Source organism: Panthera onca, chromosome C1 (assembly GCF_046562875.1).
Source record: "Panthera onca isolate mPanOnc1 chromosome C1, mPanOnc1 haplotype 2, whole genome shotgun sequence".
Classification (NCBI taxonomy): Eukaryota; Metazoa; Chordata; class Mammalia; order Carnivora; family Felidae; genus Panthera; species Panthera onca.
Genome location: NC_138346.1, coordinates 66,172,080 through 66,314,354, shown reverse-complemented (window position 1 = coordinate 66,314,354; position 142,275 = coordinate 66,172,080). Strand labels below are relative to the sequence as shown.

At 34.9% G+C, this 142,275-nt stretch overlaps 1 protein-coding gene across 4 annotated transcripts; it reads right to left on the bottom strand.

Moving 5' to 3' along the window:
• Positions 1 to 30,971: 30,971 nt before the first annotated feature.
• SCN7A (sodium voltage-gated channel alpha subunit 7) lies at positions 30,972 to 110,539 on the bottom strand. Of its 4 annotated transcripts, none has more exons than XM_078451175.2 (25): positions 110,188 to 110,539; positions 90,991 to 91,229; positions 88,223 to 88,334; positions 87,778 to 87,868; positions 86,856 to 86,984; positions 85,344 to 85,435; positions 80,658 to 80,864; positions 77,837 to 77,906; positions 75,976 to 76,117; positions 72,181 to 72,387; positions 65,386 to 65,488; positions 64,478 to 64,716; positions 62,998 to 63,171; positions 60,937 to 61,293; positions 55,210 to 55,647; positions 52,065 to 52,167; positions 50,039 to 50,193; positions 46,942 to 47,115; positions 44,830 to 44,937; positions 40,394 to 40,672; positions 39,519 to 39,572; positions 38,598 to 38,735; positions 36,963 to 37,067; positions 36,150 to 36,420; positions 30,972 to 33,543 (listed from the first exon to the last, which is right to left on the bottom strand). In XM_078451175.2, exons 1-25 carry the CDS (start codon positions 110,195 to 110,197, stop codon positions 32,477 to 32,479), a joined length of 5,064 nt encoding a protein of 1,687 aa, XP_078307301.1. In that variant the 5' UTR covers positions 110,198 to 110,539; the 3' UTR covers positions 30,972 to 32,476. The 4 variants fall into 4 exon arrangements, with proteins under 4 accessions (XP_078307301.1, XP_078307304.1, XP_078307302.1 ...); XM_078451178.2 differs by lacking the exon at positions 110,188 to 110,539 and adding an exon at positions 109,947 to 110,051; XM_078451176.2 differs by lacking the exon at positions 110,188 to 110,539 and adding an exon at positions 106,442 to 107,090.
• Positions 110,540 to 142,275: the final 31,736 nt, after the last annotated feature.

The window sequence follows — 142,275 nt, the reverse complement described above, 5'->3', positions numbered from 1 at the left end:
TCAAGGATCAGAAATTTTCTTCCATTGAAGATATACAAAACAGATCCTGAAGGTAGTTCCAAAAGAGAAGTTTAGAAATATTTCAGCAAGACTGTTAGTGAAATCAAGATGTAACTTCCCGACCTGTTACTTTAAATGGAATAACAACTATTTAAATGTATTAATTTCAGTATCTTTACTAAATTGAAACTTCTGTTATGTGACATGAAATGTAATTTGGAAATATAGGTGTCTTTTTTAGTTATTTTGATTGCTGTCAGGTATAGAGTGTTAACTAATTTCCATGTATAGCCTAGTCTGAGTTTTGTCAGAGTAGCAGATGTGAAAACAAAGATGTGGATGGAACATTTGAGAAAGAATAAAGTTAGAGAGAGAGAAAAAATAGGTCCTAAATGGAGTCACTTGTGCTAAGTCACAGGTCAGTAAACCAAGACTTTATACCTAACTTAATTGCAGTTTCAACTTCTCCCAGAAATATAATCTTAAACTAGTAAATCTGGAATTTCCCGGTTTCCACCTGACTGACCCAAAAATAGACGAAGTAATCATCTCTTTCCTTGTCCTTCCCTTTTCAGCCTATAACAGTTTTCCATTTTGTTTAGCGTTGCGCTTAGCCAACAAGCTATATGATGTCTATGAAGAAGCAGCTATTCTATGTCTCACAAAATACACCTTTAGAAAATATTGGCCAGGCTACATTACAATTATGCATTAAAAATTAAATTTGGTAAATGTAGATGAACAATATAAGGTAAGTAAAATTCTCAGTAGTTCATTTATTCACAGTTAAACCTGTTGACTGAAATCAAGCATGTTAGAGAAATTAAACCACTTCATAGTATAGTAAAAAGAGGACAGAAGCCATTTCCTAATCTATCAATTACAACAGCGTCTTTCCATGGGCATGTCTCCTAATCTCTGTGTGTTCTAGTCTTCTCCTCCATAAATGGGAAGGTTTGTACTAAATTATTTTTAAGTCCATTTCTTCTGTAAGCTTTTAGATTTCTTTTACATGAATAGGTACAATTTTCTAAGTCAAATTTAAATGGAATATTCTTTCATTGAAACATATGGCCAGGAAAACTGTTATTTGTGAGCAACATGTATTTATATTTTTTCTGACTCCCACTTCTGGAAGGTGTTGCCGAAATGACTAATTAATGTATTTTTAATACAAGTTAAGAGAAATAATCAAATGAGACTTAACTGAATAGAAGCCATAGGCTCAAATATGAAGGTATCTTTATAGCATTGGATTATGACTTTCCTTCAGAGGTACCCCAATACAAATTCTAGCACAAGCATACAGTGGACACTCTGTATATATTATTAACGTGCATACACAAAGTTCAGAATCATTTTCCTCCTTCCTCATTCATTTTTGATAAATGTTACATCTACTGCCACCTGGCGTCCATAATGTCAAATATTTTAGAAAGTCATCTGAAAACTTTTTACACTTTTTTTTCCTTTCTTTTCTTTTCTTTTCTTTTTTTTTTTTAAAGAGCAGTTTCAGGTTTACAACAAAATGGAGAGGGAAGTACAGAGATTTCTCCTATACCCCCTGACCCCACTCATGTATAGCCTTTCCCATTATCAGCATGACTCACCAGAGTGGTACATTTTTTTTTTTTTTTACCAAAGAATGAACCTACATTGTCACATTACAGTCACCAGAAATCCATAGTTTACCTTAGAGTTCACTCTTGGTGCTGTACATTCTGTGAGTTTGGACAAATGTGTAATGACATATATCTACCATTATAATATCATATAGAATATTTTCACTGCCCTAAAACCATATGCTCTGCTTATTTATGTCTTCCCTCTTCCCCTCTACCCCTGGTAACCATTGATCTTTTTAATGTCTCCATTAAAAAGTGTCTAGATGCACCACTGTTGATTTATCCATTCACTGAAGAACATCTTGGTCGCTTCTAAGTTTTAGCAATATGAATAAAGGTACTATAAATATATATGTGCAGGTTTTGTGTGGACATAAGGTATCAACTTCTTTGGGTAAATACCAAGAAGTGTGATTGCTGGATCACATGCTAAGAATATGTTTAGTTTTGTAAGAAACTACCAAACTATCTTCCAAAGTGATTGTACCATTTTGCATTCCCACCAGCAATGAATGATTTCCTGTTGCTTCACATACTCGTTAGCATTTGGTGTTGTAAATATTCCACACTTTAGCCATTCTAATAGGTGTGTAGGCATATCTCATTGTTTTTATTTGCATTTCACTGATAACATCTTTTCATACCCTTATTTGCTATCTGTATATCTTCTTTGGTGAGGGGTGTGTTAAGGTCTTTGTCTCATTGTTTTTAACAAGTTTGTTTGTTTTCTTATTGTTGAGTTTCAAGGGTTCTTTGTATATTTTGGATAGCAGTCTGTTATCAGGTGTATCAATCGCAAATATTTTCTCCCAGTCCATGGCTCATATTCTAATTCTCTTGATGCTGCCTTTTACAGACTTTTTTAAAAAAAATTTAATGAAGTTTAGCTTATTAATTCTTTCTTTTATAGATTAGGTCTTTGGTGTTGTATCTAAAAAGTCATCACCACATTCAAAGTCATCTAGGTTTGCTCTTATGTTATCTTCTAGGAGTTTTATAGTTTTACATTGTACAACTAGGTCTTGCTCAATTCAGAATAAATATTTGTGAAGGGTTTGAGATTTGTCTAGATTCATATTTTTGCATGTGGATGTCCAGTTGTTCAAGCAGCATGTTGAAGAGACTACTTTTTTTTTTCCCATTGTATCACTTTTGTTCCTATGTCAAAGAATTAGTTGACTATATTTATGAGGGTCTATTTCTGCGCTCTCTATTCTATTCCATTAATCTATTTGTGTTTCCTTTTACCAATGTCCCACTATCTTGATTACTGTAGGTTTTTAGTAAATTTTGAAGTCAAGTAATATCAGTCCTCCAACTTTGTTCTCCTTCAATATTGTGTTGGCTATTCTGGGTTTTTTGCCTTTCCACATCAACTTTAGAATCAGTTTGTTAATATCCATAGAATAACTAGATAGGATTTTGATGGGAGTGCATTCAATCTATGGATCAAGTTGGGAAGAACTGACATTTTGACAATATTGAATCTTCCTATCCATGAATAGGAAATATCTCTCCATTGATATAGTTCTTTGATTTTATTCATCAGTTTGGTAGTTTTTCTATTTATCTTTTTATAATTTTCTTTTTAATGAGAAGCAAAAGGAAAAGTATGTTTTGTTGATGTTTAAATTTAAGGTCCATCTCTAGATGAGCTGAACAGGGAACGACTTCTGAGTATTTGTAAAAGTGATTTGCGAAGAGGTCATTTCAGCTAGTAAATATGACAGGTTTATTTTAGATTTATTTTCTTTTTTGAGATATATTTTTAACAGTTTGTAATTGTTTTATGCAAAAACTTTTCTTTCTGTACTTGTGATTTTATCACAAACATTCATTTAACTTATTTTCAAGAGGATCACACCTGATACAGAAAAGCCTTCCTTGAATCACATAATCTTGTATTACAGTCTCTGGATTTATGACAAAGCAAAGCAAAACAAAACAAAACAAAACAAAAAGCTCTCAATAAAACAAAAGAGAGGGACAGTATAAATAGGTTATTTAGGAAGTTAGGGTATTTAAATTTTTTTGAAAATTTAAATGTAATTAACATTTCATAAAGCACAATTTATTTTTAAAGTATATCTGAAATAAAATTTGTTTAAATTTATGAACAAGGTGTTTTTACTTCTTCCATTACAATAAAATAGGGTGGAGGAAATTCAAGGTATGGTGGTTAGAGGTACCAGGTAGAATCACTGTCTAGACAGGAAACTAAGGAGAGAAACAGGGAAATCTCTATAAAATAAGAGCGCTGTTTAAATAGCATTCAGTGAAGAAGCTAAGTGATAGTATCCATGAGCCACACATACTTTTTAAAAGAGATGTACATATAGCTCTTCAGGAAAGTCTATTTAATTCCAGGGTCTTGGTTGTCTTCTAAGACCTGACCCATCTTAAAAGTAGGTTACTTCTGGGTGTGGCAAGGCTTTGAATATTTACCAAAACAGTTCTAAACAGATACCAAGCTTGAACATTGCCCCCAATTTCTCCTCTCACTTTTCCTCCTTGCACTAGTCTATGCTCTTGAAGGAGAGCAGAAAAGAAAAATGGCAAGTAAAGTCATATGTGGGGAAGCATCTGATGATGATCTTTGTCCTTTTTGATGAAGGCAAAAACATTAATAACCAAAGTACTATTTTAGAACTTTGTGTCTTTGCTTCTGGGTCGGCCTTGAATGGCTTTTGTTCACAAATAAATGATCAAAGAAGTCCTAGTACATGTTGACAAAAGAAGAGGTCAGTGGCAGATGTTGGAGCATTGGTGGTCTCTAGAAAAATAGAGGCTTTTTGTTTTATCTAAGCAAAAGAGAGAGGAAAGAAGCATAGAGCAAGTGTTTTTCTTTTTTCCCCTGAGATTTCTTTCTTTCTTGCTTCCTTTCTTGCTTTCTTCTTTCTTTCTTTCTTGCTTTCTTTCTAGCTTTCTTTCTTGCTTTTCTTCCTTCTTCCTTTTTCCTTTCTTTTTTGGGAAAATTTACACCAAAATCTCTCAAAGTTATTAATTTCCATCACTATTCCCACTATCCTAGCTTGACTGGCATGAACTTTTATTTGAGTTACAGAAACAGTCTCCATACCTGCTCGGTCACCCTTCAGCATTACCAACTGTAACCAGTTCTCCATGCTCCCCTTTTTTTTTTAATTTTTTTTACCGTTTTATTTATTTTTGAGACAGAGAGAGACAGAGCATGAATGGGGGAAGGTCAGAGGGAGAGGGAGACACAGAATCTGAAACAGGCTCCAGGCTCTGAGCTGTCAGCCCAGAGCCCGACGCGGGGCTCGAGCTCACGGACCGTGAGATCGTGACCTGAGCTGAAGTCGGACGCCTAACCGACTGAGCCACCCAGGCGCCCCTCCATGCTCCCTTTTTAATGGGTGGCCTTCGGGATGAAGGTCAAACTCTTTAATGTATGCACTGTTATCTCTAGCAGGAAGACTTTGCTCTCCTTTTCTGGAGCACCGTGCCCCAACACCTGTACTTAATCCACTTCTACCATCCTGCAGATCTTAGATATCACATTCTCTAAACCCTGTTTGATGAGCTAAGTATGGGTTAATTTCTACTTCTCCATGCTTTCATTATATCCTGAACTTACCCTTATCAAAACTTTACCACATTTTATTATAATTTTTCGTGTGGGTGCCAGAAAATCCCCACAAGGTAATGTTACAGCTGGACCTGGGAGGTTGTTCATGACTTGGTCAGGTGGGTGAGGTTGGAGGAAGAAGACACTCTAGGCAGAGGGAATATCATATGCAAAAGTAGGAATCTTTGCACACTGCAGCTAATTTCAGTTTTTACATAGATGAAGTTTAGGAGGCACTTGAGAGAATGAGAGAAGATTAGCCAAGAGAAAAGGAGACATGAAAAGTCTTGAATACATCCTGCTACATTGTCTGGCATTAATCTGAAAGGCAGATATTCTAAAAGTTTTGTAAATATGAATTGTCATCATTGTATTTGACTTTTAGAAACATTATTCTTCGGGGCGCCTGGGTGGCTCAGTCGGTTAAGCGTCCGACTTCAGCCAGGTCACGATCTCACGGTCCGTGAGTTCGAGCCCCGTGTCAGGCTCTGGGCTGATGGCTCAGAGCCTGGAGCCTGTTTCCGATTCTGTGTCTCCCTCTCTCTCTGTCCCTCCCCCGTTCATGCTCTGTCTCTCTCTGTCCCAAAAATAAATGAACGTTGAAAAAAAAATTAAAAAAAAAAGAAACATTATTCTTCTTTAAAAAATATGTATTTCTTCAACAACACTAGGAAGGATGATTTGAAAAATAATACAGGAGAGAAAAAGATAAACACCTAGGGAAACTAGTGAAGTAAAAATGGAACAGAATGGTCAAAACTGATAGTTTTGTTTTGTTTTAAGTAAATTGAGAGGAAGTAAGTATTTATTGGATTCAGGTAGGAAGATAGAAGTATGTAGGATAAATCAAAAGGTTTTGGCATGGGTAACAACAAATGACAATGATGATTTTATTAACCATCGTCTTCCCCCTCAAAAAGTAGCATTGTAAGAAAAATAGATTTGATGGTAGAAGATGATGAATAAAGTTATGCACATATTGAGTTTGAGATGCTGTGAGACATGCAAGTGAAAGTTTTTAGTAAGAAAGTTTGATGTGTGGACATCAATAGTGTTGTCATAAAAAAATTCCAAATATGATACTTAAAATCTATAATATTTGTATTTTAATTACATTTTAACACTGAAGGAGTGCACACAATATAATCTAAGAATAACATAGTAAGTAGCATTAAGAGGAAAAAAAACTTTTGTCAAGCTATATATCTATATAGATACATAATTTTATATATATTGCTAATTTTCTAAATTAAAAAGTTACAACTTAATATTATTTACAAATCACATTGCATGTCATTACTTTCTTGACTTATGCTTGTTACTTTAGAGATTCATATCTGGTAGCAAAACACAGAGAAGAGAACAGTGTACCACAGTTAGTAACGTGTAGCAGACGCTGTGGTCTGTTACCCATCCCCCTTCAGGAAAAATTGATTCATTCTTTAGGTTAGAGGAAGTTGGGGCACGGCTGCTGATGGCTTTATAGCTGTGATCCTATACAGAAATTATCCTTGACTAAGAGGACTAACCTCATTCAAGGTATGGCCTTTCCCCAGAGGCAGCCCGCATCCAATGACTGGTTAATGTGAGGCAATAGATTTCCAAATATTTCCAAATATTTTCCCTTTATTTGGATGTGGGTTAAGCTTCCATAAGTTGACTGAGGCTGTTTTGTAATTGTACTGCAGTTCAATGTCTTCTGCCCAACTCTGCTTCCCTTGCTTCTGCTCAGCTGTAATTCCAGGGAGGACTTCCCAAAGAGCTTCCATACAAATCTTCATCTCTGATTCCTCTATCTAAGAAGAAAGTCCATATTGCATAGGAATATTGAAGAAAGTGGAGTCAGTTGCTCTATGTTATATTGTTCTGGGGAAACTATAGGAATTTGAAGCAGTATTTCTGACTTTGCCTTGCAAGTTTGAGAATAAAAGGGTTAGAGGCCAGGGAATGATTGGGCTACATGTTAGAGCTGTGAGGACTATGGAAAGTACAGAGCCCTCCAGGCCAGCTAGAGTGCTGTTTGCAGTGAGGCTATGGGCTGGCTGCATTGATTCCAGACAAAGGAACATCAGCGGTCAAGGACAGGTGAAAACTCCTCATGGACTTGTACCAAACATGGCCAGCAGTGACCGCCTCTTTTCTGGAGATAGTCAGTAGTATGATAAAAACCTGGAGTGCACCCCAGCTCAAGTGAAGCACAAAAGACCTGGATTTAATAAGCCCAGATAACTTGCACTATAGGTTCTTATGAGAGAATGTACTACATTCTTTGCTTCAATACCATTGTTGAATAAAAGGAGATATTGTCTGAAGATTCAATCATCCATGGGTGTTTCTGATTTAGGGACACCCCCCAAAATATACATACCTGAACCAGGGCACCAGTGAACTGTAAACTGGCACCCAAGTGATGCAAGTTTTTTCCTGACGTCTTAGGCCATTAACCCACATTAAGTGATATTATCATAAGCATCAGCCTCATGGGACCTGGGGAAGGAAGAGGATGGCGACAGAAGGCTGAAATGATGGCCACTGGCTAATTGTAGCTTTTAATGATCTACCCCACAGGTTTTTGGAAGTCTTCCATATTACATATATTTGAAAAATGATCTATATCATCAAGCTGGGTTGGCAAGGACATTGTAGTTCTCAGGAATTAAAAACATAATGACTCCATTTGACTGATTTATTTATTTCTTTTAACTTTCTTCTATCAATCACTTTGCTTTCCATCTTTTCCCCTAGGGATTTAACTTTGTGGTATCACAAGTAATGAGCTGTAGAAAAATGCAATCTTGTTTCTCTCTTACATAGAAGTTCAAAATTTCTCCATAGAAACAAAGCTAAACAAATGCATTTAATGTCATTATTAAAGAACATCTTTCCATTTTTAAAAAGAAGATGAAACAACTATGAAAGGATGAACCATGCTATTGTGTCTAAAAGGCTGGGCTTTCAAGGCAGGTGAACCTTGTTAATGTGTTGAACATTCTAGGTTCTGGTTCTTTCATCATCAGGAGGACAATCACGCCTGCTTTGTATGAGTCTGTAAGGATTACATAAGACAGAATCTATAAAAATACCTTAAGGCTGGGCTTGGCCCATAAGACCCACAGTTAAGGCTCAATGATAAACACACAAATAGAGTGATAGATAGTTAAGGTTTTTGAGTGTTCATGACATCCCAGGGATTGGCACACAATCACATTATATTCTCATCACAAACCAGGGGTTAGGCATATTTACTACTCCTATTTAACAGACAAGGACACTGGAGCTTATCTTAAATAAATAACTTTATACACAAATGATAAATGAAGCTACATCACTTCTGAGTAGAAACAAAAATCAACGACTGAAGAATGGGGGGAAGAGAAAGAGGGAAGCAATGAGGGAGGTGGAGAAGACACAGAGAGAGAAGGAGGCAGACACAGCAACGAGAGAGACAGAGAGAAGAGAACAGTTTTCTTTAGGTTGCTGAAACAAGAAATACTTTTCATTTCAAGGGCTTTTGACTCTGCAGTTTCCTCTGATTGTAAGGCCATCCCCATTCTTTGTCTAACTCTTTTCGATTATATGTCAGTTTAAAAAAAATTTTTAATGTTTATTTTTGAGAGAGATAGAGACAGTGCAAGTGGGGGAAGGGCAGAGAGAGAAAGAGAGAGAGAGAGAGAGAGAGAGAGAGAGAGAATCTGAAGCAGGCTGCAGGCTCTTAGCTGTCAGCACAGAGCCCAAGGTGGGGCTGGAACCCATGAACCGTAAGATGGTGACCTGAGCCGAAGTTGGACGCTTAACCGACTGAGCCACCCAGGAGTCCCTATATCTCAGTTTTAAAGCCAATTTTCAACACCCAAGACTGAGTCATGTTCTCCTTGACTTATGCTTTGAAATTTTCTTTCCTCATGCTTGACACAATCATAATTGTCTAATTATTTTTTAGCCTAAAAGGGGGACTATAAAGCTCTGTAAAAGGGGGACTATATCTACTTTACTTATTACCATATCTTAATGCTAAAGGATGCCTGGTAAAGAGAAGAAGCTCAACTATTAAATGAAAGAATGAAATAATAAAGAAGAAGACAAGTGAATGTGGAACACATGGTGGTGATACATTCCACCAAACAGCGTGTGCAGATATGGAAGTGAGAAATACAACAAATACATTAAAGAATTATAATCTATTGGATGACTTTTACATGTGAGGCAGGGAGTGAATGAAAATGAAATTGAAGAGATAAGCAAAAATAAGTCATAGAGGGACTTGTATGACAAACCAAGGAGCTTAGACTTTATCTTGTCAGTGATTGGGTAATAGTTAGCTGTTAACTTATGAGCACTTTGATTCATGTGCTTCTCTCTGAACAGGATGATAAAGGATTCATAATCTAATTCTAACAAGCACAAGGGAACCCATGACATCAATACTTGCTTACTTAAATTTATTCCTGATTTCATTATATCTTTCCTTCCTTTTTTTCTTATTTTTAATTCTTAAAAAAGTTTATTTATTTTGAGAGGGGTAAGGGGCAAAGAGGGGAAGAGAGGAAGGCCCAAGCAGGCTCTGCACCTGCAGCATAGAGCCCCACGCAAAGGCTCAAACTCAAGAACCACGAGATTATGACTTGAGCTGAAATCAAGTGCCAGTTGCTCAGCCAACTGAGCCACTCAAGGGCCCCATGCCCTTCCCCTATTTTCTTTTAGCTTCATTTCCTTCTTTTCTCATTTTCAAAACCAAACCATAGCCTATTCCCCTGAATAATGTGGCCTCTGCCTGTCTCTTCCCCTTCGTCTTCTGCTCTCCCACTCACTCGCCTTACTCAAGCTCACAAGTCTTCTTCCAGATCTTAGAACCCACTAAGTCTATTCTGAGCTATATTCTTTTCTAGGGCTGCTGTAACAAAGTAGCACAAACTGGTCACCTTAAAACAACAGAAATTTATTCTCACATTTCTGGAGGCCAGAAGCCTAAAATCAAGGTGCTAAGCAGGATTTACTGAGAGGGTTCTGGAGGTTCTTGAGGGAGAATCTTGTTGGTCCATGCCTTTCTCTTGGCTTCTGGGGGTTGCTAACAACTGCTGGTGTTCCTTGGCCAGTAAATGTGTCACCAAGTCTCTGTCTTCATGTGGCATTCTCCCTGCATGTGTGTCTATATCTCTGTGTGGTGTGCAAATTTCCCTCTTCTTATAAGGGCACCTCCTGGTATATGCCCATCCTAATCCATCATCTCATCATCTCAACTTGATGGCATCTACAAAGACCCTATTCCTGATCAAACCCCATCTCTCATTCACAGATAGTAGGATTTGAACATGTCTTTTTTGTAGAATACAATTCAACCAACAACACCAGCCTAGAGTTTTCCTTAGCCCTTCAAATCCTAGCATGGCTGTCTCCTTGTTTGTTGAGTACCAGCCCAAAGGTCACCTTCGTAGGTCGAAAATGACACTACACTGAAATGTCACCTTTCCCTAACCCCACACTTCATGCCTCACATCTTCTATTTCCCAGTTGGTCTTGATTATACCATCCACCTTGGTTTTCTTCATGCAGTTTTTACTATCTGAAAGTATGTAAAAATATATTTATTTTTTTGTCTGTGTGTCCCTGTAGAATTTAATCTCTGCAAAGAGCAGAGACCACACCTCCCTTGATTGCTACTATAGCCTAGAACAGTGTCTGGAGTAGAGTGAACTGTTAAAGTCTTGCTAAATGAAACTTATTCTATATTTTTTCAGTTGTTTATGGCCATGACAGTAATGCATAACACACAGTCAAAAATCTCACTGCCATACAACAATCAGCGTTTGTTGTCACAGGCAGGAATTTACTGGGGGTTGTATAGATGGCTCTGCTTTCTGAGCTGGGTTTATATGTCTGGAGGTTGGCTGGCTGTTACTAATCTAGATCAATCTGGACTGGCCTCAGTTGGGGCACTTGGAACAGCTCAGTTCTACTGGACAGATCTTTCACCACCCAGCACCCAGCTAATCTAGGCATATTTTCACAAGAAGACAGCAAGTGGAAACATACAAGATCTCTTGTGACTTAGGCCCAGACTAGTTTGGAGAACGTTTTGCCACATTCTAATGAGCAAAGCGAGTCTCATGGCCAAGCTCAGATTCAAGGGTGAAGAAATAAACTTGTTTCGCTCTTTAATGAGATAAACTGTAACACCACATAGCAAAGGGAAGAGCAAAGAATTAGGACCATACATATAATCTACTATAAGCATATTTTTGAATGTTACCTTAACCCCATTCTAGAACACGATGGGGTAAAAATAAGTATATATACAAATAAAAGTGTTTTTCTGATTTAAGGAAACCAAATAGATTAACACTCCCAATGTTTTTACTCAGAAGTACTAAAGTATAATAGTCTGAGGACATAAACTTGATTCTTATCTCTACCACATACTAGCCTAAGAGTTATCCATAAAATGGAGACAATAATAATACCCATCCAATGGATTTTTTTATAAGAAGGTAATGCTATATATAGTGCTTGGGTTATATTAAGCATTCAATAAACAATAACCACTATTATTAGGTATTATCACTCATTACCATTAAGTGCAGGAGTAGAAGATATAAAATGACTTTTATAAATGCTTCATTACTTTCAGCTCTAACAATGTTCAGTATGGATTTATTTAAAACACTTTTTTCTTAAAATTTGCATGTAACTGATTTGGTTATAAAAATTTCCCCCAAGGGGCAGGCGCCTGTGTGGCTCATTCAGCTAAGCATCTGACTCCGGCTCAGGTCTTGATCTAGTGGTTCATGAGTTGGAGCCTCGCATCCAGCGGGCTCTGTGCAGACAGCTCAGAGCCTGGAGCCGGCTTCGGATTCTGTGTCTCCCTCTCTCTGCTCTTCCCCCACTCATGCTCTGTCTCTGTCTCTCTCTCTTAAAAATAAATAAATGTTAAAAAAAAAAAAAAGCTTTAAAATGTTCCCCCAAGAATCAGTTGCCCCTGGTATATCTATCATTTACACTGTAGACTACACAAAAGAAAGCCATAATCAGAATGAAGAATAAGACTACACATACTAATGTGCTCTAATAAAGTGAGATATCCTGTGATTTATTAAAATTATATATAAATTATTAATCTATAATAATCCTCTGATTGGTACTCTGATTCACGAAATCACTAATTCTACTGGAGTCCAACTTGGCACCCACCTTGTTATTTGAAAAGCATTATTAGTTCAAAGGCATGCCTTCATTTGGATATATTTGGCTCAGCAAAAGAATATTGACTACTTCTGAAGAGAAAGCGTTCCTGAAATTATAATGTAAGTCAGTGGGAATGGTGAGAAGTCACTAGTCAGAACATTGTATTCCAATACTTTGGCTGAAGTTGCTCTTTTCCATTATGGGATTACGTTACATAAGTAAGTAGAAAGGGCAGAAAGGAAGAAGGGAGGAAGAAACAAGGAGAGAAGGAGGAATTGAAGGAAGCTAGAAATGAAAGAAAGTAGGAAAGGAAGGAAGGAAGGAAGGAAGAAAGGAAGGAAGGAAGGAAAGAAGGAAGGAGCAAAGGAGGGAGGGAGCAAGGGAGGAAAGAAGGAAGGAGGGAAGGGAGGTGGGAAGGGAGGGAGGAAGGAGGGAAGGAAGGAAGGGAGGAAGGAAGGAAGGGAGGAAGGAAGGAAGGGAGGAAGGAAGACAAAAGGAGAGAGAAAGGAAGGGAGGAAGAAAATTGTGCTACTTTTTATATCTGGAAATGGGCTTGTCCCTTTTATGTATGTATGTATGTATGTATGTATGTATGTATGTAGGTAGGTATGTAGGTATGTATATATGTACATATGTATATATTATTCATAATTATATTTGCTGTGTTTGGACAATTCCTCTTCCATGTGAATTTTAGGATCATCAGCTTGCCTGGTTCCAACAATAGCAACTATATTAAAAAAAATTATTTGGAATTAATTTCAGGAGAATTTATATCTTTTTGATTTTGAGGCTTTTCATCAGCATGCCTATCCGTTTATTACTTTTTAAAAAACAACTCAATAGCTACTAGACATTTCTCCAAAATGATCTTGTTCATTTTTAAAATAAACAATTTTAATTTTGTAAAGGTTTATATGCTCTTGGAAAAATTGTATATTCTTTATTTGTGGTGTGCAGGTTAGACCAAACTCATTAATAGTGTTCTCCAAGTGTTCTAAATCTTACTAATTTTTTTTGCATAATGTTTCTCAAAGAAATAAATTTACATATTACTTTCTATTATTATGTAATTTTTGTTAAAATTTCATTGCTTTTTGCACCACCTATTTTATTTTATTTTTCTTTGCTTTAATTTACTTTTATTTTACTTTACTATTTTATTTTATTTTATTTTATTTTATTTTATTTTATTTGAGTGCAAGCAGGGAAAAGGGGCAGAGAGAGCATCTCAAGCAGGCTTCACGCTCAGCACAGCTGAACCCAATGTGGGGTTTGATCCCACAATCCTGGAATTATGACCTGAGCAGAAATCAAGAGTCAGATGTTCTACCAGCTGAGTCACCCAGATGTCCCTGCACCATCTATTTTAATGCCGCCTTACTAGGTTATGTTTTTTCTTTTATCATTAGGTACCGTCTTTCTTCACCCTGTTTAATACTTTTATTATATATTTTGTATGTGTGATGTTAACATTGTTTGACTCCATTTTTAAATTATGTTTGTTATTGTTTCTGTTTCTCTACTGTCAATTTTACGCCATGATTTCCTTTTATGTGTATATCCTTTGAGGAATACATATCTGGTAATTGTTTCATTTATTTATGTAGTGTTAAAACTGTACTTTTCCTTAAAGTTTATTTCGTTTTTGACAGAGAGAGAAAGAGGCAGAGAGAGAAGGAGAGAAAGAATTCCAAGCAGGCTCTACGCTGTCAATGCAGAGCTCCACACAGGGCTCGAACTCATGAACCGTGAGATCATGACTAAGCCACCAAGGTACCCCAAAACTGTATTTTAAGAACAAATTTTATGGAGTTATTTTTGTTCTTGTGTATACTTTTGTGATTGTATATCTGTTTTTTAAAGATTTGTGTTTATTTTGTTATTTAATTTTTGCCTTTTGAACTAAATACAAAACACACTAATTTGTCATATATACACCTGGAAGTATGTATATAGAATTATAATACATTTTGCAATTAAAACTTTTTTGAACAGTTTTAGATTTACAGAAAAAAATAAGACAGTACAGAGTCCTATATATGCCATATCCAGTTTCCCCCATTATTAACATATTAATTTAATATGGTACATTTGTTATAATTAAAATGAACTAATATATATAATTACTAACTAAATCCATGGTTTTCAGATTTCCTTAGCTTTTACCTCATGTTCTGTTTCTGTGCTAAAAGTCCACATAGGATAGTATGGAACATTTACCTGTCCTGTTTCCTTAGGCTCCTCTTGGCTATGACAGTTTCGCAGGCTTTCCTTGTTTTGGATGACCTTGACAATTTTGAAGAGTGCTAATCAGCATTCTACAGAATGCTCCTCTTTTGGAATTTATCTGATATCCACCCCTGATCCCACCCCACCCTATGATTAGATTGATATAGAATTTTTGGAGGAAGATCAGAGATAAAATACTTTTTTGTTACATCATATCAAGGCTATGTACTATCAATATGATTAATGACTGTAGATCTTGACCATATTCTGACTGATAGAGCTGGTCATGTTTCTCCACTATGAGGTCATCCTTTCTCTCCCTTTCCACACTAGGCAAAACTATATTCTAATAGGCGTTTGTATTTAATTTACTTATGTATTTGAATTTATTTCTGGCATCTTATTTTTTTTCTGTTTATTCTCTTGATTTTCTTCTTTTTATTCTATTCTTGCTTTCTATTTATTGATATCTTCTATTTCCTTTACTTTCCTGTGATAATTATTCTTAAATGTTTATGGCATTCTTACCCATGTATACATTTTTAAGAAAATATTTTATTCATTATATCTAACTTCTTGCCAAAAAAAATGTTACCTGGAGATTACCATAATTAATGCCTTAAAGTGTCTTTTTTCCAGAATTTTCTATACATACACGTGTCTATATAATTTAGCATAACAAATTATACATTTTTCAAATCAAATTTTGTATATATAATTTATATCCAATTCTGTATCTTATATGTACAGTTTAATGAGTTTTGCAAAATGTAGAGTTAGTTGTATAACCACAACTGCCAAGATACTGAATTGAATATTTTCATCACCCAAAAGATTCCGTTTGGTCCCTTCACCCCACACCCAGACCCAGGCAACCACTGATGTGCCTTCTATCACTGTTGTTTTGCCTTTTCAAGAATTTACTTTAAATGGCATCATAGAATATGTACTATTTTGTATCTTCTTTCTTTCACTTAGCACAATAATTTTGACATTCATTTATATTATGATTATCAGCAGTTCATTCCTCTTTTTTTTTTTCTTTTTCTGGGTAGTATTCCATTGTGTGGATAAGTCACAGTTTTTTTTTATCCATTCACCAGTCAATGGGCATTTAAATTGCTCGTGTTTGGGATTATTATGAAGATACCTGCTATGAACACCCAATAAAGACTTCATATGGACATTTGTATCCCTTTCTCTTTGATACCTTCGGAGTGGTGGCTTTTCTGGCTACCAAAACTGTGCTTTAAGAAGTAGTCAAACTATTTCCCAAAATGGTTTTATCACTTTACATTCTCATCTGTAATATATGACAGGTCCCGCTGCTGTGCATACATACCAGCACGTGTTATTGCCATTCTTTACGATTTTATCCATTCTAATAGGCACAAACTGGTATCTCATTGTGGTTTTTATTTGCACTTTCCTATGTCTAATTAACTATTTGGGGCTTATTTGTTACTTGGATCTCTTGTATATATCACTTAATCTTCCTTTTGTGAAGATGTGTATCCAAATTTTTTGCTATGTTTTAATCTGTTTATCTTCTCAGTATTGATACATAAGAGTTCCTTATATATTATGAATAAAAGCTCCTTTTCAGATACATGTATTAAAATATTTTCCTAAATTATAATGGAGTTTTATTTTCTTTGCAGTGCTTTTAATGAGAAAATGTTTTTCAATTTTATATAGCCCTAGTAATAAATATTGTTTTACAATGGTTTTGCTTTTATGCTTGTTTAAGAAATCCTTCATTTACCACATATTAGAGTGATTATCTTCCATGTTTTCCTTTAGGATTTTAACAGTTTTAGCACTTATGTGTAGATCTAAGATCTATTTCAAGATAATTTTTGTTTAAATGGTGGGAAGTATAGCCAATAATTAACTAATTAATTAACTAATTCTTTTTTTTTCTTTTAAGTAGGCTCCATGCCCAACACAGACACCAATGAGGAGCCCAACACAGGGCTCAAATTCACAACCCTGAGATCAAGACCTAAGTAAGCTGAGATCAAGTGCCAGATGCTTAACCAACGGAAGTTTCTAAAATGTTAATAAAGTCAGGTTGGTTGTTCACATCTTCTGCATGATTTCTGATTCTCTCTTTACTTGTTCCATCAATTACTGAAAGAGAAGTGTTAACAATCTGAGTATACTTGTGGATTGCCTATTTTTCATTTTCATTTCCTTAGTTTTGCTGTATATATATTGAAATTCTATTATTGTATACACACATTTAGGATATTTCTTTTTGGTGATTTGACTTCTTTATTACTAGAAAACATATAACTTTATCTCAAATAATATCTTTCTTAAATAGGCTTATTTTTTATCTTAATATAGCCAGTCCAGCACACAATATATATTTGTGTGCATGTATTTGTGATATATATTTTTAATTGCAATATTGTTAAATATATTATAATATTAATTTCAGGTATACCACGTAATTATTTGACATTTATATCCATTATGAAATGCTCACCTTGGTAAGTTAATTACCATCTTTTCCCCATACAAAGCTACTGCAATATTGTTAACTATATCCCTATGCTATCCTTTACATACATGTGACTTGCTTATTTTATATCTAGAAGTTTGTACCTCTTGCTTTCCATCATCTATTTTGCTCATCCCCCCACCTCTCTCTCCTCTGTCAACAACCAGTTTGTTCTCTGTATTTATAAGTTTCTGTTTTGTTTTTCTTTGTTTGCTTGTTTTGTTTTTTAGTCTCCACATACAAGTGAAATCATGTTATTTGTCTTTGTTTATTTCACTTGGCATAATACTTTCTAGGTCTATCTATGTTGTCACAAATGATAAGATTTCATTTTTGATGGCCAAGTAATATTGCATTGTATATCTTCTTGTTGGGAATGTAGGTTGGTGCAACCATTATGGAAAACATAAGGAGGTTCCTCAAAAAATTAAAAATAAAAATAGCATATGATCCAGTAGTTCTACTTCTGGGTATTTGCCTGAATACAACAAAAATAGTAATTCAAAAAGATATTTGCATTCCTATATTTATGGCAACATTATTCACAATAGCCAAAATATAGAAGCAACCTAAGTGTCCATTGATAAATGTTTTATATTTTTAATGGTTATTCTATTATTTAGAATGTGCTTCTTTAACTTATTACAGTCTAACTTCAAATAATATTAGACCACTTCATGTACATTGCACAGAACATTATTTCAATATACTACCATTTCCTCGATCTCTTCCTTTGTGCTGTGTTCTTAGGAATTTTCCTATATACATATATATATATATATATATATACACACACATATATACATATACATATATATATTTAACACATTATAGACAATATACATTATTATACATTATTATCCTTGTCTTATGCTGTTAGTTTTTAAAAAGATATTAAAATGAGAAAATATGTATATTTATCCACATGTTTACAATTTCTAGTGTTCTTTATTCTAAGGTTTAAATCCACTTTTCAGTTTGATTGCATTTACTTTCTACCTGAAGAACTTCCTTTGACCTTTTCTATAGTGCAGTAGTACTGTTCATAAGTTTTCTTATCCTTTGTTTGTCTTGAAAAGTATTTATCCTAATTTTGGAAAGATCGCACATATGTAAAATAGGTAGACATTCATCACCAAGGTTCTGGTTTTTGTTTTTTGTGTTTTTCCTCAGTTTTTCTCTCTCTCTGTTAAATTTGGATAGTTTTTATTCCTACATATTCCAGTTCACAAATCTCTTCTGCAGTTTCTAAATTTCAGTTAAACCCACCCAGTTTTTTCTTCATTTCAGATGTTTTTATTTTAAACTCTAGAATTCTACTGTCATTAGAATATTGCTTATATTTTCAAATTTTCTCCTAATTAACTCATATGTTCCTTTACATTCTTGTTTATAGCTATCATATTTAAAATGGCTGTTTTGGGGTGCCTGGGTGGCTTATGGGTTAAGTGTCGGACTCTTGATTTCTGCTCGGGTCATGATCTCACAGTTAGTAAAATCGAGCCCCACATCGGGCTCTGCACTGACAGTGCGGAGCCTTCCTGGGATTCTCTCTCTCTCTCCCCCTCTCTCCCTGCCCCTCCCCTGCTCTCGCTCTCTCTGTCTCAAAATAAACTTTAAGAAAAAATAAAGTAGCTATTTTAATATTACAGTCTGCTTATTTCATAATTTATATCATAACTGAATCTGTTTTTTTTATTTCTTAAGAGCCATATTTTCCTGCTTCTTTCTTTATCTGACAGTTTTGATTGGAGACTGAAAATTGTGGATTTTACATTATTGATTACTGCATTTTATTATATTCCTTAAATATGGCACACACTTAAATTACTTTTAAATTAGTTTAGAAATTTGAGGCTTGTACTGAAGTGTATTTAAATCAGGTCTGAAGCAGCCTTTAATATAGGGCAGGAATCCTGGAACTTAGTTGCCTTAGGACCCCTTCTGTCAGATTTCACAGTCCTGTGCTGCCTATTGCCAACTGTCTAAAAATATTTCCCTCATTAATTTCATCAAGTTTTCTTGTTGTTTACAGTGAGATGACAATTCCCACAGTAGTTAATCTTTCATAAATGAAAGCAGAAGATCCTGACTTTAAATAACCTAAGTAAATCCCTCTCCCCAATGCTTGCACCTCACACTAATGATGGCTTGAAATTTTATTTTTTTCTCTTCCACATTTACATACTGAATTTTCATGCACTAAAGAAACAAAGACAAGTAGGAATAACTAAGATATGGAGAACATAGCCATAACAGAGTAATGATATAAATAAAGCTTTCTACAGATAATCAGCAACACAGAATCTCCAGAGGACCTAAATAAATAACTCTACTTTATAATCCCAGAAAGAAAAAGTTACTCAGATACAGTTAATATTTTGTAGGACCTATTTATAACATAATGGCCACTGAGGTAAAACAATATAAAATGAAACAAAAATCAGAAATCAATGTGATGCTGTCTTACAAATGCCCATAAATGCTTACTGTCATAATAATTAATCCTACAGATAGGATAGTGTAGCACATTTCAATCTTCTTGTTAAAGAAGATTGGTGTAAGTCAAGAGGCTTATGTCTGTCATCTATAACTTGGCCATGGGGTCGATCCACCTACCCCTTCCCCCAAATAGCAAAAATTAACTTTAGCCGATTGTGTTGATAATTCTGGCTAACTGATGTGGAATGCCCCCAAAACTCCTATATTGTAGGTTTAACACACAGTCTGTGATGGGGTGGGGGGTGCGGGAAGTGCCACTATTTCTTTTTTTTTAATCTAAAAGAAGAAAAAAGTGATGCGATCATACTGGAGATTAATGGTGGCTGTTCCAGGAAGGTGCTTGGAGCCTCCTGACATTTCTTGTCACTGGTATTAAGAAAATGGGCTAGAGTGGATTCATACTTTATAATCTGTTCCTTTGGTAGCACATCAGCACTTGACACTGCCTCACAAGCACTTAACCTAATCATAAGGTGGCCTCGTGATAAGCTGCTTCTGTTTCTTACCTTCTCTGCAGTAGAAGAATGGCTCTGGAGTTTCATACTTGTGGCTTTAAAATATTTTCTATTTCTGTGGAGCATTACAATTCTGGTCATTGCTATGATGTATGTTGGTTTTCAGGAGAAAATTAATGCAAGTCAGTGCAAGCTAATGCACATGCAATCGATGCCTTGCAAAGCTTTTAATCACACTTTCTTCCTGTACTGATCAATTGCTAATGAAGGTATCCAATTACTTTCCTCAGAGTGTGTTTGGGAATAGCATTAAGTGAAGAGATCTTGATATGGCCACCTGTTTATAACTGTGCATTATTCATGAGACCTTTCCTGTGTGCCTCAAATGCCGCAGCAGCAGAGATCCCCCTTAAAGTGTGGCTGGGTTGGCATGGGTCACACTGAAGAAGAGAATCTGTGTGTGCAATGGAAGAATGCAGTGTCTTCTGCAAAAGGCAATGTGAGGACATAGAAATATATTTAATAATTTAAGATCCAGGAGAAAAGCAGACATTTAGGGATAATTCTTAGTAACTTTCGGTGTATATGAAAGAAAAGAAATCAACACATCTACTTTCATCAAGCTATTGCAAGAGTCTAGCTTGACATAAATGTGTCAGTGCTTCACCTTGATCTAACGAAGTTTCAGTCAGTTGAGAAAACAAATACTTTTGTTCACCAGAACTACTTAGCATGATTGATGGAGCTATTAAAAAGAAATATGTATTTAGCAAACAAAGATAGCTCTTCCAAATACCGAAAGATCATGATACACCCATTGATCAAAACGGCACTCTTACTTCCCAGTGCACTATTTTATGAGTTTATAGTAGTTTCCTTCCAAATCAATTGTTGTTTAGGATTCAGGAGAGATTTGTACTGAGCAAAAGTGCAAGTTAATGCAGAGTTGGAAACTACTGCCCATAATATCCCTATGGCTAACAAAGAGTCAATGATGCCATTATAATGGGATATTATATTAGACTGCTCTTCCCTTGATTGCACCGCTGTATAACAATACTTCTAGGTCTAAATGCTAGAGAATGTGATCTTGCTATAATGACATGGATATTTTATTTTTTATTTTTTTAAGATATGGGCCACTGCATAGAAATGTAGGGAAGAAGTTTGGGACATCACTTCAGTGTAACACAAAGGTTCTTATTTTTCTTAGTTAAAGGAGACAAAATATGATCTGACTAATCCTTACTACTTTATGACTATCTGAACCAGCCTCTTCTATCTTGTTGCTTATCATTCATTGATTATTGGCCTTACTTGTTTTGTTACAGATGGCCCATCTCCTTCTTCACCCGTGTTCCAATTGATGGAAAGAAAATAAAAAGAATAGAATTTAGTTACATGACCAGCCTTCACTGGAAAAAGAGGTTGTAGAATGTAATATTTATTTGAGAAGTCCATGTGTTTAGCTAAGAACAGGAAGGCTATTACCATAGAAGAAGGGGAGATAAATTTTGGGGAGCTAATAGTCACTTTTTACATACTTAGAGTCCTCTTAACAATGAGAAAAGAAAGCTTTATCTCATCTAAAGCTGACACTTAGCAGTAATTTTATGCATAGTTATCATTGCCATGCCTTGAGCTGTCTCCAGTTTTGGCCCGCAGAATGACAGTGCGATTCAGAAGGGAGGCTCTTCCTCGGGTTGGGCTGTGCCAGCAAAAAACTAATTTTCTGAACAGAGGATTCAAACAATTAGGAGTTGAAGCAAGAGGGAGGAACTGGGCTGAAACTAGTGAAAATGTTGTTTATCCTAATCACATGCATACTGTTAGTGTGAGGTCAAAGGCTAAGTCCTATGATTGTATCACATTATCACCTGTAGTAACATTACGTCTAATAATCTGAGTTATAGTATACACTAACTCTAATTATTTTATGTCTTTTTTCATGATCTGTTGAGCTAGATGATAACTTTTAGAGGTCAGTCTGTATTTTACTTTGTATCTAAGTATTTTTTTGTACCGAATTACACAACCTGGTAACCTGGCTTTTGGCATGTATAAGACAAGCTATGCTGTAAGAAATTTAACACAAAGAGAAGATTAGACTCTATTTTGCATATTTTAAGGTATTATTTGCTATTAATTCAAGTATTTTTTGCCCTCAATTGTGACCTTTTCCTCATCTTACCTCTGACTTTCCATTCAGGTAGAAAACTGATTTCTTCTTTCATTTTGTGAAAAAGTATGATTTATTGGTTAAGTGTTATTTTTTGTTATTTATTTACTTACTTACTTACTTTTATTTAAGTATAGTAAACATACAGTATTATATTGGTTTCGGGTGTAAAATATAATGATTCAACAATTCTATACTTCTCTCTGATTTCTTTCTAAATTCAAGAAAATTACGTGTCAACACCGAAAAGAGAAATGGTTTCTAAATAATCTAGATTTTGTTTTCAAAATCTTAAATCCGTTGGAAAACTTATAGGTTTTAGGTAAAGTTTCAAGATATAAACACAATTATCTTGAAAAAGCAGGAGAGGGTGGTGACTTTTCTTCCTTCAGATTAGAAAAAAATAATCTTTGTACGTCAAAGGGAAAGTTTGTTTTGTGGCAGGGCCAAGAGAGATGGAAAAACTTGAAAAGTTCATTTCAAAATCTCCACCATATATGCCACTTCTCTCTAAACTTTTCTTAACTGCCCTTCTATATCCAAGCTTTTCTCCCTATTTCCCGTGTCCTCAGAGCTGTATGTTCTCTGTTGTTCTAAGCCATCAGTCCAACAGTGGTTCCAAGCTTGTGTAACATACTCAGCAAAACACAAGTATCATAGCATGTATTCTATAATAAGCAATTTCTTTTTCCTTTCCTATCTTTTCTTTTCTTTTCTTTCCTTTCCTTTCCGTTCCTTTCCTTTTCTTTTCTTTTTTCTTTTCTTTTCTTTTCTTTCTTCTCTCTCTCTCTCTCTCTCTTTCTCGGTTTGAAGAGAAATGAGATGTAAGCTTTCTCTGGAAGAAATTATTACAGGAGATAAGATTTGAATTCTTTCAGTTTCAAAAACTATACAAGGCCAAAAGTTTAGTTGGCATGTGGATCAGGGATAAGCTCTTATTATGGAAAAATGTCATAGTACAAAGGGATAATTTGTAGAGAGTTTAGCAAATAGGCTTATAACAGGTGTGGGCAAGGTTTAAGGAGAAATCTAGGAATTCTGCTTCTAGGTCTGAAGCGGGTGGTGGAGGCAGCATACTTAATGGAAATTTCTAGAAATTTTCTATAAGGAAAGGTCCTTTACGGAAGTTGTGGTTATAGGTAAAGAATGAAAAGTAAACCCAGTAATCTTTCAGGGAGAAAGAATTTATTCCAGTGCTTCTTACTGGCCAAGCCTAAGCAGAAGCCAGAGGACAAGAGAATGCACTGAAACAGCTGTTGTGAGTGAGCCTCTAGGAGCAGAGCAAAGACAAGGATGGAGAGTGGTTTTGGCAGGGCACAGGGAAGATATCCAGGACAGCTCACAAATGATGGTTATAAATACATTAATTTCTGATAAATTTCATGTAGAGTCACCTGGAGAGCTTATTAGAACACAGATGTCTGAGCCCCACCCCATAACTTCTGACTCCGTGGTTAGGTCATTGAATTTGTATTTCTGAGAGGTTTCCATGTGATCCTGATACTTCTATTCTGAGGAACACATCTTGAGATCAGGATTTATCCACATAAAAAATTGATTATAATTTTTGATGGCCTAATTAAATTTTTATTACTATTTCTTATTCTTTGTGTTAATTTGTGATGCTTTACTAATAGTGATAATTTTACGCAGCCTGATTAGTTGCAACATAATTTTATGCTACTTATAATATTTAGTATGTAGTGCTAATTTCATAGTATTTTAGTAATTCTTAGTATTTTTTTGAATACCATATTTACATAATTGTCCAATCAAAGTGATGCCTCCTTTATGTGATACTAGAAAATGAGATCTTTTACATTAACTAAAGTTTCCTTTAACAATTTTAACAGAGTTTAAAAAATATATTATGAGACTTTTGGTTGAAACCTGATGTAATAGACGATATTTTCCCTGTTCTTTTCTGCTAAATAAAACTGGAAATGGCACAAAACACAACCAAACAAGGATCCTGAGGATGGTAAGAAGAAGGTAGGCTGGTTTGAGACCCAGAACTGGACACACAGCACAGTAAAAGGCATCTTGCATTCCCAACACGCAACAGCAGAAAGCCACCCAATCTTTTTATTAAGTTTTTAAAAAGTTTATTTATTTATTTTGAGATAGAGAGTGAGCAAGCAGGGTAGGGGCAGAGAGAGAGAGAGAGAGAGAGAGAGAGAGAGATTTCCAAGCAGGCTCCACACTGACCTAGCACAAAGCTAGATGCAGGACTTGAACTCACGAACCATGAGGTCATGACCTGAGCCAAAATCAAGAGCTGGACACTTAACCAACTAAGCCACCCAGGCACCCTAAACCCACTCTTGATCTAAAAACAGATGATAGTCAGGGCACCTGAGTGGCTCAGTTGGGTAAGTGTCTGACTTTGGCTCAGGTCATGATCTTGCAGTTTGTGAGCTTGAGTCCCATGTCAGGCTCTGCACTGACAGCTCAGAGCCTGGAGCCTGCTTTGGATTCTGTGTCTCCCTCTGTCTCTGTCCCTCCCTCCTCATGCTCTCTCTCTTTCAAAAACAGTCATTAAAAACAGAAGATAGTCCAGATTGGCTTATTCATCCCCTGAATCTAAAGGGAGCCCTTCTGCCAACATTAGACAAGCTTGCATTACTGACAAGAGTTTATTGAGGGCCCTACCAAAAATTAGGTGACTGGGGAAGAACCCTCCTTTTCTGCTGGACCTGAAATGTCCCTTTTCTGGTGAAGCAGGTGAATAGAACTGGCTGAGAGAGACCAAGCTGAAACAGGTGTCTTGATCCAGAAATACTTTTTGATCCAGAAAGTCTCTCTTGGATCCAGAGGCCTGCCTGAGACTTTCATTCCCCTTCCAGAAACACTGGATGGGTGGGTGGAGCCAGTAAAGAGGAGGTAGCCACAGGTAGCCAAGTTCAGAGAGCATCTTTGTTCTCAGGAGCTATAAGTAAGGGTATTCACTCCTCCTCGCCTCGCCCAAAAAAACCAGACAAATAAACAGATTGCCTGACCTGTGGATATCACCCAGTCCTTCATGCAATACCAACAGAAACCAGTGGGAGTCCAAGCCACACCAGATAAAGCAAAGATCAAAATAACACTACAACGCCCCTGAAAAACTAAGCTACCGGGGAACCAGAGTTCACAAAACTAGAACAAGACCTCTGTGCTAAACCTAAACAGTGTGACTACCTGCCAAAATAAAAGATTTAAATGGGATCCAGTATTTCCTACCATAGTAGACAAAATTCCCTGAGTATAATGAAAAATAATCACTTAGCATACTAGGAACTAAGAAAATCACACCTCGAAAGAGAAAAGACAATTAGTTGACACAACACTGAGATAAACCAGATGGTGGAATTATCGCAGAAATATTTTAAAGCATCCACTACAAAAATGCATCGGCAATCAATTAAAAATTATCCTGAAACAAATTTAAAAAATAGAAAATCTCTGAAGAAATAGGTTTTAGAAGAAAAATTAAATGGATCACAGAACTGGAAAATACCAGAACAGAAATAAAAAACTCAGTCGATGGGCTCAATAGAGTAGAGTGAAGATAACAGGAGAAAATTCATGAACTGGAGTATAGAACAATAGAATTCACCCAACCTGAACAACAGAGAGGGGGGGGAAATTGACTGGAAAAAGGATGAACAGCGCCTCAAGAGACTTATGAGACAACAACAAAAGAACCACCATTCACATCAGCACAGTCCCAGAAGGAAAGTAAAAAAAAGAGAGGGGCTGAAAAGTTGTTGGAAGAAGTATTGGCTGAAAATGTCCTAAATTTGATAAAATGCACAAGGCTATAATTTCAAGTAGCTGAGCAAATTCTAAACAGGATAAACAAAAATAAATCCATGTCAAAGATACACCAGTTAAAATTTTGAAAAATAAACACAAAGAAAAAAATCTAGAGGGAAATGAGTGTTACCTGCAGGGGAATACCAATTCAACCGATCATGGATTTCTAATCTGAAGTCATAGAAACCAGAAGAGAGTGGTACCATATTTCACAAGTGCTGAAATGAAAGAACTGTCACCCACAAATTCTGTATTCTATGAATCCAAACTTGATGAATGAAAGAGAAATAAAAAGATGCTCAGAAAAAGAAAAGCTAAAAGAATTTACTACTAGTAGGCATATTCTTTTTTTTAAAAATTTAATAATAAGGGTACCTGGTTGGCTCAGTTGGTTAAGCCTCCAATTCTTAGTTTAGGTTTAGGTCATGACCTCACAGTTGGTGGGTTCAAGACCCATGTTGGGCTCTGTGCTGGCAGAGCGGAGCTTGCTTGGGATTCTCTCTCTCCCTCACTCTCTATCTGCCCCTCCCCACTCACTCTTGCACTCTCTCTCTCTCAAAATAAATAAGCATTTCTAATGAAATAAAAAAGTGTTATTTCAACATATGAAAACTATAGAAATATTAAAGTGAAATAAAATATCTTATTCTTAAAGATTGGCTGAACAAAATTCTTCAAACGGAGGAATGGATAAGAGAAAGAATGCTGGAGTATTAGGAAGGAAGAAGGAATAATGCAAAGAGCAGAAATATGGGTACATTCAAAGAATCATTTATTTCCTGAGTTTTAAAACAATATTTGATGGAACATCAATTCAGTTTTTGTTTGGAACAAAAATGATCTGATTCCCATGACAATGATACCTAAAAATGAGGAGACAAACAGATATAAATGAGAGTGAGGTTTCTACACTTTCCTCAAAGTGATAAAATGTTGACACTAGCGAATGGTATAATTCATATATACATAGATATAGTAATATTCAGAATGACTACTACCAAAAACATACAAGAGATACACTCAAAAACACTCTACGTAAATCAAGATGGAATCCTAAAACATGTTGAAGTTTTGTGCAGGAAAGCCAGAGAGAAGAAACAGAGAAATGACACCAGAAGAAACAAATGGAAAACAAATGATAAATGGAATATAAGTGCTAACATATTAATAATTACCTTGAATGTAAATGTTGTAAATACATCAATAAAAAGCAGATTAAAAAATGTGACCCAGCTATATACTGCTTATAAGAAAGTTGCTTCAAATCCAATGACATCGGTTTGTTAAAAGTAAAAGGATGAAAAAAAGGACTAACCTCACCAATGTGGTTAAGCACCATCTAATTCATTAGGGGACTGAATGGAACAAAAAGATGGAACAAGGGTGAATTCTCTCTCTCTGTCCTTGAGCTAGGACATTTATCTTTTCCTGCCCTTAGACATTGAAGTTTCTGGTTCTTGGGTCTTAAGATTGATTCCAGGTCTTAAACACCAGTGTCTCTCCACATTCTTTGGCCTTGGCCTTGGACCAAGAGCTACACCATGCTCCCTTGGTTCTCAAGCCTTAGGATTTGGACTGAATTATACCACTGACTTTCCTGATTCTTCCGTTTGCACATGGTATAGTGTCACATCCTCAGCTTCTTGTAATCATGTGAACCATTTCTCATAATAATAAATCTCCTCCTATAAATCTATATACCGGTATCCCTCACTTTTAGAAAGTTTGATTTGCATCACTTTGCTTTTACAAAAGACCTACGTTAGTACATGTGTTTGCCAACCAAAAGAAATCCAAATGGGATTTTCACTTTTATTAAAAAAGAAAAGAAAAAATTAACATAAAAGTGAAAATAGCATTTGTCATCCAGGCAGTGAGAGCGGCCCCACTGAGCTCCTTCCCCAGAACTACATTCAGCATCTCAGCATCAAACCATCAAACCACCATACCTTTCAACTGTGTTTGTGAGTATCCATACTTTCTTTGTCTTGATATATTTTATGTATCCATTAGCCAGTTGTGTCCTAAGGTGTCATAAAAGCCTAAGAGGTTATTTTTTAGTTTTGGGAATCATAATTTTTTTCATAAAAATTAGTGGTAGTTGTTTCTTTAGTTCATGTAAGCTTATAAAAGGTTTCATAGGAACACTCTACTTTTGGATAGTGGGTGATACCTGTGCATGCTGTTAGTTTTGTTTTTCTGGAAAGCTCTGATTATTATTCTTTTAAGGATAAAGAGAATCTTGTTTATCTCTAAATTGTTGTGTCCAATACCTAGGGGTGCTCAGCAGAATGTTCTGAAAGGAAAATGGGAGGGAGAAAAGATGGAGAGAATGATGAAATTTTGCATGATTGGGGAGTCTGAACTCCTGGATCATTTGAAGAAGTTAATCTCATGTGATCTAGACTAGAATCCAGGACTAGGGGTATTGTGTCACCTGCGTGGTTAATAAACTAGCTGGAATTGAAAGAAAATCCTTTGAGCTTATATGTGATTTTGGAGTCTATGAAGATAAGAGGTTCACTTACAGACGAGGAGATGAGTAAGCGTCCCACCCTGACAGTATTAGATTCTCTAACATGAAAGATGAAAATCCCCACCTCGAGAGTACAGACTCAGTCATTCACTGGAGCTCTTCATTGACTGCTAGAATTGAGAATGTGGACCTGGAGTCTATGAAAAGAACAGTTGAGGAGAGAGTTCAAGAACTAAAGGACAAGGGGCACTTGGGTGGCTCATAGGTTAAGTGTCTGACTTCAGCTCAGGTCATGATCTCATGGTTTGTGGGTTTGCGCCCAGCGTCTGGCTCTGTGCTGACAGCTCAGAGCCTGGAGCTTGTGTCTCCCTCTCTCTCGACCCCTCCCCAGCTCATGCTCTGTCTCTCTCTGTCTCTCTTTGTCTCTCAAAAGTAAATAAACATTAACACAAAAATTAAAGCAAACAAACAAACAAACAAAAAAGAACCAAAGGACAAAATAAAGCCTGTCTGGCAAGGGATCAGGATGCCCAGATAATTCTCTTCCAATGTTCTATCCAGATTCAGATTTTGAATCAGCACAGAGCCTGACGTGGGGCTTGAACTCACAGACCACGAGATCATGACCTGAGCTGAAGTCTGACACTCAACTGACTGAGCCACCCAGGCTCCCCAATGGACTCCTTTTCTTAAAGATGTCTGTGCTGATTACAGTTACCTTCTTCTCTAATTGATAAAATCTTTCTTTTTCATTAGGGGCCCACTTTACTAACTCATCTTTACTAAGTAAGAACCCACCATTATTTCCTGAATACATATTGCAATTTACAATAGTATAAAAATTACCATATATTATAATTAGCTGTGTAGTTATGCTTTCCCCTTCTAGTAAGTTCTCTAGTCTCATATTTGTCTTTGTATGTATGTACGTACATATGAATATCTATCTAGACTCTGGGCTTACCTCTAATATCTAGCATATAATAAATGTTGAATGAAAACACTTCTATAGTAGTTTTATCTCTTGTGTCTTTCATTTTTCCAGAGGTTGTCCCTTTACCACAGAAGAGAGAGAAGGTGAGAGAAAGAGAGAGAGAGATGGCAAGAGAGAGAGAGAGACCTTATCTCTCTACAACAACTTAATTCATCTTAAACTTCTGTCTATAGCTAGGTCATTTATTATAAGACAGTTATTAACCATAGTGGTTACATATTAATGCTCAGAAACTAGACCTGGTTTGGGGTTCTGGCCTTGTCACTTACAAGTTCTGTGCCATACAGAAGCTCTTACAACCCTTCTAAGTCTATTTTGTTTATCTATAAAAAGAAAATTATTACTTAATGAGTTATTGTGAATGCTCAGTTCGTGCATGATAAATACTTAGCACAAGCTGGGCATAAAATAGTCTGCTCAATAAATGGTAGTAGCTATTTCCAGTATCTTTAAAATCATGTTAAAGTGCATTATATTTATTAAGGAAGCAGAAAGAAAAGTTTAAAGAAGCACACATTGATAAATCATAGCACACTAACCAATTTAATTTCAGCATTATCCTCCAAAAAGCAAATTCTAGTTAATACTGAGATATATCTGACTTATTTTATGACTTTGACAGGAGGAATGTCAATGTGTAAGGGTCTCTGCTAAGCTTACTAACATTTATTTTACAAATTTTTGTGAATCCAAAAGAAGCACAAGTTCTGCCAGTTTTAAATTTTGAACCTAAATGAATAAGCTTTAATGTTAGGCTCATTTTAAAAGTTGGTGTTATACACACTAGACAACCTGACTTACCAGAGAAAAAAAAAACAAAGTTTAGTGTGGTTAACATGTTGTATTTATTATTTTGTATATTATCTAAAAAGTAGAATATATTGTAAGACTTATTTAAAAAATAATTCTTTACACAATTTTTGGAAGGTTAGTAGCAAACATGGTTTACAAGTAAAAGATCTAATTTTCAAACCAAAATCAATTAATGGTCTTGCATTTACAGAAGCAAATTAAGATTCAGCTTAAATATCTGAAGCAGTTTTTACATAAAGCATTTCCAAGAAATAGAAAACTAAGAAATTTAGATAAAGCACCAGCTGTCACCATATCACCAAGTAAATGCTAATTCCTCACTAGTCACCATCCGATGATGAAGAGCAGAGGACAAAGGGAAGGAACACTTCTAGAAAGAAAGAGAACCCTGAAATTACATTTACTTAGGGGTTCCTCCAAAGGCATCTTGGTCAAGTTAATACATTTCTGAGGAGCAGAAATAGATTATAAAGTTAAGGCTCAAGATCATGCATTCATAATAAAATACAATTACTGATATTTAAGTGATATTGAATGTCATACAACATATTTAAAGTTTGTCACTTACATCAACAATATGCATATTTTCTTTCTGAATCCTTTGGGATTTTGTGGGTACACTGTAATCAATCGTAATACAAATGGAACAAATATCAGAATCTTGAACTACATGGATATGAGCGGCTGCATTTTTATGATTATGTCAAAGACCAACTATTTGTGTCTATCTTTTAAAGATAATTTCAACTGTGAAAATTAATACTTAGGATTTTCAAGCTTTTCAAATATAAAAACATTTTACAGAATGTGTGATAAGATTAAAAACAGCAAAAAAAAAAACTTGGAAAGATAAATGACAAAGTAAAAACTAATCTGCATACGCTAATGTTATACAACACCGCCAACAACAAACTTATACTTTAATCTATTCAAAGTCCTCACAGTTTCAGTGATTGCTGTCTTTCTCTAAGTTATAGAGAACCATAAAGTCAGTGAAAAGTATTTCAAAGTGGCCACAGTTTCCCAATTAAAGATCAAGACACTGCAAAAATCCTTAGACATAATGGTAACCCCGACTCTTCGAATTCATATTATGACTTTAATTTGCCAGCTCTTACTACTCAATGTTGCATTATGGCTAAATGGTAAAAATACATCAGTGTTATGATAGATATGAATCTACTAACAGTTTCTATATTGTATCGTTTTAGTAAATGTATACTTTTTAAAAAAGCATAAATGAGAAAAAAATGAGAAAAATGTAGGCCATAACTATAGTTCCCTTTGCACTTCTTATTCTATGAATCCATTCTGTTGAAGAACTAGAGCTTAGGTAGAAGTAGCCAAAAAGATGAAAAACCAGGAATCCAAAAACAATTAAGCAATATTAATTCCTAGTACCGAAAGAAAGAAAGAAAGAAAGAGAGAAAGAAAGAAAGAAAGAAAGAAAGAAAGAAAGAAAGGAAGGAAACAAAAACAAAAACAAAAACAAAAACAAAAACAAAAACAAAAACAAAAACAAAAACAAAAACCAAGGCTCCAGTTAACCAAAGTGACTTGAATCAGCCCAAGACTATCTGTGGTTGATCTCAAAGGCACTTTCTAAGACCTGTCCTTTCTCTTCCCCAGTTGACATCTGTCTGGCAAGTTTATGATTTAACAGCTTGCAGCACTGTGTTTTTATTAGCACTACCCGACATTAAGAAAGTACTTGTTTATTTGTAACTAAGTCCTCTTAATGATGATTTGAATCCCATCAAGTTAAAGTAGACATAAAGTATACAAGAAAGCTACTCATCTCTACCATCACCTCCTCAGTCCTCTAGATGAAACACACACCATAAAAGCCACATAGAGAAAACAAGCATTGGATTATCAAATGGCAAATTTAACCCATTTAACTCACTAAAGTGATTCTAAGAGCTTATCTTGGTTAGACTCAGTATACAAAGGTGAAAGTCAACTTGACATGGAGTCTTGTGAGCACAAGCTTAACTTCCATGGGTTGTAAACAATTGATTATTAAGTAAAATCTTTACTTCTCTGATCTTCATTTTTATTTCTGATTCAAACTTCTAACATTTTTAGAATATGTGAAAAAGGTGAAAAAAGGTGGCAAGTGGGATTAGATTTGGCTTTGAATAGTTAACTTTTCTTCAGCTTTGTCAAAATAAGCATTTTCTGTGGTAGCTTGAACTTCCTTGTCATCATCTATCATATGAATGTCTGATGTATTTTTGTCATTTTGCCTCAAGCGGTAATTTTTATAAGCACGCTGAATTATGGTTGCTGAGACTGCCTCTTGTTTTCGTTTCAGAGTAGTTGTAATTGGTTCATACATGATCTTAAAAGGGTTGGCTAATGCAAACCCTGATTCCATCTCTGAAATAACTTTCTCCATCCTCACATCTGTACCCATAACTCGTTTAGTTAAAGCAAGTAAGATGTCAAGGCAATGAATTCTGTCCCCAGCAGCCATGGGAAGATCCATGGCAACGAGCTGGCCCTTGTTTGGTTTTGCCATAAAAAGAGGAGGGTCAAGAGCAGCTGCAAGATCTGAAAGCTTGCTAGAGTCTATGTACTGGGTCCTATCAGGGTCAAACCTCTTCCATACCTGAAAGAATTTCTTAAAATCATCTTCACTTAATGTCTTGGCTTTTTTCTTAGAAGCAATATTTAAAAATTCCATGACAGCAATAATGTACATGTTTACAATGATCATCCATGATATGAAGATGTAACTAACAAAATAAATAATCCCAACAAAGGGATTACCACAATCTCCTCTAACCTGAGTCCCAGGGTTAATTTTATCAGGATCACAGTCTGACCATTTACTGTTGAAAATTGCATTAAGCATCCCATCCCAGCCAGCAAATATCGTAACTTGGAAAAGACAGAGCATACTGCTGCCAAAGGTTTCAAAGTTGGCCACATCATTAATTCCAAATTCCTTTTTAACATAGGCAAAATTGTACATCCCAAAGATGGCGTAGACGAACATGACCAGAAAGATGAGAAGACTGATGTTCAACAATGCTGGGAAAGATAGCATCAAAGGAAGCAGCAGGTCACGGAACACCTTTGGTCCTTTCCCAGGACGTAGGATGTGGATGATCCGTGAGAGTAGTATCAGTTGCACAACAGAAGGAGGCACAGGGTAGTATCCTACCATCAGAGGCAGAAATAGTCCTTGGTGTGGGAGAAGATAAAACAGGTAATAAAACTATTTAAATATGATTGTATTTAGAGGAATATAAATTATTTTACATTCCATTTTGTCTATATGTTAAGATCATTTTATTAATCCTTCCCATATAACAGAATATATTGAAAGTGGGGATTATCCAAATACTCATTGTGGCAATTTTCAGGGTATCTAGCAAAATTTGGAAGATAATTATTTGAATCATCATCTTATTATGCCATTATAGATCAACTAATTCTGGAATCACAGATGGCATGATTCCATAATACAAAATAGTAATCATATTCTTTTTTTTCTGATTGCAGTTGGATAAATAAATTTAGCTCAATCCAGCCTTTATTGGACATCTAGTATAAAGGTGTCAATGCAAAATGCAAAGATGAATGACCTGACTTCTGTCCTCAAAGACCTTATATTCTAGAGAGTAGAGGTAGACATTTAAAGTAATTATAATGCAAGGCAGAAAGACCTAGTTGATAAATATAATTACAAAAATGTCTGGCATTCAGTGATTCACAGATTATAATTTATTTATTTCATAAATAGTCTTTGGGTTCTTAGCGGCTTTAAACTGAATTAAATAAATGAGTCTTGGCCTAGAACTATTTTTGTAGCAGTTGTGGGTAGATGAGGGAGTGAGAGCTAGAACTATACAATTACAATTACCATAAAAGTATAGGGCATGTCCTCTGCAAGTACTGGAGAGACCGTGGTTCATTTTGAGTTGAGAAGATGGGGAGGGGAAAATTCCATGAAGTTTCTAAATGATATGGTATATTTGTTGAATCTGGAATGATCATGTCTCATATTTCTGTTCAACTTGATCACTGTCCATAACCTTCTCTCTGACATTCTACCTTATCTATACCTTCATTTCCACAGTGTATTAGTGAATCTTCTGCTCTGACTCAGATTTTCATTTTTCCTTACAATCTTCCAAATTCCTCCATTTTGCCAGAGGTATCCCCATTTATTTGTAGATAATTTTTTCTACATCCTCATCTTAGATTTTGTTCACCTCCTTTCTTATCTAAAATCTGACTCTATCTTGAAGACAGTATCTCCCTTGGAATGTTCTCAAGTGTAAAGAGCTCTTTCTTCCCCACTCCATATTTCTCAGAGTAGAAAAATGGAATGACCAAGCATCTTTCATTTTTTTCCAATGCGATTTCCAGATGCTTCAAGTCAATTTTATAAAGAAAAAAAAAAAGAAATTTCTGTCCTGACACATTGTGGATCATGCCAATGAACTATGATACTATTGCCGACCATTACTTGGTTCTATGATATTCCTCCCCCCTTATTCATATTCATTGGAGACTTTAGTACTTGGCTCACTGTCACCCTTTCCACCCCAACACTTACCATCCACAATTCATTGAAAGGCCAGTCTCTCGGTCTTTGACTTTCTTAACTGTAATCTCCATCACTTTACTTTAGTCACATGCAGCTATAGCTACATTCTGGACCCAGGATATTTCACCTTCTGAGATTTCATATTCAAACAGCTTTCTCTCTGACTGTGATTTCCTCTCCTTTGAGATAGCTGATTCAGTAGCTCTGACTTTAATCCCAAAGGCCCCTTCTTGCCTTTCTTTCAAGCTTCTTGTACCTGTCTATCAATAGTTGAACTGCTTCTATTACCAAATGAATAAGCTGAATTTTCTGGAATCACAATTGATAAAAATAGTTTGTTTACCTTTTCACTAGTAACTGACTGTATAGAATAGTGCTTGACACAATAAATATCTAAATATTGTCTGTCATGGAGCTTATATTCCAGTACGTATCTTATGGGGAGGCAGACAAGAAACAAACTTTTTCCTGCTTAAAACATTTTTATCCTAGAATCTTTACTTGTCTACCCCTATTCAATATGTCTCTATTTAGATTTTGCTTCATCCAGGAAGTTTGACCTCTGACCTCTACTTATTGATAGGTACTCCCCTTTCTTGTGCTGCTGTAACACCACGTGCTTCTTTCTTTATCATAACCTTAATAGCACAACATTAAATATGTACTGTTTAATCATCTGAATCCCTTACTACATTGTAAACTGTGTGCCTACAGGGATTATGCCTTCCTTATTTACTACTGAATTCTTTGGGTATAGCATAATATCTATTCAAATATAATTGTTAAATAAAAGACTGAGATCCCCAAAGTAAGAGAAAACTGGTGACAAATTCATTAAAGCCTAACACTCTAGTATTGTGAAAGTTGTAAACAGTTTTGGAAATTAAAAAAAAAAAATAGGGAACTTGAAAGGTTATATCATGTTAAGACATAAAGCTCCTTCTAGACACATCCTAGAAAAATAATGTATGTGATATACTGAAGAGGTAATTAAGCATTTACCTGGTAACCTCTTAAGTGAAGTCTATGTATTAATTCAACAAGTATTTTTTAGTATCTTATAGCTGTCATGTGTACATGTATGAATGTAAAAATACAAGCCATTGCTATTGGAATAAAAAGGGTCTCTATCTGTTTTGCCTACTAAAAGACTATATCTTGGGACATATTTAGTATAAGAACTTGCCTGAATTAGTATTACTATAAAAGAAAAACTAACTAAACAAACTCTTACCTGTAACAGAGAAAATAACTACCATAAAATCAAAAATGTTCCATCCCATGGTGAAATAGTTACAACGAAAAGAGATGAACTTCAGTACACATTCTCCCGTGTATACCATAACAAGAAATAAGGTAATCCAGTAGAGAGCAGTGTCCATTTCTGAACTCTGTTCATCACTTTGTATCATAATGGTCATTGCTTGGAAACAGATAAGAACCATAATGAAGACATTAAAAACTTGGCTTGTTACCAAGTCAAACATGAATCTTTGGAACTTGTTCTGTGTGTAAAAAAAAAAAAAAAAGGTGGGTGTAATAGCCTTATTAGTAGGATATATACATACACATATAGTCTTTACATTTATAATTTACCTCCTAGCATAAACAGGAAAATAAGTGAGTACCTAAGTTTTTGTCAAACTAGAATTCTAATGTATAGTCAAAACAAACAAAAAGATCATCAAAACCTTGTTAAGGAACATATTTTTAAATTTTGTCAAAAGCATTTGTGGAGAATTTAACATTTTTTAAAATGTTTATTTATTTTTGAAAGAGAAAGAGAGAGAGAGAGAGAGACAGAGCATCAGCGGGGGAGGGGCAGGGAGAGAAACAGAAACCGAAGCAGGCACAGAGCCCCACCTGAGGCTTGAACCCATGAACCACAAGATCATGACCTGAACCAAAGTCAGACACTTAACCGACTGAGCCACCCAGGCACCCTGCATTTGTGAAGAATTTTAAAAACACATATTCATTTTAAAAAGAGAATGTATGAAATAAACTTTTTACGAAGCTTCGAAAACAAATCTAGATGTTTTCTTACTCTTGGGCGACGTATTGTTTTTTGAGAGTCCTCATGCAACAGCCCCCTCAGTGCATGGTATTGTCTCTTCTGTTTCACTGTTATAAAGATATTTGAGCCTCCCTGGTAAAGAAATGAAAGAAAAAGATATTAAAATCACATGAATCTAAATTTCACCTTTTGTCAATATACATTTTGGAAAGCTTGGTAATTACTGATTTAACCTTTTATAAAGGTCTTAAAGGCAATGAACTAAATCACATTTAACCATGTCTGATTTCTGCACACAAATCCATACCAAGCACATGTAGAATATATGGTAATGACTGATATCAATGATCTTTTGGTGCACTTTCCTGTGGGTAGTCTACTCTTTTTTAACTTTTCAGTCTACTGAGGCCTACCTCATGTTAAGCAGAGACAAAGGAGAAACAGTGGGGGATAAAGGGAAAGGTTTATCAAGAAAAACTGAACTCAAAAGCTAAGGAAAAATTGGTTTGTATCTTCTAATAACAGGAAAAAAATATAATTGGGCATTTATGTGTTTTTATAAGTTCATATATTAATTTACTAAATAATACTTTCAAAAGATATTTTTTATACTATTAATCCAACAGCACTTTGTGCTTACTTCTTCATAGTACCTTTTAGAGCTTTTCATCTTTTTGTTCCTAGTACTAAGTATCTTATACAAAATATATAAAGTGAATAAGAGGTAAATGGTTAGTGTGTTAATCTAGAAATTAGGGATTGTTACTGCCCTAAGTCAGGACTTAGTTACTTAAATTTGATAGGGGTCACCGGTTTGAAGCCCAGGAGCAAATCCTGGAATGTTATCCCACTGGATTGATCCCAAGAAGCTGAAGCTTCCAGTCAAATGGATATTTGATCATTGATCTTCTAATCCCATTTGATTAGTGGAGGCTGAGAGCAGTTTATCAGATGCTGCACATGACTAAACTTTGATGACATGGCTGAAAACAGAATTTCAAAACTAGACTATTCTTTTGATTTTTTAGAAGGCTTTCCTATACCTCTAGAAAGTAGGTCTCTGTGGTTAAAATAAGCAGATTTAAATGACTTTTGAGGCCTTTGCATTTGCAGAAGCCTTGAAGGCCTTTGTGTGGAGGTGGGATCAAATGGGTTTTTCAATTCTGTCTCTGAATTGTCCCTTACTGATTTCAAGCACTGCTATTTAGGACATGGGGTTAGGATTTAGGATACCCCCTACTTCTAGCAGAAAAAGCTACTGCACTGACAAAGATGTCTATGCTAGATATGACTCTGAAGGCTTTGAACATATCAGAGAGTAAAAGAGTGTAGCTTATTTTTCTTGAACTTCTTCACCTATTTGTGCAGATGTACCACAATATTACTTGTTGGTCAGCATGTCATTATTTACAAACATATATATATATAGAAACACCTGCAATTTTTAACCTTTTAACTTGTTTGTTTATATTTCAATATATAAAACAATGTAAAGATGAACATTTTAGCAATATATATCAATATGCAGGAACATCAAATTTTTTTAATAGATAAGCACCAAATAAAAATTACATTAAGCTGAATCCAAAACCAATTATTTGAAGCAGGACACTCTTATAAATGTGTTTTCTCAGGTATTAATGAACAAAGAATATTTATACTTATCTTTATTTTATGCTTGTTGAAATTAGCAATAATAACACCGATCAGCATACTCAAAGGAAGAAATAATCCAATAACAATAAAGCTGATAAAGTAATAAGACATGTAGATGTTGTCTTCAAAATTAGGTTGCTTATTTACCTAAAAGTTAAGTTAAAAAATAATCAAAATAAGACAGGGCATAGTGGATTTTTAGGGCAGTGAAAATATTCTGTATGATATTGTAATGATAGTTACATGTCAGTCATTACACAATTGTTCAAACCCATATAATGTACAACACCAAGTGAACCCTCAAGTAAACTCTGGACTTTGGGAGATTATGATCTGTCAATGTAGGTTCATCCGGGGTAAAAATGTACCATTCTGGTAAGTGATATCAATAATAGGCTATGCATGTGTGGGGTCAAGTGGGTATAGGGGAAATCTCTGCTTTCCTCTCAATTTTGTTGTAAACCTAAAACTGCTCTAAAAAGTAAAGTCTTTAAAAATAAAAATAAATCAAAAAGTGAAAAATAAGCAAAATATTGATACTAACGCTTTAAAACATAAGATTTATAAAACAATTTACAACAGGAAGATCCAACAATTCTACAGAAGTAATATTTTTTCTTTGCTCGTTAGTGAAAGGATATCATTGCTTTGTTTATTTGGATTTTAAAATTTATTGCATTGGTTTAACCACTGTTATGAAGTCTGATAATCCTTCAAATGGGCTTATTGGGGTTCAACCACTGTACATAATCCTGGAAGGATTTCGTTTTCTGTGAAATGTTCAATTTGAAATGTATTTAATTTCTGTCTACTATAAGCATTCACTCTGATCATGTTATCTATTCTATTACTGTTGGTACCCTCTTCTTGAATTGCAAAAATAACTTTTCTTGAATTTTAACAATGGCCGTAAGATTATATTATACTTACACCAGTAGAATCAACTGCTGAATTCATAATGGTGATCCATCCATTAAATGTTGCCTGTAAAAATGGCATGTATTTAATTCTTATGGAAATCTTAAGCTTTGTTTCAAATAAAAAGTGAAACTCAGTTTGTTATTAATACAGTAAAACATTTGATTACTAAGGCTGACCACATTTCAATATACCCTGTAATTGAGACCTTTATCATTTTCATTGTTGCATTTCTATTATCTGTTAACAACTATTTAACAACTATTTATTTTTACTTAGCTTAATTGTAGTAGTTTTACTGTAGTTGATAACAAAATGTTGTAAGATAGTATAAATAGAAAGAGAGAGAGAGAGAGAGAGAGGTAGATAGATAAATGATAAATAAATACACATTGCCCAAGTGTCATTGTTAGTGGTAACTGCTATTTATGTGCTTTTCTATTGGGGTGGTAAGACAAGAATGAATGATTTATCTCCTCACTTCTGTTAGATGGTGGGTGACTGAGTAGCCATTCCTCATAGCACTGAGTAGAAACAAAACAGTAGTAACTTTAGTTGTACCAAAAATTGTGACCCTATTACCTTACCAGTGATGGTGGAAATAGGTTTGGCCAGTACCTGCCATCTCCCCCGTCAGTCCTACCTTCATCTTCACTTCCTTCTCCCAGGAAAGCAGGGTCTGCATTTCACTTTCATCTTTCCAAATGAGCCTAGTGTAGTATGTTGCATAACATGTATTTTAAATAATTGCTAAAATATGTTATAACCAACTCTAGTAACCATTCACATTTTGTCCATTCACATTTGTCCACATTATGCCCACCTATAATATGCACGGACATCTAAAAACACTGATAAAAAGTAAAAAACATTAAAAGTGAACTTACTACTTGAAGCAGTGAAAGGAAACCATTTCCAACATTATCAAAGTTCAGTTTTGCATTCTCCCATTGCATGGATTCATTAAACACAAGGCTTTCACACTGACTCTTATTCATGACTTCAGATATAGGAAACCTTTCTCCACTTGTTGGGTCAATGCATTCATAGAACGTGCCAGCAAATAAGTACACTCCTATGATGCTAAAAGCCAGCCAGATCATTAAGCAGACCAGAAACACATTCAAAGCAGGTAAAGTTGTTTTTATCAAAGCTCTCACAACCACCTGGCATATAAAAAACAAACAGGTAAACTTTAGGTAAGAAATGTGAAATCACTTTAGTTGAACTGGAAATACTAAATGTAATGTCATATTGAAATAACAAAAACAAGTCATCTCTAAAGATTCAATAGGCCAGCATGCCAGTATTTGAATTACCTAAATTATAAATTTCAATTAAAAATATACATTAAAAATATACAAAAAAAATGTGAGATAGTCTCAAAATAGTTGTACTAAAAAAATCATGAAAAAGCAACTGCGTTGATTAGTAAAATAATTATTTCACTGATTTAACACATTTATCAGCTTCCTGTATTGGGCCAGAAAAGGGCAAGACAACTGAACCTGTGTGTATGTATGTGTACATATTATCTAGAAAGCATATAAAATGAGAAAGAAAGGCCTAGATCTAAGTCTGGGTGATTCTAACTTTAGGGAGGATTAACCTACAAAGCAGACACTGAAGTGGCAGGGGAAATACGAGGAGGACCAAGAGACTGTAGATCAATGAACTAAAGGCAAGAGACTATTTCAAGAAACACTGAATGGGCCTCTGCACCCTGCAGAGTCACAAACCTCCTCACTGTACCACTCTATGTCGCTGGTGAGCCACTCCAGAGCAGGTAGTTTGGGAAATAAATCAACCACTTGAATTTGATTAATAGTAATAGTCTGGAATCACCATCTCCATTTCCTCAACTCCCTTCTCTCTTGAATATTATAATCAGATTTTTTCTTATCACTCCACTATAGCTGTTATGGCAAATGTAAAGCATTTCCTATAACCAACAGAAATATTCATTCTTGGTACATATCTTTCCTTTAGCATTTACACTTGTGATTCGTTTCTACCAACCTCATCTCTCTCTCTCTCTCTCTCTCTCTCTCTCTCTCTCTCTCTCTCTTTTTGTGAAGACCACTGATTCTCTTTTCTACCATTCTAACCTTCCCTTCCCTTAGCCATTACTGGATACATACCCTTTTTGTTGTACTTTTTTGCTGATATCCCTCAGTTTTCTGGACTTGAATAAATATTTTAACTTTTAATTGTGCTTTCAGTAACACTTTATTCCTAAAACTAAGTCACAGATCCTTTGTTGGCATTTTGGATATTTTGAGAAGTCCATTGATGACTCTAATGAAAAAAAATGCTATCCCTATCAGAAAATACACTTATGTAAGAATAAAAGTAGTAGATACTGTTGATACAAATATTTCAGTAGTAAGAGTACCCAGCCCCTGGAGTTTATTAAATACATAAAACATTAATTTTGTAATCATGTGGCTTCCTTATATATTCAATGGTATGTTTTCAGAACTCATTCAACTACAGAACTTCCAGAGGTTGAGATGAAGCTTAAAGATCTGGATCTGCAATAGAGCAGAATAGAGTCCAGAAATAAACCCATGATGACATGGTCAATTAATCTACAACAAAGGAAGAAAGAATATACGGTGGGAAAAGACAGTCTTCAATAAATGGTGCTGGGAAAACTGAGCAGCCACATGCAGAAGAATGAATTTGGACCACGTTTTTATACCATGCACAAAAATAAACTCACAATGGATTAAAGACCTGATTATACGGGCGCCTGGGTGGCGCAGTCGGTTAAGCGTCCGACTTCAGCCAGGTCACGATCTCGCGGTCCGTGAGTTCGAGCCCCGCGTCAGGCTCTGGGCTGATGGCTCGGAGCCTGGAGCCTGTTTCCGATTCTGTGTCTCCCTCTCTCTCTGCCCCTCCCCCGTTCATGCTCTGTCTCTCTCTGTCCCAAAAATAAAAATAAAAAAACGTTGAAAAAAAAAATTAAAAAAAAAAAAAATAAAATAAAGACCTGATTATGAGTCCTGAAGCCATAAAAATCCTAGAAAAAACTATAGGTAGTAATCTCTTTGTTGTTAGCCTTAACAACATTTTCTCTTCATTTTCTGTCTCTTCAGACAAAGAAAACAAAGGCAAAAATAAACTATTACACAAAAAAAAACTTTTGCACAGTGAAGGAAACCATCAACAAAATGAACAGGCAGACTCCTGAATATGAGAGAATATTTGCAAATGATATATCTGATAAAGGGTTAGTTAATATACAAAATATATAAAGAACTTCTACATCTTAACATAAAAAAACCCATAAGCAATCCAATTAAAAAATTGGACCTCAATAGCCAAAGACATTCAGAAGGCTAACATATGAAAAGAGACTCAACATCACTAATCATTGGGGTAATGCAAACGGAAACCACAATGGATACCACCTTACACCTGGCAGAATGGCTAGTATCAAAATGATAAGAAATAACAAGTGCTGGTGAAGATGTGGGGTGGGGAAACCCTTATTCACTGTTGGTGGGAATGTAAATTTCTGTAGCAACTATAGAAAATTGTATGGAGGTTCCTCAAGAAATTAAAAATAGAAATAGTACATAATTCAATAATTCTACTTCTGGATATTTACCCAAAGAAAATGAAAACACTAATATGAAAGTATATATGCATTTCTGTGCTTACTGCTGCATTGTTTACAATAACCAAGATATGGAAGCAACCTAAGTATCTATGAACAGATGAATGGATAAAGAAGATGCTGTATATATAAACAATGGGCTATTACTCAGCCATAAAAATGAATGAGATCTTGCTATTAGCAACCACATGGATGGGCTTTGAGAGTATTGTGCTAAAAGAAATAAGTCAGACAGAGAAAGACAGATACCATATGGTTTCACCTATATGTGGAATTTAAAAATAAAACAAGTGAACAAACAAAACCAAACAGAACAGACTCATCTATACAGGAAACAAACTAGTGGTTATCAGAGTGGAGAGGGGTTGGCAGTGGGTGGAGGGGATTAAGAGGTACAAACTTCCAGTTATAGTAAGAATATTTCTTCTCCAACACCAGCAATGCATTTAGGGAATAGGTTGATCAGGACTAATTCCTGTTATAACGAGTTGATCACAGATTCATATGAATTATAAAAATATTACTATCAGTCATGTACTTACATATATATTAAAATATAATTAATGTACTTAATACATGTATTTATGTATGCATATGTGTATATATAAATATCATATAAAGATTATGCTATTAAAATTTCTGAAACATATATTTTGGTTTAAAATACTTTAAATTACTTATATTTCTATTTGTTTATAATAATCATCTATAATTATCTAAATTTTGAGATTAAAACAAGTATCCATGTTTTTGCCAAGTGAAAAGATCTTAAGTGTTATGGTTTATTAATATATGGCAGTTTTAATGTAATATATAATATATGAACTATAAGAAAAATACACATCAAACATAAATAATTTTCTTACTGGATCCTACCTACACTGAATATGTGATATTCTGTAATATTATTCAAGTAGGCAGATTAATGATAAATAATCTATATAAATAAAAAAATCAAGAAAACAGATGTATGGTTATGAAATAAAAGATAAAACTAGACTTTTTTTCCCATTTCTGCACATAGCTGATGACTGTATTTTACATAATTATACTATTTGTGGTGGCCATAAACTGTTTGCTCCATTAGGTCGAGCCATTTGGGGTGGGTTTCCATTGTAGGCACAAAAGATTGAACACTGGTTGTTTTATGTGGCTTTACCTGTTAGCTTCCCTTACATTGTTCAAAAGAGGTTTAATGTGACGGTGAGGGAGAGATGACAAGAATTCATAATTTGTGATGCGTGACTTGAAAACATTAATTTATTTTAAAATTCAAACTTTTATTCAGTATAATTGCTTAGCGTGTACGATATTCCTATAATTTTAAGCATCTAGGTGATCCAAGTTTCATTTTGTCAGTTATATTTTTAACATTGAGATAATTGTATCAATACTCATAGACACCCAAGTGGGCTACAACAGTACTAGTTTTTAAAATTTTATATTATTTCTCTCAACTATTAGGTTTTTTTTTTTCTTATCTTTATGATTTTTCATATCTTATGAGCAGGAAAGTCCTAAAATCTTAATAAGCATAACTCATATACCTTTCTTCTATATTTGTAAATTGTGGAATATAAGGTTTTTGCATTAGTATTGTTAAAGATGCAAATGAGAAGATTATAAAATTTTTAATTTATAGAAATTTATTAATCCTAAATAAAAACCTACATATTAGTTTAGACACTTTTTTCTTACCTTCATTCTTTCAAATTGAGATAGAACTCTGAGCGCCCGGAGGAATTTAACAGAAGTTAGTGGTTTGAATTCTTCCCGAGATTTGCCTATTAAGCTAAGACAAAACACCTAAATATATTTAAGAAAAAAAAGAGTGAATAGGGTTTATTTTAACTTTAATCAAAACAATCTGCAAAATAAACTTTTCACTTATTTAAAAATGATAAACAGTCAAAGCTTCCCAAGAAATATGCAAAGATGTAAAATATATTTCAATATATCTTAACAATGACTTAAAGAAAAGTATAAGAAAATAACCTTGTGTTAAAGTTACTTTAAAAAAGATAAAGATAAAACAAAAACATTTTCTGGTAGTAGGAATATATATATTATTGAAATAAAAAAATTTGTATATTTGACATTCTTTATGATCAAGGGTTAATATTTACATCCATTTTTTGTTTGAAATTAGATTAATAATCAGTTTCATGATTATTTTCCATACAGTAATAGTATATCATGTATTCATAAAAACAAAATTTGAAATATATTTACATGTGAATTCATATATAAATATGGTTAACACAATATACAAAATAGTATTTCAGAGAAGAGGCATCAAAGAGTATATGAACATTGTTAAGTCTAAGTACAAATTATAAAAATGTATACAAAGATACCAAGGTGATTTCTTAAAGTAAACATATGCATAAAGATCATTCAGGGTTAATAAATGTTAACAGAGATTGAGCAAGGTGATAGAGTTACAACTAACTTTTATAGTACCTTCATATTTTATGTATTTTCAAGCAACATAAATGAAAAATTTGTTCTTTTTTATCCTATACTAAGAGATGGCCTTAAAGTGAGCTTTGGAGTAAACATATGATTTATGTAAGTGTCACGGGTTGTGTACACCTAAGAATAATGACTAGGAAACAGGAAGGTGGGTTGCAGATATAGTGTGATTTTTGTTGGAGGAGAAGGTTAATTCGCAATAATTTATTTAGAAGACAGAGATCAGATACTGTAAGTCATTATTTATACAGTGAGAAGCTTCAGTCAATCATTGCTTATAGAATAGGAACCATTTGTTCATTCAACAAAAATTACTGAGTACCTACTATGATACATGAGTTGTTCTGAGCATTAGGGATAAGAAGAGAACCACATTGGGAAAGCATTTCTTCCCCAAAGGTGCTAACCTTTCAAAGGGGAAGACAAACAATCACAATGAATAAACAATGAATATCAATTAATATATAATATTAATAGGTGCTATAGAGATGAAGAGTGCAGAGAAAGGAAAAAGGAGCATTGTAGTAGTTGCAGTTTTAAATACGGTAGTGGGGAAAGACCCAATTTCTGCACTCTTATTTGAGTAGACATAAATGAGGTGAGCCAGCAAAAGTTCCAGGTGGAAGGAAAAATAACTGCAAAGGCACTAAGATGGAAGGAATCTCAGCATATGGGAGATCTTCAGGAAGGTCAGTGCAGGTGGAGCAGTCTATAAATTGGGATAATGGAAACGGAAAGTAATAGGAGACAAGACTGATCATGTAGAAACTTGTAGGCTTTGATGGCAGAGAATGTAGCTTTTTACTCGGAGCGACATGAGATGCTTATTGGAGAGTTTCAAGAAGAAAAGAGACCTGGACTGACTTCTGTTTTACAGCAGTAAAATGTATGTGGTTGCTATGTGGAGCTTAGAAGGAAGGTGTGTAGTGGCAGGGGCAGGGATCTGCACTGGAAATCCAACTGAGAATCTTCAGTAGCTTGGATCACAGTGCTAATGGTGAAGGTTATGGTAAGTCGTCTGTTTTGAATATATGATTTAAACATCAAGCCAACAGAATTTAAATATTTCAGGATGTCTATCCCATTAGTAGTGGGTTCATACGTGGTCATTAGAATAATCTAGGGGTGAAATGTTGAACTTTAAAATTTTTAGGTTGAGAGGAAAAGGACAAATGTTAAGTATTACAAATGAAGAAATAGGGGATTTTGGTGACTAAAAATGTACAAAGAGAGGAAAAAGGTAGATATAAGTAAAGGAAAGAGTTAAGAGAGAGTAAGAGTAAAGAAGAAAAAAATTGAATAATAGTCTTTAACATTTTTCTTTGAAATACGTACAATGACAACCATGAAGTCTAGCTTATACCAGCTATCAGTGAAATAGGCTTTAAAACCATATGCCATCCACTTTAGAAGCATTTCCAGAATGAAGATGTAAGTGAAGATCATGTCAGCATATTCTAATAAGATTTTAATAGTCTTTCTCTGATCGATATATATATCTTCAAAAGCCTGTGGGTAAAACATTTGAGGATTAGTGTACATGTAATTTTTAAAAAAATCTTTTGGCATAGAGCGGAATGAAATGCTATCTCTAGCAAACAGATCGTGAGCAAAGTCATAGGTTGTAGTTTCACGGGCTGGTTCACTTGGTTTGGATTTATTCACATAATCCATAAGTAACATTTTCTGATCCTATGTCTATAGCAGACATCAGTAATTGGTCCCAGAATTTCTTATAGAGACTGAATTTGGCACCAGAGTGATCCAGAATTCTTCTCATGAATCAGTTAATCAAACTTAATATAAGAGGCAAAAACCTTAGCTCACATCTAACTGGTTCTTATCTCTAATTCCATGTAGCCAATTTGCAGATATGTGGCACTTACTAAGAGAGTAGAAATTCTTTTAAATATGTCTTCAGGAAAAATAAGGTAAAAACAGAGATGGAGGCAAAGCATAAGAGACTCTTAAATATGGAGAACTGAGGGTTGCTGGAGGGGAGGTGGGGAGGATGGGCTAAATGGGTGATGGGCATTAAGGAGGGCACTTGCTGGGATGAGCACTGGTGTTATATGTAAGTGATGAGTCACTGGGTTCTACTCTTGAAACCAATACTACACTGTATGCTAATTAACTTGAATGTAAATAAATATATTTTCTTAAAAATTATAAAATTGCTATAGAACATAAAAACACGCCAAATAATGTAAAGATACTCCATTTTGCCTAGATGGAAGACTCAATATTATAAAAATATTATGTCTGTATAAATTAATGCGTAATTTCAGTGTGGCCCCAATAAAACATCTAATAGATTTTTTTTAAATAATGAAAAAGATAAACGTGTCTTCAGATATCCATACTGCTGTTACAAGAAAAAGTCACACAGCTTGCTCTGCTGCAGAAATAATCAGGTAAACCAGTGGAAACACATGAATATGAAATAAAACTATAATCATTTCTCCAAAGCTTCTCAGATTAATAGGTCAACCTTTACTTTACTGTAGAGGATACAAAGTCTGATAATGTCACTGAAAGCAATTTCATAGTGTTTTTATCTCAGCACTGAAAAAAGGCAATAAAGTACCAACAAAGTCAGGAAGGCTTGCATTAAAGTGCATTCAAGGTCAAAAAGTAAACAAAGATCGGGGCACCTGAGTCGTTCAGTCAGTTAAGCATCAGACTTCACCTCATGTCATGATCTCACGGTTTGTGAGAAAATGTTACTTTTATTTAACATTAGATTTATAAGAATCACACCATTATTAACATAGGATTACTTTAATCCTTGTTTACTTTTTTAATGTTTATTTATTTTTCAGAGAGAGAGAGAGAACAGAATGGGAAAGGGGGAGGGGCAGAAAGAGAGGGAAACACAGAATCTGAAGCAGATTCTAGCCTCTGAGCTGTCAATACAGAGCCTGACACAGGGCTCGAACTCATGAACTGTGAGATCATGGCCTGAGCGGAAGTCGGGCACTTAACCGACTGAGCCACCCAGGTGAAAATTCTTTAGGTTAGACACTTATAATTTCTAGGTTTGTGGTAAATGTGTGGTAAATGTCAATATAAAATTACTTTAAAAATTGTATGCAGTACAAAGTCTGGTTCCCAGCCATGAATCCATTCTTTTTGCTCTGTGTATCTCACAATTAACTATTTCTTGTATATCCTTCTCTGATCCTCTTTAATCAAACACTGGAAAATAATATAATATAAATTCTATTTTTTTTTTATTTCCTAAGTAAAATGTCATATGCCTCATTCAATATCAAATAAATAAAACAATTTCAAAATTTATGAATGACAGTGGGAAACATGAATATTAATAGATACCTAATAGATACACTTTATTCTAGATCTTTCTCTTTTTTTGCACATTGCTATAACTTGCAATATTAGCATGCATACAGCTTTTGAATTTTCAAAATAGCTGCACGGTTTCCCATTGGATGTTTATATCAGAGCATATTTAAACAGTTACCTATTGTAGACTATTTTTACTTTTTAATCTTTTTCTATACAAAGAATTCTTCACTGAAGAGCCTTGTAAATGCATTTCATACTTGCTCAGATATTTGTAGGATAATTTCCTAGATTTAAGGTTGTTGTGTCAATGGGTAAATATATTTTTGGTTCAGGGCACCTGGGTGGCTCAGTCAGTTAAGTGTCCGACTTCAGCTCAGGTTATGTTCTCACGGTCTGTGCGTTCAAGTTCCGCATCAGGCTCTCTGCTCTCAGGGCAGAGCCTGCTTCAGATCCTCTCCCCCCGCCCCTCTCTTGCCCCTCCCCAGCTCATTTACTCTCTTTCTCTCAAAATGCTTCATAAATGCAGGATGTCTGGGTGGCTCAGTTGGTTAAGTGTCCGATTTTGGCTCAGGTCATGATCTCACGGTTCATGGGCTCGAGCCTGAGTCGGGCTCTGGGCTGACAGCTCAGAGCCTGGAGCCTGCTTCAGATTCTGTGTCTCCTTCTCTCTTTTCCCCTCCCCCATTCGTGCTCTGTTTCTCTCACTCTCAAAAATGAATAAATATTAAAATATATGTATTTTTGGTTCAAAGGTTATTAAAAGTATATAGTACTTCTCTTTCCTGATTGAATAGGCACCAAAGTACTAGCACAGCACAAAAGTATGTATGTGCATATTCTTAAACTTTGTCTCATACATGAAACTTTATTAAAATAAGAATTAGGTATCTCACATTCACGTTTCCCACTGTCATTCTTATATTTCAAAATTGTTTGATTTATTTAATACTGAATGAGGCATATACAGATTTTAAGAAACTGTAATGTATGTTTCCCAAAAGTAAAATCACAGAATATGAACTTTACTGCTATAATAAGTATCTGGGGAAAACTAATTTGGCATGGTGGCTTCAAGTAACAGACTTCAGATACATTTTTCCCCATAAAAGTCTCACGTACTTACCAGAGCACCTGTGCTGAGCAGAGTGACAAGGCCAATGAAACACTTAAAACAACCATTTTCCACTATCTTGCGGCAGGTTTTCCTTATGTTCTGCCAAATTCTTCCTTTCTTGGATTCACCACTAATTTGGCCAGGTGAAGATCTTCGTCTATAACCTGTCAAGAATGAAACTGCTAAGAAGAAAAATCTTGAAAATTCATGAAAAAGTAGACATCCTGAACTTTCCACCATAGTCCTTGGTGATTATTTATGGAATCTAACACATGTGCTCTCTGACTTATGAACATTTGATTTTCACCCCTGATGCTGTGACCATTGCAGTCATTGAGGGGAAACAAAAAAAGTTAACGTGGGAGAACACTAGAGGAAGAAATTGTGAAAGGCAGAGATGACTTAGAACATCCCCTAGCCTGGTGGAACAGAGTCTGATAATAGAATTTATCCCCATCCTTCAAATCGCTCCTCTCCCCCACATACAATATCTTCTAAATATCACATTTTGGCATAAAGCCTGAAGATTCACATGGTATAATAAGCATTCTCATTTAAGTACATAGGTATTCAGGAACTGATAAGAAGTATAATATTAGTTATGTCAGTTAAATTGATGTCAGGTCTCAGGTGGTAGGAGAATGGTGATTTTGATTTAGACTTATTGAAGGAGCCCCCTGGATTACAGAGTGCTTTGTGGGTAGGGGGCATATGCATGGATTGGACTCTACATTCCTGTCAAGAGAGTTAGCATAAAGAAATCCCAAGATAGAGAAGACTCTGCTTAACAGGGGAGAACATGAAGAAATAGAGGTGGGTGGAATTTAAAGTCAACACATTTCATTTTAGAATTTTACCTACTGTCAATTCATACATCTTTGGTCAAAAAATATAGGAAATTTTTCCTCCTTTGCCTTGAATGATACAAGTTCTAGAAGTTGAGTTACTGAGAGCAGGTTCTTATTTTGAATACAGGAATTTGAGCATTTAGCAGTTACCATGTTGATGGTTTCCAGTGATTTCAAATGCAGAGAACTTGTAAATATTCGTCAATCTTTCTAGGAAATTAATTTGAATTACAAGTCATCAACAAATGTATGTTACATATCTAGTGAGTCAATCAGCTGACTGAAGCCTTATACATTTCTTAAGATTCATGTGGAATATAAAAATAAACCACCATTGCATGATATGTTTTCCTATGAAAGATATAGGATGTTTTCATGTGAGTATTTTGAATATTGACTTTATTCCAAGAGACATAAAAATATACACACACATGCACACATGCACACATCCATGCATGGACACACATGCACACAACCATGCATGGACACACATGCATCTACACTAATTCAATCTTTTTACCAATCCTGTGAGGTAAGTTTCATTATTATCCTCATTTTACATATTAAGAAATGAGCCTGAAAGAGGGTAAGTAAAGGTAGTAAATGGTCACGTGACCTGGGATTTGAACTCAGGCCTGTATGATTCCAGACCCAGTGCTCTTAACTACTGCATTAAACTTCTAGGAAATAGACCCTGCCCCTCTTTTCCAAATGTTGACTTTTCTATTGACTTTCCCTATAAGTTTCTATGAGGATTCCTTTGGGCACATGTGCATGTGCTTGTACATACATATTTGTATGTGTGTGTTCCTTAGTTAAGTTAATAAACTCTCTAAAATTAAAATATATCTAATGGCATTAGTTATGTTAAGAGAAATTTAGTCTATTTTCTTTTTTTTTTTTTTTTTTTTTTTTTTAAATTTTTTTTTTTTTTCAACGTTTTTTATTTATTTTTGGGACAGAGAGAGACCGAGCATGAACAGGGGAGGGGCAGAGAGAGAGGGAGACACAGAATCGGAAACAGGCTCCAGGCTCCGAGCCATCAGCCCAGAGCCTGACGCGGGGCTCGAACTCACGGACCGCGAGATCGTGACCTGGCTGAAGTCGGACGCTTAACCGACTGCGCCACCTAGGCGCCCCTAGTCTATTTTCAATATAATGATCAAAGGAACTTATTTTTCTCTTACCATTTTTAAGCTGCTTTGGCTTTTCATGTTCACAGACGGTTTCTTCTTCGGAGATAGCAATATCCACTGTGCTGCATTCAGACGAGCTAGATTGCTTTACCTTCTGAAAAGTAAAGTCCCACCAAAAAAGCTGTGATTCAACTTTCTCACTGTGGTTCAGGCTTGTTTTATTTTCAGAAATAAGAAAAACTGTATACAAAAAGAACTTTATCAGGTTTAAGATACTGTTTAAGCTAATTTCATGATTTTCATTAAAAGGATACATGTCTCCGTGAGTTGAAGTTTTAAAAATGTAATTAAAAATTAATTTAAGCTAAAATAACTTTTAGATTAAAATTAACATTTAGTTCATAACACTATTCTCCTAAAAGGTGTATAGGTTATCTCCAGTATCCAAAAGGGTTTGAGTTCCAAAGCCCTCTTGAAGTTGTTCACAAGATTCCATATAAGCCATTTCAGCTAGATGAGCAGCATCAGAAGTAATTACTCCTTGATGCTAAAGATGGGTAGACAAGAGTGCATTTAGTTGGTATTGTAAAATCGAGTCCAGACATTCTTGTGTATGCCATCATAGGATGGGAATGATGTGAGGTTATCTTGAAGTGAAATGAAGAAATGGCACAAGGAATAAGAGTCAGGAATAGACCTGGCAAAGTGGTACCAGCCCTATGCAGACAAGCTATTTGCAAGGATTGACATTGCTTCTCACTCTGCTCTTGACTGAAGGTCAAGACTGGATACGACAAGGTAGCCACGGCTTTGTATAAGTGGTAATGACGCATGTGTGACATGCATGGCTTTTATTTGAAATGATTTTCTCATAATGCTTTATTTTACTTTATTTCAAAATAAATATGCAATACATCATCCTTTAAAATGACCACTATTCTAAGTTAATAGTATACACAATTGTTTTCTAATTAAAAAAATAAGATAAATGTATTAAAACATTTGGGAAAAAAAGTCTTATTTCTTAAAAAATAAGGAAATGTCTAAGTAAAGTATATCAAAAAGAAAACTGTAAATATTTTGTCCTACCTCTTGGTCTTATGCACAATAAGTGTCAACAAAATATCATTAGGAAGCCTTATTTGCTTTAGATCTTACATAGTCAGTTGTCAATAAGACATTTGGCGCTCAACTAAAAATATATATCCATCAGGATATTACTCTTAAACACATCACTTTTATTATTTCAGTTCTCATATTTTCATTATTTCTGATGAAATAAAGGCTATAGCAATATGAGAGTAAATAACAAATAATATATAATTCTTAGGCATTCAATAATTGAAAATTATATACCTTATATTTATATGTTATTTTAGAATTTTTACATAAACTATTTGATGTGATTTTTCCAAACCTCTTTTAGTATGTATTATTCTAATTTTATAAATAAATCAATAGGGATTCAAAAGTATAAATAATTTTATTAGACGATGACTTAATGGCATGAGAAAGTGACCTTGATACATTGCTACATTATGAAAAAAGTTATAAAACTTGATATAAAGTTTGACATTATTTTTCTAAAATTTATATAGTTATGTTGTAACTAAACAATGGCTGAAAGTTTAAATACAAAAGAAAGAAAAGAATGTATCTCAGAATTATCAGATCCCATGTGATTTTTATATTTTATTCTTTGGCTTTTGGTAGATCAGCATCTTAAAGTACTCATGAGTTGCATAATCTGGAAAGTGTCCAAAATATGTAACAAATGTACAGATAAGTGAATAAATCTATGAGTAGCTAATCAATCAGTAGGACCAAGTAATTAGGCAGCATACATTGCAACTTCTGAAGCCTCAACATTTACAATCATATTTAGTGTCATCTTTCCTATACATTTTCATATCCCAGACTTTCTAATTAGATTGGCAAGAAGTTTTCCTGGAGCATTTCAACACAATGTGCTGTGATAAATAGCACTTTTACCCAGAAATAGATGGTAGTCAAAGTTATAAGTGAAGATATACAAGTGTAGCTGGAGAACAGTTTTCCCTGTTTTCTAGAAATGGTATTAATTAAAGGAAAACGAACCTCAAAATATTGGGAATGCTAAGGAGTGAAAATGTTTTTTTAACACAAAGAAAAAGGCCTTCAGTAGGAGCCGGAAGGATTTTGAATAATTACAATTCAACTCCTATTAGGCCAATTTGAGAAGTTACTGCAGAGCAGTTGCCAAGCTGGAAGAGGTCTGGGAGACAAGATAATGCCAGAGTCGTTTCTGTGGATCTGGAAAGAGACATTCTCTGCCCCTCCCCAGTGCCTGTGAGTGATCTGAGATGATTCCCTACTGAGGTACAACGCAAGAAGCCTGCAGAACAGATGTGATCTCTGTAGATGTAGCTTTCTATTAAATCATACCTCCTACCAAGACATGGTGCTTGCAAATGAAGACAATAATAATGTTTCCAGTAGGGTGTACATTTTAGAAGCTAAGTTAACAGCAATATCTACCCTTCTTTAAATGTGTTGGGTTATTTTGTTGTTTTTGCTGTTGCTTTTTTGTTTTGTTTTCTTTGTCCATGAGTTGATAAAGCTACACACTGTTCACAATTCAAACTGGTGGGTTTTCATTATTCTTTTAGTCCAACTTAATTATATACGTTATAGTATATGCTGCACAAATAAAGTGATGAGAATCCTAGATTTTTGGCCAATAAGAAAGTATTTTAGCCATCCTGTAGTCCAATTTAACATTTTAAAGATGATAACACCCAGGAGAGTTTAATGATTTCTCTAATAATACACATCGATTTTGGAAACTTAAGTTTCTTTGGTATGTTTTCATCACCCCACACTGCCTGCTTATAAATTTATAGACTTTTAAAATTATATTTTCTAATGTTTACTAAGTGTTTACTATAGACTGGGCACTGTTCTGTGCACCTTTGAGCTATTTTTCTTAGTCCTATCCTCCCTAAGAAATAGATACAATTTTATCTGCATTTATAGAAAAGGAAACTGAAGCTTACAATGGTTAATTAACTTCATCAGAAGCATAAAAGCAGGAGCAAGGAGTGTAGAGCTAGGATCAAATGTGTACTCTAACTCTCCGCAACTTCAACACCCACTCACTTTCTTACCAAAATGCCATAAATCAACAGTAAGTAATCAGGATATTAAAACATCTTACCTCTTTGCTGCTCCCATCACCTGACTTGCTCTGAATCTCCTTATTATCCAGATTTTCTATATCAGATTCTCCTGAAGCAATTGGTACAGTTTCTGAGACACTAGGACTGGGGATAAGTGATTGACTCTCATTTTCAGTCATTGTGTTTTTCTCTGTGCCACTGCTTTTTTCCTTATCCTTGAAGAAATCTTGGGTATTGCTTAAATCAGAAAGGGTAGGGTCAGAAATATTCTCTCTAACATACACATTGTTTACATTGTCCATTGTCTCCTTTGAAATGTTTTGTTTTTTGCATGATATTTTAGGAAACATGTAGTTTATTCCTTTCTTAATCCTTGCCATTGCACGCTGGAGATTTTGTTCTTCACCATTCTCTTCAGTTGTTGGAGCCTTGTATGAACTAAAGGAGCTCACCAATGCCAGAAACAGGTAAATTATCTAAATGAGGAAACAAATGAGGTTAAGTTTATGTTACTTTTTGTTTCCTTTTAAACAACAACAAAAAAAAAATCTTGAAAAAAAAAAAGCTGACCTGAGATTTGAAAACAATTAGGAACCACAATGCCATTTAGGCTATTCAGTTCTTACTCCTATACAGTGGGTCAGATGCTGTGCTAAGGGTTTGTACAGTATAGCCAGAACTCTTCTTAAGGTCACAACATTCTATGAAATATCATTGATTTTCTTTTAGACATGAAAAAGGCAAGGCTTACAGATGTCAGATATCCAAGGTCACACAGATTGAATTTAAGTTAATTTTATTCCAAAGCTTTTTTTTTCCTTCCCTGAGCCAGGCTGTCTCTCCCAAGGTAAGTAAATTAATCGCTACTTCAGGTGGCTGACCTCACTTCAGCACTATTCCAGGAAGAGGTATAATGACATCTTCATGGGTTCTGCAAACCCACAAGGAATCTTGGGGAGAGAGTCCCAGTCCCGGTTCTGAAGCCTGTACCTAGTTTTCTTTGTGATATGCTAGTAGCAGGGTTTGGGTAGGTTAATTGATTCTCTGTGGTAATAAATTTGGTCAAATAAGAAAGAGATGAGTGATGGAGAATAATTCCTAATACTTAAGTTATTTGAACTGAAGGACAGTGTATATTTTGACCTTTACTATCACTGAGAAATATGATCAAGCTACGTTTAGTTTCCAGAGAATCATATTTTTATCTCGTTTGTAATTGTAGGGTATAGATAATATTTTTGGGTTTTAGTGTTAGGGAGTCAATACTGATCATCTCTTAAACTAATAATTTGAGCATTTTGTTTGCTTATTATTGGAAGTCTTCCCCTCTCTTCGGATACTTGAACTTTTGAAGACTTAATTTACTTTATGTTTTACACATTATTTTTAAAGGGCAAAGTTTAAATGACATGAATTATGTTTAAAAAATATAAAAGTATATAATATGAAAATAAAAAATATATAAATATATTTATATATATATATAAAGCTTTATATATATAAATATATTTATATATAAATAAAGCTTACTTACAGATAGTATGAACAGGGGCTTTATGGCCCTTATAGGAACTACACTACTAGCATTTCTATCATTCTTAAAAGACAATGAGTTCAGGATATAAGAAGGCAACACCAAATATAATTTAAGGTAGTTGGTTGTTTCTTTTCTTTCATTTAGTTATTGGCACAGTGTGAAATAAGGAACAGGTGTTAGGTAAAAATTTCATGACTACGAGCTTCATATGAGCAGGAACCAAGTTTCTCTCAAGTAGACAACTAGCACAACACTAGGCACAAAATAAGTGATTAATATTTGTTGAAAAAATTAATTATAGAATGAGTAAAAAATAGATTTTGTGCCAGGATTTGGACAAGGAAAAATTTACTAAGAGCTTACAATCTAAGATTTCTTATATCTTAAACATATCCCCCCATACACCAAATGTAGATATACATATACAGTGAAAATGTTAAAAGACTTGGGGTACCTGGGTGGCTCAGTTGGTTAAGCGTCTGACTTTGGCTCAAGTCATGATCTCACTATTCCTGAGTTCAAGCCCTGCATTAGGCTCTGTGCTCAGGCCAGGTCTGGAGCTGCTTCAGATTCTGTGTCTCCCTCTCTCTCTGCCCCTCCCCTGCTAACACTCTGTCTTTGTCAAAAATAAATAAAGATTGGGGCGCCTGGGTGGCGCAGTCGGTTGAGCGTCCGACGTCAGCCAGGTCACGATCTCGCGCTCCGTGAGTTCGAGCCCCGCGTCAGGCTCTGGGCTGATGGCTCGGAGCCTGGAGCCTGTTTCCGATTCTGTGTCTCCCTCTCTCTCTGCCCCTCCCCCGTTCATGCTCTGTCTCTCTCTGTCCCAAAAATAAAATAAAAAAAAAAAAAAAATAATAAATAAATAAATAAATAAATAAAGATTGAAAAACATTTGTTTTTTATTGTTAAAAGGCTGAAAATGAAGTTCAAAATTCTCTGGAATTACGGTATAAAGAAATATTTTATATAAACTTAGTGTGACTTTGTTCTAGTCACAGTATTTTATAAAGAGATTCAAAACACATATTTCTTATTTTTGTGTTAAAAGATAAAATGTGAAATAATGTATATAAAACAAAACATTCAAATGTCTCCCCTGAAATTTGCCCTCTCATTTGCCTCAATGATGTCTATCTATTGGGTGAGAATTGAAAAACTCATCAAAATAAAGTAATATGGAATAGAAAGGAAATTCAAGATTTACTTATGTAATTATTTTTCAAGTATTTTCCAAGAATTTTTCAAGTACGAATAATTATTTGATTACTAATTTAAGAAATTCAACATGTATGAAGTTTCTATTTTAATACTATTCAAATTGTATCTTAACATATTTAATTGGGGAATATGTAAACATACATGGAATGACACAGATATTTATAATCAATGTCTTATTTTTAAAAAGCAACTGAATTTTCTATTTTCTATTTCTTTTCTTTTTATGTTTCTATATCCCTCATTGTTTGGTTTACGTAACCTTAGCTAGATCCCACAGTTCACTTAGTGGCAATTACTTAAATTGCAAATGAAACATGTAGAATGTTTGCCTAACTGAAACTTCTAAATAATGTTTAATTAACACAATTTTAAAGATGTGGGAGGTACTATTTTCTAGAGCTTAAAGAAAGTAAAACAAACATTTATAAATATTTATACAGTGCTAGCTGTTTTTATTTAACTTACAATAACTCTATATGGCATATATTATTATGTTCATTCTTCTATTAAAATATTACGAGGTTTAAAGAGACAGTGTCATATACACAAAGGCATTTAATTAGTAAATAATAAAACTGGAGTTTGAACCCATGTTTGCTTGGATCTGAACTCTATTTTTTCTATAACTCAGCATTGCATGTAACTATTTAAAAGCCATCTAAATACTTGCTTTTGTGTATGATCATGTTTTACGGTTCCACTGCAGGCTGAATCACCACTGGAATGTTTATTAGGCAAACAAGACAAAATTAAGTTTTTAAAATGGGGAGTACCTTCTTTTTATACAAATGCTGAGTTTTGGTGTGAAATTACAATGCTGTAATGTAATGAGTTGAAAGTATGGGGGGAGATCTACAGCCTTACAGATTCTCTCCTTACATTTTTTCCCCTTGTATTTAGTCTAGAGTTGTTATCATTGCGCTTCACACATGATGACTGTTGAGAAAAATGAAGCTTAAAAGATTCAGCAAACCAAGCAATATTATGACCAATCAATTGGAAATGGAGGTTCATGTAGTTCCATTTCATTCTGAAATCCCTCTGCCCTTTGACATCAAGTTTCTGATCAGTAGGAGTAAGAAAAATAAGAAACAAAGGGGAATTCAAAAACAAAGAAGCAGAAATGCAATTATACAATTGCCTCAGCATTTCTCCTTCTTTGCTTTTGAACTCTGTGTGTGTGTGTGTGTGTGTGTGTGTGTGTGTGTTGTTTATCTCAATAGCCATCAACCATAGCCTCTCCTATTCCCTTTTGGGAATAGAAACTTAATATTTCACGGGAAATCACCCTTATCTTATTATTAGTTGTATGATTTGTGTTTTGAATGATGCCAACTCCAGCTCCAAAAGAGGATTCTGAGTAGCTTATCATAATATATGTTAATATATTCCACACTCTGCACAATAAATAATAAATATATTTCACACTCTGGGTAATAGAGATTGGTTCACAAATGGACATGTGACTCAGAGCTAATGAGATAATAGGAGAGATTTGCTGTGACTTCTAGAAAAGAAACAGGAATTTCTCTTCTTTTAGACTTGATGTGATATGAACACATGAAGCTTTAGACTGCAGCAGCCATCTTGATAAAATAGAGGCTACTACCAGCAAGGGCCACACAGAAGACAGATCTGAGTTACACACAAGTCTGTCTCTAATGACCTTTTTTTTGAATGTATGTGTCACACCACAACTGAAGTGAAATCTATCTCTGACATTTTGAGTTATGCATGCTGATATATATGTTGATTTTTGTTTTAGCCAGTTAAAATAGTGTTATATCACTGAGAGTTGAAAGTGTACTAATTAGCTACAAAGGCCGAGATCACTGAAATATTTTTACATGTTAGACCCTGTTATAGGCTTTGATGATATAGAGAAAAGTCATGATCCTTCCTTTGTGGAGCTTACAGTTTAATAAGGAAGGTAGACAAGTACATCAACAATTAAACAGAATGCCAGCAGTGATAAGTGGATGACAGAGGTTATGCCCAAGGTGAAACAGAAGCAGTGAGGAAGGTTATTGATAGATAAAATGGTATCTGACCAGTGATTTTTTTTCAGTCTTTTGGAAAATGTATTTGATTTCTATGACTTATGAATAAAGCAAATACTGAGTCCTTTTTTTTCCTTGTAAGAACAATTTTCTTTTATAATCCATTCCCTTTGCTTAGAAGAAGTAAAAGCTACTTACTCAATTCATGTAACACCACTTCAATTACTGGGAATTTAAAAGTGATAGCTATCCCTCTTCACTAATGCACCATAGTTTTATAGGTCAGCAATTTTCAAACTTTACTGCATAATTTAATCAAACGAAAAATTGTAAAAGATCCTGATGACTGGGCTATGTCCACATACCAATAAAATTGGTATCTCTGGTAATGTATCCAAGACATTACTATATTTTTATTAGTTCCCCAGGTAATTCCAATGTGCAACCTAGTTTGACAACCAGTGTTACATTTAAGTGCTTCTTAAAATTTAATGTGCATACAAATCACCTGGGGATATTGTTAAACTGTAGATTTCCATAGGTCTGAGATGGGATCCAACTATCTCCCACATGATGCCAATGCTACTTGAGTAGCAAGGTTATAAACCAGTGCTCTCCAACAGAAATATGATGCATGTCATATGCAACTTTCTAGTGGCCACATCAAAAGCACAAACAAAAACAGAAACTAATTTTACTAACATTTTATTTAACTAAATATATCAAAAATATTATCATTTTAAAATACATTCAGTATAAAAATTATTAATAAAATAACTTACGTTATTTTAGGGGGGTGAGACTTCAAAGCCAGTAGGTATTTTACCCTTGTAGCACATCTCTAATTGGGCCAATTGTATTGCAACTGATCAACAGCCACATGTGGCTAGAGGCTACCATATTGGACAACACAGTTATAGACCACTGGATCCCATAAATTCACATCATGAAAATACTAAACTACATTACACAAGTTTTTCAAGGAAAATTTAAAAGCATGGATTACTTACCAATAAGTTTCCAATTAAAATGACCATCATGTAAAAAGGAAGGCAACCAAATTGGCCTGCAACCTTAAGGCAATCCCATAAAGTCTCTATCCACTCTCCACAGAGAATTCGGAGCACATTCAGGAAAGAGTGGAAGAAGTCATGCATGTGCCAGTGTGGGAGTTGACAGTCTTTGTCTATGTTGCAGACACATTCTTTGTAACTCCTACCGAACAGCTTCAGGCCAACCACAGCAGAAAAGAACATGAATGTGAACAACAACAGCACCAAGCCTTTCAGGGCCACCAATGAGTTACTCAGAATCAACATCAGAATTCTAAATGTCGGCCAGTATTTTCCCAGCTTGAAAATTCTCAACTAATACAGTAATGCAAGAAACAACAAAAATAAAAAACAAACAAAAAGAAAACCCTGGTCACTATTTATTATGATGTACATTTTATCAGCATCATACACATACACATATATAGTCTTTAATGTAATATTCAGTTTTGAGCACTATTAATACTAGCCATTGTTACACAATTCTTAATATGTGACACATATTCTGTATTTTTTACACTAAACCAATACATATCTCCTTCTATTGGTCTGCCAATTTCCATTCAATACTATGCTGTTATAATTACTCTAGTTTTATGTTTTAATATCTGGTAGGATAACTGTCCATTCTTTGTTTTGCTTTTCACAGTACACTGTAAATTCTCCCACATTCTGACATATAGATGATATTGAAAAAGTCTGTCAGGTCCCATTGAATTCCACTGAAGTTTCTCTTATGTATTTTATTTTAAAGTAACATATCAAAAACCAAACACAGCCTTCTAGGTTTAGTCTGAATAGTTCTCTTCTTTTCACTAGATTTTTTGTTTCTATTGAAATGGACAAGATTACCTTAACGGTTTTGGCCACCATATTACGGTGAGCTTAGTCATCTAAAACCCAAATATCACTGGGGCACCTGGGTGGCTCGGTAGGTTAAGCCTCCAACTTTGGCTCAGGTCATGATCTCAAGGTTCATGGGTTTGAGCCCTGCATCGGGCTCTGTGCTGACAGCTCAGAGCCTGGAGCCTGCTTCAGATTCTGTGTCTCCCTCTCTCTCTGCCTCTCTCCCATTTGTACTCTCTCTTTCTCTCAAAAATAAATAAACATTAAAAAAATTTAAACCCAAATATCATTTTTATATATGCTATACCTTCCCCAACTTTTTCCAGTACATAGTTCACTTCATGGACTCAAGAGTAGGACTTCACATTTATCTATGTAAGACTGAATCATTTATATCCAGCCCATGTTAGACTTTCAGATACTTTGATACTATCTTTTATCATATTTTTTATTTCCCAGTCTTGTTTTATCCATAAATTTGAGAGCTACATCTTTTATATGTTTCTCTTACTCATTAGAAAAGTCTATGGATGAGGACTTAAGACAGGGTTCTGAAGAATTATTTGGATAAGATCAAGTCTATTTAGTTGTTCTTTATTCCTGCTACATCTCTTCAACTTCTTACTAGAACGTGACAATATATTACTTATCAAGTACTTAACGTTTCCATAAATACTCTTCTAATAACATTATTTCCTTGCCTAGTTTTCTGATTCTTACTACCACCATATTACAGGCATACATATACCGATTCTGACTTAATTTTTGTAATAACATTCTGCTGGCTTGACTGGTCTTTTATAAAGTTTTCTACTCTACATTTAGAAATACTCACCTGATTGCAGTTCCTTAGTCATACATTGGCATTCATCTCCTGGGACTCCACATTATCCTGCTCCTCACAACTGACCAGTAACCCTGGCCCTGATTCCTAAAACTATACCTCAAATTTGCTACCAAACAGCTTACTTACTTTGATGCTTCGGTGAAATAACAGCATTGGAAACTTCTTACTCTTCCTGGGGCACTTCCTAAGCTCTTTATATATGAATCAATTCATTTATTACTACAAATGTCCCCATAGGATAGGTATTACTATTCTTCCCATGTTGTGTCTGAGGAGACTGAGAGAAATTTTCATAAAATAAAATTTAGATATTGGATTCTACTTACCACTCTGAATATTTTTAAAAAAGCCATTCCAGAAACATTGGCTAGATAAAGTTCTGCGAAACCATGGAACACAATCAGGCTATCAAAAATGTTCCAACCTACTTGAAAATACCCATATGGATGCATTGCAATTATTTTCAAAATCATTTCTGCTGTGAAAATTCCAATAAAAATCTAAACAAAAACAAAACACATGGATGAGGATATGATTCCAATAACACCATCAGAACCCACATATACAGAAACTATAAGTTTCCACTGCCACAGTCTTCACAGTTTTTCTATCAAGATCTGATTAGTATTGGAGTCTGTATTTTAAAGACAGACTCTGGGGCACCTGGGTGGCTGTGTCAGTTAAGTATCTCACTCCCGGTTTTGGCTCAGGTCATGATCTCATGGTTCACGGGAGCAAGCTCCACATTGGGCTTTGCACTGACAGCGCAGAGCCTGCTTGAGATTCTCTCTCTCTCTTTCTCTGCCCCTCCCCTGCTTGGGCTCTCTCTCTTTCCCAAATAAATAAACTTAAAAAAAAAAATAAGGATAGACTCCAACATTTCACTTAACAGTCTAATGTCAAACATTGCCTACAAAATCTTCAATCATTTAATAAAAGCTATCCTGAAAGACAAAAGAGAATATTTAAAGATGAAAATATTTTTATTTTGAACAGTTTCTTTTGGCATATAGAGTACATATTAAGATATTTAACTTTTTGAACCGTAAAAGTGTCTATGCGAAAAAAAAAATAGTAAACCTCTGAAAACTGTCTCATGAAAACTATACTAGCAGAAATAACTAAATTTCTATAGTGTTGGTACCAAGTAAATGTATAATTAAAAGTGGGTAGCAGTTTGGCCATTTATACTAGTACTAAGCAACAAACAACAACCATAAAAGAAAAGAAAATTAAACGCTACATATTTCCTTGAATGTGACTTGTTTTTAAACTCACAGAAATCTGTTTTGCTTTATGCATTGTATGGGGGGAAAAAAAGGACAAGTGACTCTCAACATTACCTTACCAAAAGAATAAGTTCCCATCTGAGGCAAAGGCAGGTAGCTAAAGCAGACAAGGCAGGTACAGTTGTAGTCAGGATTCAGAATTTAGGTGTCAGTGAGGAATCTGTATTTGTTATTGCACCTTTGTCCTGCTCCGAGATGTGGAGCTATGGTACCAAGGGAGGATATATTTGGGATGGGAGAGGAAATAAATAATTTCCATTTAACCTGACTGCCAAGTAACTGACTAGAATCTCAAACTTAAGTAGCAGAATTTTAAACCTTAGCTATAAACCTTTCAATGATAATAACACTTACAAATCAGGGCTAGAGGTGGTGGGTTGTAGATGAAGGTCATACTTCATCTAGTATGCATATAATTCATTTGCAATATATTGGAGTTACAAAATAAAATAATGAGGATTATGATGACTAAAGAAAAGTTGAAACTGCAAATGAAAATAATATACAAGAGCATTACCAGGTTTCCAATGCTGAGAACACTGGTGGTTTCTTCACTCATTGGATAACATTCCAAGGCCAAAAAACACACATTTAGAATTATGCATATGGTAAGGACAAGATCAGTAAATGGGTCCATTATAATCATGTGGATAAACTCTTTCAATTTTAACCAACAGGGAGAACAATTCCAGATCAATAAAGTTTTAACAAATCTATACAAACACAATGGGCGTCTCTTCCTGGATTTTTTAAGTTCTGAAATAAAGAATAAAAAAGTTAAACTTTAGCAAATTGTTGTTTTAGTTCTGGCTAATAAAATATTTTGACTTTTGTATGCAAAGAGATGTTTAAAATTAGACCTTTGATTTGGAATTAGCAAATAGAAATATTTTGTACTAATATAAATCAGAGCAAAGTCAATTGCCACTATTTTGTTAATGCTTGCTGAGTTAGACAAATGAAAACGAGACACACTGTGTATTAGAAGCAAAACCTAGGAGTTTCTCTCAAAAAAAAAACATGGAATACAGTTGAGAGTATTATGATTTATAATTTCTAGATTTATAATGCTTTATAAAATAATGCCTTTTAATATTGTCCATGATAATGAGTTACTGCTTATGTATTAAAAAAGCAGAGACAATGCAAAAAAGGATCTTAATATATTATTGTTATATAATCCAACTTCTATTTGTAGTTGTAAGTTAATACTTCCACTTTGTTTTCAACGTTAAAGAAAACTCCTTACTACTCTTTGGTGACCCGTTCCAATGTTTAAAATACCATGCTTACGGAATTGCTCACTTTAATATTCTTATGTGATTCCTTAACTTTTTCTTATCCTAAAATTCTGAAGAAATTGCAGGATTTACTTAAAGTGAATCTTATGAATATACCTTTCAGAGTAACTATTTTTTACTTTACCTTCTTCATGTCTCACAGTAGCAGTAGAATCATCCAACATATTAAAAGAAGTGATCATAGAAGTTGGTGATCTTTTCTTCATTTCTATTTGTGTGGTCTTGGTCTAAAAAGAAATTAGATGAGTCTAATGCTGGCTTCTCCCTGTTGTAGATACAAGGCTATAACTATAAGAAGGTTTATAACCTTCTTTAAAACATTGATTCTTACCTCCAGAAATCTTTTTGGGTTCCATTATTTGCTACTCTTCACACTATAGGCAGTATTAAACTGGCTTAGGATTATTTGGATAACAAATGTGTATAACTTGCAACTCAACAAAATCATTTTATACTATAAGGTCAACTATAAAAGGAGGAAATCAGATTATATTACTTGTATTACCCATATTTGACAAACCATTAAGCATGTACTTTATAGGGTTATTGCAAAATATCTGGTTGGCAAACATGCTGAGACAGTATTTCTCTAACACCTTAAATTTTTCTTTAAGGGTATTTTAAAACTTTATAAACTCTCTTGATAAAATCAAAATTATTTGGTTTTGTGATAATGAAATAATCTTGAGTAGTAGCATGTAAAATAGTTGTTTTGGCCAGATCATACATGATGATTCCATAAAGGAATCACTTCTTTCTGTCTCTCATGTCTCTTGAGTAATGGCTTTAAGATACTCTGTTTTGCTGATGTGGTTACGCAGAGTTCAAAAGAAGCCTTGCATTGGAAATACACTCCTGGGCAGGGGCGGGGGTGGGGGTGGGGTGGGGCTGGGAGGTTCAGTCAGTAAAGCATCCAGCTTCGGTTCAGATCATGAACTCACAGCTTGTGAGTTTAAGCCCTGCCCTGGGCTCTGTGCTGACAGCTCAGAGCCTGGAGACAGCTTTGAATTGTCTCCCTCTCTCTCTGCCCCTCCCCCACTTGCACTTGCTATTGCATGCGCTCTCTCTCTTTCTCTCTCTGTCTCTCTCTCAAAAATAAATAAACATTAGAATTTTTTTTTTTAAAAAAACTGAAAAAAAGGAAATACACTCCTAGGGTTTGATGTAGATGTTACAAGTTCATAGTTATCACAAATAGAACCCCAGATGTTTCTAATGACCGTGTATAAAATTTATATTTAATTTAAACTCTAAGAAACTGACAATAGGTAGGTAATATCACACTACAGAGTTCCCAACAGTTTTTACATTTAGCAACACAAGAATGATAATATTGTATGTTTGTTAACTTGGTGAATAGGTGCGGCTAAATAGGTGAAATACATAGTAAATAAATTTGAACAGGCAAGCCCCCTCTGGCACAGAGGTAACTGGCATGGGGCTGCAGCTGTTACTAACACTGCAGGAAACAGTGTTCAAGTTCTGCTGTGGTCTATATGAATCGGCATCACAGATATCAAGGGAATCATCATATTCATCTCATTCAGTATCAGTCAAGATCCCTCTAATTTCATAAATACTAGAGTCAGAGGAGGTGAAAACCAACTCGACTTCATACTGATTCCATCAGGAAAATGACAGATTCTGCGGTTCTACAGATCCGTGTGCCCTCACTATTTGTTTTAATTGAAAAAAGTAAGCTAAAGGCCCAGAATGTGATGTTAATTTATTTACTTAAACTATACTTACTCCAGAAAGTATTTTTTGACCCACTTACAGGATTCTATAAAATATAAGTTGTAACATAGGCAATTTCAAATATTCATGAGTCAAAAAAACAGTAGAGGCATAATTGTTCTGTTATTATGGTCTAAGAGGGATCTCCCAGGTATATCTTCATAAAGATGATATTTTGTAATATAGTGAATAATACCTTCCACTGTTATTAATATAGAGGAATTGCTTCTCATAAAGATGTTTCTGATAATGACAATGTCTGACGGAATCACCCCAAGAAGTAATTCAGTAAAGATAATTATCTGTGTGGGGTGGATAGAGTGAGTACAGTAATAATGTTATTGTGATATAGTCAATGTTAAATTTTCTACTTATTTGGCTTGGACTGTGGATATATTTAAAATTTTAAAAAATTGTTTTAAGTTTATTTCTTTATTTTGGGAGAGACAGAGAGAGCACATGCAGGGGAGGGGCAAAGAAAGAGAGGGAGAGACAGAATTCCAAGTAGACTCCATGCTGCTGACAGAGCCAGACATGGGGCTCAAACTCACGAAACCGTGAGATCATGACCTGAGCCAAAACGAAGAGTCAGATGCTCAACCAAATGAACAACCCAGGCACCCCTAACTGTGGATATATTTTAGAATATAAAACAAATAAACCACACCAGTCTAGTAATTTAGTTCAATGGAACTTCTTAAAAAATATTAAATGAATGCCAACAACTAAGGATATGGCCATTTTATAATGCAAAGTGAGAAGATCATGACTCAGTAATCTCCTTTTTGGAAGTTTAAGAGCTAATAAAGGCAGATCCAAAGTTAAAATTAGACTGCAAAAAGGGGCTAGAATTCTTCTTGTCACAGCTGGTTTAAATTTCCTCTGGAGAGTAGGTATGAATAAGGAAGAATCCAGTCATATTTCTAGCATTTAGCAATGAATAGCTGCAGTATTCATCTTGGGATCACGCTTGCTCTCTCTACTGTAGCCACACTGACCTTTTTCATCTTGACTTAGTCTGTTCCCTCCCCCATGTAGCATGGACTCATTCTTCAGATCTCAGTTCAAATGTTGGTTTCCCATTAGAAACCTTTCCTCGGGGTTCCTGGGTGGCTCAGTCCATTAAGCATCCAACTTCAGCTCAGGTCATGATCTCAAGGTTCGTGGGTTCAAGTCCCACTTTGGCCTCTGTGCTGACAGCTCAGAGCCTGGAGCCTGCTTTGGATTCTGTGTTTCCCCCTCTCTCTGCCCCTCCCCAGCTCGTAGTCTCTCTCTCTCTCTCTCTCTCTCTCTCTCTCTCTCTCTCAACATAAACATTAAAAAAAAAAAAAGAAACATTTTCTTACCAGGGAAATCCTTTATTATAGGCTCTCAAAGCATCACATTTCTCACTTTTAAAGCACTCTCCACAGTTTAATTTATTTTTATTTTATTTTTTTAGTAGTGAATAATACCAGGTAGTGAATCACCAGGTACCCAATATCCAGGCTTAACAATTAATATCATTATATTCCTCACTTCTCACGTATTACTTACCCTGCTTTATTTAAAATATTTCAGGAAAAATATGTCAGACATCATATAATTCTCAGAATAATCTTTTTAAAAAACATAATTGTAATATTAGGATCGCAATCAGAAAATTAGTAATTCCCTTAATACTATCCAATACCCAGACCATGCTCAATTTTCTTTCATTGCTCAGAAACATTCTATTGTACTTGATTTGTTCCAATCAAAATACAAAAAGATTTACATACTGTATTTAGTTCACAGGTTTATTGATTATCTCATGCCTTTATTTTTTCTAATCTGATTTATTTGTTGACAATAATGGATCACTTATAACTATAGAATTTCCACATTCTTGATTTGGCAGATTGTGTCCTTTCAGTGTAATTTAATGTGTTCTTCTCTCTCCTCTAGTCTCTAGAAGAAGATGGTTAGATCTAGAGGCTTCTAGACTTAGCTCAGGTTATGGCAATAATATATTTTATGTGGTGTTTTATGTCTCCTGTTTCATAGCATCAGGAAACACATAATGTCTAGTGGTGCTAGAGGTACAATTTTGTGTTTAGGATAATTTTACAGTTTATCTCCCCATTAGACCATTAGCTTCATGAAGATAGACACTATATTTGTATTTATTAACATTTTAAAATATCCAATGTTTAGTACAATGCTTAGCATATAGTAGATTGTCAATAATGTTTTATTTAATTAGAAGAGTTATAAGGATGCCATTTTAGATGGGCAAATATATTTGAAAATATTTATATTCCTACAGTTGTATATATCTGATTCTCTTCTGGAGAAGAGATTGCCAGTGACTGTCAATTCTTAAGAAAGTTTCAGCTGCAAACTGGGTAATTGTTGGAATAATATAGTTTCAGCATTGAGCCCCCAGAAAAATAAAGTGGTGAAGAAAGAAGTCAAGTTTGGAGAAATCAGGTACAAATAAACACAGGTCAAATTTTATAACTGGAACTCCTCAATAAAGATCACATTTGAGGATTCATGAAAATGCTTATCACATGTGTGGAACACAGTTGACACTCCACAACATTATATACTATTATTATTATCACCATCATCATCATTATTATTTTAATTATCCCTAAAAGGGGGTATAGTCAAAGACTTAAGAATTTTATGTTGGTGGAGTATTCTACGGTGGAGTATTCTATTCTGCTGTACCTTCTTGTGTTTGTCTTCTTGTATTTTTCCCCCAGTTACTTAGTATATTCTAAGCCATGCCAAGTGTTTTACAAAAATTTATTTCATTTGAATCTCACAATAACCTATGAGACAGATACTGAAATTATAAACATCTTACAGATAAAGAAGTTCAGAAAGGTTAAGAGACTTGGCAAACATCATACATCTATTAGGTGGCTAAAATAGACTGAAATCTATATCTATTTGACTGAAAAACTGTGCTCTTAGCTAAGATGATCTACTGCTTTCCCATAATGTGAGAATATGAAGCATTTAGGTAATCTCTCAGTAATCCCAACATTGGAATTAGAGTCTGATTAGTCCTAAATCATATCAGTCACCTAATGTGTCTTCAATATGTTCCATTTTAAATTCTTCTCTTTCTAGTATTTTCTTGTGTATACACAAAAAAAGAAAAAGAAAGTACATCTTGTGAAAATGACCTTTGCTCTTACTTCCCAAAAAAGTTTTTCATAACAAAATGTTCTAGCACTCTTCCAGGAAAAGATATCCTTTACAATTGAAAGATTTTAATTAAAACCAGAAAGGCTTTATTTGATCCAAAACAGCCAAATGAATGGAGATATTAAGAAACTGGGAAATAATTCAAGTTCTTCCAGAGTTAATAGGGCATCTCATCTTGGGATAAGAGAATATTGTGCTCTTGAATACATTTGTGGGTAGCCCTTGACATTTGAAATATCACTTTGAAACAAATTATACATTCAACATATCATTCAGACCATCATCATTCAATCAGAAGGACCCCACACTCATTTCTGAAGACAAAAATCTTTTGTAATTTTTCTCTGGCTTCCTCATGGGTGATATAATGGCTACACTCAATAGCCTCTCTTTATACATGTTTTCTTCATACTGTTTATAATTGCTTTTTGTTTCAATGGTATGCATGTTATGAACCATGCAAATATAGTATTTATCAATAACTTTTAATTTGGTATGATCCTACATTATGTTATTCAGATTCCATATTTTTAGTAGAAAGACTTTTCTAGAGCTTCTTCATTGATGATGAGTAAATAAAGAGTTACATATGTAGGGAAGTTAACATTTTACCCTTTTGACCCAGAAGTTACCTTTGGTATTAACGAACCTCTTACCCAGCCTTACTGCACACTCCACTTAGTGCCAGAATGTATCTTGGCTCTTTGCTTTTCCCCACCTCTTTTTATCTTCTTTGTATGATAGAGTCTCAGTATAAGTCCTTTCTATCTTTTGTCTGCTCCCTCAATCTGTCCTTTTACCATCGAGGTTCTTTTTCCAGTGTAGACAATATTTGCTAGCAGGTGTTAAGAGTGCAAAATAGTAACAAATCTAAACGAATGGAAAAGGAGGCAGGGCATGGCTGTCCTCCCCCAAGTGAGGCCTTATAACAAGCCATTCTGGTCAAGGAGCACTCAACTTTACTGTGACCAGTTTGGGTCCAGCACCCTCCAAAGACCAAGCTCCCAGGCAAGAGGGTTCTGCACAACACAGGGGAAGGGGTCAACACCTGGAAGAGGCATGGATTGTACCCTACCCCAGACCCCTGGATCCTGCCCACCATACACCTCAACAGCTCTGATATGGGTGTTAGGACACTGGGCTAAACCTAACCCTCTCCAACTGAGAAAGAGGTGTGAAATTGCCAGGTCCTACTGAATATAAGAGAGGTACTTCTGGTTGCTTTCCTGGGTCCTGTTCCTTCTGGTACATTTACGGCACGATTTAGATTTTTAGGGATAATTTATATAACTTCCTTTAGTGCTACTTCTGTCAATACTTTCAGATTCATAGATTGAATCTTTTGCTATGAGGCTAAAGACCTGAAATATACTTAAACACAACTCTAAAATAATTGAAAATTGGAGTAAAACCTTATTAAGTTTTACTAATCATGGAATTAATTATTCCATGGAGAAAATAACTCCATATATCAAGATGCATAGTGCATTTCCTCTTGAAAGAGCTAGAAAGCCAGTCAAGTGCATGTTTTTCTCTTTCTACAACTTCAAGACTGTACTTTTAGTCCATGCTTTTAGTACTTTATGATTTCTAAATTATGGAAGGCATTATTGCTATTGAATTCAGCACTGAAATTTTCCAGTTAATTCTGATGTGTTGTCTGAGCAAGCTTAAATCAATAACCTAAACCTGCATTAAGAGAAGTCAAGTTTGAAAAATGATATATCCATACTTTTCAGTAGCAGTTATACACATTCTGGAACAAAAAAAATTCGGTCTTATAGAAATATTTATAGATGTTGGTCACTCTGTCCACAATACACTCAGTAAATAATGTTATGTAGCAAAAGTGAGAGCCCACTTATGAAGATTATTTTTGATCTTTTTATCACATACAATGCACAGACACTGAGCACCTAGTAGAAAGCAATATACTCCAAGATCTCGAGAAGATAACTCAAACTCTGTGATTCTATGAAGCAGTATGAGAAATTTATACCTCGGCTGCCTTGTCTCCTTCTTGAAGTTCTTTTAAAGTCTGCTGAAATTGTGGCTCAGTCTTCTCAGCTTTTTCAGCAGCTTTCTGCTTTTCTTCTTCACAGGACATAGCAAGTATGCCCAAGAATAAACTTGCTATGTAAAAAGCAAACCAAAAGCTTATCACAACAAAAAATATCATGTAGACCTTCCCAGAAGCATACAGGATCTAAGGACAGTTGGAAAACAAGAAAAAAGAGAAAACTGTTATTTGTCTTCCTATAATCTCCTATTTTAAAATGGAAAATGAAATTTTGTTATGAAAATAATTTAGTTGTGAGTGGGATGTAATCACAAGACAGTTTTACTGGCTTTACCTGGAGAAATAAGAGAAAAGCTCTTTATCTTTAGATATATATGTAAGGTACAGAATACATGGTAAAAAACCCAAAGAGAGAATTTAGTAATTTAATTAAGTTAGGGTGAGCATCCGGTGTTTAGATCTTCACTAACAGAGAAAAGATATTGAAAGGAAAAAATTGTCATCTCTCAATAAAGAAAGCTGGAAAGCCTGAATTTGAAAGACTATTTCCTTTACAGTAGAATCATTAAATATATGGAGCTGAATATAGTCAGAGAATGAATGTTTAGAGATTAATTTCTTCTGATCATAACATTATGGAAACATCATAACAAGGTACAAACTTAGGTCTATTCAAATAGGTGGGGAACAGGAATATTTCTCTATCTGTTAGAAAAACTTTGGTGAAGAACATTTACACAAATCACATGGGGAAATCATATAATTCACTTATTTGAAGTCACTTATGGATAGGAAAACCAAGATTTTAGATTTCAAAAGTGAGCACTGACTAGCTTTTATTTCATAATATTATATAAGATAGATGAAAAATTTAAAAATTTAGAAATTGTAAGTGATTTATACAGTCCCCTATATAAGCAATACAGGCTACTGATTTATCATCATTGAGTAAAAGTATATAAACAAAATCTAAAAAAAGAAAAAACCCAGATGAGAATAGTCTTAATTTTTAAGCATCCACTTGAATCAATAGATAAGTATTATTTACAGAAAATATTATGTTGTTATGACAGAGTTAAAAATGTTTACAGATTAATATGTTCCAACATTAAATCAAGGAGAATTCTGTATTAATCTATAGTACATTTATCTTTAAAAGTTTTTTTTTAATAAACCTTTTTCCCCAGTGAGTCACCTATTTAGGATTTTGTTAAATATTTTTCTCACTGAACTAGCTATCATTTACATTCAGGAGTCAGTAATAGATATTGTGGGATATACTGCAGGCCATACACATTAATAAATACTTTATTATCTCATTAATTCTATGCAACACACTTACGTGGTATTTACTATTATTTCCAATATGCATAAAAAAGATGAAAATGAGGCAAAATGATTTGCCAAAGATCTCACAGCTATGGAGGAATGCCTGAACTCAAAGTTTTTGCTCTTTCCACTATTTGAAACTGGTGGAGGATAAAAGTATAAATATAAACTCTTATTATGATGGAAAAGTATATGTATTCTAGTTTTACTATATTTTAGTTTGAAGTTGGGGCTAATTATAGCCCCTAAAGCATAGGTTTGTTATGAAAATCAAATGAAATAGTGCATGTGAAGATGTACATAGCCTATGGAGAGAACGCATTGTTAAACATAGCGTTATGTTTATGTCTATAAGGACTCACATTTGTTTTGTTCATTTCTGTACCCATGGTATATCAAAGAGTGCTTGGATCAAATAAATATCTGATGAATGGAGAATTGTATTCTCCAAAATATGAGATGTTTTCTTTGGGGATAGTAGCTGAATTTCCCTAGCCATGTCAATTCGGTTTGGGGCAGTGCTGAGAGCGAATACCCAGTCCAAATCAAAGTGAACCTTATCTATGCTACTCAATAGAGTGCAATATTGATGAAAGTCCTATGTGTACTCCACTAGGGTACTCCCAGACTAATTTTTCATTTCACTGGTAGTGGGAAAGCATTTCCTCTAGAACAATGCTAACCAGAACATTAGAAAACATACTTTGAGGGCTATAACCAAAAAAGACAAAACATTTATTATTATATAAATTGATACAATCCATAAGTATTCACTTTATTTATTTATTTATTTATTTATTTATTTAAATTTCATCAAGCATTTCTATGTGATGCTGAGCCATAAAAATTAAAATAAGACAAAATACTTCTTTTTAGGTAGTATATCTCCTAATGGAAGAAACTGCTGAACAAGTAATTAAAATAACTACAATTAGAGGGAATTATAGGGTGCCATAGAATTCTGGTGTAGGATTTCCTTGGCTCAGAAAGGAGGGCTTGGGGAAAAGCTCAAGATTTCTTTTGGCTTTGACGTATGAATTTAAGGCATGAGACTGAATATAGAAAGAAACTTGAATTTAGGCTGAGGGTACAACATACATTGAAACAAGAAATTATGGGGAAAAGCTCACTTAGGAAACAGCAAGACTTTTTTATACTCAAACAAAGCAGAGAGTACATATTGAGATATTGTTAGGAAATAAATCTGCAGAAGTATGCAGAAACAAGATCTTGAAGGTCACCACAGACCTTCCAAGTCCTTGCATTTGGACTTTGAACTTCATCTCATAGGAATGTGGAAACCTCTGATTAGAAGTAGGATAACATGATAAGATAATTTCAGAAATAAGTTCTTAGTGTTGTGGAGGAGGCATTGATACATGTCAAAAAGTCTGGAAAGTAACAATATAAATAAATACCTTACAAAATTAGAAAAACAATTTGCATTTTAAAAAGTCATTTTAATATTTTCATATATGTCTGTTACTAGAAATATAATTGTGCTGTATGTGTGTTTGTTTTTACTTGGTTTTCATTTAATAATGTAACACAGTAAGAACCTTTGTGCTAAAAGTCCTATCATTATTAATGACTTGTACACACACACAACATAATTTATCTATCCAGTCATAAAACGAGGGGATGTATGTGCATGTTTTAAAAAAGAGTATTCTCCTTCAACTGTAAGTACTTTGGAAATTTGAAGTAATTTATTTGTTTTACCTAATAGGCTTTGATATTAACTATGCTGCTAAACTAACATTGCATATTCTACTGTGATTAAACTTCTCTTAAAAGAGACATTGAATCTCCATTCAAATGAGTATTATATCTTTCTGAGAAACTATGGCACACAAATCATCAGTTACGAAGAGAGACCCTCAAGAGTTTGGATTTCAAGTCTTATAACAGCAAGCTTTCTGTTATAATAACAACATGATTAAATATTAAAAGGGAATGAGAAGAAATAGAAGAATTAGAGTAAAATAGTACATTGTAGGCATTGAGTAAAAACAGTTCTTAATACATGGTAACCTCATTGGTTTAAATTTTTTGACTGAAGAATTAGTACTTAGAAATGTTATTTACTTAGTTAATATCAAATGAATGATATCACAGAGCAGGACTGTGATTTCTGGAAATTACAAATTTTGTAAGTTTGGAGAGGTTACCCAACCACTCTGATCTTAGTGTCTTCATATAAAAGGCATATATATATTGGTCTTGCGAGATTGTTTCAAAGATTAAATGTAATATGCATAAGGGCACAGACTTGGGTTCAGCATTAGCATATAGTTTGATATTCAGTAATTCTGATTCTCTTTTCTGTCTTCAAATTCTTTTCCTCATAAAAATTTAATAAACCGTGTTACATTAGACCATTATTTTAGAAGGGAGGGGCATGACACCATTTTTATGTGCAGTGCATATTCTCTCCATTCTTACCTGGTGGTAAAGTGCTTCAGGGTAATCTTGCGTCATTAACCGAAACAGGGCAAGTAATGCCCAGCCAAAACTGTCAAAATTTGTGAAGCCATAATCAGGATTTGTGCCAGCTTTCACACACACATATCCTTCAGGACACTGACTAAAGAAGACAAAGAAAAGAAAAACTGCTTACTCTTAAGTGACTTTCAGATTATGGCCAAATCATAAGTATAGAACATCCACCCATGAATAATAAAGGGCTCTTTCTTCCACAGGGAGTAGTCTTCTCCTAAATAATTCCCAGTGAAAAAGCTCCAAAGAGGTCGATATTAAGTTAACATAAGTGATAAGCTAAAAGGAAAAAGGGGCTCACAAATGGTCTTTTGCCCAACGTCTTGTTAAAAATTTCTTTCCTACCCAATATCAAAGTGATGGAAAATAACAGTGCTAAAAGCAAAATTGCAGTGGCTGAGGGTTTAATTTTCAAATGCTCTCACCTCAAGCCCTCAGATACTATTATTTAAGGGTGAGAAAACACTTATCACATAGACAATTTATAAACAGTACTTGCATGTTGGTACAAAGATCAGATTAAAGATTTATCTCATCTCCTCTCCTGGAGTCTTCATACTTTTGTCTTTTGGGGGCTTGGGTATTGGGGACGGCTGTTACAGTAGTGGCCTGATAAATCATGCTTCCCTCTATCGACACCCTTGTGTACTTTCCTCCAATGTCATTCTGGCATTGGCCATCATTGTTTTGGACTTTTGTTAATAGTTAACAAATATGATGCAAAGAGAGGTTTAAAATGTACTCGCGCACTGAGGCTTGCTAAACTGCTAACCCATGGAATCTGAACAAATAGATTTTTGTTCTTGTCTTAAGGCACTAACTTTTGGGATAGTTTACGATGCAGCAAGGTATGGTGGCTACAGGTGAAAACACTGCATGACTTTCTCCTCTGATCTTGAAATACATCAATGTGATTCTGATTGTTTATGACAAGCTATTTTCAACAAGCATTTCAGGTCATATCTGAGTTGAGATGTCCATGAAAAGGGTTATCTGGAGTGTGGTGTGGCAGACACTGTGAGATGGGTTCACAAAATGGACTTGAGAATAGAATTGAAGCCTGGCAGTAGCTGGGCAAAGAGTTGAACAAGCAACAAAATGTCTAAATCACCTGAATATAGAAACTACATAACTCATGCCCCTCTACCCCCATATGATTTTTGTTAATTTGGGCCCCAGAGCCAAAGAAAGAGCTGAGCCTACAGAAGGGCATCCGATCATTTCCAGTTGAGGAAAGTAACATAAAGAATTATAGGAGTGCTAGTACTGCTGAGAAGCACTGCATTTCTACTTTCTTTTCTCTTCATTTGAAATTATAGGACAATAAGACTTGAGAGTCTTGTCATATCACTGAAGAGTTACTTATAAGTACTGTTTTTTTAGAGCAATAAACTTTTTATGAATGTAAGTTATAGTCATAAAAGATAAACAAACCATAAAATAAATGAAATAATAGTGCATCTTTCATATTTCTTCTCTTCAAAGGCTTCTAGCCAAAGAAAAGATTATACCGTCTTTCTTGATAATTCCTACTAGCTCTGGGGCATACTGAAAACAGAAGATCAGACCTCAGACCTGCCACTTACTAACTTCTTGACCTTGAATAAATCATTTAACTAGTCTGTTTATTGCTTTTTCCTGTAAAATCAGATTAATAGTATTCCATGTTGTATACTTCTCAGCATGGTTTTAGTGATAAAATGAGATAATGTTATTAGATGAGAAAAATAAGCCAAAGCAATAACCATTCAATAAATACTATGGATCAATGATACTGACTTGATACAAGAACATTAACACCACTTACCCAGCATCTGTTCTGTTGCCACAGAGAAGAGCATATATTTCTCCTTCCAAATAATAAAAATTTTCTGTTTCTGAAAAATAGGAAAGAAATTATATTCTGTATCTAATTTTGAACAAACAGCATATCTGATATCCGTCTATATCTGCATAGAATAGGAACATTCCTTGCTATAGTGAAAAGGAAGGCCTTTATAAAAAAAAATCTGCAAAACCCTACACATCCCTAGCATGTGATGAAGAGGCCAAGAGACCTCTGGAAATCCACATACGTCACTGCCCCAAAAGTAACAGCTCAGCATACAAAGAGGAGAATCCCTTTTAAAAATAGAGTTCTGGAAAATGAATATAACCAGTCAGGTATGACAGGACCTGTGAAGGAAAAATTCCCAAGACTGAAGTGTTTGAAAGCTGAGGACCTTTTCTTACAGGGCTTATTCCTAAATGATCTTCCTTCACAAAAGACCATATTTCTGCCTTTGGGTTCAACTGCCGTTCTCTTCCCACTCTGAAGCTTATTTTTCTACACTGAGTATCCAGTGCCAGTTACTTGCCTGATGTCACCAGTTCTAATCACAGTTTAAGTTAATCTGAATCTTAGCCCATACAAGTTATTCAGGTATCCTTAATGTGCTGTAATTCAAAATGTAAATTGTGTTTTTAGATATGAGCTACCAGGGATGGGAACATGCATGCTTAGGAGCATTGATTTTAGGTTCTGAATTTTAATCACAGAGAAGAACACATGAGATCTGTCCTGATTGTATGAGTGTGTATGTAAAATTATATACATATACATGTATACATATACACACACACAATTGAATTACTCCAATCTCAAATAATGTCACTTTAACTTGTTGACTAAAATAATTTTAGAAGAATTTTTAAATCATAGTTAGGAACCATTGATCAAACCTTTTAAATGGCAGTCAAAAACCAAATGAAATTTGACGTTAGTAGAAGTGGGCAGTCCCAAATACTCTTCTAAGTGCAAGGACTATGACATGGCAATTAGGTTAAATAACATTTTACACATATAATATTTTTAGCATTCCTAACATGTTTTTAGAGGAGATGGAATGACTATAATTGGACAAATTTTAAAGTGGTAATTTTTAAAAAGTGATTTCTTTATCATATACTATTATGCTAAGATGAGCCTGGATTTGTTTTCCTAGCAATAACCAGTAAAGTAGTAAATACTGTTTATTTTTATATAATTTGCATATTTTGTTATAACTAAAGAAACCAAAGAGTATTTCAACTGGAATCTAAGATTTAATATCCATTTTCTGTTGTCTTACCACTAGAATCAAGACCATAGAATAGACACATATAATAAGGAAACATTTCACATATTCATATACCAATAATTTTATATGACTTGAATCATAATGATATTATGGGGTAAGCCAGAGAGTAAAATTTATTCAGATTTGTTTTGTGACTTAATATATTCAAATACAAATAAAAGTCATGCAGAGGGACTACAAAAAATTCAACATTTTATTTTTATTAGTTTAAAAATACACTTTTATTTTTTTCTAAATACTATCAAAAAGGACCCAATAATTTTAATATGAGCAAAAAATCCAATAGGAGAGTACAGCCTGATGGAGAGGGCATGGATTTGAAAGCCAGATTGATCATGGTTAGAATCCTAGTTTTAATCAATGAATAGTAATAATATGCTGGAACACTCACTGAATTTCTCTGAACTTCCATTTTTCTGTTTGTAACAGGGGTCATTCACTTCTCTGCAGGATTATGGCAAAGATATGTGATCAGGCATATGAATTACTTACATATAAAAGCCCAGCAATATTTATTTTGGCATTATGACTATTAGCCTAAAATATGTTTAATATTTACCAAAGGATGACCCAAAGCATTTAAAATGATCAGCAGTGATTGAAATCCAAGAATAGAAAGAATTTCTATAATGCAGGCCATTTTTTAATTTATAAGGTCACTTTAAAATTGCTAATGAGTAAACGTAAATTTATACTTCAAAAAACTTTATTAAATAAAGGTAGTATTGTGAGGATTCTACTTTGATGAAATTTAAAGTAAGACTTTGGTTATATTTATTTTTAAAGGATAAAATTTACAAAACTTAGCAATTCCAAACATAGGTTTCCCTTATTGAACTGTCTGAAGATTGGAACTTTGCAATCCTCATAAATGAAACTGATCCATATCAGTATAGGTTTCCCCCGCTATCCAAAAGCAGAACACTCCTAATAAAACTTTTTGTAAATGGAAATGGCATAAAGAAACAATTACCATTAGTTTATAGGGAAAAGTTTGTGAGCATGGCCAGGCATCCAAAATAACCTCTCTTAGGCTTTTCTGATACTTTAGGACACATCTTGCTAACAGATGCACGAAATAAACTGAAATAAGGCACAGGTGCTCACACACATAATTCAAAGCTATGGCAGCTTGATGTTGAGATGCTGAATGTGGCTCTAGGGGAGGGAGCTTTGGTGGGGCCAGACTCCTCTCCGTGCACTACCTCTAGGATGCCTTGCTGCAAAACAAATGCTGAATGCTATTTTTGCTTTTAGTCATTTTCATAAAAGTGAAAATCCTCTTCAGATTTCCTCTGTTAGCGAAAACAGGTACTCATGTAGGGCTTTGGTAAAAGCTAAGCGGCGAAACGTGAACTTTCAAAAAGCAGGGGATGCATGTACTTGAGCATAGTTACAACGTTTACAAGAAGTTTGTTCTGAAGCTGAGTGTCCAACATTTCTGTGAAGGCTGCTCGGCCTTTAAGAAAAGTTTTAATTTTTTTGATGCGGATGGCAAGTGATTCTTACCTCGAATATAATATGGATTTTCAGTTCTGTTGTGCAGGGTTACAGTTTCATTTTCTTGGGGCCATCGCAAACACTTATGCTTCAGATTGCCCATGAAGAGCCCCATGCCAATCAGAGAAAATACACTCAGAAAAAACAGAGTTAGGATAATGACACCAGTAAGTTTCTTCAAGCAGTGGGTCAGGATTCCTACAAAAGACTTCAGACCTAAAAAGAGAAAGGTTTGTTTTTGATAAAGTAAAATATCTTAGTAAAGCAGCATTAGCAAAATTCCTCCATGGCAAATGCCTAGCCCATTAAAATCAGCAGCTTTGTATTTTATAATCTAAAATACATTATCTATATCTAATAAATAAAATGAATAAAAGTCCAAACTTTGAGGTTTCTATCTTATTGCTAATTTGTTACACCTGATAAAAAATTATTCAGACACAAATTTTAAAATTAGTTATTTGTTTCCCTATACTATAAAGAACAAGACTTTTTCTCTTGGTTACTGCTTTCCATACCAACCACCATTGTTTATAAGCATAAGTAAAAGTGTGAAGTTATAAATCAAAATGGATTACAAATGTTGTCAAAACAAACAGTTTGAAATAGCAGTATTCTATACTATTCTTTCATTAACTTTCTAAGAATTCAATTTTTAGAACTGATTAAGTAGGACATGAAGAAATTAATTAAGAACAATAATACACAATGGTGATATATGCAGGCTGTATTTACATCAGAACACTTACTAATCAAGAATTCAGCCTTAAAGCTGACTTTATTTAAGGAACTCATTTTTCTATTTATTAAAGAAAACCTGCTCCAGAAATCTCACGCACTGTTGGTGGGAATGCAAATTGGAGTTTCCCCCCAAAAATTAAAACTAGAGCTAGAGTAAAATCCAGTAATTACACTGCTGGGTATTTATCCAAAGAAAACACTAATCCAAAAAGATACATGCACCCCTATGTTTATTGCAGCATTATTTACAATAGCCGAGATCAGGAAGCAACCTAAGTGTCCATTGATAGATGAATGGATAAAGAGATGTCATTTACACATGTGATAGAATGTAATTCAGGCATAAAAAAGAATGAGATCTTGCCATTTGCTACAACATGGATAGATCTAGAGGGTATTGTGTTAAGTGAAGTAAGTCAGGCAGCAAAAGGCAAACACCATATGATTTCACATATATGTGGAATCTAAAAACTAAACCAAATGAACAAATTAACAAAAAGGATAAACAGACTCATAAATAAAGAGAACTGACTGGCGGTTGCAAGAGGGGAAGGGGTTGGGAGATGGACAAAATTAGTAAAGAGGAGTGGAAGGTACAGGCCTCCAGTTATGGAATGAATAAGTCATGGGGATGAAAGGTACAGCATGGGGAATATAGCCAAAGGTATTGTAATAGGACTGTATATTGACAGATGGTAGCTACAGTTGTGGTGAGGATAGCATAACAGACTGATAGAATCACTATGTTGTACACTAAAATTGATGTAACATTGTGCATCAACTGCATTTCAATTAAAAAAAATTTTTTTAAACAAAGCTCAATTCTGAAAACATAAAGAAACAAAAAACAAAAACACTGTAATTGTACTTCATAGATAATACTATGTATTTTCCTTCCTGCCTGTCTTCCTGCCTTCCTTCTTCTCTTTTTTCCCTTACTCTCTTCTTATTTGTTGTTGGTCTGTTTATATTTAGGATCCTAATAACTGTTCAGCTCAACAATGGAGAAGACTATACTAGTTCTGCGATGTTATCAATATTTCTGTTTCCGTTTTATTAGCTTTAAAATGGGGTTAATAATACCTGTTTCATATATTATTGTGAGAATTGAAAATCTATTTTTTTATTTAGAAATTTTTTAATGTTTATTTTTGAGAGAGAGAGAGAGAGTGAAAGAGAGGCAGAGTGAGAACAGGGGAGGGGCAGATAAAGAGGGAGACACAGAATCCAAAGCAGGCTCCAGGCTCTGAGCTGTCAGCACAGACCTTGACCTGGGGCTAGACCTCATGAACCATGAGCCAAAGTCAGATGCTTAACCAACTGAGTCACCCAGGTGCTCCTGAAAATCATTTTTAATGACCTTGTTGGATGATTGGGTTTCTTTAATGTCTTAGGATAGGGTTAAAAAAAAGTTATTCCTGGGGCGCCTGGGTGGCGCAGTCGGTTAAGCGTCCGACTTCAGCCAGGTCACGATCTCACGGTCCATGAGTTCGAGCCCCGCGTCAGGCTCTGGGCTGATGGCTCAGAGCCTGGAGCCTGTTTCTGATTCTGTGTCTCCCTCTCTCTCTGCCCCTCCCCCGTTCATGCTATGTCTCTCTCTGTCCCAAAAATAAATAAAAAAACGTTGAAAAAAAAAAAAATTTAAAAAAAAGTTATTCCTATGGTTTAAAAGAAATGAGATATCTAGATTAAATAAACAAATTATAATTTCTATCATCCAGAAATACTTATTTATAGCCTTTTTTTGCCACTTGGAATTATACTATTAATTTTTTTTTTGCTATGTGCAATTCTTATTTATTTATTTATTTATTTATTTATATTTTTATTAATTTTTTTATGTTGTTTTCAGAGAGAGAGAGAAAGCTGAGGATAGAGAGAGAGAGAGGGAGAGAGAGAGAGGGAGAGAGCTCCAGGTGGAGCCTTATGTGGGGCTCCAACCCATGAACCATGAGATCATGACCCAAGCAGAAGTCAGGAGCCTGATCTTTAACCAACTGAGCCACCCAGGTGCCCTGATAATACCATATTCTAATGCTTCTATTACCATTAGATATTTATTCACCAAGGGTATTATAGTTTTTATCACTTTTTTTTGAAAGGGTATTATAGTTTTTATTACTTTTTATTTGTCTATTTCATCATCTCATTTTCATCTTGCCCTTGAGTCTAGGTTTTCTCCTTTTTTAATTTTTAATTTTAACTTATTCATTTAAATTCAAGTTAGTTAACATACAGTGTAGTACATAAGAAATCATCTTTCTTGTAGTGCTTCAGAAGAAAACCTAGACTCTTTGGAAAAGTATCTATCTATTCATGTCTTCTGCCCAATTCTTCACTGGATTGTCTGGTTTTTGGTGTGTTGAGTTTGATAAGATTTTATAGATTTTGTAGATTTTGGATACTAACCCTTTATCTTATATGTCATTTGCCAATATTTTCTCCCATTTCATCAGTTGCCTTTTAGTTTTGTTGATTGTTTCCTTCACTGTGCAAAAGATAAAAAGCTTCTCAACATCCAAAAAACAAATAATCCAGGGGAGAAATGGGCAGAAGACATAAGTAGAGACTTTTCCAAAGAGTCTAGGTTTTCTTCTGAAGGCCTACAAAAAAAGATGATTTCTTATGCTAGCCCCTATTCCTTAGAGCATATTTTTTAAAGAAAAAAGAGGATTATTTTCATTCTCTTAAATAGTATATTTATCGTTTTGTATTACAAAATACTTTCATACACTGTATTGCTTATGCACCTGGATTATTTTCTCCCTTGAAAAAATGAGCAGTTTTTATCAGCCTATGTGTTTCTAACTCCAGTGAGTATGTTCTTCTTGTATTAGCTTGGATTCACCTGATTTGTTCTATAATCTTTAATCCTGAGCCTAAGATGAAGACTCAGGTGATGCAATTTTGTGTTCTAGCAATTTGCGGAAAGTCATAAGGGAGCTTGAATTGTGGGAATTCCTACCAGGGCAACTCTCACTGCTACTTGTTTCCCGGGTTTGATGAATTTGCCATGCATAGGCCATTTTTCTTAAATAGCTTTATTGAGCTAGAATTCATAAATCATATAATTCAGCCACTTAATGTGCATAAATCAATGTTTTAATTTATCCACAGGGCCATACACCACCCATCACCACATTCTTCAATCTTCTTGCTGTTTTTCCCTGCCTGGACTCCAAGTACATTGTACACATATATCTGGCCTTATTGATGGTTTTGCAGTGGACAAAAATTATCTGTAGACATAATTTTTGGTATTATGACATTTGCCTCTGTGTTTATTGGTCCACCTGTTTCAGACTTCTGACTCAGTGGCCAACAACACTGAGCGGAGCTGTTCCTAGCTGATTGTTTTTATTCATTCTTAACACAAATTAGAAGGTGTAGGTGGATTTCTCTAGGAGATCTTTAGAAATGGGAGCTGTAAATTAGTCCTCAGCATCTTCCATCAACGTGGTCACAGCTCTACCTATTCAGCAGAACCTCCTTGAACTCTGTGGCATGTGGAATGCATCCTATCCAAGCACTCCGAGCCAAATGGAATTTATCTTATTTTATATTATTTTGTTCATTTCAACTCATTTTTAGATGTAGTGAGGAAAAGAAAGCAGATTAGATATCTGTATAGATTTCTATCTCTCTCAGAAGTATAAAGACAGTTTTATAAGGTGCAAGAATACTTAAGATGCAATGAATAAGTAGAATATAATATATTTTGATTAATGTCTATATTTTGTTATCGTAAGTACTGAACCCAACTCAAATAAATGTGATTTTTTTTTTACCTTTTCTGGAGTGGCTGAAGTAAACTTCTAGATCAGATAATTCATGATTTTAAAGACAAAACACTGGTCAATTTAGTATTTCTCCAAGCAATGACAGGAGAGTACAAATTAATACAGGGGAGTACATAAATCAAAATAAAGACAAGGACTAAATGCCATTTCTTACCTTGGTTTAAAGGAATAATTTTCAAAATTCTCAAATTTCTTGTAATTCGAAATATTGGAATGAAGTTTAGAGGTAAGTACCTTGTTACATGCCTGTGGAATTAAGTTAGAGTTATTTAGAAGTCATGTTGAGTTTATATTGCTTATGTTTGGCTTTTTACTTTTTACTTTTACTATTTAAAAGTTATTTTTAAAAGCACGTATGCAAAGATTTTCCTTGCTCTCACTGTTTTATTTTGCAAATACTTATATTATTGATTGGAAGAAAAAGATTGCTACAGTGCAAGATAGCCAGGTAAATACTACTCTACAAACAAATTGTGACAGTTTATAAACCATTGACACTGTGAGTAGTCATAATTCCATACCAAATACTCTATATTATGTTCATAAATATTTTGTTATCTAGTCAGTGAAAGGTGGTTAAAAATAAGAAAAATCTATAGCTTTTTAAGTAATGAGATTTACTTTAAGCACTTAGGGTTTTGATGATCACGATGGTGATGATGATGGTGATAATGGTGTTGATGACAGCAGAAGGCAGGGAGGGTATATAGTGATCAAGGGCACAGACTGTCGCCAGAGTCCTTTGTGTAGAAATCCAGGCTCCCAACTTACTAGCTGTGTGACATGGAAAAATTACTGATTCTTTCTTGCCTCAGTTTCCTCAAAAGTAAAGCGGGTATAATAATACTTCCTAATTCGAAGACTTTTTGTGGGGATTAACTAGGCGAATGATGTGAAATGGATAGCACAGCATCTGGCACATGGGGCTAAGTATTAGCTACCAGCAATGGCAATAGCAGAAATAATAGCAGTAATAGAAGTAGTAGTGATAATAATTTCAGTGATATTAGCTACTATTTTTTTTATTGCTTACAACATGGCAAGCATTGATTATATGCTTTTTGTTTCTTTAAAAAAGTCAACCCCAAATGTAAAAATATAATATTAGTTTAAGTTATTTTTAATAGGAGTTTGATGCCAGTCATCATTTCCTTAGCCATAAAACAGAACACACTAAACAAAAGCATTGAAAAACGAGTATTCATGTCAACCATTAGAATTTAATGTAACACTCTTGGAAGTATGTGTGTATGTGTGTTTAAAATACCTTATTCTGATATCTAGTATGTTTATTGGTCTCAAGCAATGTAGCTAAATAAAATGTAGGTTGGAGATAAAATCAAATTTGTTAGGATTGTCTCATAAGTCTCCAAGAGATTTTCTGCTCACTGAAAATAATCACTTAAAGTTCCAAAATTCAACCTCTGTTGTTTTTGCTTCAGATAGAAAACACAAATAATATCCCATTCCTTCCATTTTCATTGCATATTCTGAGGGCTAGTTCAGTTGGGCCTGCCTGAGAGAATGCATTATGGTTATAATTTATGAAATATTTTTGTTCACAGAAATTTTACAAGCAGAAAACTTTGTCAATCTCAATGTTTCTTCATGAAAAGTACTTGCTTAGCAAGTTATTAAGATGTTTGGAATTTAAAGAAATACTCACTCAAACAAAGTTACACTGAAATCGAGCCAGTTCCATGGATCACCAAAGAAATAAAAAGGTTCTACCCAGATGCCTCTTGCAATGAGTTTTATAAGTATTTCAAATGTGTAAATTCCAAGCAAAGTATTCCTGCAGAAAAATTTTCAGATAGACATTGAGAGTGAGAATAATACATTGTCAGCTCCAATACTATGTCTGTGATAACTATTTGTCAACCAATCAACCAACCAACCAACCAATCTACCAACCAACCAGGTAACAAAAAAGCATAAGCCCATTGAACCATAGGGTAGGGCTTTAGTTAGGGCTTTTATGGTGGGCTATGTCTTACAGCATTAACCATGAAATTTGACTATCAATCTTTTCAACAAGCCCTAGCTAGGGTTATAGTCTTGATACATATTTTGGAAAATAATGAAAATAAAAAGTATCAAATTCATTCCATATTGGAAATCCCGCAATAATTAACTGAATTATAATGGAGTATGAAATAACTAATTTTATTATGTGCATATATAAGAATTTCTGTGGTGAATCAGTTTTATATTTGCCTTCCAAAATCAGTTAGTTTTAAGAATACAATTAAAGTTTGAGAGGTAGAAAGGCTTCTTCTCTAGAAATTTTAATGGGTCTTTCCATCACTGTAGTCCAACGAAAGCCACACTATTCACATCCCAAACTATTCTCATCACCAAAACATTAAAATTGTTTAATTGACACATGTGTTTTTACTAATTTGCTAATTGTGCTGTATGTACAAATATTATATTATATACAATGAATGTTATAATATTATATATGAAATATAAATAGTAAATTATGAAATGTTAAATATATAGTATATAACATACTGTAATACAATATGTTAAATATAAAATATAATTGTATATGAGATAATGTATAATAAAATTATATGACTTACTGTAATGCTGGGCCCCATTTTGGCAACTCAGTCATGGGCATAAACATGCAGTCAATCAGGACACTAATTAATATGAACAGTCGGAAAAAGGTAGGTTACAGTCAAGGAATAATGGATAAAAAATAATATTGGAAATATACGTCTCTATAATTTGCTTATATGTATATACATTAGATAAAATAGCTTCTTAAATGTCAAAAAGTATACTATTCATATTGAAAAACAGGAGGATTAAGATTTGTTAATATTCACTACTGTTGGGTGTGCTAGAAAATATATTTTAAATGTATTTTCAAATATGGAACACTTAGTGCAGTTACAATCCAGATTCCAATATGACCCAAAATGAGATATTAATTCATAAGAGAAAAGTACTGCAGTGATATTTGACTAGAATAGTTGCATCTGATATTAGTACAGTCTAAAGCCAATAGAAAAGGATATGGATGAACCAAAATCTTAATAGTTGTTCTTCTAGTTACACTGAAAGGAGAAAATGTACACCAAGTGGCACTGAATCTGAAGATTGTTCTTTTTTTATTTAATACTATGAAAGTCTGTAAAACAAAAAAGAACATCAACTAGGAACTATAATCTCATCCATTACACAACATATTGCTAATGATCCTTTCAGTCGTGAATTCTAACAGTTAACACTTTTCTTATATTATGATATCCTTTTAGAGACTAAATCAAATGGAAAGGCTAATTTTTAAAAACATTTTCATTGATATTTAGGTTTATCTACCACTTTTTCTTTTGCCAGTGTTCTACTTAAGAAAGCCATTTGCCACACTCAAAACCTCAAGTTTTCCTGTCAAATGGTGTAAAAGGAAGAAATCGATATCCTGATGGCTCATGAGAATGCAATTAAAGAAATCAAATTTAATGAATATAAAAAAAGGTTAATTTTATTTCAGAGAAAATAAGGTATGGGATTACAACAGTAAAAACGACCCAATTCACTGAAATATTTTATTAATCACTAGTAATTATCTATGGTATAAAAACCGCTTGTATGTTATCATTGACATAAACACACCTAAAACAGAAAGTTACATTATGTAAGATAAATGTATTGGAATATAGAAACATTAAATCCAAAAATAATGAAAGATTAGAAACATCCTAAAAATGAGTTATATATGTATACATGTGTACATATGTGTATCTATATTATTATATATTATAGAGACACAGTGAAAGTATCTACCTACGTATGTATGTCTCTGCATGTATGTCTATATATACACACATACACATATACACTTTTATTATATATACATATTCATTTGGAAAATTCATTTATTATGGTGTGAGTAAAAATACATCATATATATTGAATATTATATAGATTATACTATAACATAATATATAATGTAGTATATAATGCAATATGAACAATAAATATACTACATGATATATATAAAATACAGTCTATTATATACTATAGAATTATATATGACATAATTATATATTAGAGGTATCTATGGTGACTGTATATTGGTATTTACATTTGTGTATATATATAAATATACTAGTGAATATAAATATGTATATTCATTGATAGTTTATGAATACATATTCTAAAGGAAAACCAAACTGCTACTTCTCCTCAATAAAATACTTCCCTAATATACAATCTGTGGATGTCTGTATTGTAGTTATTTTCCCTCTTTCCATTTGAAATGCAAAGAGAAAAATAAAAGGGCCAAGAAAAATCTGATTATTTAAAATGTGCTTTCTGTTATTTATTAGAACAATCTCAAACTTCATACAAAAGGTAATATATGTGTCATCAACTAGTTTATGTTATTGTGAAGTAATGAGTAAATTCCAGATATACCAATTATTCTCGATAAAGTTTAAGTGCTGAAATTATTTAATTTTAGAATTATTTATTGGTATGCCCCCCTTAACAAAATAAACAATATAATTCACATTTAATGATTTTGCATCATCATTAATAATACTACTTTTTATACTAAACTACCTTACAATTTTTGGCTTGTTTTATTTTTAAAAACCCTTGGTTTTGTCTTCAATAACAAACTTAGATTTGCCTACCATATCTGTATACACTACAAAGAACTCAGAACTCTGCTATATTAGAGTCACTTCTAAGGTTATTATGTTTTATCAACTGTTAGGTCTTATGCATAGCAAAAGTAAAAGCAGAGATAATTGAGATGAGGACTTAAGATTTTCACTAAAATGTTCTGAGGATTTTACAGGTGTTTTATAGCTAATGCTGCATAACACCCATGGAAGCTACCAGAGATACTGGAATCTTTGTTACTCTATACATTTACACTGTAAAATGCCAATACTCTTCTGTGGTGCCAAATACTTCAAAGAGTTATAGTTATGCAAAATCATCACTTTGCCTTTCATCTAAAGCCTTTGGTTCAATTCCATTTTGCCCATTTGGTAATTATCACTGAATGCTTTACAAGAAAATCAAATTACATTTGTCCACAATAGGGCTAATCCTCATATCTCCCAAACTTGGTCTTTTTAGAGTTGTTTCAGTTTTGTTAGTACCACCACCCTTATTCCAGGCTGGAAATCTTGGTATTATTAGTCTGTCTTCAAATCCTGATATTTCTTCTCAGGTTTGTTACCTTTTCCCCTCCTCTGAGACGCTCCTATAATCCAGGCCCTGTGACTGAAGGCCTGGACTGCTCTCTTTTTCTATATCATCTTTCTGAGCCTATCTCTTCCATGTAAATTTAGAAATATTCATATTAAGCTTACTTAAACATTGCATTCATCACATCAGCCTTTGGCCACCACATTAAATCCATGTTGACATCTTCATTACCTCATTTTATTCCCCACAACTTGCAACAAGGGTCTAGTTGTGTTACCACCCTGCCTCTTCCCATTCCAATTAATATCAAGATTTTCCCTTTGCATTGTGAAAATCTGAAGTGTTCTCTAAGTTGTAACTCAAATTCTACTTTCTTGAGGAAGACTCTTCCAGCTTTGTCAGCCCACACTGCTTTCTGCCTTTACTAAGCATAATTACTCTTATTTTTATCATTTTTGTGCTTGGCCTTGGATTGTGCAATTATTTAGCAGATTCTTCAAGTCATTCTGGGGATAAGACAGGAATTCTTCATTCTTTTTTTATACTATCTCAATTACATTTTTTGCATATCTGAAAAAAATAATGAAAATGCAGTCATGATAACTTCAATTAATCCTTACATTTTTATTCTTGTAGTAGGGGTCCACATCTTCCAAAGGCTCCGACACCATTCCTTGAGGAAGATTCCCATAAACAAGTGGAAGCTCTTTTCCAACTTCCAAGTCAGTGTTTGGCTTTAAATCTTTTCTTTGTTCCTCATTGTGTTTTTTAGCAATATGCTGTTTCATAAGTTCAAGAGACTCCCTGGTGAAGGGGACAAGGCCTTTTGGTTCTGGGGACGCCATTTCCAATTTTGTACCTGCAAGAAATGTATTTTCTTCAGTTCTATATAAAATTTGGGTATATAAAGAAAAATTTTAAATTGTAAAAGCTTAGGATATGAATAAAAGTGAACACCAAACTGAACACATGCTTTCAAGGAAAATTCCCAGGTTTTGTAGATATGAGTTGTTAGATTAGGTTTTGTTATACTTGATACTATATTTATTTGTAAGTTCATGCGTAACCAATTCTACTTCATAACCAATTCTACTTCATTTACACATCTACTGAATTCTCTTTGTTTTATTAAAATCTGCCTTTCAGTTTCTCTCTCAAATAAAAGAGTTCTAAAGTTCTAGAGACTTTTGAGGAGCCAAATCCAATTATTCCTCTCTTAGCTGTATTTAACCATTAATTAGACTTATCTTCTTTAAGCTCATTTTTCACTGCCTTTGGGCCCCATTCTTCTGTGTCTCCGCTAATAGCTCTATTACTTCCTTTAACTCAGTTCTTCATGACAATTTTTAACTTTGATACCCTTTAAAATTCTGCCTTTTCCATATGTTATATCTGTTATTTGGTGAATACATAGGCAAACACTGAGTTTCAATTACTATACATGGATATTTACATGTACATTTCCCAAAACACTCTCTTCCCTGAATCATCTATCTGGCAATTCCACCAAGTAAAAACAAGATTCATTTTTTTCCTGAATGACTAGAATTGCTCTTTTACCTTTTAGCCATTGAAAAAAACAAGGGGCACCTGGGTGGCTCAATAGGTTACACATGGGACTCTTGATTTCGTCTCAAGTCATGATCTCACAGTTCCTGAGATCAAGCCCCACAACAGGCTCTTCACTATCAGTGTGGAGCCTGCTTGGGATTCTCCCTCTCCCTCTCTCTCTGCCCTTCCTCCACTTACATGTGCATGCTCTCTCTCTCAAAATAAATAAATAAATAAATGTTAAAAAAATTCCTCTGCACTGAGTTTAAAAAAAAAAAGAAAAGAACCAAAACAAAAATAAAACCACACACACAAATACACAAACTTAATACCTTGAAAATTACTCATGAAATTTTTGTTTGTCATTAATTCCTCTGAACAAAATAATTTTCCTACAATTATTTTCAATTATGTAGTTAAATATTACCCATTATTTACGTATCTATGTCATGGTAGTCATCTTTACAATTCTATATCTGGATTGCTCTAGTAGTCTCTACAGGTATCTCTCAGTTTTTTTGTTTCTTTGTTTTTTTATTTTTTTACATTTATTTATTTCTGAGGGAGACAGAGAGAGAGAGAGAGAGAGACAGAGAGAGAGACTGGGGGAAGGGCAGAGAGAGAGGGAGACACAGCATCCAAAGCAGGCTCCAGGCTCTGAGCTGTCAGCACAGAGCCCGATGCGGGGCTTGAATTCACGAACCCCGAGATCATGACCTGAGCTGAAGTCGTACGCTCAACCGACTGAGCCACCCAGGCACCCTGGTATCTGTCAGTTAAAAAAAAAATTGGGGGCGCCTGGGTGGCTCAGTCAGTTGAGCGTCTGACTTCGGCTCAGGTCATGATCTCGAGGTTCATGAGTTCAAGCCCCGCGTTGGGCTCTGTGCTGACAGCTCAGAGCCTGGAGCCTGTTTCAGATTCTGTGTCTCCCTCTCTCTCTCTGACCCTCCCCCATTCATGCTCTGTCTCTCTCTGTCTCAAAAATAAATAAACGTTAAAAAAATTTAAAATAAAAAAAATTAAATGTTTATTTATTTTTGAGAGAGAGACAGAGACAGAGCATAAGCAGGGGAGAGACAAAGAGACAGGGAGGCACAGAATCCCAAGCAGGCTCCAGGCTCTGAGCTGTCAGGAGAGAGCCCCATGTGGGGTTTGAACTCACCAGACATGAGATCATGACCTGAACCAAGTCGGAGGCTCAACCAACTGAGCCACCCTGGAGCCCCTAGGTTTCTCTCAGTTCTAGGTCTTTGCCTATTTCAAGTCATCCTACAGGCCACTGAAGTTGGTCTTCATTAAATATAATTTCATGCACAAATTTCCCATTTACAAACTTTGTTCTATTTTCTCATGTAAAAATATGTTCTTTTGCTGATTTTCTCCATCCTAATTCCTGTCAAACACATTTCACATATCACAGTTTCTTGATGGGAGTCAAAATGCTTTGAATTAGTATAATTTATAAATACAATCTACAGATAATGAAATTTGCCCTTACATATAAAATCTCCCTTTAAAATATCTAATAAGCTTTCAAAATTGTATTCCTTATATAGAATTCCTTGAATACATATTAAACAGTTTCTTAATGACTCGTGGTTATAGACTAGTATAAACAAAATCATAAACCTTGGAATTAAATAAACCTACGTTAAAATACTAAATTCTGTTACTAATATTCTTAGCAGTCTCAGTAAAATTACTTGATAATCTTGAATCTGTCAGTCACAAAATTGGGATTCCTTTTCAGGTTAAATAAGGATAAATAGAATTATATGGGTGAAAATGCCAAGTACAGTGGCTGGCACACAATAGGTGGGAAGTAAATATAAATTTTTATTTGTGATAAGATTTTATATCTTAGTAATGGACCAAATTTAATAGAATAATTCATAGGAGGAATACATGTAAGGTTTTGAAATTTGAATGAAAACAAACCATCAGTACAAGTGCAGTAGATGTGTTTTTGCAGCAGAGAAAACTGCCAAGGGGGTTTACTTAATAGTAATTGCAGTATAAATCAATACTGGTTTGTGTCTGCCCAAAAATGCTAATATAACCTTTGTCTGCTTTGAAGGAAGATGGAGGAGACAGTCTTTCTCTATTCTGCTGCATTCCATGACCACATCCAAAAGGCCTGTATGTAAACTGAAGGGTCTTCAGATGGGGTCAGAATGTTGATTAGACTCAAGTCACATCATCTACAGACCGGTTAAAAGAATGGGGAATATGTTAGTTGAAGCAGAAAAGACTCAAGTGTAACGTTATTGTTTCCAAGTATCTGAATGTTTCTCACATAGAAGAGAAATTAGATTTAACTATTATTTGGAAAAAAAAAAAAAAAAAGAAAAAAGGTGAACTAGGATCACTGAGATGAAGCCAGAATAGATTTGATTCAAAATAATAAAGTACTTTCTAAATAGCTGCAAAAAAATGGAATAGGGTGATTTGGACGTTAATCTTCCCTGTAACCAGCCATATGAAATCATGGACTTGTTGACAGTTGAGTAGGATAATTTAAATGGGTCCAAATATTGCTTGGTTGCTGCCTTATAATTTTAGAACTATTCAATCTTAAAATCGTTGAATTGAATTTTTACATAACCTAAAAATATCACATGAACTAAAAGTCTGGGCTGTTAGCTAAACTGAATCTATGCAGCACTGAATTAACAAAATCAAAATCTTTTTTTTTTTTACATTTTTTCAGATTATAATAAAAGTACTTTTAATATCTTATATTTTTAGGGATCCATTATAATTCCTAACAAATATTATTAAGCTTGCATATGTAAAGAATATTGTTCTTAAAAGTAGACCTAAAGGGAGGTTCAAACTTATTGCAAAGATGCTATTGTTAATGAAAACACTTTTGGATGCCTTCCATTGAAACCTCAAAATTCAATTTGCAAGCCAGTCTTCTTATTACATAGCCTAAATATAATTTTCTTTTTTTTCTGTTATCACCTCATACATAGCAAAATAATCTTTGATTCCTTATTCCATCACCTACTAGCTGTGATACTTTGATAACATAGCTTGCTATACTTTCCTCATATGCAAACTCTGGAATCCTTTAGGTACCTCACAAGGTCATAAATATTAAATCAGACCATATACAGAAAGTCTGGACCGCAGTACTGATTTTGTCAGTGCTAATTCTCTCTTCTAACCCAGTCAGTTATCCCAGAATACATCTTTAGTAATAATTTAATGTTGAATGAAACTACTCTGGATTGTTGACTAGGTGAATGAATGGACAGTAGGCATTATCTTCTATGATATGACAAAGAAACGCAAGCACTTATCAGATGGAAGTGGCTTGCATCCTACTTTTAGATGGCTGAGTGAAGACTGTAAATTATTGATCATTAAATCATAATTCAATGAAAGCATTTCTGTGGGGAATTTATAAAATATGGTCCAGGTACTATGCTTCTCAGTGAGTGATCTTAATATAATGCTAAGGCTTGAAAAATAGAAAGATTAATAATCTGTCCATTAGACTACTTTCAAAAAAAAACTGAATAGCTAAAGTAAGCTTTTGGTAAGAATGTATCAAAGTAAACTCAGACTTGGACTCTAACAAGTTCCAGTTGTACTAATATTTTATACTTTTGATGAAACTGCAAGCCAATTCTCTTGGACATCAGTTGAAAGAAGCAGAGCCAGCATCAGTATGGGGAAAAGAGGTACGTTCTTATAGGAAAAAGATTCTCCTTAAAACAAATTTTAAGCATTTGAGATAAGCCAAAATTTATCATAACAATTATGGCAAATATAATTATAGTTACAATTACTGAGTGACTACGATTTGAGAGGCATTCAACGTACATGTTTTTAATTCTATTGCCTCATATTCTCACATATTATCCTTGTGGTCACCATTTTACCAGTCAGGGGAATAGAAATTGATGAGTTTCATGATGTCTCCATCACTGTATAGCTAGTTACGTGGTGGAGGGAGATGTTAACTCAGGTATGTCTAAATCTAAATTTGAGTATCTTTATTTTTGTTGTTGTTGTTTTTAATTTGAGTATCTTTAAATGATAACACAAAAGTGTTTATAAGCTGTAAACTTTTAGATAAGTGTAAACAATTGATACCTCAGAATGGCTACCTTAGAGATACTAAAAAACCAATAGGCTTACTGGGGTAACTTGCTTTACTAAGTAACTGACAGATTGACTTCAGGTAGGACTGTCCGGAAATTTTCTTTATGTAAGTGTCGAAGTCAAATATTTCAGAAAATTTTGTAAAATTGAAGGTGAGCTAGCATAGAAGACATTAATTTGGAAGGGAGGAGGTGCTGTCTAGTAATGTAATCTACATAGATTGGGGAAATTTGTTGTTGTATGAATCATGGTGGGACTCTTACTGCAACAGAAGTGGAAAAGACCAGAAAATGTAGATAATGACTTTTCCAGGGTCTTATGGATCTAAGGAGTGACAATGTGATCTTGCCAGACAAAACAAATGCATCAGCTCAAGATTTCTAATTTAGATTTAATGACACAAAATAAGAAATGCTGTGGAGAATCCCTTCTTTTGCAATAGAGGCAGAAGCTTCATCAGGAACTTCCATAAGTTTTGGGAGTAACAGTAGCAATGGAGCCAGTGGCAGTGACCAGTGCTTTATTTTTGGTGGTTTGAGCAGAGGTATTATGCCCACTGTACTGGTTCTGTCGTATGATTTTGGCTGTGGTCTTGGCTATGACTTAACAGTGCTCTGCCTATGACTTCTTCCCGTATTTTCTTCTGTAGATACCCAAATTTAGGATCACTGAGAATTGAGTTTTAATCTATCATACAATTTTATTTTACCCAGAGTGATTTTGTTATCACCATTAAGCATAATTTTTTAATGTTTATTTATTTTTGAGAGAGAGGGAGAGAACGAGCAGGAGAGGGGCAGAAAGAGGGGGAGACACAGAATCTGAAGCAGGCTCCAGGCTCTGAGCTGTCAGCACAGAGCCTGATGCAGGGCTCAAACCCGTGAGCCATGAGATCATGACCTGAGCCGAAGGTCAGACACTTAACCGGCAGCGCCACCCAGGCGCCCCTCATTAAACATAATTTGAAACATTAGTATAATTAGAATCTACATAAAAACTGAATAGTTTGTTTCAAATAAGAATGGGAAAATAGAGGTTATTACATAGCTGATACAAGGAAGTTCACGGAAAATGCTTTTTACCTCCATTATTTTCACAATTAGGGTGAATATTCTCTTTCTGTTAGTCATTTTAAATCAAATTTAGAACCCATATTCCATAAGGCCTTTGGAGCATGAAAAAGCATGCAAATGAATTTGGTTTCCTTTACAGGCATTTTGAAGTTCAGGCATTCTCTGCCTTCTAGTTATGCTGATGGTGTGGGTTTGTATAGTTCTATTTGTTTTTATTTTGTACTGTATTGTGTGGAGCATATATGTTGAGGTTCAGAATTGGGCAGTTTCCATTATCCTTGTCCATATACTTCTTACAGTCAAATAAGATTGAGATGGTTCAATAATTTAAATGCAAAATAAAATTTAAAAAAATCTAAACAATGAAACTTATTTGAAAAAACTTAAGTCAACATATTCATACTAATTTAAAATGGAAGTCCTAATTTAATGATGCAAACTGCTGGCTAGGATTTGAGGAAATAAGCATTCTAATTAACTTTTTTTGGTAGTGTTAATGGTACAACTTTTCTAGAAGGAAGTCTGGCAGTAGTTATCTAAATTACTCAGATTGCTAGGGTAAGGTGTTCTGAGCATTATTTTAATAGTAAGAATAAAGCAGGTAACATGTATTTCAGGTGCAGCTGCTAAAATAAATAAATAAATAAATAAATAAGCAAGCACACAACACATACATACATATATACACATGTATATATACATACATATATATCGGGATCATATGACTGATTGCAATACCACAAAAAGAATATGGAATATGGAATATGGAAGAAGTACCAGTTTAGATTAGGGATGGGAGAGGTAATGTTCTGTATTTTTGGGGTTTGATGCGTATCTGAAATACCTAAAAGGAAAAATTCAAAGATTAATTAGAAACTTGAATCTGGGGCTTAATAAAGATAATTAGATTGTATATGTTTGTGCATATGTTTTGTATACATACATAAATGTATGTGTATATATTAGTACATATATACACATATAACTGTATATGTATATATACATATGTGTGTATATATGTATGTGTATATATATATATATATATATATATACACACACACACATATATACCAAATATGGATATATAGTTATATAGATATATAAATAGTTGAGGTCCAAAGAGCACAAAAGATTATGTGTACTTGTAAATGTGTGAAATTCTTTATGGAATGATATTAAGGACAGCTCATTGAAAAGCATCTACCTACCATTTAACATTTGAGATTTAAAAAAATTCAGAAAGTTATTTGACATATCATTACTAATAAGTGTTTTAAGCCACATGGGTAAAATATTAAAAAGAGATATCATAGTCAAAATATTGAAAACACTAAAAGAAAAGTGACATATTATATATTAGGTAACGATAATAAGGATGATTACTGGCTTCTCATCATAAAAACACAGAAACCAGAAGAGTATAGCAATGTCTTTAAAGTGTTGCAAGGAAAGAAAAAAAGGTAAAGCTAGAATTCTACAGAAAGCAAAAGTATTTTTCAAGAATAAAGACAAAGATATTTTTATTTATTTTTTAATTATTTATTTACTTATTATTTTGAGAGAGACAGAGACAGAGAAAGAGAATTTACTTATTATTTTGACAGAGAGAACAGAGTTGGGGAGGGGCAGAGAGTGAGAGAAGGGGAGAGAGGATCCTATGCAGGCTCCACATTGTCAGCGCAGCACCCCACTGAGAACCTAAAGAGAACCGTGGGATCTCATGAACCCATGAGAACCGTGGGATCTCATGAACTGTGAGATCATGACCTGAGCCAAAGTCCAGAGTTGGATGCTTAACTGACTGAGCCACCCCGGTGCCCCAAAGATATCTTTAGATGTTTCAGATGGAAATTTAGATCTTCAAGAAGAAATGAAGAGAAAGAAAAATGATAAATATTTGGGAAAATATAAAATATATAAAGCTAATTACCAAAACCAGGAAATAGCCCAATTGTCCATGAAATGAATAGACAGAAAAATAAAAACTGGCATATCATATAATAGAACACAGTCCAACAATAAATAATAAAAAAATGAACTACTGGTATGCATAAGGAGGACTAAGTCCAAAAATATTATGATGAGTGAAAGAAGCCTGTCAGAAAATACTACAAACTACATGATCCACTTTATATGAAGTGCCAGAACAAACAAAACTAATCTCTAGGTGTGGAATAGGAACTGACTGAAAGGGATGATGGAACTTTCTGGGGTGATAGTAATGTTCAACAGCCTATTAGGACTTCAGAGCACACAGGCATACACATTTGTGACTACTGATCAAATGACACCCTTGAAATTTGTGCATTTTACTTGGTTTTACCTTTAAAAAGCCCATAAACAAATACTGGGTTCTAGTTAAATATATGAATTATGAAGTGTTTATGCGTGAGGCCTACTGGTATTTGCAACTTATTTTGAAAGACAATATGAAAATGTGAAGAATTGATGGATAGTTTGAGGAATGCATAAATAGATAAATGATAAACTAAATATTATAAAATGGCAATTGAAGACTCTAGGTTCTAGGTGTGTGAATGTTCATTATACAGTTCTGTCAATTTTCCTATATGTTGGAAATATTTTATAATAAAAGTTTGGGAAAAAGTTTGGTTTTGGGGCTAGATTATCTGGATTCAAACCTGGGCTTTAGCATTTTCTGCGACCTTGAGCAAGGTACTTAACCCCTCCATTCCTCAGTTCTTCAACCATAAATGTAAACAGTAAGTGCTTACTTCATACGGTAATGTGAGCATTGAAAGAGTTAATAAGTATAAAGTACATAGAACAGTGCCTGCCAGGTACTACACAATAAATACTAGGTATTACTATTTTCAGTCCTTTAAAGCATGGTATTTTTATGTTTAACCATCTTTTTTTTTTTAACATTTATTTATTTATTTATTTAGAGAGAGAGAGAGAGAGAAAGAGAGAAACAGAGACAGAGAACAAATGGAGGAAGGGTAGAGAGAAGAGTGTGACACAGAATCTGAAGCAGGTTCCAGCTTCTGAGTTGTCAGCACAGAGCCCGACCCGGGTCTCGAACCCAAGGACAGTGAGATCATGACTTGAGCCAAAGTTGAACACTTAACCGACTGAGCCACCCAGGTGCCCCTATGTTTAACCATCTTTTTAATTGAAATTATGGCCCTATTTCCTGGAATTTATAAAAAGAATATGCAGAATGTCACCTAATTTCTTACTGATAAATCAGTGATGATAATATTCAATTATAATAATTGCAGTACTATGTCATCCTTAAATAATTTTTCATACATAAGGAGTTCCACTTTTTACATTTTCTTTTGCTTTATTTATTTAATCTCCTTTATCATCAGACTTCTAGATTTTATTCGTGCTGCTTACAAGTTATTTGCTTCTCTCTGCTCTCTCTTCTAACAATTGCCTCTGCTTGTTAGGTATAAACACCATACTAATCGACTGTAGGGTGGCAGCCCAAGATCTCCAATGGAGAAAGAAAATCAACCTTACTTTAAGTGTTCTGGCACTTCACGGGGCGCCTGGGTGGCTCAGTTGGTTGAGTGTCCAACTTTGGCTCAGGTCATGATTTCGCGGTTTGCGGGTTCGAGCCCCGCGTCAGGCTCTGTGCTGGCGGCTCAGAGCCTGCAGCCTGCTTCAGATTCTGTGTCACCCTCTCTCTCTGCCCCTCCCCCACTCACACTCTGTCTCTCTCTCCTTCAAAGGTAAATAAACATTAAATTAAAAAAAAATAAATAAAATAAATATTCTGGCACTTCATAAACCTTCTCCCTCCTCCCTATCCCTAAGTGTCATTGTTTTCTTATCCAGAGATATAGCTGGAAGGGTTGAAATTGATGAAGGTTGACTCCTGGATAAATAAGGCATAACACACATCTTTTTAGATTCCCAGATTCCATGCAGCTTTAGAAGAAGCTGATGGTATTTCTCTTTACCATAAGTATAATCTAAAACATGTCACAATTGTTACCCAATGACTTAATGTCCCAAGGGTATAACTATTTCAATGTGGGAGGACTAATTGGAAGGCAGCTTGCTGGACAGACCTACCATGTGATGGAAAATAGCCATTTACTCCTGTAAGCATGCAAGCTCTAGTCTCCAAAATTGGCTCAGGCTTCGCTCCATTTATTGCATAACTAATTTATATTCCTGGATTCTTCTTGTATTTATATGTCTTTACTCCAGTGTGACGATCACTTTCTTTATTCCAACTATTTTTCTTGCCCTGTTATTGTTTTACTCTTTCCTGACTTAAATGACTTCAGATTTATGGCTCTCATCTTTTTATTACCTGTGGTTGGGTTCTGCCCAGAGTTCAGCCAGTTTTGGCTAAGGCTCCTCAATATGTGTGTCTGATCCAGGATTGACCTACTCTGGGTCCCCCTTCTGGGCTTTTGGTGGCTTCAGATTTCCTGATTGCTCACCTCCATCCTTCCTTAGTTCCCTTGCCCTCATCCCTCTCAGATCCCTGGAGTACATTATTGGAATATGTTCTCTTGCAGAAAGAACTATGTTATTGTTTTTATTTGTAGTTCTACATTTTAATATTTTAATTTCAGATATATGGAAAAAATTAACTTTCATTTTTTTAAAAGGTTGTTCTTCATTTTTATATGTCATATAGGGCAGTACATTTAACAATGGTGTTTCTTTTTGACATAATTTTTTAGCAATCATTTGTGGAACATATGCTTATTAAGTGCCAACACTAGAACTACTGATAAAATATAGTCACTGAATTTAAGGACAATGAGAGACAGACTTTTAAACAAATAAGAAGCAAGTCATCTTGGTCATTTCTGAAAACTAAGCTTTAAGAGCAACAAGGACTAAAAATCATCTTCAACATGTCAAAGTTTCCAATAATCTCAGAACAATTAATGTCTCTCTTCTTGAGGGAGGATAAATCTAGGACATTAAGCTTCAGAATGATACAATCAATATACACAATAGAATTAGAAGTTCATAACAGTGTCAGATAATAAAGTTTCCCTATTTGCATCTGATTGCAGAGCTATGAAGAACAATGAACAGAAGGAAAACTTAGCGACAGTTGAAATACCAGGAAGGGATGCAGTTGACTAGGAATAGGATGCCACTATGCCAGTGATAAAGTCATTAGAAAGTGAGGTTGCCAGGAACACAAAAATGAAGTTGGTTCTGCCTCAAATATTCCCAACTGAGTCTTGCAGGACAAGAAAGATTTTGGTTTCCTACCAGTGAGCCTGGGAAAGGGGTCTAACCCAACATTCTAAACCACTCTATGTCCCAGATGTCTCCAGATGTTCTCAAAACTTCTACTGCTTTGTGAAATTGGCTTCTAGACTTTCTGAATTATCCCTTGTTACTCCAACAAAATGAGAAAGTTGTAAAGGAGCCAGGATCTTCCTAGAATTGTATTTATAGTGAACCCAATCTGTCATATTCTTGACCAAAAATTTCTGACCAGAGCCCATTACAGCTCAAAATTGAGAGAAAAATATGCTTTGTTCCTTCCCAGAGGAACGCAAAGGGGCTCTGTTATGCAACCAGACTCTATAACTTGCCTTTAATACTGAAGTCCTTGATGCATCTGGCTCCCCCAATATGCAAGACCTGATTTCCTTCTGTTTAAAAAAAATCCAAAACTGGCACTCTCCTTGGAGCTCTTGGGAACACTCACAACTAGCTGACCTCCATGAATATCCTCTTAGTCTGCATGAAACTGTTACATCCCCATGAACCTTCACTGTTGCCCACTTTTTGAGCAGTAGAACTAAGCTCGTAAATCCACAAACTATGCCCCAAATCTGTGACCAGATGGAAGAAGAGTTCAAAACCAGTTGTTTTGTATGGCCCACCATAGTCTGGCTCTGGGTTAGCTTGAGATAGGCACAAGACCTTCAACAATGTACCAGACCTCGGGCAGCTGACTAGATAAGGTAGTCAAATCTGCAGTTCACAAATACTGGGGCTTCTGAGAGGACAGAGACGGTGAGAGGATGGTGGTACTGAGAGTTGTAAGGAAAGAAAATCCTCTTAATGCAGTTGATTTGAATTATACCAGCCTTTCACTGCATATTAGAAATCTCCTGGTGCTAATATTGAAAATCTAGGAGGCAGCAACCCAACCCGAACAGATAATTTCAGAATACCTTGGGCGTGGGCCTCTTGAGATGAATCTAATGCAGCTTGCTAGACAAAAAGATTCTCTTTTGGCATATACCCAAGCTTCTTCCACCCACCTTTATAAAGCAAGCAGAGACATTACATTTTGGGGGATTGTTTTTTCTTGTCTGAATTCCTAACTATGAGAGGTGGAGAATATACTAGAATTGCTGAGGCAAATACCTGCTTTAGAACATAACTTCTCCAGAAGATCCACATATTTTTCACTTCTTTGGGCACCTTTTCCCCCCTCATCTCTAAAATAGTCCTTATTCTCTGGATGCCTATTTGGTAATGATCTTACCAGATGTTGTCATTTTGTCACAGAGGTCCTGGTGTAAAACAGCTCTGATGTTTGAAATCAAAGAAATGCAGCTGTGACATCCACCTTATCTTACTTCCAGTTCCTTCCAAGATAATTTGCAATACATCTGATCTCATATTTAAGTAGCATGGCCATAAGTCACAGTTTGGGGGACAGTTTGGATTCATGTTTAGTGTTGAGAGCTAATTATTAATAGCACTCTCTTTCCTTTTCCAAAGCATCTTTAATTGCATGATGAATGACACAGCCATCCAAGAAGTGAGCCAATGCTCAGCCTCTTTATCTGAGTTCCTAGGGAAGAGGCTATATGGAGAATATTGTATATCGGCAACTGCAGCTGTGTCGTCTCAGAGACAATGAAGGACAGCCAAGAAAGGGGTGCCAGATGTTTTTCCTCTCTCCTTATCTCATTCCCTTTTGCTTCCCCGTCCCTTAGTTTGATTCCCTGAGTGGAGCCTGACAGGCATGCGGTCAGGCTGGGCAGACAGATTCTGCACATGTAGGAGGGGAATTCCCAGGACAGCCACAGCTTTCTTACCTTTTTCCTACCTTAGGGAATGGAAAGCACAGCATCTAAATAATCAACCTCTATGCTTTCTGGGAAGCTGGAGCTGATCCTAGGGATGAGCTAGGTTAGCTTTGCCAAAGAGAATTATGAAATGTTCCACTCTATACTAGATGATAGATATTTATTTACTCTCCTAATATATTTACTAAAAGATTTAGAGTAGCTTACAAGAATGTAGGCCATATAGCAAGATAATATAAATGAAGAAAAATGAGGCAAAAATAAAAACAGGACAGTAGATCCACAGAGTAAGGATAATATCCCAAATGCCAATTTTACTCTGACATGAAATAGGAAGTAAAGGGTAAAAAGACTTCTCGCTTAGTTTCCAAAGTATTTTCAAACAATTACGCTCTCAATCAGACATAGACAATGCATCAAGCCTATTGTGCCAGTGACATTCAGATAGCTCTAAAAAAAAAAAGTAACAAGAGTAATGACAAGACTGATAAACAAATTAACTTGAGACTGGAAGGTACTGCATGCATAAGTGAAGGAGACAGAGTTGATGTGATCATTAAACAGAATCTATATTGTTGACAACATAGGAAGCATACCTGCTTTGGTGACATGACCAATTTAGGTTGACATTTTTGTTCACTGAAACCACTTAAATTCACTTCATATATACATTATGGCTTATACTTCATCCTTCCCACATTCTATAATGACTCAGAGCTAAATTCTCTGGTGCCGAGCCTTTTCCCTTAGAGCTTTCTATGACCTTTTTTTTCTCCAGAGTTTAGAACTCAAATGATATTACAGGCATTGATTTTTTTTTTTCTTATGGAGAATACAAAAATAATATCATTGTCTTTTAGGAAGCCGAAAGCTATGAGGAAAGATGACTGAAGCTCATGAAATTCTGATATATATGGATAAAAATTAAAAGAACCAATTATGTTTACAGTAAAGCTCTAGAAGACATCACTGAGACTCTTCTTAACAGATGCAACCTCGATATGGAAGCAATGTATACCCTCATACAGTTTACCTGAGAGTGTAAACAAGCATTTTTTTTTCTGTTTAGCAATAGTTTCTAAAATAAAGTTGCATGTGCTCTTTGGCCCAGCAATTAAGTTGTCTTACGAATATTCTTGTTGAAGTTTGAGATGTCACATTTGCAAAGATGTTAATCGCAACACCTTAGGGTGAACAATCAAATAGTCCACCCTAAGGAGCTAAAACCATGAATTTCAGTATGCTGCTATATAGAACACTATTTAGTAATAATGAAGAATGAGATATGTCTGTGCTCATATGAAAAGATTTCCAAAATAGATTACTAAAAAACTTAATGTTGAAAATGGCTTTCACTGTTCACCTTTGAATAAAGTATTTTATAAGAATTATATGCATACTGTTATATATGCTAGTGCGTGCATGTTTCCCCTCTGGAGAAAGTAAGCTGTTACATCTGTGGAAAGGGGTTGAAAAAATTTCAGGGGATTTTGTCATATTTCTGTCCTACCTTAACATAGTTTACCACGTATATGTATTACCAAAATCCAGAAATGGAGACTTTACACACCGAAGGCTCAGGAATAAAGGACAGATTGATCAGAGTGGCACCAAACCACCTGGAATTTTGTAGCTGTCTCTTCATCTTGACTTAAGCTTACTTGGTTTTCTGCTTTGCGATCGTTTGTCCACTTGAGCTTCTTACTTCCTTAGTTGTGATTACCTAACTCCTACTCTTTTACCTCTCCCTAGCATACAGTTTATCTTGCCAGACTTAATTGACTTTTTCTCCTTTGTCCTTGGACCTGAAATCTTCCTGTAGCTCTGCTTTGCTCCCAGGTCAGCCTATTTTGGCTTCAATATATCCACTTAATTCTGGACTCCACTCCTTCTGACAAATTCAGCCAAGTATTCCTAGAACATATCATCTTGCAGAGAAAAATTGTAAATAAGTAACTTTCTCAAAAACATAAGTATTGCCATTTTGTTTTGGTAATATTCCTTAAGAATTTTATTCCAGGCATTCTTCTGGATTCAAAAGCTAGGAAAACAGCTTTGTAAATAAATGAGCACCACCAAAAATCCCAGCAGACAGGTCCCATCTCTCCTTAAATAAAAATTTCTCTTTTGAGAACTGAATTCCCCCCAGATCTAGTAAACTTGGATTCTAGTAATGGTTCATTAAAATAACCAGGAGCTGGGGTCCTTGTAAGTGTCTTTCTTCCAGACAGGAGGAGTGCAGGGTGGTACAACTTAAACTGAAGAGAAGAAATCTGGAAAAAAAATGTCATGACAAAATCTGAGCATCTGGTCTCAAATTCACTTACCTGAATCAGCCCAAAGTAAGCTCAGTGGACATTTGAAAGCCCTGAGGAGATGCAGGACAGTAAGTCACTGTGTAAGATGGAGTTTCACCAGGCTGAGCCATTATGACTAGCAATGGAGAGGGGGAAGGCTTCCAGGAACATGAAGGAAAGCTGCCCTGGTTTTAAGTATGCTCACTTGAGCTTCTCTATGGCAACCTCATGGTTCACAAGCATGGTTCACTTATTTCTATGGATACAACAATAACTTCCAAGCTGTGCCTGTCCAGCCCACCAAAACAAGCATGTTGGGGAAAGGCCAGAATCTTTACAAAACTAATTGTTCTTGTGACCCTCATCAGTCAGACCCTTGACCAGAAGAAACTGGCCAGAGGCCATTTAAGAGCTCAGGAAGGAAGAATGAATTCTTGCCCTTGCTAGAGTAATACAAAGGAGAGATTGTTATGCATGTAACTTCTATAGCCATCAGCAATCCTGAGAACTTTTGGGCTATGGTTTTAGATGTGACCAGATCTGTGAAATGCAAAATTAAAAAAAAAAAAAATTCCCCAACTGGTACATTCACTGGAATGCTGGAGGCCTCTTAGAATTGGCTACTTGCCTCTGCCCCTGATCACTCTGCAAGAGTTGGTCTGCATTTCCAGGATCTACTCCCACCCCAAAACTATTCCAGCTTTTCAAATGTAGAACTAGCACAAAGATACCCAATCCCTTTTCAAATTGGACAGCAACTTTGAAACATGTTAGGGTGAGACTAATATGGACCAGAACCAAAGTTCTAGCCTGTAATCAGGTGCTTGGACCCTGCAACCCAGAATCAGAGACTGGTGGATCAGGAGCCTCACTCTGGCATTTGAAGTAGAAGGGAAGAAATATTCTACTCAGTACTATATATTCAATCAGGAACTATGGCCCCCAAATTAGCATCTTCTGGTTCTAGTTTAAAACCAAATGCTCTGTCTTAATCTCAGACTTTTAAAAGTCATAATTTCTCTGGCCTGGGCAGTGGGGAGCAGTTAGGGGGTGAGGCGGATATTTTGTTTAGTGCTGATAGTCAGTCTGGCACCTAGCTGGCATACAATCAAAGCTGTCCACAGAGTGGTTATCCTCAGCTAGCAATAAGTTGAGTCAATTCAGTCAGAAATACTGCATATACAACAGAGATAACTGTTTGCCAGACAGAGGAGAGATCTCCCATCATCATGGAGTACAACTAGAATAAGCCTGATTTATAAATAGAAATGAATGGACAAATAACATGGAAATCATGATCCCAGTTGGGTCAAGAGATACTGACCAGATGAAAAACATCCCTATAAGCCCTCACATGAAAATGTTCTCTTTAGCCTTAAAGGTTTCCTCTTGCAGCATTGTGGAGGTGAGGGCTTACTTGCCTGGCCTTGGTTAGCCGACACTAATAGAAGAGAAAGGGACCAACTCCAGGAAAAATGAGATTTGTCTGTATAAGTTCATATGGTGGGTGACTGCATTGCTGATAGTTAGTCAGCATGGGTGGAGCTTACAGATGTCCTCTCACAACTGACCAAATGATGTTGGTTATTGAAAACGGTAGGACCAGACTCCCAGAAATCAAGAACGTCCTTTTTATACTAATGCCTCCACCATAAGCTTTCAAGACAGAGTCTTGGTAGATATAGGGTTGTCAGTCAGTCTCTGAGTATTCTGGTTGTGGTGTAGATCCTGTCATAATGAGATCTAGGGCTGAGGCATATTAGGATACTTCCTCCCTAAGTAAGGTTGTTTTCATTTCCAGAGTGCTTCATCCTACCTGGGCAAAATTAGTGGGAGTGTATATCAACTACCTTACAGACCCTTTCCCACAGGAGGTTGTAAGACAGAATGCCCAGTTCCTAGGTGCTTGTTTGGTTCTACCTTCTGATCTCTAGTGGAGACTTATGGACAACAGCAGGTTCTGGGGCCTGCCTATATTGTCTGGGGTCTATAGGTCCCTTTTCCTGAGCCTATACCCAATTTCAGGTTTTATAATTTTCAAACACATCGATGGGAAAGAAGGGGCTCACAGTACCTCTTACCTGAGTCCAGGATTATAATGAACCCCAGCAGTTAAGAATAGAATATTGTACCTAAACTTTCACTTCTCCTATATTAATTATTGGACCAAATAAATTCAGCAATATCCAATATACTTACATCCCAAGGAAGTAAGACCACATACCTAACATAAAATTTAAAACTAAAAAGAGGAGGGTAACACATATTTTGAGAATATTTGAAAGTATTTAAATATGAATTGTTAACCATGGCACACAATTTTTTGAGGATAGAGTCTCATGTTTTAGAATATACTTTAAACTGTAGAGGTGAGAGATCAGGACCTGGAGAGATCAAGATCTGGATTTGAATTTCTTTTCCTTTAGTGCATTGTAGTGAGGCTGTCAAAGATCCTTTTATGTTTATATTGAACTAGACATAAAATGAGAGCTAGAATAGTGAAGTGGATAAAAACACAAAAATGATCCCTTATACAAGCAACAGTTACACATGATATTATAGTCACAAAACCTTAATGTAATTTGTGTCATTTAGTCCTTAACAGGATATGCAAGTTTTTGATGTGTCATTTACAAATAAGAAGAATAAAGCTTAATCAAAAGTTAAATAACTCTTTTCATTTTTGAAAATGAAAATTCATCTTTATCATTCTAAATCTCAAAGTCTTCTTCATTGGACTTTTAGCTCATTTTTGATTAGCCAAGTAACCTCAACAAATTACCCATGGGTCTTATCTTTATTTGTAAAACTAGCAGCTGGACTGTAGAAACTTTAATTAGGGCTGGAAAATGGCAGGTGCATAGGACTCTATTTATTATAGGGCCCAGATTCCTTTCTTTTTTTTTTTTTCCTTCTGCCATAAGCTATTCTCCTGAACAAGAGGCAGGAAGAAAAGTATCCACAAAAAGTACCACCCAGCCTTTTCATTTCAAGACAGTTTTCTGACCAATATCCAAATTTGACTCCATCATTTCCATTAATAAAGGGAGCATATCCACATGTTTTTATTGTTTTTCCTGCTTTCACCAATATCCTAAGTATTCGAGGCAACATACAACCAGAGTCACAATGAATACATCATCACTTCTAGGAGAAAACCTCTAGAAAGTATGTATTTTATAGATCTAAACAAGGCAACAACAACAATGACGACAACAACAAACCTGTTGATACAAACAATACCAAAATGTCAAGCCATTTAAACTGAGCACACCATTTCCCATTTTCTATTTTTCTTTATTTTTAATTTTTTTATCTATGCCTCTAATTTTATACTGTTGATTCACACGTGAAAAGCACCAATCTTAAAATCACTAAGTTACTTAAAATAAGAGACAAGATTCCTTCGAAGTATACTCCATCCTGTGTAAGCTTTTATTCCTTCCATTCCATCATTGTGTCATGGAACCTAAAAGTCATTGCCATTATGACTAAAATTTTACACTAACAGAGCATCTGGGCTTCCGAAGCTTACCTGGTGGATGAGAAAAACTGACCACATACACAATGCAGAGTAAACATCCGCAGACCACTGCTGCTCTTGAAGTAGCTTGCTTAATTCAGGTCCAGAATCTAAATTTACTGCTGAAGACCCTAAGGGTGTGTATGGGGTGGGGCGGGCTGGGGGCCGGCTGGGGGTGGGTGGTAAAGGCTGGCAGCAGATGGCCGCTGTCACCATCCCGGGGGTTGGGCACAGAGCAAGAAAAGGGACTTACTTGCTACCATGTGTCTGGTCTCCAACAGCACCTGAGGGAACCCTGAGAAGCAGAACTGGCTGGATCTCTTTTCTCCTTCTGGGCTTCTTTTTCATCCAGGATCACTCTGGCTTCCTGAGTTCTGGTTGCTCAGGAGGTGCTGCTAAGCTGACGTTTGCCCTCACCGGCTGATGCTACTCAAGCCACGACGGCTCCTTGGTAAATGGGCCCCACTGACTTGCCAGCTAGAAACTGCGTCTCGGGCGGCTGCTCAGCCACAGATCCAGAGACCCCTCCTGGCCAGATGCGCAGTGGAGCAGCGCCTGCCGCCTTGAAGCTGTTTTTGTGTCCTTCCCACTCCTCCCTCCCCTCTCCGAGCCAAGCCACCCTCTCCCCCGCCCTCATTCCCAGGCCGGTGCGAGACTTCCTCCGGAGCGGACGTGGGCGGGGTGATGGAGACAGAGACCAGCAGCCGCCACTGCTGAGGCCAGAACGGCAGGCAGCTGCTGAACATCTCCTCCGCAGCTGCCAGGGAACGGAGGGGGCGAGACGAGGGAATCGCTGAGGAGGTGGAGGAGAGAGAGTTCTGCGAGGGCAGGAAGGATGGAGAGAAGAGGCAGGGCGGGATGCAGCTTTGACTGTGTAGCGGTGGGAATAGGAGGGAGGAGAGGGCCGGGAAAGAGAGGAAGGGGAACAACTCAAGTTTTAGCCTTTGGGTGCTTTCTCTCTCGCCTTGCCCAGGAGAGCTTGTCAGGGTCAATTATCAGCCTGCATTCAAATCTGAACTTTGCTTAGGCGTGGGGGTGGACGTGGGTGGGGGCGGGGGGTAGCTGTTTAGGAAAGCGTGGCTTGGAGCTAACCACAACCTCACTCTAGATTTCTTTCCCACTCTGGTGATCTGAGATAGGAAGGGCAGAGGAAAACATTATGCATACCTGGAAAAACTGGTGTGCAACAGTGAAGTCTGGGGGTGAAGGGAAAAGGTGTTGGACCTTCTTTCCCAAGTGGACTTTGGAAACTTTGCTATGCCATAGAACGTTCATTTTATAACCCTGTCTTGTTTGAAAATGAAGTTTCCTTGAAAGAAAGAAAGAAAGAAAGAAAGAAAGAAAGAAAGAAAAAGAAAGAAAGAAAGAAAGAAAGAAAGAAAGAAAGAAAGAAAGATTTCTACAACACACCAAGAAAAGATTACAAAAATGAGGAACAGGGAAAAGAAATCATGTATGTTTCTAAGAGGCTCCAAGTTTATATTCCAACGTGTGGGACAGAGGGGCAAAGTGGAACTAAACTAACATTGGTTCTGTGCAAATCATGTCAGAGACTGCATGTTTCATCCATGATTCACAGAAGAGGCCTTGTGACATGTACTTTCCTGGTTTAAATTCTACACGTTATAAAAAATTTCAAACATAAACAAAAATACAAGGAATATATAATAAACTTCTATGTACTCATCACTCTGCCTCAATCACTCTGCCTCAACTATTGTCAACATGTAGCCAATCTTGTTTTATCTATACTTGCCCTCCAACCTTGGTTTAGCTTCAAAGTAGTCCAGACATCGTATCATTTTGTCCAAAATTATATCAACATAAGCTTCTGAATAAAAACTTTTAAAATATAACCCACCCTCAAATACAATCCGATACTATTATCATACCTAAAAATTAACAATTACTTCATAGTGTCAAACATCCACTTGATTTCTTTTTAGTAGACAATGTACAGATTACCATCTTCTCTTTCCCACACTTTGTGATGACAGTACAAGTGAATTTTCTAATGCATAGAAGTTTCCTTTGGGATAACCCAACTTATGTATTCCTTTCACCCAGGAAAACCTATGCATATTTCAGTACATTCAAACATAAGAAACATTTAACAAATTTAATATTAAATATTTTAAAGCTTAAATAAGATAATTGACATAAACTGCTTTGTATAATGCATAGTGAACAGGCAACTAATCTCATGATGTTGTACAAACCAGTAAGAGAAACAAGAGACAAATAGAAGGGAAACTAACGATGTTGGATTTATCTTCTGAGTTGGGCAATCATTTTTTGTTGTTGTACTGGAGCAAATCTGTTGCCACCATTGTTAGATAATATTGCTAAGTTGAGTTGACATATTTTGGCAATTATTATGCTCCTAATAATGAGTTGATGAGATTCTTTTGAATTGTTTAGCAAGGGGAAGCTGTTTGTTTTCCACACTTCTTCCTTAAGAACCTTAGAATCATGTTTTCTAAGCTGTGTTTCCTAAGTATGTATTTAGAAGGTGGAAGCTCCAGACCTGCATATCCTGCCTTATCAAGAAAAACCTGCTTTATCACACTACACTTGAACCTGATCGGCCCCTAGGGGAATTATTTTCCTTGGAGCTACTTAAGTGGGGGCTGTTTTTTCTAACCTCAAAGACGTCAGTGTCAGGAGTGTGGATGCGACTCTTATTTTTATTCTGATTCCACATCACCACATCCAGGGTTGGTAAAACCTTAAGCAATTCTTCCAAAATGCAAACAAATCAAAATTCCTTTCTTGAACATATGTTCTCTACGTGTGCCATCTTTTTCTTCTTCTCGTCTAGCATTCATCTTTTAACTTTATGGGAATTCTTATTTATTACGGATTTACTTTCTGGTTGACAGTCTTCTCTTTTATCCAGACTCTTAGTATTGTTAATAACTTTCCCATCCATTTGGATGCCAACAACATTTGGATGAAACATCTAATAGTCTAGCTTCTGATTTCCTCCCTAACAGATGATCTTTTTCTCTATTCCATCTCAACCATAATTTCCACATTTTGAATCTTCTCATAGCTAGCAACTGGTTTGTTTTTCTCCATAACACTTATCTAGCATGCTAAATATCAATTGCTTATTTGTTTATTTTCTGTTTTATTCTATCAGAATGAATGCTGCATGTCAATTCTTGCTTGTCCCCTGCTATGAGGTAGCACTTAGAACACACGCTGTAATATAGTATGTAGCCAGTAAATTTGCTAAAGGAATGAGCAGCAAGCATGCCTCTAATTCACTATGTGCTTCTCAAAACAATGTAGTGATTCATCATAGAAATAGATCATAGAGCACACATAATATGAATATGACAATTGTTTATTGATCTGCTTTCATTTTGCCTAAACTCTGGTACTTATATTCTTTAATGCTTTTGTCATCTATAGGTATGAAAATTTCCCCTGGCTGTAGAATCTTGATATAAATCACAGGCCTCCCTGAAAGGAAATAGTAAAAACAAGAAAGTCCAATTATATCTATGGGGAATACCAGGGCACTCAAAGAAATAAAACACTCAGCATCAAAGAGGTACTAGACATTGGTTTGGGATTGTTGTCAAAATCCAGGTTTAGAGATCTTTCAGGATGAATATAATGTAAATCATATTGTAGAAAATGTCTTCCTGAATCACTTGAATTTTAAAGATCTTAAGATTTTTTTTTTTTAGCAAATACTAGTTAGCTTTCTACGTGTCATGTGCAATATCATAGGCAAATACCTAGAATCCTTTTTGTTTAGTCAATTAGGGGCGCTATAACATCCATCATGGCATTCAAACTTACAACCCCAAGATCAAGAGTCACATGCTCTGCCGACTGAGTTAGCCAGGTGACCCCATCCTTTCTCTTTTTGTTATCCTCATATACCTACATAAAGACAGTGCTACAAAGCCAGCATCAGTTCCTTATTACTATTTTTATGTGTATAGCATTCTACTTATGATTCCATTTATATGCTCGAGTTCCTTAGATCTATTCTAAGAAAATCTTGCCACAGTCTTCCACTCTATCCCAGGTTCCAGAACTATAAGAATCTGGACAGTGAATAAAACTGTAAAGAGTTGTTTAACAGTGTCAGAGGAACACAACAAACGGCTTGCTTATTAGCAATTCTTAGAAATGAAATAATAGACCATAGATGGCTAAAGCTCTTTGGGTTCCTCTACAAAAGAGTGGGCAAAAACACTTTTAGAGCATTAATTATCAGTTGATAAATTTCTAAACTGATTTAAATTTCTTAGCTCCTTGGATGTATGTACATACATACCTGGATTGCATTTATATTATGTTTATGCATATGTTTATGTATATGTGTATATATATATATATATATATAAACATATAGAAATAACATATATAAGCATATTTCACATACATGCATGTAAATTACAATGGGATTTATAGACAAATGACAAGAAATTGCACATTTGTAATTATCTTTGTTTTCTATTTTATTTTTTCACTTGAAAATATTTTGGGCTTCTGCCAAGCTTCATTAGGAACTACTTGATACTTGATTATTGGATAGAAAATTGAAAAATGGAATGCACTGTAATCCGTGTTTACAGAAACACATATATAAACATTGACAAAATGTTGGCTCAAACACTTTTATTACATCTTTTGCTTTCCCAAATTTTTCAAGACAAGGAGTACAGAAACCAGAAATTGCTAATGGGATTGTCAGTGAAACTATGTAAGATTTGTTTTGTTTTGTTTTTTTTTAATATGAAATTTATTGTCAAATTGGTTTCCATACAACACCCGGTGCTCATCCCAACAGGTGCTCTCCTCAATACCCATCATCCACCCTCCTCTCCCTCCCACCCCCCATCAACCCTCCGTTTGTTCTCAGTTTTTAAGAGTCTCTTATGTTTTTGGCTCCCTCCCTCTCTAACATCTTTTTTTTTTTCCTTCCTCTCCCCCATGGTCTTCTGTTAAGAACCTATGTAACATTTGTAACATCAAAATGTTACATGAAGTGAAATGTAGATGAAAAACATTAAAATAAATGATTTAGGAAAGTGAAACAAAGAAGTCTGAACCTAATTGCCTATAGAGAGTGATACTGGTGAGAGAAACTAATCCTTTCTGCAGACAGCTAGAAAATCTCAGGTATTGAAGACACCTGGTTACCAAACAACTGGGCAAAGTTGGGTGCTATAAAAAGGAAGCTATTTGAAAATCTTTAGGCCACAGGAGGCCCAACTCTAGCCCATTCTGCTAACTGTTCTCTTCTTCAACTCTTGGTGAAAGATATGTTCTCTAGAAAATTGGGATTGCAGAGGCTAGAAATCCGAAATACTAAACACAAAGGAGAATGAAGTAAGGTGCTGGACTGAAAAGAGGAACATTAGTAAAAACTTGTATTCTTAATGTTGAGACTCCCTTCTTCCCAGGTTCTTTGCCTTCAACAATGCCCAGAATTCTAATAGTTACATTTTATATTTCAGAAGACAGATTCTAGCATCTTCCTCTAGAAAACATGATCTATCCCACAGGATAGGCCCATTGATTCTGGCAGTTTGGTGTCTTCAAGAAAAAAGCTGACTGATTACTGGATTATCCTAGAATAAAGCCTTCTATTCTACAGGGTTTATTCCCTCAAACTTCAAACACATGCATAAATGTATGGAGTATCCAATTGTTTAGTGATCACTAAACAAGAATCATTGAACATTTGAGGAATGTATTTAGCATGGCAGAGAGGAACTGAAACAAATCTATAAAAAGAAGTAACTGTGGACTTAGAGACAGAGCAAAGCATAAAAGAAAATTCAAAGACAATATAATTAACATGATAAATAAGAGTGATATATCCATCGAACAAGAATAAGATGCCCTATTTTAAAGGAACAGTATATGAAAGATCTCTTGAAATCTTTATCTATGATAGATGATGACAATGATGATGATGGTAATGAAAAAAGAGTTTGGATAATAAAATTGTGGAAACCACCAAGCATGTACAAAGAGTTGGATGGCAAGATATTAAAAATAAAATTTGAGAATAAATTCCAAAGTTTCAACCTTCAGCTGACAGGAATTCGAGAAAGAGAGAACAGAGAACAAGTGAGAGCCAATTGGTAAATAAATAACACGATAATTTCTTAGAATTGAAGAGCCTGTGTCTTCCAAATGAATGGACCCACAGAAAATCAATCAGTTTAAATGAAAATAGTTCCTCAACCAAAGAAAATCATCATGAAATATTAGAATTTTTGGATAAATATTTAAAAAAACACCTAGATAGAACAAAAAAAGTGAGTTAAAGTGCAAGGGATGGTTAGTATACCTATTGCCCAAATCTTGAGTGCAATATCATTCTCCAATTAAAATTAACCAGGACTCTTTTGAGAAATGGCTGTTTCTAGGACCAGGCCTGGAAGTATACAGGGTAAATCTGGAGCATCTTGTAATGACAGAAAATAAGGGAATGCTAAAAAAAAGAAGAAGAAGAAGTAAACACCAGCCCTCACATTAATGGGGGTGTGTCAAAGCAAAGGGACATGAAAGCCAAGTGAAAGAACTACTAATGATCAAAGCTGGAACAATTTGAGCAACAAAATAAAGTAGTGTTGGATTGTAATTCAAAGTATAAAATATCCATGAGCCCATATCGATATAAATAAATGATTGAATAAATTAATAAATGTGGGAGGAGAAACAAATATCCCATGCAGAAGAATTCTAAATAATTTATGTGGATATACCACATTAAAGGAGAGGGAGAGTAACTCTTTACCCCTTAAATGTGGGCTGGGCATAGCAACTTCCTTCCAAAGCGTAAAGTATGAAAATGCAGAAAAAGAGTAGCTTTGAAGTATAGAAAACTTAGAAACATTATTTCGGCTAGGTGATCAAGGTCAACATCAACAGTCACAAATCACGTTGATAGTATGAACTCTTGGTACGACTTGGTGAAAATGGCATTTCACATCTGTCATCTTCTTCCCAAAATGCATGTCCCCAGACTAAGAAAAAAATTTAGGTAAATTCCAATAGAGGAACAATCTACAATATACTTAAAACTGTTAAGAAAAACAAAAGAAGGAAGTCTCAGAAACTATTACATCCAAAAGAAGCTTAAGGATATGACAGCTAAATGTAAATATGGTGAGCTGGATGAGATTCTGAAATAGAAAAATTACATTATGTTAAAAACAAATGATATTTGAATTAATTATGTACTTCACTTGATAATTATGCACCAATATTGGTTCATTAATTATAACAAATATAGCATACTAGTTTAAGATGCAAATAATAGGGGAAACTGTGTGTGGAGAATTGGAGCAGTGGCATATGGGAACTCTCTAGATTATCTTAAAATTTTTTCTTGGTGATAAAATGCACTGAGAAGGCATCAATACCACTTCTGTGGTATTTTGTCAAGTATGCATAAACTCACTTTAATGAGGAGAACACATAGGACAAAACCAAAGTGAGGGATATTCTACAAAATAACTGGTCAGTACTCTTCAAAGATGTCAAAGTCACTAAAGTCAAAGAAAGACCCAGGAACTGTCATAGACTACAGATACTAAGGAGACACAACAAGTGGATATAATATGGAATTCTAGATTAGATCTTGAAGCAGGAAAATGACATTGGTGGGAAAACTAGTGAAGTTCTAATAGATTCTATAGATTAAAAACAACAACAATGAGGCATTGGGCTATAAACAATAAAAGATTTATTAATAGCAGCTTTGGAATCCAGAAGGCTTTGAAACCCAGAAGTAGCAAATTCAAATTTCTAGAGTAAAATTATCTCAAATCTATATTAACCAACAGTTAATATATGAGAAGAATGTAAATGATTTTCAGACATTGGAGTTCGCAAAATTTATTTGCCATCTATAATGGAAATAATACTTTTTCATCTATGCATTCATACTTAAGAAGTTATTGGACAATGTGATCTAAGAAGGAAACAATACAAAAATGCTCCTGGGATCCAATAAGCAGGGTTTCAAAATATTAGAAATGCAAAGAGGCATTTCCTAATGATGACAATGAATGTGCCAAAATGAGAGATGAACTATGGGTCCCAGGAGCAGCCAGTCCAGATTTGAGCTAGGGGTACACTGAGGTATATGGAGGCATTTTACAGAGTTTTTGAAGGGTGTGAAAATACTTAGCCAATGGTTAAATTTTTTTTAATTTAAAAGTTATCCAAATATTAATTCTGCAAAAAACAAAAATGCATATATGTAAGGACTACAATTATAGTACTGCCCTGGACTTAGCAGAATCTTATCATGAAAGCAAACAATGTGGGTTTATCAGTGCAATATACCCACATTGGCAGGATGTTTGCTTGGAGAGGGGGTGGAAGAGAGGGCAAATGGTAAGTTTTCCATAGTAGAAATGTGATAGGTAATATTTAATATTGATGAATCAATCATATCAGTATGTGTAAATTCAGTTACAGATTGTATATGAAAATATCAGCTAAAATGATTGAAAGGGTTGCCTACTGGGAAGAAAAGTTAAGAAGATGAGAAGGTTTTGCTATAAGCCTTTTAGGACGGCTTAACTTTTTAAACTATGCTTATGTTTTATCTTAATAAAACTTAAAATTGATTGAAAATAGAATTGACACAGAATTTCCTAGGAAGTTATCACACTAACAAGAAGATATAAACAACGTCTTTTCTCTCCCCCAACTGTTGTTTCATCTCTTTATCCTATCTGAAGTAAAAACAGACTTGAAGTGAGAGATTTCACAAAACAACTGTTCTTGAGATGACTCTCCAAAGAGATGGCATCTCTATCTTCTCAACTGGGAAAATGGGAGGAACTTTCAGAAACCCACCAAATTTTAAATCGGTTCTTCTCTCATTAAGTGAATATTGCATTTATAACCATATCCTGAGAAATTCACCTATGTATCTTTTCCAAATTCCACGCCCACTTTCAGTGAAGACTTTCTGCAGATTTTATGTTCCCTTTTCCAGAAGTAATTCCATCCCTTGAAGAAACAGAATGTGACTCTCTCACGACCTCTGCCTCCGCCACCCCCCCCCCCATCACAGCTGATGGATAGAACAAATCTTGAATGAACCAAGAGTCAACTTGGAATGAAAAAATTTTAGGAGGATTCATATCCTGCCAACACTATCTCAATTTTTACAATAAACATCAGCTAAGGTAAATAGCGAATCATCTGATTCCAGCATTCCAAAATGTTTATAAATGGTGAAGAAACCAGCTTTTCCCCCTTTAGCATGTATTCAAAACAGAAAGAATTAACTATCATTTCATTCTGAGCTTCTGCTCCAACAGTATCTCAAACCATTTTGTCTCTTGTTTTATTTTCCCTTCAACTATTTATCCTTCATTTTTAAAATCCTTAAGGAACTCTTTGTTGTCACCTACCAGATAAAGATAGCTACCCCAGCTATGGGCTTTCGTATTAATTTTTGTAATTAGGTTATTAGTTGTGTCACTATTTGTTTAATTTGTATCTTCTTCCCAGATGTATCTACATGTATGTATTCACATGCTCAGAATATAACACCCAAGGATTCAGAGAACATATTGTGCTTACCACTATGGCTCAGCATGACTTTGGAGATTCCAGAATTGTTGCATGTGTTACCTTTATTTTTTTAAAGTTTATTTATTTATTTTGAGAGAGACAGAGACAGCGTGAGCTGGAGAGGGACAGAGAGAGAGGTAGAGTGAGAGAATCCCAAGCAGTTTCTGCACTGTCAACACAGACCGGGATTTGAGGCTCGAGCTCACGAACCTTGAGATCAGGACTTGAGCTGAAACCAAGAGTTGGATGCTTAACCGACTGAGCCACCCATGGGTCTCCATGTGTTATCATTAAAACAAGATCATAATATACCTATGTTTAAGGTCATTGGGATGATCAAACAATGCAATGAATATAAGGCTCTTAACATAGTAATTGCTTAATAAATGTTATATTCTCTTGTTATTAACTTTGAATTACAGGTTATTAAGGAATAATTAGAACAATAGCAGAACAACAATGCCATTTCCAGACATCTACTTTAGAATAAAATAAATATAGACAGGTTAAAGGGAATAGTGTTAACATTGCAAAACAGACAGCCTTCTTAGTAATTGTGACTACTTAATGTAAAGCGCAATGAGGACTTGGACATGTTAGGCAGAAAATAGATCATTCATGATGGGTATGAAAGAAAAGATTCCCAAATGTACTAAATATATTAAAATTATTTACCATTACCAATAAGATTTATACTATCTTTTCATGTTTTCATATTAATTAGCATTCCTTTACTTCCCCTGAAAGAACTCCCTTTAGCATTTTTTGTAGAACGGGTCTGGGGTAATGAACTCAGCTTTTCTTTGGAAAAAAATCTTTATCCCACCCTTGTTTCTGAAGGACAGCTTTGATGGCTATTGAAGTCTTTCTTTCAAAATTTTGAATACGTCATCCTATTCTCCTCTGGCCTAAAAAGTTTCTGTTGAAAAATCTACAAGTAGGCTTATAGGGGTCCCTTGTATGTACCTTCTCTCTTTTCTCTTGCTGTTCTTAAAATTCTTTCTTTATCTTGACTTTTGAAAATTTAATCAGAATATGTTTTGGTGTAGCCCTATTTGGGTTCAACCTATTTGGAGTCTTTTGGGCCTAATGGATCTGGCTCTCCATTTCTCTCCCCAGCTTCAGGAAGTACTTATCCATTGTTGCTTTAAATATGCTTTCTGCCCTCTTTCTATTCTCATTCTGGAATTCCTAAAATGTGAATATTGTTTCTTTTCATTATATCCCATAATTCCTATAGGCTTTCTTCACTCTTATTCTTTTCTCTTTTTGTTTCTTTGGTTGGATAAGTTCCAATGTCCTATATTATAGGTAACTGATTATTTTGCGTGGTCAACTCTACTTTTGAAACTCTTTTTGAATTCTTCAATTTAGTTATTATACTTTTCAGTCTTAGGATTTCTTTTCTTTTCTTTTCTTTTTATGGTTGCTATTTCCTTATCAAACTTCTCATTTTGCTCATGCATTGTTTTCCTCATTTCATTTAGTTGTCTGCGGTTTATTATAGTTTACTAAATTTCCTTAAGAGGATTAGTCTGATTTTTTGTCTGACAATTCATAGATCTCCATTTCATTAGGGTTGGTTATAGCAGCCTTATTAGTTTGGTGGTGTCATATTTACCTGATTTTCCATGATTCTTGATTCCTTACTTTGGTATCTGCACATTAGTAATTGGGCTCCTCTTCTAAAATTATTAAAGTTATACCTATTAAAGTTAGACCTATAAAGTTAGGTCTTTCTTTGCATAGTTCTGGTCTTGGTTCAAGTAAATATGTGTAAGAATATTAAAACATAGTACTGAGCATAATTAGCTTATATTAACTGCTTAATTAGTACCTGTTGATAAATCAGTTTATAATCAGTGTTCTTACAAAATGTAATATATTGTTTAACAGAAACATTTTTCTACATAGAAGTTATATTTAGAAAAAAAAATTTGAGAAAGCTGGGGTAAAACCAAGACAAAATTTGAAGTAGTTTTGCAGGACTTCTTAATGTGATTATTTAAGACTATCTCTCTCTCCCTATTTAGGCTTTCTGCTCTAAAATGACCAAAATTGAAATCTTTACTCCTTCCTAAGATTTATTTTTCTCCTCTCTTTCTGATTCTTTTTCTTACCTGCTTCCTCTGGGACCTTGATCAATCACTTTTCACCTTTTTCTCCAACTTCAAATTCTGCCATTAGATTAGCCTGTAGATATGTTATAAACCCCATCTACAGAAAAAGATACAAATGCACAAACCTAAAAAGTTTTGCACTTAGGGTCATCTGGCTGGCTCAGTCAATAGAGCATTTGGCTCTTGATCTCAGGGTCATGAGTTCAAGCCCCACGTTGGATGTAGAGATTACTTAAACAAATACACTTAAAAAAAATGTTTTGTACTTAGCGTCATAAGATTTGTGAACCAGTCTGAAGCTCATTCATTAATCTTAAAGTAGGTAGTGCAGTAAAACAAACTCTTGGTCATCTGTAGGAGCCTATCCTCTCTTTCTTCTATTTGCCACCTTCTTAAAGGAACAGCTTATACTTGATAGTTTTGCTTCCTTTACACTCATTCTTAGATTCTGTTTTGGAATTTGGCTTTAGGCTCTTTCCCACTTGTTCTTGTTATGGTCACCAACAAAAGCATCTTATATGAATAAAATACCTTGCTGAAGACACACAGGTAGTGGTTGGTGTCTCCATAAGTTGCCATATTAGTTTATATTTCCCTCAATTTATATTTTTACAAGCATTTTTCAGAGTTTACACTACAAAAATTAAAAATTGGACGTGTTTTGATGCTGATTAACTGACATTGTGTATTACCATGTCTTATAATTCAGTAATTTCATTTTGTTACAATTTTTTTCTTCTCTGGAAAATCATGGTATTATATTAGGATACTGGAAGTGGGAAAGCATTGTATAAAATTATTTTTTAAAAAATTGTTAAATGCCAGAATCAGTGGACCCTTTTCAGTTTCTATTTGGCTAACACCTCTACTGTATTATTATTTCCTTCTTGAAACTATCATTTTCTTTGTGCTTGATGACTCCACACTTCTCTAATTCAATTTCTCTGGCACACCATGTCGAGAGATCTGTTTTTATTCCAGCTCTTTCTGTAGGCCGTGTTATCCAAAAGAAATTTTCTGCAGTGATAAAAGTGTTTTATGTCTTCCTGCCTAATAAGAGTTGCCAATGGCCATATGCAGCTACTGAGTATTTGAATATAGCCAGTGAAATTGAGAAACCTCATTGTAAAATTGTATTTTATTGTAATTGATTTAAATTCAAATAGTGACATGTGTCTAGTGGCTACCATGGTGGATAGTGTAGTGCTAGAAAACAGTGATCTTGGAGAAGATTTTTTTTTTCTCAGTTTCTTCATTTGCAAAACTAAAGGGGTCAGAACGGTTGGCTTTAGTGATTCTTTCCACTTCTAGCTCAAAAATTTTGATTTTTTTTAAGATAAAAAATGATTTCCGTGGGGGCCTGGGTGGCTCAGTCGGTTAAGCTGCTGACTCTTGATCTCAGCTAAGGTCTTGATCTCAAGGTCATGAATTCAAACGATGGGCTCTACACTGGGCATGAAGCCTACTTAAAAAAAAAAAAAAAAAGAAAGATTTCCTAAAAATATAAATCCCAAAGATTTTCCTTGATATGCCTTGAAACAGTTTAAATACTGAAGTAGAGAATTATCTCTTGGTTAGTTCTTGGCATTTATTCAGAAAGCAATTGCACGAAGAAAGTAGAATGCCACAATTTATAGTTTAGCTGCTAAGAGAGTAGCTTTTAAAAGTTTTCATCAAGAAAACAAACTAACTGGGGTGCCTGGGTGGCTCAGTCAGTTAAGCATCTGACTTCAGCTCAGGTCATGATCTCACAGCTTGAGAGTTGGAGCCCCACTTTGGGTTCTGTGCTGACAGCTCAGAGCCTGCTTCGGATTCTGTCTCCCTCTCTGTCTGCCCCTCCCCTGCTCATACTCTGTGTCTCTCTCTCTCTCAAAAATAAAATATAAAAACATTTAAAAAATTAGAAAAAAAATGAAAACTATGTGTGGTGATATATGTTAATTAGACTTATTGTGATTATTTCACAATATATACAAATATTGAATAATTATGTTATACATCTAAAACTAATATAATGTTGTATGTCAATTTATCTCAAAAAAAGAAATTAGCTTCCTCAGTTTTAATTGAACTAGAAAGCACTGACTTAAATAAGGTAATATAGGACTGATTACTAATTTAATAATTATTCCATTTTAAATACTTTTGAACTGTGTATGCTATTTCTTAAGGAATTTCCCCAATATATTTTTCAAGGGTCTGCATTCAGAGGGCATTTGAGTAAATGTGATTGAAAAAGTTTCAAATTAACTTTTTCCTTTAGATACATTATATTTTAAATAAGAAAAATGCCCTACTGCCCCCTGGTGTTCAAATTAAGCCTTATTTGCTATACAGTCCATGTCTCTCGACATTCCCTTGATTTTATTAAGTTTTTTCCTTGTTGGAGGTAAGGTGTTGTGCAAAATTTTGGCTCAGATCTATTTTTATTTCAGTTGTGACTTCAGTGAAATTAATTATAATACCTGATACTTTTAAGTTGATTTAATTGGTATATCTGAAATAACTTTTCTAGTCTAAAGTCTAATTTCAGATTCTGTTGGCTCTCTTTATTTCACTCTGCTTCTCCTTCTTTCCCTTGCTCTTTTTCTCCTGTCTCCCTCTCATTACTAGTTTATACATGCATTTACACACATTTGCAGTGATGCAAATTTCATTTAGCTTGCCTTTTCCCCTCCTGTTCAAATTAACTATAAGGAACAGCAAAAGTCAGATGTTATTATACATTCAGAGCAGACAGTGATCTCTAGATAGCATCTAGTTCAACTCTCTCATTATAAAATTACGATATATTTCATAGGGAACATTGAAGATAACAGATGTGAATGATAGAGTGCTTGATGTCCTACCCACTCAGGCCTTTTCATTCTTAATTCTTCAGAGGAATGCAGGAGTTTTCACCGTTAGTTTTACACACAAATATTTGTGGGATACCTACTATGTGCCAGATATTGTGTTAGCCACAAGGTATAACCCTTTTTTCCCTCAGGAAAATTATAGTTTTACAGAGGATACGGACAAATAAATATAACTTATGTACAATGTGATAAATGCATTAAAAGAACAAATACAAGGTATGATGGAGGATTAAAAAAAAAAAAAAAGTTGTTCCAAATCTAGATGACAGGGATCAAAAACACTTGTCATCAGAAGTGATGGCTAAGCTTTGACCAATGGAAATGGAGCAATTCTGACAACCCTTTAAGAGTCAGTTTGTAGTTACGAGAAATTTGGCCATGAGGTACAAGAGCAAGAAGCTTATATTTCTACAGACCGTATCTGTTTAGAAATAGGGATTGATGTGTAAAAAGGAAAGAAAAACAAACTGAGAACCCACTGTCTTCTTGATTAAATAACTGGACCTCCCCTTATCCAGGCACAGGGAAAAGTAGGGAAAGAAGAGAAAGAAATAGGTAAGCTTGCTGGAAGGACATTAGAAGGTTTTAAAAATCACGTCAGTAAAAAATAATAGCACTAAAGTGCTTCAGAGAAAGAATCACATTTGAAATTCCAGGCAGAGCATAAACAATTTATATAAAATCAGTGCTCAAACTTTATTTTATTAAAATAGTTAAAGAATGAAATAAAATATTTAACACATTTTGGGGGAGGGTACTTGCAAAAAGATGACCACTTATATTGGGATCTAGAAAAAGAACATTTTAGGGAAGCATTAGTTGAAAGATCCAGATATTGTTTTAGAAAAACCCTTGTTTTAGAAAATTATATTTTGTATTTTAATGATAATTTAGAATCTGTCTTCTGAGACATCTACAATGCAGATTTTGAAATTTATACAAATGTTGTAATTGTGACTAGAAGAACTTTCTTCATATAATCGATTGCAACTGCTTTTTGGCTTCTACCCTTATAGTCATTAGGAATAAATGTCAGTATTTGTAATGGCATAAAAATTAGTCTTGCTGCACTGGTAATGATTTTCAATAGTCCAAGAGCAGGGAAGGGAAACTGAAAATGCATTTAGAGAGTGAAGATAATGTATGAAATATATTACTGCTTAGGCAATTTTGAGAGTTGTGGGGAATTTGAGACTAAGAATATTATGATTATCTGAGAACTCACAGTTGTATCTGAAACATGATGCCTTCTTTTTACTTAAAATCGGTTGTTTAAAAAATATTTATACTTGAAAATTTTGATAGCATTATATATAATACATTCTTTAGCTCTGTCTCAAACTTACAGTATTCATTTCATGGAGGGTTAATTATTTATTGAAGACAGAGGCATAATGGAGTATATGAATAATGCAGTACTCTCCTACAATTTGTTTGCTTGAAGATGGCCTAGATTCTCTTATTAGTAAGACTCCTTGTTCCTCACCCAGTTCCTTTATTCTCTAAGATCTGGTTATTCTTTACTTGTTTTGAAACTTCAAAGAATCCTAAATTGCTTATCTGGGTCCCAGTTATTTGGGGGACATTTCAGCCTATGTTCCTCTGACATTTAACACAGTTGAACAATAATGCCTCTAAAGTAACTCTAGGGTTTCCCATGTGTAGGGAAGTTACAAGGGCCATAATAAATAGGCCCCTGACTCCAGAAAAATGCAGATTACCATTTTTTTAAAAATTAAAAACATTCCCAATTCTGCAGGTTTGAAATCTAGTTAAAATGATCATTTAGATTATTCTTAAAGGGGAAATGATTCATTAAAAGCACACAAGGAGCAAAGGCACTAAAAATATGGAGCTTTGCCTTGACAATTGTTATTACAGCCAAGATTCATCAAATACGAATTATATGCTGAGCTAAAGGCTCTTAAGAGCCTCTGTAAGATTATCATCTAAACATAAATAGTAAGTCCAGGTAGGCTTATACCAGGGTCCATGTTCTTAACCCTTAGCAGATAACCTCTCAACCCTTAGATTCTAAGCCAACTCATAGTTCCCAATCTTTGGTTTGCATAAAAATAGCTTAAAGAACTTACTACAAATCTAGCAGACATGGATGAGTCCAGGAATTTACATTTTAACTGCAACCCAGACCACAAGTTTAGATATAGTAAAGTACTGTGCTATGCTGGTTTGGCAGTGATCATGAATACAGTAATGGAGTGATTTTGTACACATGAGCCATCAGTTATTTGTTTTCTACTCATCAGAGAGCCAGCTTCTTCACTCAGTACCCTTCATCCCCTAAAAGCTGCCTCTACACGTTATTGCACAGCACCAGCCAAACTCCCTTCTAGGGCTGCTCTCTTTACTCAAGAAGAGCAGCACTGTCTTCTCCCAAATATTCACTTTTCCTAATGTAACTGCTTTGTCTAAGCATTGGCATCTTCTTAGAATATTATGCCAAGAGTTGAAAGAACATAATACTTCCCCTAGGCCCACTGGGACTGCTGAGGAGAGAGCATTGAAAAGCAACTTTCCAAGCTTTTTACTAAAAGCCATAAGTGACAAGTTAAATTCTAATCCATCTTCTAAACATGATTAAATGGAGATGCTAAAAGGCATGGAAAGATGGAAGCAGTCATCTCTTATGGTAATAACATAATTTCCTATTTCATCATGACTTAGATGTAAAAGAGAAACATTAAACAACTTGTAAAACTAATTAGCATATTGATCATTTTTATTCCTTACCTCTGACCATCCATTCTCCACTTTCATTCTTTTGAAATGTATTTCTAAATTTGTTTTACAGTGACTATTATTTATAACCATATAAGCAGGGTGCATTTTTAGTCATCACATCAAGTTTTACATGTCTGAGAGGTACATAGTGGATGCAAGAGATATTAACACAACTGATGAAGTGATCTAAGAAGTGCTATAAAAATATGAGACAAAAATGCGTTTCGGTAAAATTATTTGTATTGATAAAGCTTGCTATCAGCATTGGTCTTATTAATATAGTCTGAGTTTCAGTGTATGATTTATTTTTTGAATGATAAATTGCTTGGGGATATTAACCTGGTATGCTCTGGTAGGATGTGTGTCCCAGATCTTCAAAATGTGGTAGCTCGGAATTGGCAAAAACTGAGGGATTCAATCTAACGGTTTTGAAACTTTGGAACTTTGAAATATGGAACATGTTTCTAGAGTTTAACAAGTAGACTCAGGTTATATGAGTATATCTGGCACTACTTATTGCTACCACAGCTTCTCAAAGTCATTTACATTTCTTAGACCAATTTTTTGGTCCCAGTTGCTGGAAATTGAACAACTTTCTGTGGACCATATCCCAACTATTTTAGCACAACCTAATACTGAATTTTGTGATGCTTGCTCCTCCTACCACTTCTGAAGCAAAGAACGTTCCATGCAGCAGGTGGAGGGATTTACCTCCATGATGGGAGCTTACACAGTCAAGTGAGACACCTGGATGGAAAGGCAAAGTAATCCTCCAGGAGGAAAACTCTGATGAGGGATAGAAGTCCAGAGGAACCAGAATAAATTCCCTCTCAACTTCCTCTTGGCGTGGACTATTTGAGATGAGGTAGTTCCATTCCTGCTTCTCTCAAAAAACAAGCTTTTGCCTTGTCTTGTTACATCCTTGTTACAAAGCTGCACCTGCCTCAGTAACGCACTCCTGTATAGCTGTTCTCCTTTTTATAGAAATCAGAACCCAAAGCAAAAGCTATTTTCTTATGCTTTGTGGGTACTGTAGTACTCCAGACCCCAGCTCCCATGTGCTGCAATCACCAATAAAATCAAGCAAACAAGCTTTTACTTCGATTGTATTTTTGTCAGCCTATATGAGATAATGTGGCTGGCTGAGCAATGTTTAATAACGTAATTTCAGTCCTAATGCAAGTTTCAATGGGTATAGGAGTTTATTCAGCTCCCATTGGAGGAAGGATGGAAAGCCATATGGAATACATTTCACCAGGGAAGCCTGAGTTAGGGAATTCAGAAATTCCTCCAATAAGGAGAGTTGTAGGCCTGAGTATTTCTAGAAGGAGATTTGGAATTGTGGTTGGTGGGAACCCCAATTTAAGACTATGAAGACTTCTGAAAGGCAAGGAAAAGGAAAACATGCTAATATAAAAAATGAAGCTGGGAAAACAAAGAAGCAAAAGAGGCTAAAGTTTCAGAGTTCAACTAAGAGGGGAACCATGGCTTGAAAAAGGGAGTTTGGAATAAACTGCTTTACTAATGTCACACTACCTTTACATTCTTCCAGATGCAATTTGATAATGGTATATTATCCTTTTCATATCTTATTAGATTTGATTTGCTAGTATTTTGTTTAAAGTTTTGCATCCATGATTTTGAGAGACACTGGCATACAATATGTCTTTCTCTTAATACCCTTGTCAGATGTTAGATCCATGGTTATGCTGACCTCATAAAAGAATTCAGGTAGTTTTTCTATATTCTGAGAGAGTTTATGTATATGTCTAAAAAAGTTCACATGTGAAACCATGGCTTTAATGCATTATTCAATTTCTTAAGTAGGTACAGAACTATTCACATTTTCAGTTTCTTCCCATGCCTAATTTGGAAAATTACATTTTTAAGAAATTTGATCATTTAAATGTTTAACTTATTGGAATAGAGTTGTCCATTATACTCTTTCTTAGCTTTGTATGCCTGTAGAATATGTAATAATATACCATTAAATTTTTTTGATTAGATATTTTCCTTTTTTATGAGTTTTGTTACTATTTTTTCAAATTTTTAAATCTTATAAAACTAAATTTGATTTTATTGAGTTCATTTATTTTCTATTTCTTTGTATATTTATCTTTATTATTTATTTTCTTTCTTTTATTTTGATTGATTTGTTGATATTTTTCTAGCTTCTTTAGACGGATTCTTCAGTGATTAATCTTTAGGCTTTCTTCTTTTCCACAATATGCATTTAAGTATATACATTTTACTTAGCACTGCTTTAAGTTTTTGTAAATGTTTATTTATTTTGAGAGAGAGAGAGAGCACAAGTGGGAGAGGGAGTGGGAGAGGGAGAGGGAGGGAGGGAGGGAGGGAGGGAGGGAGGGAGAGAGAGAGAGAGAGAGAGAGAGAGAGAGAGAGAGAAGAGAGAGAGAGAGAATCCCAAGAGCTGCCACTGCAGAGCCCGGATGCAGGGCTCTATCTCATCAACCATGAGATCATGACCTGAGCTGATATCGAGTTGGATGCTTAATAACCGACTAAGCTACCCAGGCACTCCTTCTATTTTGAGAGAGAGAAAGAGTACTTAGCACTGCTTTAGCTGCATTCTAGAAGTTTCTGTTTGTTTTTCATTTTCATTTAGCTCAAAATATTATCTTGACAATTTGTCCAATGGGCTATTTAGAAGTGTGTTATTTAGTTGCTGAAGAGTTAGAGACTTCCTTTTTTTTTTCTTTTAAGGTTTATGTATTCATTTTTGAGAGAGACAGAGACAGTGCAAGTGGGGGAGGGGCAGAGAGAGAGGGAAAGAGAAAATCCCAAGCAGTCTCTGCACAGAGAGCAGAGCCCAGAGCGCAGAGCCCCCCTCAGGGCTGGAACTCACAAACCTAACCATGAGACCATGATCTGAGCCAATACCAAGAGTCCCTTGTTTAACCAACTGAGCCACTCAGGTGCCCCTTCTTCTTGCTTTATTTGCTTCTAGCTTAATTCCACTGTGCTCAGATAAATATTCTGTAATATTTATATTATATTCTGTAATATTTATGTTATATTCTGTAATATTTATCTGACCACAGTGGCACAAACCTTGAGCTATTTTCTTAAATACTCCAAGTGCCCTTGGGGGAAGTAGTGTATTCTGTTGTTAATGAGTAGAATGTTCTATATGTCAGTCACTTTTGTTAATAGTGCTCCTCAAATATTTTATATGCTTCCTGATTATTTTTGCCTTCTTTTATGAGTTACTGAAATAGGTTTGGGAAAATATCCTACAATGAGTGTGGATGTGGGTATTTTTCATATAATTTTTATCTATGTATTATCTATATATTTTAAAGCTAGATTTTGGGTATACAAAGATATAATATGGTGATATCTTAACAGTATGTTCAACTTTTTCTCATTAGGAAATGCATCTTTATTTCTATTGATACTTCTTATTTTAAAGTATTTTTGTTTGATTTTAGTAAAGATCTTTCTTTTGGTTAATACTGCATGGCATCTCCTTTTGTATCCTTTTACTTTCAATCTTTCTTATATTTAAGGAACGTTTATTGTAATTAGAAAAGTTAGGTCTATTTTCATCCCGACTGAAAATGTCCACTGGCTATTTTCTGTATTTTCATCTGTGTAATGGTTGCATTGTCAGTTCCATGGTACTATACCCATGTTATGAAATTCACTGAAGTGTGTACTTATATATGTACTCTTTTATAGATATGTTGACATATATATCATATTAATACATATAACAATCTTAAATAAAAATATAGTTTCAATAATACTCCTCTGGGCTAACTTCTGTAAGCTGCCCAGACAGGGTGAATCTCTCCCTCTGTGCTCACAATACATTATTCATGTGTCTTTTTGAACATTCATATAGGTATATTGAAATGTGCCTGTTTACTCAGCAGATTCATAACTAAATCATTCATTCTTTGAGGGCTCTATGGAATGCAAGGGCATGTTTTCCTAAGTGATCATAGTAATCCATCTTGTAATCAATTTTGATTTCAGAAAAAAAAAATGTAAGTAATATTCTCTTCAGCTCTGCCCTAGGCTTGCTGTGGTGACCCTAGAGATAAAGATGGCCCACGAGGGACCTGGAATATCTGTCTTCAAGAAGCTCAAGCTTACCTGCATGACATCTACATTCTTCAATTATTTTTGCTCCTTTTTTCTTAGTCCTAGAGTCCTGCCACAATTCTCCTTTTTTTCTGCAGTCTTCACTGACTTTACCAAGTGGTCAAGATGTGTGCTATATGTGTGATTAAGAGAGATTTCTTTTTGAAGAAACACCCCTTCATGTCTTGGTTCAACTTGGATTGATCTTCCATAATACTGGCTCCTTGACTTATCACACAGAATAGAAGTTTCTTCTCTTTAAATTCATAGGAAGATTATTTTTACCCTTGTATAAAGAACTGTTGTGAATTCTGCATATGAATTCAAGTTGCAAATTCAAGTTGCATATGAATACAATTCCAAGTTACTGTACTACCTCTAGTGTAATAAGTGCAACCTTCTGCTGAAACATCGTCTACCAATGCCTGATCCTGCAGATCTTTATACAATTGGCAGCATTTTTGTGCTTCTTCAATGGTTTCCATCTCTTTTCTATAATAAGAGCATATTACTTTAAATAATCCAAATTCCTTTTCTCCTCTTCTTTGCACAGAATTATCTACAAATTTCTTCAGTCCTTGGTAGAAAACAATGCTTAGTATCTCCAAATTTTATAGCAGCAGCCAAGTCTCAAGCCCAGCCAACAAGGCAGTGCAAAGTCATATCATCCAGGCATGTCTTATATTGACATCTCTTTCCAGACAAGAAAAAACTCTTATTGTTTTAGAAACTGGGTTTCCATGCAGGTTGTGTACAAAATATTGTTTAGTGTGCAATTTTACAAAGAAGTCTCCCTGGCTTTCTCTAATAAAAACAAACAAATAAACAAAACAAATAAAAAAGAACATTGCACATTGGAAGAACCAATATTGCTAAAATGTCCCTATTATCTAAGCAATCTACAGATTTAATGCAATCTCTATCAATTTACCAACAGCATTTTTCACAGAATTACAGCAAATAATCCTAAACTTTGTAAGGAACCACAAAAACAATCCTGAGCAGCCAAAGCAATCTTGAAAAAGAACAAAGCTGGAGGTTATCACAATCCCAGATTTCAAGATACACTACAAAGCTGTAGTAATCAAAACAATTTAGTGCTGGCACAATAACAGACATATAAATCAGTAGAACAGAATAGAAAGTCCAAAATAAACCCATGCTTTTATGGTCAGTTAAGCTACAACAGAAGAGGCAAGAAATACTATGAGAACAAAAGTTTCTTCAACAAATGGTGTTGGGAAAACTGGACAGCTACATGCAAAAGAATTGAATTAGACCACTTTCTTACACCATACACAAAAATAAACTCAAAATGGATTAAAGATCTAAATGGGAGACCTGAAACCATAAAATTCCTAGAAGAAAACATAGGCAGTAATCTCTTCGACATTAGTCATAAAAACATTTTTTTAGATATGTCTCCTGAGGCAAAGGAAACAAAAGCAAAAGTAAACTACTGGGACTACACAAAAATAAAAAGCTTTTGCATGGCAAAGGAAACCATCAATAAAACAAAAAGACCAGTAAGGGGTTAGTATCCAAAATATATAGAAACATACAACTCAACACCAAAAAACCCAAATAATCTAATTTAAACATGGGCAGAGGACCTGAACAGACATTTTCCAAGGAAGACATACAGACTGCCAGAAAACACACAAAAAGATGCTCAATATCACTAATCATTAGGAAAATGCAAATCAAAACCACAATGAGATATCACTTTACACCTATCAGAATGGCTAAAATAAAAAATGCAAGAAATAACAAGTTTTGGCGAGGATGTGGAGAAAAAAGAGCCCTTATGCATTGTTGGTGGGAACACAAGCTGCTGCAGCCACAGTGGAAAACATGAAGGTTCCTCAGAAAGTAAAAAATAGAATTGCCATATGATCCAATAATTCCACCACTGGGTATTTACCCAAAGAAAACAAAAACACTAATTCAAAAAGATATATGCACTCCTATGTTTATTTCAGTATTATTCACAATAGCCAAGATATGAAAGAAACACAAGTGTCCCTTTATTGATTAATACATAAAGAAGATGTGAGATATAAATACACACACACACAATGAAATATTACTCAGCCATAAAAAAAGAATGAAATCTTGCCATTTGCAACAACATGGATGGGTCTAGAGGGTATAATGTTGAGTGAAATAAGTCGGTGAGGAAAAGACAGATACCATATCATTTCACTCATATGTGGAATTTAAGAAACAAAACAAATGAATAAACAAAAACAAAAAGAGACAAGCAAAAAGCCAGACTCTTAAATACAGAGAACAAACTGGTGGCTGCTAGAGGGGAGGTGGGTGGAGTGATGGGTGAAATAGATAAAGGAAATTAAGAATACACTTATCTTGATGAGCACTGAGAAATGTACAGAATTGCTGAATCATTATGTTGTACACCTGAAACTAAAATAACACTGTGAACAAACCAAAACAAAACATTGGACAGAATATTTTATATCTTCTGCCTTGATTAGCACCTTTTCCCCCAAATTACAATTTCAAATTTGGTCAATTTGTAGCCTTTTAACAGTAAATTTCAATATTGCATGTTCATAGTTAATCAGTACCCTTGGCTGATCTCTAGGGTGATGATTTTACTTCTAAACAAATTCTGTTTTCATTTTGAGGACAGATTTTTCGGAGTCAAAAATAAATCCAATGGCATTTCTAGTCTCCTCCTCCAGTCTTCCAGGAATGCAGCTGCTATCTACCCAACTAATTAGTCAAGCCAGAAAATTAAAAGTCATCTGTCACACATTCTCCTTGAACCTCACACCTATTCCGTCATTGTTACTGGAACCTATTGATTCACTTTTAAACAGTTTTTAAATCAATAAACTCATCAACATTTATGTCATCATTACCCTAACCTAGCCACTCTCGGCTCTCCTCAGAGTGAATGCAAGCAATGGCCTCCCACATGTCCATCCACATATCTTTTATTTAAGCAGTCTCTGAAGAAAAATCCTTTCACAGTATGAAACTGATTACATCAGCCCATTTCTCCTAAAGACAAAACCCAAAATCTTTATTAAGACTCACACAGAAGGGGAGGGGGGAAAAAGACTCACATAGAAACTCACACACACACACACACACACGCACAAGGACTCACATGGCCCTATATGGTCTGACATCTTTGTACCCCTCCAATTTCTTTTCACTTCAAGCATTCACTGAATGCACCCCAGCCACACCCCCTCCTTCTGTTCCTAGAATAGGCTACACTCCTTCCCTTAATCATACTTCAGATACCAACAAAAGCTTTGTTGACCATCCTGAGTGGATCAAACTCCCCCACTTTTACAATTACAGCAATTGCAACATTAACAATGTAACATTTCTGTGTCTGATTATGCAATCAATGTTTGTCATTTTCCCTGAACAAAAGCTAAATGCAGACATAAACCAGTTTTATTTTTTGTTCATAACTATCACGAGAACCTTGCACAAGATGCGACACATAGTCTTAGCTCATTAATAATTTGTTGAATGAATTAATGAAAAAAATGATCAGGCAACCTTACAATAAATGAAAGCAATTTTAGTTTCGATTACTATATCCTCTTAAAATTTCTAAAGCCTTACTATTTTACTAAGGCATGTTATTAAAAATAATTTCCTTATTTTTTTCACTTTCAATATTTCTTATACTTCTTGGCAATCTGTTTGTTTTCTCTGTTTCCCCTCTTCTCTTTCAAGAGAAATCCTGTGCTCCAATCAAAGCAAATCTTACCACCCTCTCTTCTCCAGTTTTCCCTTTCACTCATTATTAGAATAAGCCTGGGGCTCTTTGGTTAGGAGATATTCCTTATAGAAATAAGTGAGGAAAGGGCAATAATAATGGCTAACATCTACTGAAGGCTCCGTGATGCGTTGGGCACTAGGTTCAGCACTTTACACAGATTGGCTTCAACTTCAAAAAACCCCCTTAGGTAAGGGCTAAAACAATTCTCACTTTAATGAGGAAAAATGTGAGGCACAAAGGAGTTAGTAATTTTTCAAGATCAGAAGGATGAGAAATGGTTGAGCCCCTGTCTGAACCTAGAAAGCCTGAGTCTACTGTCTATGATCTTCGTCACTAACCAGTATGCTACTGTTGCCCTAAAGCAACAAAGCAATTCAAAGCAGTGGTGGTGAGCCTGGAAAAGGCAATGATTCATATTTTTTGCATTCTTTTCTGTGCTTGTCACACACGCCCTTCCCCACACAGTTTCTAGCACAAACTCTAGAAAATAGCCAATAAAATATCAGTAGAATAAATTAGTGAATGAAAGAATTGATTAACAAAGCACTCCATCAAGTGGTATGATTTAAGGTGTTGAAAAAACAGTGATTGCTAAGCAGCATGAATTAAGAATAATCTGAAGGATAGATTGTAGGGCACAGTTCTGAAAAAAAAAAAAACTCTAGTATCTAGATACATAATAATTTACACATTAAGTGGCGGGGCTTGCACTAGAGTATAATTGTGACGCTGGTCAGATTGATAGCTTTTACAAAATTCTTAAACATGAAGTTCTTTTCCTACTTTTTTTCTGACTTCCATTAAATATCTATAGAAGGACAGATAAAGCAGATAAGAAAGGGAAGGCAATTTACATCTATAAACTGTTTAAATATCCCTTAAAACAGATTAAAATAATTACACACTCTCCAAAAAAGCCAGCTTCTGCCGTAACAGAACTTATTTCCCATTTAATATCCCATAGAAATTTCATTGACCTCTTTCGTTGTAGTTTTAGTGATAAAGAATGAACTTAAACTGTTTCCAAAAAGGCTTTCTCTTTTTTTTCATCTCTATTATATTCTTTCTCTTTCCTAGACCATATTAAATTTAGACTCAAGTTTCTAAATGCTACTGCAATAGAGAGAATGACATCCTCCCCCTCCACCAAGGACGTCCATGTCCCACTCCACAGAACCTGTCAATATGTTACCTTACCTGGCAAAAGGGACTTTGTAGATGTGATTAAGTTAAAGATCTTGTGTTGGGGAGATTACCCTGGTTTATCTGAGTGGATCCAATGTAATCACAAGGGTCCTTACAAGAAGGAGGTGAGATGTCAGAGTCAGAGATGCTGGAAAAAACAAGGAAACAGATTTTTCTCTAGAGTCTCCACAAAGAATGCAGTCCTCACCTTGATTTTAGGTGTCTCCAATATTATAAGATAGTCATAGTGACTTGGGTTGTTTTAGGCCACTATGTTTGTGATATTTGTTACAATATCAACAGGAATTTAATACCCCTTTAGTGTGACCATAAATTTATTTTTTTTGTTTTATGGTTGTCAAAGGAACAAAGAACTAGAATTGATTCACCTAAAAAAGTCAATTATTTAGTTACTGCTGAGAACAGAGAATAAAAGCAATTCTTGGCATATTCTAAAGAATTCCAGTTTTTTGTTTTGTTTTCAGAGATGGTTTAAGTGGCTTCAATATATCTTAGTTTTTCAAAACTGGATTACCCCTGGAGGACTACAAGATTGATAGTGGGAGAAGGGTGACTAGTCAATGTAACTGTAAATACCTATCGACGATGATTTAGGTATGTGCTAACTTTGTGAAGTACCAAATATTTTATGCAGTTGTGTAAGATTATTAGAGGAAAAAAAAATAGCTCCTGAGAGTTAATGATATAAATCTAAGCATACAACAGTGGGATATACAAATTTCACGACCTAAAAAAATTCTGGAATTACATTATTCAAACCAAACTTTTCCAGAAAATTAAAAGCAATGTTTACATTTTCCTTTGTGTTAATTACTCCCTTTTATCCATACCCTAAACTACAACTCACATTTCAAATTGTTTATTTTCCACTAGAATACAGTGTTCTATTAATTTACCCATAATATAAAACTTAATTTCACTTTTGTATCCAATTAATAGATGTTTATCTTTTTTCATTTGTTGTACATCTAATCAATTCTATCTACTGGTCAGAACTTCTCCAAGGTTGATTGAATATATATTTAAATAACAGTGGAAAGGATACCTGTCTTGGTACAATTTTACATTCAAATACAACAGACAGTTGTTTTTTCCCCTAAAAAAACCCTTTATTCTTTATATGTTATTACTGAAACTATGTAGATAGACCAGGAATAATTCCAACTCTCTTCTGGCTGTGCATGTTAAATGTTGTGTGATTAGCAAATTTTAATCCTCAAATTTAAGAAAAAAACCTTTTATGTGCCAGACATTTCTATCACCTCTGTTACAATTACTCAGGGAAAATTCTCACTTCCCAAAGTTTTGCTTTCCTAGTAGCTGCAGAGTGCAAACTGACAGGCTGTGATCTCACTAGGTGATGCCAAGAGAATGTGTATTTCTGCCTGATTGCACGAAAGCAAAGTTCTGATGAATGTCCCAAGCCGGAGGCTTAGGCGAGACCTCTAGAATCTAGAATCTAGATTCTTTTTTTTACATTTATTTTTGAGAGACAGAGCACAAGTGGGGGAGGGGCAGAGAGAAGGAGACACAGAATTCGAAGCAGGCTCCAGGCTCTGAGCTGTCAGCACAGAGCCCGACACAGGGCTCAAACCCAAAAACTATGAGATCATGACCTGAGCCGAAGTCGGATGCCTAACCAACTGAGCCACCCAGGTGCCCCTGGAATATAGAATCTAAAAGGAGCTATTTAAAATGTGAAAAAATGAGCTTATTCCTCAGTAATTTATTGGTCTGGCACAGTATTTTTCAGTTAAAGAATGTATCTTTGTGTCCAAATTACATTCTTCTTACATAAGGATAAACATTTTGACTTCATAAAAACACAAGAATTGGTAACTATTCTTCCTTAAATGTCCTTGTTATTGACTTAATCATCATGTTGTAGTTGAACTTCATCATATCAAACAGTTCATTTAAGTGGTGTCTACCATTGGCCCTTGTAGTACATTCAACAGTCTTCTGAAATTTCCCCGACTTAATAAGTTCAGTTCCAGCTGGTCTTCTATTAATTTCCTTATAGGCAATTGTTTAAGAAATTTTCTTAAAGAGTTGTCAAATGGAGAGAATTCAACAGATTTTATAGTTACTCTGCCTTTGGGTATACTCTAGGCACATAATAAATTCCAGAAACAACGTGGACTCTCAGGTAGCCTCAGGAATGTATTATAATTTCTATGGTCCCTATAGTGAGGAGGTTTGAGTGAGCCTACTTATTCACTTTTCCCATCTTTGGGAACTGAACCAATTGAAGTCAGTCAAGGACCCAGTAAGTATTAAAATAGGCTCAGAATTTTTACTAGTAAAGCTGGATTGAAGAATGTAGCAGGGTATTTCTACCTTTATTTTGAGCCTAGGATTCAAGACCCTCAAGTCTCTGATCTATTCGTTACATTGCAGGTGGACAAGTTGGGCCTAAAACAATCCTTGCTTCTTCAGCTTACTCCATGGAATTTATAAGGGCAAGCATGTGCTGTGTCTGGACACAGCTCACTCCAACAGGACAAGAGAGGGTGTGTACAGCTGCCTAAATTATAATGCTTTGGTCTGAACCTCATGAGTATGTGACTCAGGGAACAGCATTGGAATGCTCACTTCTACCTTTAGGGAGAACTGAATGCTGGAGCAAGGTAGGAAGGGAGAAATACAGAAATACAGACATTCAGCAATAGCTTCCTGAACCCCAGAAAAATACCTTCATGTGTTGGGTATATGACATCGTGATTCCAAGTATTTGAAGTATTTCTGTAGAGCTGCTTAGAACTTGGACTCGGCAGACATGACTTTAAATCCCAAACTGCCACCTTTCAGTTAGAGCATTGGGCAAATATCTTAAGTGTATAAACCTCAGTTTCTCCATCTGGAAAGGGAAATTATATCAGTTTCTATTTCACAGAGTGATGTGGATATTAAGTGAGATATTGCATGTAAAACACTACTTAAAGTTCCTAACCTGTAGAAAGGATCCACCAAAATGATAATTATAATAGTAGTTGTCATAATTATTATTTTATTATTTTTATTATCATTCTAAAATGAATATGTTCTTTGTTTTGAAGTGAACTTGTTTATATATTCACATATAGATCCATGGTGCCTATTCACTTATTGAAATCAGTATTTAACTGTAACCCAGGGTCAGCAAACACAGCCCATAGGCCAAGTTCATCTCTAAATCCCTGTTTTTCCCCTTATAAACAAATTTGTATTGGAATGCAGCCACACTGATTCATTTACATCTTGTTTATGGCTGCCTTTGAGCAACAATGGCAGTTTGAGTAGCTAGGACAGACACTAAACACAATCCAGCTCACAAACCCTAAGGTATTTACTTTCGGGCCCTGTAGAGAAAAAATGGGACAATTACTCCTAACCTCTGTGCAGGAATATATGAAAATTAAAATGGGCCCAACTTGGATGGTAAGAAACTCTTATGGCAATTAAAAATTAGATGGAGTATCAATACATTTTGAAAAAGGTGTTGATTAAAAATGCTAAATTGCCTCTGATTTGGGTTCATGGGGCAGTCAGACTTTGGAAACTTTGCTGAGATAATACTGTGTTTGGTCCCTTCAACCAGACACAAATAGGCATGTTTTGGTTTTATATTATTGTTTCTCTTTTTTTAAGTTTATTTATTTATTTTGAGAGAGAAAGAGAGAGACAGAACATGTGTGAGCAGGGGAGGGGCAGAGAGGGAGGGAGAGAGAGAGAATCCCAAGCAGGGGACTCAGTGACTCACAAAGAACTCATGAACTGAACCCTGAGACCATGATGAGCCAAAATCAAGAATAGGATGCTTTACTGACTGAGCCACTCAGGTGCCCCTATTACTGTTTTTTAATAAAACGTTTTTAAGCAAATTGGTCTTTTACATCTTCACTAATTTTCTTTCCTCATTTGAGATTGCCATTCATAATAGGCAATTGCCTATTCCATACGAATTGCCATTCCTAATAGCTTAATATAAATACTAATTCCTTTACTTATTATCTTTCTTCATGAACAGTGGAGTATTTTGAGGGTAAAATTTTTTCTCAATCCTGCTTTTTCTAGATCCCCTAGACGTTGTTACGAAGTATTTTCCTTTTTACTGTTTCTTAGTTTGTAATTTTATTTTTTTGTTCCCTTTAAGAGTTGGGTGTGCCTCTTAATTCCTAAATAATTATAATACATTTTAAAATCTTTTTTCTAGTTTTATTATGAGAATGTGATCTATAACCACTTTACTTTTTTGATTTAAGATATTCTTCTTATCCAAGTGCATGATTAAGTTTTGTAAATGTTCCATAGGTATATAATAAAGACTATTCTTTATTTGGTGAATTTTAGCTTCCCCCTCCTGCAAATATAGCCACGGTTATGTAATCAAATATATTTATTGAATTATTCATAGCCTTTGTCTTTGTTTTTTTGTCTACTATCTCAATCCAATTCCAGAATGGTTGTATTGAAATCAACTTGCACTAAGAGGAAACAAAATAAAGCACAGTATGACCTTATTTGTGCATATGTAAAATTATCCTTAGATGTGTTGCGAACTTAGTTATTTCCAAGTGTTACTACCATCCTGACTTCCATCACCCACTCGCTATTTTCATTAAATCAGGTTTTCTATCATCGCAAACATTCCTATTTTTAAAGCTGATATATGAAAGAGCACTGGTACTGATTGGCCCTGTAAATATTTGGAAAATTCTTTTTTTTTAGTTTATTTATTTATTTTGAGAGAGACAGAGAGTGTGAGCAGGGAAGGGGCAGGGAGGGAAGGAGAGAAAGAATCCCAAGCAGGCTGTCAAGGCAGAGCCAGATGCTGGGCTCAGTCTCACTAATGGTGAGGTCATGACCTGAGCTGAAATCAAGAGGCTCACACTTTAAACAGACTGAGCCACCCAGGTGCCCCTGGACAATTCCTTAGACCTACGAATGTTTCTCTTGCATGGCTGTTTTTCAGTACAGTAACTAAGAAATACAAAGTAACATGCCTTTGACTGTAGCTGCTTTGAGTATGTGCCCAGCCATACGCTAGCTGCCTAACTGAGTCTTGCCTGTGGTGGATTAATTTTCGTTTCCAAGATGTGATCCTATCACAGGACACTAGGTGGAGCTAAAATCTCACTTAATGCTTCTCATAAGGCATGCTGATTGGCTTTCTACCTATCTACTCTGATTTAGATTGTTTTTTACTGTGCCATTTTCATGATCCTCATATACAGACCACAATCAAGAGTGATATGTTTTGTTTGTTTGCACAATAGTCTGATATTTCTTAAAAAATTAGAAAAGAGAAAGAAATGCAAGTCATTTTGATGTATTGCCTGCATTAGTCTGCTTTATGTAAACCAAAAGATAAAAGGAAAAAAAAAAGACTGTGTAGCTATAGAGAAAACAATGTTAAAGGAAGTGCAAAGGAAGGAAAATTTTCATAAGTCATGGAAAGCACTAGCCCAATAGCTTGCTTCTCAATGTTTCTCGGAAGATAGAATGCAAACCAGAACAACTGTTTTGTCTAGATTGGTTGTAAAACCAGGCAAAAGAAATCTGATACTTCAAAATCTATTGCACAAAGTCAAACGTGGAATAAACAAAAGCTTTAAAATTAAAGTATCTAGATATATAGAAAGTCCAAGTATTTTGACATTTACAGTGGCTTTATGTTGGTGCAGTTAGCTGTTTTTTCTAAGCTGCTTCTTTACAGGGGACTAATTCAATTGTTTCTGAGGGAAGAAGTTAGGAGCTACATTTGCAAGAGTTGTAAAAGATACAACTTTTTGTAAAAGATACAAATTAAAATGATTTCTAAAAGTAGGGTGTAGCCTGATGAATAAAAATATTAGTAAGCAAAATTAGGAACTGAATACACAAGCCAGGTGTAATTCATTTAAATGTCAAACACTCAAGGACAAAGCCCTCAATACACCTAAAACATTCCCTCCAAAAATAAGGAGGCTGCA

Bases quoted from the DNA above. Each gene is read 5' to 3' on its own strand.
- SCN7A (XM_078451175.2), bottom strand. The intron at 87,869-88,222 runs CATATCCTTTTC...GACTGTAACCTA, and splicing joins TATTAAGATTTTGGTTCATC to CCTTTTTCCGACTGTTCATA. The intron at 47,116-50,038 runs GTAAGTACGTGA...TTTTACCCACAG, and splicing joins TGCTCAGCACAGGTGCTCTG to GCTTTTGAAGATATATATAT.